General features: G+C 39.5%; 4 protein-coding genes across 4 annotated transcripts in view; 1 reads left to right on the top strand and 3 right to left on the bottom strand.

Annotated features, from left to right (window-relative positions):
* Positions 1-28,841, bottom strand: part of nlgn1 (neuroligin 1) — a 40,534-nt gene extending 11,693 nt beyond the window's left edge. The window contains exons 1-8 of the mRNA XM_088349060.1: positions 28,674-28,841; positions 18,612-19,241; positions 13,658-13,711; positions 10,621-10,773; positions 10,055-10,267; positions 8,411-8,677; positions 6,331-6,692; positions 2,937-3,097 (exon numbers count right to left, since the gene is read on the bottom strand). Coding sequence (XP_088205186.1) covers positions 2,937-3,097; positions 6,331-6,692; positions 8,411-8,677; positions 10,055-10,267; positions 10,621-10,773; positions 13,658-13,711; positions 18,612-19,143 — 1,742 coding nt within the window. The 5' untranslated portion in view covers positions 19,144-19,241; positions 28,674-28,841. The remainder of the gene's footprint in view (positions 1-2,936; positions 3,098-6,330; positions 6,693-8,410; positions 8,678-10,054; positions 10,268-10,620; positions 10,774-13,657; positions 13,712-18,611; positions 19,242-28,673) is intronic.
* Positions 28,842-45,244: 16,403 nt separating this feature from the next.
* ect2 (epithelial cell transforming 2) lies at positions 45,245-87,492 on the bottom strand. Its single transcript, XM_088350208.1, has 24 exons — positions 87,238-87,492; positions 84,908-85,057; positions 82,424-82,503; positions 80,920-81,102; positions 80,413-80,502; positions 78,949-79,056; positions 76,933-77,006; positions 72,391-72,521; positions 69,659-69,771; positions 68,866-68,928; positions 67,825-68,050; positions 66,446-66,564; positions 64,669-64,788; positions 64,505-64,573; positions 63,456-63,566; positions 62,880-62,976; positions 61,442-61,523; positions 60,232-60,310; positions 57,636-57,755; positions 54,895-55,033; positions 54,296-54,450; positions 51,898-52,005; positions 50,239-50,358; positions 45,245-48,049 (listed from the first exon to the last, which is right to left on the bottom strand). The coding sequence occupies exons 2-24, from the start codon at positions 85,035-85,037 to the stop codon at positions 47,969-47,971; spliced, it is 2,598 nt and encodes an 865-aa protein (XP_088206334.1). The 5' UTR covers positions 85,038-85,057; positions 87,238-87,492; the 3' UTR covers positions 45,245-47,968.
* A 2,305-nt stretch (positions 87,493-89,797) lies between these two features.
* On the bottom strand, positions 89,798-101,670 carry rfc4 (replication factor C (activator 1) 4). The gene is made up of 11 exons (XM_088349525.1): positions 101,514-101,670; positions 98,997-99,113; positions 98,091-98,169; positions 96,993-97,072; positions 96,754-96,873; positions 94,778-94,921; positions 94,108-94,228; positions 92,620-92,745; positions 90,825-90,905; positions 90,642-90,755; positions 89,798-90,024 (listed from the first exon to the last, which is right to left on the bottom strand). The coding sequence occupies exons 2-11, from the start codon at positions 99,107-99,109 to the stop codon at positions 89,920-89,922; spliced, it is 1,083 nt and encodes a 360-aa protein (XP_088205651.1). The 5' UTR covers positions 99,110-99,113; positions 101,514-101,670; the 3' UTR covers positions 89,798-89,919.
* Positions 101,671-103,794: 2,124 nt separating this feature from the next.
* orc1 (origin recognition complex, subunit 1) lies at positions 103,795-134,347 on the top strand. Its single transcript, XM_088350312.1, has 16 exons — positions 103,795-104,051; positions 108,365-108,492; positions 109,281-109,453; positions 110,977-111,370; positions 114,182-114,443; positions 114,587-114,694; positions 117,018-117,225; positions 117,315-117,421; positions 118,972-119,073; positions 123,609-123,780; positions 125,107-125,214; positions 126,449-126,598; positions 128,690-128,809; positions 130,620-130,780; positions 130,853-130,940; positions 134,027-134,347. Exons 1-16 carry the CDS (start codon positions 103,963-103,965, stop codon positions 134,219-134,221), a joined length of 2,565 nt encoding a protein of 854 aa, XP_088206438.1. The 5' UTR covers positions 103,795-103,962; the 3' UTR covers positions 134,222-134,347.
* The last annotated feature ends 1,467 nt before the right edge of the window (positions 134,348-135,814 follow it).

Below are 135,814 nucleotides of genomic sequence, written 5' to 3'. Positions count from 1 at the left end.
TTCTGCCAGAACCGCCCTGTATTTGGCTACCTCCATCAACCCTAACCACCTTCTCAGTCCTTGCTGAAGAAAACCAACCACAGAGCATGATGCTGCCACCCCCATGTTTGACAGTTTTGCTATACCTCCCTGTATTTGGCTACCTCCATCAACCCTAACCACCTTCTCAGTCCTTTCTGAAGAAAACCAACCACAGAGCATGATGCTGCCACCCCCATGTTTGACAGTTTTGCTATACTTTTGTTTATCCAGGCTTAATAGAAATTCTTGACTTTGACAGTAAGAGTACTGGGCAGAAATCATATCTCGTCAACACCCGCCGCGAGCCCTTGCAATGCTTTGTTTTATTTAAACAGTGGGATTCCCTTGGTACACTACTGTACTGTATTTTGGTCTTGTTTCTGAGAGAAAATTGGGAAGTATATCCATTAGACTACTGGTCCTCAACTGGTCTGACTTTAGGACCCACCATTCCAGCTACGACCCAAATCAGAAAAAAATTCCACTTCTCAAATGTATCCAATGAAAGGATTATGTGGTTTGAAGCAGAGATAGAAGGATATATTCACTTTATTTCTTGTCTTTTTAAAAACAAAAAAACAAAAAACCATATACTGGTATATAAGCCTACCTTGCATATAATCCGGCCCCCTAAAACTGCTTAAAATAGCCACATACTACGAGAAATTCAAAATATTAATAAAGTGTGTATCTAAGCAATAATGATTTAATTATGTAGTTAAAAAAATGCTAAAAAGCTAAACGTTTGAGATCAACTAATTATCGTGCAGCCCGATTATCGGCACCGATATTTGGGAATTTGACGGGTAACAGTATTTTTATTTCTTCAACGGGGCGATTACATGTATTTAAAGCGGGGTTATTTGGGCTCAGATGCAGCCGAGCCTTTCTCTCCCTCCCTCACTCTCTCCTACCCCTTTGTCTCTGGGTTTTATGACCCTATTTACCGATCTTCACCAACTTATCTCTTTTTCTTTCTCTTTTGCTGTTGTTTTTCTCTATCCCTCTCTCTTTCTCTCTTTGTCTCTCTTTCTCTGTCTCTCTATTTTTCTTTTTCTCTTTTGGTCTCGCTCTTTCTCTTTTTTCCTTTCATTTCTGGTCTTTCTTTGTCTTCTCCATTTTCTTCTCACACTCAATTGCTCATTTTTTATCTCTCTCTCTTTTGTGTCACCATCTGCATTTTTTTATTTTTCTCTCTTTCTTTCTCTTTCTCTACCTCTCTTTCTTTCAATGTATCTTTATTTCTCCTGCTTTCTTTCTGTTTGTCTTTCTCCTTTCTCTCTTTCTCATTCACTCTGTCTTTCTTGCCAAGTCTTATTTATTTGTATAGCCCTTAATCACAAAATGTCTCAAAGGACTGCACAGGTTACAATACACCATCCCCTGATCTCTTGTTCGTCCTCTCACTCTTTCGCTTTTTTGTTTTTTCTCTCTTTTTCTCTCTTTCTCTCTCTCCCTTTCTCTCTTCCTCTCTCTCTTTCTCTCTCTCGCTCTTTTTTCTCTCTCTCTCTTTCTCTCTCTCTCTCTCTCTCTCTCTCTTCATTCCTTACTATCTCTTGTTCTCTTTCTCTCTTTAATCTACAAGTCTGGCACCCGCAATCGGCTTATTTTTCTACCATGTGGCCCCCAAGCTAAAATGACTTTGACAGCCCTGGGTACATCTGTTTGACGGTAGAATTCATAATAAATGGAAAGACACAAACTTCCAGTAGTGGGTGTTTATTCAATGAAAATGTCACTTAAACCTAAACAGGGATGGTGTGACTTGGGACTTGACGCCATTGAGCGCGAGCTTATGTCAACTGAGGACACGGTGTGGACACTCTTATTGTGAAGGGGAGGGGGAGGCCCTGACACAATGCTTAGTCATTACCGCTTCGCCCCCCCCCTCCTTCAACTCCTCCCACCTCACCCCCTTCTTATGTGGCGGTCAGTTTATCAAGGAGGGAACTCGACGACGCAACGTAAGTATATTCTCTTCTGTCACATTTCATCTCAAGTTTGACTTAATTATACCAAAAGCGAGCGGTTGTTTGTACTACCTAAACGCGGCTAATTGTGTGTGGTTTCGTGTATTTGTTGTAAAAGCCGTTCGATGCCGCTAGCTAAAGTATGTTGTTATTGTCAGAAGGTAGATCTTTCACTTTCATTAAAATGAACACAGACCATTTTTTTAACTGTCGTTTCCCAAAACGCTTCACAAACACTCATCAAATATCACATTTTCACTGTTTTTATTTTCAATATGTAACCGGTAGTGTTAACAAGCAAAATAAACTGCGATGGCTGCATGTGGTTGAGAGCGGTTAATACAATCATAATGAATGGTTCGTAGTGGTTTTGCCGCAATCCTATTCCGTGTACATACAACATATTTTACAGTTTTTTTTTTGTTATAACGTAAATTTTACTCTCTCTCTCTCTCTCTACCCGTATTCTATATGGTGTACTGTATGCAGGGGGGGTATACTGTATACGTTTTTTTAAGCATTTTTGAAGGGGCGCCGCTACTTCGCTGATTTTCAGTTTTCGCGGGTGGTCTTGGTCCCCATTAACTGCGAAAACCGAGAGATTACTGTAATAATATTCGCTGACATTTACACTCGGGATAAACAGACTGGAATTTCCCCTCTAATGCGTTCCTTATGCAAGCCGACTCCAAAGAATCCACAACAATGGCAGGTTCAATTCCTCCAACCTGGTAGGTGCCTTGCATGATTGACTCCGCTATCGGTGTGTGTGTGTGTGTGTGATTGGATAAAGTGAGAAGTGCATTTTAAAGGGCTTTGGAGGTCCTCAGTGACTAGTAAGTCCATTTACCATTTACTTGTGGTAGGTGTGCACTACGTAGGTGACACCTGCTATACGCTCATAGAGATTGATAGAATAACAGCAATGCGTTTGTGGTACTGTACCCGGTTTTGGCGAAGTTGGTCCAATAAGTCATCATCACGGCACTGAGCATAACATCATTCTTTGAGAAATTGCAGGGAAAAAGCTCAGTTGGTCCAATCATTGGAAGGCCAAAAACATAGGGAATCTCATCTCCATGAGAGGCATCAGCCCACGGTGGAACCTTAAGAGGACAGTAGAGTCAATAGGTCAATTGACAGTAACATCCATTTTACAAACTGTTAAGATAAAATCCTGTGTGATTTAACCACAAGTTATACACATATATATAGTACGAGTAAAAGGAGATAGATAGATAGATAGATAGATAGATAGATAGATAGATAGATAGATAGATAGATAGATAGATAGATAGATAGATAGATAGATAGATAGATAGATAGATAGATAGATAGATAGATAGATAGATAGATAGATAGATAGATAGATAGATAGATAGATAGATAGATAGATAGATAGATAGATAGATAGATAGATAGATAGATAGATAGATAGATAGATAGATAGATAGATAGATAGATAGAATAGAATAGAATATACCTTTATTGTCATTGTTACAAATGGGCTAACATATTGTGACAACGAAATTGGGCATGACACTCCAGTTTTACACATAGTGAGGGTATGAGCAAGAAGATAAAGGAACAGAGAAGATAATGTTATAAAACAAGGGGAATAAGGCTATAGTTATAATTTACATGGTATTTACACAACAATGTCAGCATGTGGGATGTTACATACAGGGTTGTCGTGATAACGTTGTATCGTAAGATAGATAGATAGATAGATAGATAGATAGATAGAAAGATAGATAGATAGATAGATAGATAGATAGATAGATAGATAGAGATACAGATAGAGATAGATAGATAGATATAGATATAGATAGATAGAGATATATATAGATAGATGGCTAGATAGCTATATAGAGATACAGATAGAGATACAGATAGATAGATGGATAGAGATATATATATATATATAGAGATGAGATAGAGATAGATAGAGATACAGATATAGATAGAGATATAGATAGATAGGTAGAGATAGATAGCTATATAGAGATACAGATAGAAATAGATAGATAGATGGATAGAGATATAGATAGATAGAGATATATATAGATAGATAGATAGCTAGCTATATAGAGATACAGATAGAGATACAGATAGATAGATGGATAGAGATAGATAGACAGATAGAGATAGAGATAAATACATAGATAGATGGATGGAGATATAGATGGATAGATATAGATATAGATAGAGAGCGATACAGATAGATAGATGGATAGAGATAGAGATAGAGATAGAGATAGATACAGAGATACAGATAGAGATACAGATAGAGAGAAAGATAGACAGAGATACAGATAGAGATAGAGATACAGATAGATAGATGGGTAGAGATAGAGATAAATAGATGAATAGATGGATAGATATAGAGATAGATGGATAGAGATAGAGATAGATACAGAGATACAGATAGATAGATAGATAGATAGATAGAGATACAGATAGAGATAGAGATACAGATAGATAGATGGATAGAGATAGATAGATGAATAGATGGATAGATATATAGATGGATAGATATAGATATAGATAGAGATAGAGACAGATAGAGATATAGATAGATAGATTGATAGAGATAGATAGAGATATATAGATGGATAGAGATAGAGACAGATAGAGATATAGATAGATAGATTGATAGAGATAGAGATAGATAGATTGATAGATAGAGATATATAGATAGAGATAGAGATAGATATAGATAGATAGATAAAGATAGAGATAGATAGATAGATAGAGATATAGATAGAAAGATAGAGATATAGATAGAGATATAGAGATAGATAGAGATGGATAGAGATAGATGGATAGATAGATGGGCAGACAGGCTGGGGAGTAACGGAATACATGTTACAGTATTACCTAATTAGGATACAGAATAAAGTAATTGTATTTGGTTACAGTTAAAGAAAAAAAAGACAAATATATTTAAAGGTATATTTCATCGAAATAATGACATTTTTTTACTGACCATTCCCAAAAAAAATAGTATCGTATGTTATGATTCAAACAATTCCATCTGTAAGAACTCCAAATGATCTTTGGCAGCTATTTTCTGACGTGCTATTTTGACTTTAAGAGCAGTAGCTCAGGAAGTATACCACTCGTTTTGGGATCAATAGGTTGCAGGTTCGAATACCTCCCTGCTATGTGTTAAAGTGTCCTTGGGCAACACACTGAATCCCTAATGCCCCCAATAAGCAGGTAGTTGTGTCACAGGCCAGAAACGGAGAAAGGATCCAGTAGCATTCGTTTACTCAGTTTTATTGATAAAGAGGGAGAGTTGAGCTTGCCTCCTCGAACCGATGGTTAACGGACAAGGGTAGCAGGTGGCTGGAACGCGAAAGTGGCACTTCTGTGTCGAGCGAGGATAATCGTAGGCAGCAGGGATACTGGTCGATAGCGGGGACGGGAGAGCAAGGGCGGTATCGAGTCCAGAAAAGGGGTCGGCAACAGGTATCAGGCAGGAAATAGGGGAAAACAGGTCAGTGGTCGGGATGGCAGATCAGGGCAGAAACGCGTCCAGAAACGGGTCGGCAACAGGTATCAGGCAGGAGAAAACAGGGCAGGAAAATGTCGGAAGGTATGAGCTTGCCTAGCTGGGAGCATAGGTTTGCAAACGGTCTGACGGCTTCCTCTTGGAAACCGGGTGTTTAAAAGGAGTCTCTGATCCAATCAGCGCTCAGGGCTGTTGGCGCCGATTGGGCAGTCTGTCACAGACCAGAACGGACACAGGACTCAATTGCATGTGTTTCTCAGATTTCATTGAAATAGAGTGAGATTTTAGGCTTGCTTGATTGCTTGCTTCATCCGAGGACTGGCGGAGAGCAGAATTGAGCAAGGCGGGGATGACACTTCTGTGTCGGAAAAAGGCAGGCGGTAACGGCACGTCGTTTGACCAGGGCAGGAGATCAGAGGCGATGTCGAGTTCGTAATAGTGGTCGTGGGCAGGCAGAACAGGCGTAGTCGGGTTCAGAAATGGGTCGAAAACGGGGATCAGGCAGAAAACAGGTTTAACAGGCGATGGAGTCGGACGAAAACGCTCACTGAGTGAAAACACAACAGCTCGCAAACGATCTGACAAAGTTTGAACTGAAGTCGGGGGCTTAAGAAGGGTGTGGCCACCAATCAGCTCGTCCGGGCTGTTGGCGCCAATCAAGCTGCCACAGGTGTTCCAAATAGGGCCCTGAATCAGCAATCATGAGAAGTCGCCTTACATGGCTGACGCTTCTATCACTTTGTATTTGTGTGAGTGACGTGAAAAGCGATATAAGTGCAGACCATTCATCGATTGATACCGATTTTTAAAAAAGAAACCTACCTGTTCTGTCTGACAGTGATGGTAGAATGCATAGAAATAAGTAGGAGAGCCAAAGCTGGAATGCAGGTCCGCTGTAGCAATGGCGGGCGCTACCCACTGGTGATCAGTGAATAGGGCCAGCAAGGTCTTCCTGCGGGTCTCTGGGTTATGCCTATCGGCCCAATCCGTGTACATGAACTTGATGGTTTCCCGCAGTATGTCTTTCCCCTCCGGATAGCCGTACAGATCGTCCACGAAGCTAGACACGGCGTAGTCGAAGTCATTGGCCTGAACGCCGTTTTCGTTGTCCACCATCAACTCCACAAATTTAAGCCCTTCGCCTTGGTTCACTCCCAGCATAATATCGTAATTGAGGAATTCGCCTGAAAAATAAAACACAGAAAAAACCCTTGACGAGCCTTAAAAAGGGCGACATTTTGTATTCGAGCATTAATCGTGACAGCTTTACGGGTTTCATTCGAGTCGGTACAGCCTAAACGGGTCACAACGTGGTAGGTGGTGTGAGTGAATTGAGACTCATTTTAGACTGGGGGCCACATGTTAGAAAAAAAATCTCACGGGGCCAATCTAGTAGGTTAGAAAGAAAGAAAGAAAGAAAGAAAGAAAGAAAGAAAGAAAGAAAGTAAGTAAGTAAGTAAGTAAGTAAGTAAGTAAGTAAGTAAGTAAGTAAGTAAGTAAGTAAGTAAGTAAGTAAGTAAGTAAGAAAGAAAGAAAGAGGGAGGCACAAAGTAAGAGATAGAAAGAGAGAGAGAATGGGGCACAAAATAAGAGATAGAAAAAGAGAGAGAGTGGGGCACAAAAAAGAGATAGAAAAAGAGAGAGAGAGGGGCACAAAATGAGAGATAGAAAGAGAGAAAGACAGAGAAAGTTAGAAAAATGGAAAAAGTGTCATGTCCATCATGGTCGCCGTGGCGACCGGCTGGCCCCGCCCCCTGGGCACCGGTTGTAGCAGATCACCTAATTTGCGTGTGTGCTTCTTAAGGGGTCTTTTGGGTATTGCCGGTTGCTGGTTCATTGCGTTTTCTGTTCTGCATTAATCTGTTCTGTTTGACTTAAGGAAGCCTGTGTTTGCCCGTTCTGAGTAAAAGCCTGTTTTGTGAGTATTCCTAGTCTGAGTTCCTGTTTGCCTGTAAGCCTGTTTTTGTCTTGTTTTGTCCCTGAGTGTTGGACAACTTTTATTTTGCTAAATAAAAGTTACTGGTCGTTACACGATTGCGTTCATCCTTCCTGCCCCCTGCCTCCGATTTGGTCCGGTCCCGTGACAAAAAGAGAAAGGGAGGGAGAAAGAAAGAGAGAGTAAGAGAAATAGAAAAAGGGAAAGGAAGAGAGACAGAGAGAGAGAAAATGGCACAAAGTAAAAGATAGAAAGAGAGCGAGAGAAAAGGAATGAGAGAGAGATTGAGATAGAGAATGGGAAAAAGGGAGCAATAGAGTGAGCATTCAACAGAGAAAAGGGAGGGAGAAAAAGAGAGAAAAGAGAAAGATAGAGAAAGAAGCTGAGAAATAAACAAAGAGACATAAAGAGAGTGAAATAGAGAAAAGAATCAAAGAAAAGAGAGAAAGAAAGATACATAAAACAAAAAGAGAGAAATTAGTAAAGAGAAAAAGAAAGTGAGAGACAGAGAGAGAAGGACAGACAAAGAGAGAAAGAGAGAAAAATAATGAGAGAAGGAAAAAAGAGCGAGAAAAGAGAGAAAACAATGAGTGTGATAAAGAAAGCGGGTAGGGCAGTGAGAAAGTGAGTGAGAAAGTAGGAAAAAAAAGCAAAATAGACAAAGGGAAAAAAGAGTGAAATAGAAAAGAGAGAAAGAGAGACATAGAAAGAAAAACAGAGTGAGAAAAAGAGAGCAAGGGAGAGAAAAATGAGAAAGAAAAAAAGAAAAGAGGGAGGCAGAGAAAGTAATACAGCTCCAGTTGCTTTGCGAGTGGCGCCTGGGCTTTGTCGACACCAAGTGGCCATATTTCGAACCGCGGCTCGTTTTTCTCATGCGCTTCTCTGGGCGTGGTCTGCAATTTTGACGCAATAGCTGCTAAGCTCTATTCCATCAAGGGCCCTGTTGACAAGTCAGTCGGATTGTACCTTGCTCCATGAGGATTTGAGGGTCATCGGGGATGACATCACCATCAATAACGGGTCCGAAGGCGATGTGGTAGCGTGCCGGCTGGATATCTTGATCCACCAACTCTTGATAGTCTTTTCTCTGAAGACACGCTACCAGTTCCACCGTGTCTTCGAAATAACATCCCACTCTGCGGCCCAGAGTTCTAGCATACTTAGCGGGCTGAAAGCTAACAGCCCAGCTTGACAGTGCTGTGCCACTCTGGGTGATGGCTCTTTGGAACAGGCCTAAGTAGGAAGAAAATCACAGAAAAAAACGCTTAAAGGGACGGTATGTCATATTTAGCGCCTCCTAGTGGTACAAAGAAACTTTCATTTAGTAAAAAGAACATTGTTTTAAATACCAGGCAAAAACGCATGAACCATTCATTATCCTCAGTAGGGTCGCGGGGGTGCTGGAGCCCATCCCAGCTATCTCTGGGCAGTGGCAGGGGACACTCTGAACTGGTTGCCAGCCAATCGCAGGGCACACTTGGACAGACATCTCACTCGCTCATTCACACCAAGGGACAATTTGGACCGGCCAGTTCACCTGAAATGCATGTTTTTGGAATGTGGGAGGAAACCAGGTGCACGGAGGAAACCCACGCAAGCACGGGGAGAACATACAAACTCCGCACAGGAAGTCTGGTAGCTGGATTTGAACCCATGACCTCAGAACTGCGCCACACACGCGCTAACCACCGCGCCGCCGTGCTGCCCATGAACCATGAGATACATGTTAATTTCTGTCCCAAAAAAAATCATAGGTCGAGAAATTACCTAAGAAAAGGATGACCTGGAGCTACAACTGGAGGGAAACCACTAAATTTGGGACGGTTGTATTCTAATCCTCTCTAAAATTGTGGTAACCCCATGTTAGCTGTCATGATTACTGATTCAGGGCACCTGCGGCTGCCCTGTTGGCGCACACAGCCACGGGAACTCCCGTCTTCCGAAAGGAACCAGTCAGACCGTCTGCGAACCTGTGCTCTCAGCTAGGCAAGCTTTTGTACTCTCCGACATTACCCTGCCCTGTTTTCCTGCCTGATACCTGTTGGAGGATTTGGTGGATTGGTGCCGATGAGAAGTAGTTCCGTTTTATTGCTATTCAGTTTTAGGAAGTTGACGGTGAACCATGATTTTATTTCAGAAAGGCAAGAGTTGAGGTCGGGTGGTGGGAGTATCAAGTTGGGTTTGCAGGAAAGGTGAAGCTGGGTATCATCCGCGAAGCAGTGGAGGGAAATATTGAATTTCTTAAAGATATGGTTTTGGGAGAGATGGTAGGTTATATAGAGGAGGGTCCCCAGGACAGAGCCCTGGGGCACACCTGCAGAGACTGGAGAGGGGTCAGAGGAGAAGGACTTGAGTTGAATCAATTGAGTGCGGCCAGAGAGGTACGAGTTTGACCCTTTGCCGATTTAAATTTTTTTTGCGGCTGGTTCTAGTCCCCATTCCCCGCCAAAGCCCAGGGATTACTGTTCTTCATAGATTTTCATTCGAATTTATTTGAATCGGAATGAGTACTTTTAAACCCTACTTATTAGTTTCCTTGTAAATGCAGCAAATGATACCATTGGATTCCACTGTAATATTTAGAAAAAGAAACGATTTAGAGAATTTGACCTTTTGTGGAGTTGCTCCAGCGGTTTCCCTCTGAATAGTGAGAAAGTGTGAGAAGGTTGACACAAGAGGCTCCAGCTCCGGATCCAAACACGGTTATACGTAAGGGATCGCCACCAAAGGCTGCTATGTTCTCACTGGTCCAGCGAAGTGCCTGAATTTGGTCCAGCAACCCATAATTCCCCTTTGCTGCCTGGTCACCAGTGCTCAGGAAACCTGTGGGTAAATACAAACTCTTAGGATCCGGTACAAAAGTGGATCAATCCTTCTAGTCATAATATTGATTCCACAACGCATGCTCTCTGAATCCAAAACACTGCAGTGATGTCTGGAAACATTTAGGACTCCCTTCTAGAGGATGAAGGATTTTATACATTTGACTATAAAGGATTTTGTACAATCAAATACAAATTACATTTAAATGCAAAAGATATTCACTGGCTGAGCTGTGGGGCGAGGTCAATGCAACCTAGTGGAGAATGATGTTTACAGGAACAGCGGGGAACTGGGACAAAGGGCTGATAAGATAATCAGCACTTACAGGTTGACAGGTATGAAATTACGCTTACCTAGAACACCTAAACGGTAGTTGACAGTTATGACAATCACATTGCCGTAGCTGGCCAGGACACTCCCATCAAACAGGTTGCCAGTTCCTTCCATGTAGGATCCACCATGGATGAAAACCATCACTGGCTTGGGACTTCCACTCTCCCTTAGATCTGTAAATGAAGAAAGTCAAATTGGGCAAAACAGGAGTTTGCATTTACATCTGATTCAATCAAGTTAATGATGCAGAAATTCAAATTAATATATATATACTGAAGGATTTTATACATTTGACTATAAAGGATTTTACACGATTGAATACAAGTTACATTTATTGAGCGCAAAGATTTTCACCGAGTAGGCTTAAGTTCAATGACAGGTCACGCTGATCTGAATGCAGAATATTTTGTCTAGTTCTGTTGATAACACGACGTTGACGGAGGACGGCAGGCATTGTTTGGAGAAACGCTCTCCGTTGTTTTGGTTGGTCCAGACATCGCGGCGCTCTTCTCCGAGATGGTGGAGCCCAGGGGGCTTCGTTGGCGCGCCCATGGGAGGAGCCGGCATACCATCTTGCGGAAAGACGTGGGCTGAGAGGAGAAGGCTGGAGGACTGGAGAGAGAAGGCTGCCCAGACACTCCGACGACACTAATTCGGCCATATTCGATGGAGTTCCCAACAATACATATATATTTATAGAAGGCCCGGTTACCTTTTTAAACAGGTTTTAAATATAATCCTGTTTCCCGTTCAGCTAGTCTGTTTAAACAATTGTTTTTTAGTCTAACTAGTAGATCCAGGGACATAACTACAGTGTATGGGTAAAATGGATGGAGGTTAATTTAAAGGTGGAGTGTGTTGAAAGTAGAATATTTTATCCATTGAGTATGTGTTAACAATACCCAACCATTAGAATTTTTTTCCACCACACTTGTATCTGTCATGATTGCTGATTCGGGGCGCCTGCGAATGCACTGTTAGCGTCAACAGACCCATGCGCTGATTGGTTCATGGACCCTTTTTAAACCCCCGGCTTCCAGGAGGAAGCCGTCAGACCGTCCTGCGAACCTAGGCTTTTGCTAGGCAAGCACCGTACCCTCCGACAATCTCCTGCTCTGTTTTCTCCTGCCTGATTACCTGTTTCTGGACCCGTCTCTGCCCTGCTCCTCCATCCCAGTCCATCGACCTGTTTTGCCCTGTTTCCTGCCTGATACTTGTTGCCGACCTTTTTTCTGGACCACCCTTGCTCCCCTGTCCCGGCTACCGACCAGCTTTCCTGCCACACCACGACTATCCTCGCTCGACGTGGTACTTCCGCGTTCCTGCCTTCAGCTACCTGTGCCTGTCGATCTTCAGATCGTGGAAGCAAGCACTGCTCTCATTTTCAATAAAACTGAGTTTAACGAGCGCTAATGGGTCCTGTCTCCGTTTCTGGCTTGTGACAGTTCTTAATACAGTTTAGTAACCCAACTACGTTGGGTTAAGTTTTTGATGTGATGGACCTATGTGTGAAAATCAGGAACTGGAGGTAGGGGTGCTCAAAAAGAAGGTTGTATTTAAGAACAAAACCTGGATCAAAGTAGAAACAATGAAGTGAGAATGAAGGAACTCACAAAATGTCCAAACGAGAAACAAACCGCAATTAAAGACCGTCAGACCGTCCTGCGAACCTACACTTTTGCTAGCCAAGCACCGTACCCTCTGACAATCTCCTGCTCCGTTTTCTCCCGCCTGATTACCTGTTGCCGACCTGTTTCTGGACCCGTCTCTGCCCTGCTGCTCCGTCCCAGTCCATCGACCTGTTCTGCCCTGTTTCCTGCCTGATACTTGTTGCCAACATTTTTTCTAGACTCGTTACCGCCCTTGCTCCCCTGTCCCGGCTACTGACCTGTTTTCCCGCTGTCTACAATTATCCTCGCTCGACACAGAAGTGCCACTTCCACGTTCCTGCCATCAGCTACCCGTGTCTGACGATCATCGGATCGTGGAAGCAAGCACTGCTCTCTTTCTCAATAAAACTGAGTGCAATAGTATAAAGTTTCACAAACGCTATTGGGTCCTGTCTCCGTTTCTGGCTTGTGACAAAAAGGAAGGAAACAAAAACGAAACTAAGAGAAAAAGTAAAACTCAAGTAAAAGAGGGAAAAGATAAATGAAAATATTAAAAAAGGAAAAAAAAGAAACCCTACTTTTTGCATTCCTTTTTTATTTTTTGCCTCTTTTTCTCTGGATTTCCTCACTTTTAGTCTTTGTAGTTTGTAGTCTTCCTTTGACTCATTTTGGCTGCATTACATATGTAATCGCGGTGTACCTGTCCCACCAAAGATCCACATTCACGCTGGACTGGATGATGAGGTTTTTATTACAGTTTCTGCAAATGAAATGAGTCACAACACGTGATTAGCTTCTCTGCTGGCTTTGATCTCTTTGACCTCTACAAGGGGAATTAACATTTTAGCACAACAGAAACAAATCGAAATTAAATCCAAACAGCTTGACAACATCAATCACATTACTGTGCTTGTTGAGAGATTTGTCAGCTGGGGTTATAATGTTTAAAATGAACTTTTTTTGTGGAGCACCAAAAGATGTGTCTTACCGTTGGCAGCTGGCTCTCTAGACTGCCAACAAAACCCCGCCTTCCGGTCACATGTCAAAAGCCAAACCAAACCTTACCCCATACCAGCAGGTGGCACTGTTGGACTCATCATTGCAGGACACTTACCAAAAACTATTCACATATTTCAGCAGGAATTTCAATAAAACAAAAGTTATTATTACACCTGTTACACATATGACAGCGACATCTAGTGGACAAATGTAAAACACTGTCTCTTTAACAAAAGCGGAATGTTCTTATCAGCCCCCGACTCAATTGACTGTGAGACCCTTGCTTTACATACTATTCTGGATCAGTGCGTTGCTCATAGGTGGGTCGAAATGAATTGCATTTTTAAAAAAATCTGAAATTTAATTTCGATTTCAAACACAAAATGTTATTTAAAGTGAATGTGCAGTTTGGCGTTATTTTCTGGTTTATGCTGTAAATGGCAAATACCTTCGTCTGCTGCGTGGTCACCATCAGTTTCAGAGCGTTTCTTTGTAAGTGGACCTATAAGACCAAGGAGGGGAGAAGAAACACAATTCAAAGCTCTGCTTCAAAGTGATATACTTGGATAGATTATTATACATTCACACATGCACGTATACATTATACGCTAAAAGTATTTCTTGTGTTTCATCATGTCCACATTTTCTTCATTTCTTGTGTCACACAGAATGTGCTGTTGATTCAGAGTGAAGTATTTGATACATTTTACTATAAAGGATTTTATGCGATTAAATACAAGTTACATTTATCAAGTGCAATGAAGATTTTCACTGAGCGGGCATCAGGTCACGCCGTTCCGAATGCGGAATGTTTTGGCTGGGGAATTTGTATAACAGGACTCTTACGAAGGACGTCAGGCATTGTTTTGACAAACGCTCTGCTATTTTGAGTTTCTCCAGACATCAGTACTCATACCAGACACTTCCGGAACTTTCACTTTGGGGTGTATTCACTTTTGTCGCAGGGATTCGGTTACTGATAGCTACATTTAGAGTTTCTTTGAGGGTTAAAATAAATTCATACTGCCATAAAAGCTTTACACAGACTACCTTTCATCGTGTCAAAGCAATGTTTCTTAAGTGTTGTTCTTCTAAACTCTACAATGAAATACTTGTGTAGAACTTAATTTTGTGACATACTTCCTTTTAAGGTAACTGAAATAGTTACTTTCAGGGTAATCAATTACTTTTACGAAAGAGGAACTCAGATAATAACTCAGTTACTTTATGGGAGAAGTAGTTAGTAACAATAACCAATTACTTTTTGAAAGTAACGTGCCCAACACTGGTCATCTGCAGGCTTTCTGACAATCCCCTTGCCGACCACCGAGCTATTTCTATCCTTTCTTCCTGCATTGCACCATAGTTGAAGTCAGGGTTGGGTAGGGTTACTTTAACTTGATTACTTTCAATTACTTTTGGATTACTCCAATACCAAATATGATAATAAGAGACAAAATAAACTAAATATGAATACAATTACAAAATTTTGTGCAGGCTTGGGGAGTAACGGAATACATGGAACGGCAAAAATGATGTTGGCAAGCTGTTTGGATTTATTTTCATTTTGTTTCTGTCGCATTCGATGTTAGTTTTGCCGGAGATCAAAGAGATCAAAGCCAGGAGAGAAAGCTTACCACGTGTTGTGAGTCATCATTTTATTCATGTTTAGTTTCTTTTGTCTTTTATTAGCATATTTGGTATTGGAGTAATCCAAAAGTAATTGAAAGTAATCAAGTTAAAGTAACCCTACCCAACCCTGGTTGCAGTGTTCTGACACTTTTAGAGTTGATCTACTCATCCAAAAAAGTTACTTGTGGGATTCTTTCCCTGAAAGACACTCGGTCACTCGATTTTACTCTGAGATGGGGGTGTCAAACAATTGGCCAAATTAGGATTATAATCCGGCCTGCGAGACAGCGCTGAGAGAAGCGCAGAAAAAAAAGAGCTGTAGTTTTAAAGTCGTCCACTGGATGTCGCCAAAGCTGGCCAACACACACAGAAGAACTGTAGCTGTATTCTCTCTCTCTCTCTCTCTCTCTCTCTCTCACTTTTCTCCCTCTCTTCCTGTCATTTTTTCCTTTCTTTCCCTGATTCATTTTCTTTATCTCTCTTTTTGTATTTCTCTCTTCAATTGATTCTCTCTCTTTCTATTTCCTCTCTCTTTCCCTGTCTTTCCTTCTTTCTCTTTCGTTCTCTTACAAAGCAACCATAAAGAGCATTCCCTCCCTCAACTGACGCGGGCAGTTAGGACTGCATGCCCCCTCCCTGACTTGGAATCCATGTTGGCATTAGCTTAGGAGGTATCAAGAGATCGCAGGTTCGATTCCCGGCTCCTCCGTGTTATATGTCGAAGTGTCCTTGGGTAAGACACTGAACCTCGAATGCGCCCAATAAGCAGGTTAGCGCCTTACATGGCTGCACGGCCGCTATTGGTGTGTGAGTATGTCTGTGAATGGGTAAGTGTGAAACACATTGTAAAGCTCTTTGGGAGGTCTTCATTGAATTGAAAAGCACTATAGAAATGCAGACCATTTACCATTTACCATGTATGGAGGGCAAGGCCATTGCTGTTAGATTAGGCCTGTCGGATATCATATAGAAGACTTGAGCTGATTGCTTAGTTGCTGTGACTTGTCCTTGGTTGGGGCCACCAGGCGGATTTCAGCAGTACTACAGCTCCCATTGGAAATGCATTAAGCCCATTGGAATAAATAGGGACCTCAATGAGTGACATTGTTTTGCGTCTCTTATTATCTAAAAGCACTTTAGCACACATTATCCAGTTTTGACCAGTTAAAACCATTGAGTCTTACATAGTCCCCTTAAAGCCACGTTGTCCACCCTGCTTAGGTAGAAGGCCCAGACAGTATAAGCTCAAGCAGTATCTTAGATAGGACAGACATCTTCCGTGTTATGCTGAAGAAGGCTCCACAGCTGCGTACTCTATCTTTCTGGCATCTAGTAAATAGTTTTAAGGAACTGTCGTCTCCTGGTTCTTACTACTAGTATACCGATCATCTAAAATGAAAGAATTGGGCTGAGGTTCAGGTGAAACTTTCATCGCCATGGATCCCTGACAACTGCGCCATAGACCCTTTGTATCGCTTCTGTCAGGGACCTCCACGCCACCACTAACAGACTGAGAGACAGCTTTTTTAGCCACACCTTGATGTACATATACAACACAGAATATATGTACATAGTCTTTTCCTTTTTGTACTTACATATTTGATTTTATTTTTTTGTTGTCATGATTGCCGATTGAGCCCAGCTGCGACGGCTTAATTGGCGCCAACAGCCCAGACAGCTGATTGGCTGATGCTCTCTTTTTAAACCCCCGGCTTCCAAGAGGAAGACGTCAGATCGTTATGCGACCTGTTGCCACCAACTCAGTAAGCCTTTTTATCCGACTCTGTTCCTGCCCTGCTTTTTTCTGCCTGATCTTTGTTCCCAACCTATTTCCGGACTTGACTTCGCCCCGTTCTGCCTGCCTGTTACCTGACCTGTCTCCTGCTACCGACCTTGTTTACAAACTCGCCTTTGATCTCCAGTCACGGCCAACGACATGCTATTCCCGCCTGTCTCCGATCCTCCTCGCCAGACACGGAAGTGCCACTTCCGCACCGCTCGCTCCTTTTGTCCGTCAGCCATCGGATCGTGGAAGTAAGCCCTACTCTCCCGCTTTATCAATAAAAACTGAGAAAACGAGCGCTATCGGGTCCTGTGTCCGTTTCTGGTCTGTGACAATTGTATCCCGTTTTAAACTTTTATGAACACTGTACACTAGGTTTGCAAAGAAAATTTTATGATAATGACGATAAAGAAAATCAAAATGTTGAATAGACACAAAAACAAAATCTGTCATGATTGCCAAAATGAAGACACCTGTGGCAATCGTTTGGCCTGCAGGAGCGCGCTCTCTGATTGGCTGGCACTCTCCTCTTAAGCTGTCAGCGCCAAAGGAGAAGTGTCAGACTGTACTTTGGTGTCTCTGTGTGTTTTGCCAGATTCCAGTACCAAAGACCTCTCCTGTTTGATTCCTGCCCGCCTTCGGTTCCGACCTGTTTCTGCCCCACGTGTACGATCTACTCTCCTGCCCTGGCCATCGACCTGCCCGCTAAGACGTATAGATTCTGCCTACTTGTCACGGAACTGCCGTTCCGTCCAACGCTGCTAGCGACTGACATCCATCGGCTTCCAAAGCCAGCTCTGTCAGCTCAATCCAATAAAGATTCCTTTAAAACGAACGCAATTGGGTCCGAGATTCCATTTACATTTATGCCCATACAAAAGATACTGACTTTGAAATCCCAAGTGTGATGGAGACTTCCAATCTCCATTATACCTCCTAAACAGTGTTCCCTCTAAGCTGCGCGCGTGCGCAATTGCGCACTGCTCGCACATTTTCAAAATCTAGCCAGCGCACAAAAATGAGGGCTCAAGATTACTCATTAAGAAGCGACTTAAGTCAAAGTTACAGTGCATGAAGGTAAAAATACAAGAGTTCCCAGAATGTTGTGTCCTAAATGCGGTATTTTGAAGTCGAACGAAGTTGAGTAAAGTTAGTAGAGTTTGTCGAGAACCGGCTTCTTCGGCTCGGCTCACTAAAAGGAACCGGCTCTTTCGGGTCCGAAACGGCTCTTCAGGTTGTTTTTGCTTCTTTAATCCCAACATGACCAAATATTAAGTAAAATTATGCACAAAATGACTTAAAGGAAGGGGGGAATAGAACAAAAAAGAAAAAAATACCAACATGAAAAAGTAGTGAAAAGCTGAGAAAAAAAGAAACAAAAGGAAGAGAAAAAAAAGAAGGAAAAATTTAGAAAAAATGCAGAAAAAAAGGAAAGAAATGTAGGAAAAAAAAGTAAATAGAGAACAAAATGAAAAAAGTAACAGCTCGGGAAAAACATACTTTTTTAAAGGAATTTATAAAAAAGTAGAAAAAAAACACAAAAAGAATAAAAAGTTTGTGTTGCATTCAAATAATTTCCAACGATATCAAGTGAATCGTGTTGCCACCATTGTACTTCCACTAAAAAATGTGATTAAGTACAGTTCTGTATTTTACAACCGACTCAATAAGCCTCCAAAAATGTTAATATTATGCGACAAAATATATCAGGAAATAAAAAGAAATGGATATCTTGTGAAAGACGTTAGTAGGTCAATTCATTCAAAAGAGAAAAATAATGTTGCATTGCCGGAAACTCAGCAAAATGTAACTCGATGTCAAGTTTTGGACATGTTTGATCATTAATTATCTTGCCACACTTGGGATTATGGTTGCTCACTGTTGTTTCAAGCGTTGCTCACCGACTGTGTGTGAACGCTCAGACCTGTGGAAAATGACAGGGAACATTGCTCCTAAATCTATTTTTCTCATCCAGTCAACAACTTACCGTCTTCCGTGGGCACGTATATGTTGAGGTAAAGGCAGTCCTCACTCTGGTCCTGGATGTACGACGATACAACATCGATCCCGTTGGTGAACCAGACTGGCAGCATCACATCGGGTAGACGCCCTTCCACGATGTTCTGGGGGCAGACTGGGGCAAATTGTGTCGCGTTGCGGATATCGGGCCACGGTACTAACGGCTCCGGTGGATGAAAACGCCGCTCGCCCGTGGGCGGGGCTGCAAACGGCACACCCAGAAACTGTACAACGGGGCCCAAGATCTCATTGTTCAAATGCTTCTTGGTTCCTCGAAGCTTGCCGTTGGTGGTAGTGACTACCGGGTCGTTATCGGAAATCTTTTCCGCTTGAGCGCCGGTCTGCAAAAGCAGTAGACTCAACCAAAGAAAATACCGCAATCTTCCGATGCGTTTGAGACAATCTAAATCTCTGTGAATTTTCTTCTTGAAAGAATAAGAAGGGAAAATATCTACAGTTCTTTGATGTTGCCTCAATATAGCCATAACTCTTGATTTCATTACAGTATAGTCCAACTGGTTCAATGGTTTCCTTTGCTATTTCGCAGATGATGGTGGACGACGAGTCTTAATTCCAAATGTCACTGTCCATCCAGCCCCTGTAAAAAGAAAAAAAAGCGTCAGTTGTTACATCTCATCTCTCATTAGCTACACCGCTTATCCCCAGTAGGGTCGCGGGGGTGCTGGAGCCCATCCCAGCAATCATCGGGCAGTGGGCTGGGGACACCCTGAACTGGTTGCCAGCCAATCGCAGGGCCAGTTGTTACATAAAAACGAATATTTTATTCATGCAGTCCAAATGATTAAAAAAGGATGATTTCATAACATGTTTCACTTCACAACTGTTGTTTAAAGTCAACAAAAACATGGTGTGTCGGAGTTTATAATAATAATAATAATAATAATAATTTCCTTGTATTGTCATTCTGTGTAACAATGTACACAGAACGAAATGTCGATTGCACCTGACCCGTTGTAGCGAGCTGATGCAGCCGCAGCCAACAGAGGGCGCCGCCGACCACTTTTTAAGTCTTAGGAATGACTCGGCCGGGGCGCGAACCACCGACCTCCCAGTCTCAAAGCGGGCGCCTTATAACGATATAAACTCATTGCTGACAAAAATATTCAAGTAGAGGATTTAAATAGAGTTAAACTACTGCGCAAATGTAGGAGCCCGGCCCGGCAGCCATCTTGCTTGGCCGCCCGGGCCGTTCTGACTACATCGGGTCGCGCATGCGTATTACATTACATACAATAGAAAAACATTGAAAACGTATTACAAACAATGGAATTAGACTGAAAACATGGATCTTTGAAACGTGACTATATGTGTGTGTGTGTGTGATGATTACTTGTATATTGAAAATAGAAAACAGGTTAAACAAGTTCATTTCATAGCATAGGAATCTGAGAAATACACAACTAAAAGTAGCTTACTTTACATGGTGCCAGAAAACATCCCAAAATTATTCATTCGGAAAGAGGGAAATGATAACTTGAGGGGCTGTCGTAAATTCAAAATCCCAAAGGTGAGAACCACCAGGAAAAGTACGTGTGTGTCTGTGTGTGGAGTCAAACTTTGGAATAATTTACAAGATGAGATCAAACGATGTCCAACTATTCATGTGTTCAAATTTAAATACAAAAAAAACCCATTACTGGCGAAATACAGGGATGAAGAAAATGGGATATGAGTGAGATTGGAAATACTAGGTTTAAAACTATGGTTAACGTTGTTGTTATCGTTGCTATTATTATATCATAACTGTTATTATAAATATTATGTTTATATTTATTGTTGTTATTATCATTGGTGCCGCAGTGATGTTTGGTAACTAGTGGCATTATGACGTTGAGGGATGGGTATTACGAAGATTAGTCTATAAAATATGTGATTATTGTAATTATTATCATTATTGATATCTGACCTATGTAACATTATTTTGTTGTTGACTCATTGTTTTTGTCCTGTCTCATCTCATCTCATCTCATTAGCTGCACCGCTTATCCTCAGTAGGGTTGCGGGGGTGCTGGAGCCCATCCCAGCAAACATCAGGCAATGGGCAGGGGACACCCTTAACTGGTTGCCAGCCAATCACAGGGCACACAGGGACAGACAACTGATTTGCTCATTCACACCTAGGGACAATTTGGACCGGCCAATCCACCTGAAATGCATGTCTTTGGAATGTGGGAGGAAACCGGAGTGCCCGGAGGAAACCCACGCAAGCACGGGGAGAACATACAAACTCCACACAGGAAGTCCGGTAGCTGGATTTGAACCCACACAGGAGGTTCCCAAGACCTTGAACTGTGCCGCACACGCGCTAACCACTGCGCCGCTGTGCTGCTCCTATCATAAATATGATTTCTATTTTTATTGTTGTTATTATTGTATATTATTATTGTTTGGATTAATATTAATAACTCTATCGTGTTTCTTTGTAAGGTGTATGCTGGTTTCCATTCGAACAGTTTTATCAGAAATGAACTAACACCAGGTCAACGTTCAAATGAAGCAAACTCGCGGTGGGTGGAGCAGTTGTTGTCATTGACATTGTTGTTCTTTCTCTACGTTTATAGTCTTGTTTATCTTCGATTTTGTTACAAAAGACAGGCTTTATGTGTAGCATCTTCCCGCCCCCTCTCGTGCAATGCATCGCCAGCATCAGCTTTTCCCAGTTAGCATGGGCATTTCCCACGATACGGACCTGATACCGCCCACTGATGTTGTTCACCCTTTGCCGTAGGCTCAGGGTGGGTGTGATACAGACAGGACGCGGGCGGGACACCTGAAAGCATTCCTGCAGCGTTTGAAGATCCTTGTTGTAATCAATTCATTTGGCTCAAACCCTCTTTAAAAATACAGTGGAACCTCGCTAGTTCGCGGTTCCACTTTTGAGGGTTCAGAGCTTCGCGGGTCTAAAAAATATACCTTACCTTCTCAATAAAAGCATTTATTGACTTGACGCCATTGAGCGCGAGCTTATGTCAACTGAGGACACGGTGTGGACACTCTTATTGTGAAGGGGAGGGCGAGGCCCTGACACAATGCTTAGACATTGCCACTTCGCTCACCCCCCCTCCTTCAACTCCTCCCACCTCACCCCCCTTCTTATGTGGCGCTCAGTTTATCAAGAAGGGAACTCGGCGACGCGACGTAAGTATATTCTCTTCTGTCACATTTCATTTCAAGTTTGACTTTATTATACCAAAAGCGAGCGGTTGTTTGTACTACCTAAACACGGCTAATTGTGTACGGTTTCGTGTATTTGTTGTAAAAGCCGTTCAATGCCGCTAGCTAAAGTAAGCGAAATAAACTGCGATGGCTGCATGTGGTTGAGAGCGGTTAATACAATCATACTGAATGGTTCGTAGTGGTTTCGCCGCAGTCCAATTCCGTGTAGATACAACATATTTTACAGGTTTTTTTTTTGTTATAACATGAATTTCACTCTCTCTCTCTACCCGTATTCTATACTGTATACAGGGGGTGTATACTGAATACCTGTATACGTTTTTTAAGCATTTTTGAAGGGGCGCCGCTACTTCGCGGATTTTCAGTTTTCGCGGGTGGTCTTGGTCCCCATTAACCGCGAAAACCGAGGGATTACTGTAAATAGACTCGTCAGATGACTTCCACTTTTGGCCAATCGTAAAAAAAAAAAATCATGGCCTGTGCTGAAAAAGAAGGAGGAAAAGGCGCACCACCCAACAGATTTTTAATCCGCGTATCCTATGTGAGAACAATGAATTCTGGCGTTTTCCAGAAGATCCTAAAGGAGTCAGTTCGTGCCTTCAAACTCAAGCGCTCTTGGATGATGCAGCAGGACAACGATCCGACAAAAGGTCCTGGAGTCAAAGTCCGGATTTAAATCCAATTGAAATGGGCAGTTCATGCTAGAAAACCCTAAAATATGTCAGATTTTAAACCATTTTGCAAAGTAGAGTGGGTCTAAGTCCCTCCACAGCGTTGTATAAGACTCATTACTAATTATCATAATAAACATTTGATTTCTGTTGTCGCTGGCAAAGGTGGCCCAACTTTTGATGTGAATGCCTTAATAAACGGAATCAACATTTCAATGTCACGGGACCGGACCAGAACGGAGGCAGGAAGGGAGAACTCATTTGCGTTGACGATCAGAACTTTTATTTAGCAAAATAAAAGTCGTCCAAAACTCAGGGACAAAACAGAACAAAAACAGGCTTTTACTCAAAACGTAAAAACACAGGTTTCCTCCGAATCAAACAAAACAGAACATGAAATGCAAATGAACCAGCACCCGCAATACCCACAACCCACCTTTAAGTAGCACACACGCAAATTAGCTGATCTACTGCAGCGGGTGCCCGGGGGCGGGGCCAGCCGGTCGCCACGGCGACCACGCTGGACACGACATTCAAACTGCATTTTCTATTTCCTTGGGTCGTCTTTGTGTGATAATCAAATAGGTTTAACTATCTGAAACCTTTTGTTCGAAAAAATGATGCAAAAAAACACAGAAATTACTTTTTCACGACACTGTACCTTTATATGCACATCTATATACATATATTTGTCTATACATCTCGATACCTATCTATCTTTTTACAAGGGGTGTCCAATATTTTTCAAGCTGAGGCTTCTTTTTGTTTTTATTAACGCAAAAAGCACCAGGTTTCATATGCATTTTAAGAATAAGAACTTATGCTGTTATTACTATGTTATTACATAGTTTGAGGTGTCTATTACTCATTCAGTGCCATAACGTATAAAAATGTTTTCAGAAGCATTGTCCCTGAGTGCTAAACCGTAAAAATGTTTTTTTTTTTCATTTAAAAAAAAAATCAATGCTAAAGGCTTTGGCGCTGTTGATCAGTAAGTATCAAGCCTCTGGGAAACATTTCAGTATGATAAATCACCATTAGATGGCAGGAGTGGCTTTGATCAGGCCTTTGTCCACACATTGAGGAGCCCCCAATTCCTCGCGCTGCTTCCTCCATCCAGCAATTGAGAGAGTCTGGGTGGCCCCTGAGTGACCGAAATCGTGTGATCACGTCACTGGAAACATTGGGCGTTGAAAATTATTGCAAAGTTAATGCATTAGTTCAGTGTTCTTGCAAAAAAATGATATTTTGCCAGCAAAAAAAGCCCTTTTGTTGTTTATAGAAAGCATGGTTTATCAGTGAAAGTTCTGCTACAAATGCATCCTTTCACAAAAAAACGTTTTCTCAGAAAGGAGCATTTACGAGAAACTGTTGTTTGCCATGTTCAACTGTTTATTACACAATGGGAAAAACTAGAAACTCTTTTTTCTTCTTATGAAAGATGAGGGTTCAGGCTAGGGCTGTTCCAACAAATCGATAAAATCAATTAAAATTGATTAATAAAAGTGTTGGCAATTAATAACCTCATCGATTCTCCGCTAGTGCAATTTATGAGCCACTAAGAACGTTGATTAATGCAAATAAGTGGATTTGATCTCGTTGAAAAGTTGTATTACCACCTTAGTCCTACAGAAGGCGCCGAGAGGCCGTTTTTATAAAAGTATCTTTATTTTATTTCATCATTTTTTTAATTGAACATCCCATCATTACAAACAACATTGGCAAACACTACAGGGATAACAAGGGAACAGAAAGTGCTGCAGAAATACTGAGAACAAAGTATGAAAATACATGAATAAAAGAAATAAATTAAAAAGAAAATAATAATGATGACATGTTTATCTAGACACTAGGGGGCAGCATTTTAAGCATATTCTATCATATTTGCACATTGGGGATGTTGATCATTTTAAAAGATTTAACAACCACAAAAAACAACCGAATCCCGGCTCCTCCGTGTTACATGTCGAAGTGTCCTTGGGTAAGACACTGAACCCCTAATACCCCCAATATGCAGGTTAGCGCCTTACATGGCTGCACGGCCGCTATTGGGAAATGTGAAGCACACTGTAAAGCACTTTGGGAAGTCTTGACTTGAAAACAGTTTTAAAAGTAAATTTAAATTTCTGATCTTTTTTCTGCGGATATGAATTTAATTAATTGCACTTTCTTTGTTTTTGTTCCGAACGATAAGTCGAAATGTAATATGAACTTTGGATAAGGTGGTAGGAAACGATTCATATTTGCATGTGTATAGCATACATCCATTATCTGCACCGCTTATCCTCAGTAGGGTTGCGGGGGTGCTGGAGCCCATCCCAGCTGACTTCGGGCAGTGGGCAGGGAACACTCTACACTGGTTTCCAGCCAGTCGCAGGGCCAACATGCATATTTTGGGGGAATGTGGGAGGAAACCGGAGTGCCCGGAGGAAACCCACACAGGCATGGGGAGAACATGCAAACTCAAAAACTCAACACAGGAAGGTTCGATCTCATGACCTCAGAACTGTGCCGCATACTCGTTAACCACTGCACTGCCGTGCTGCCAGTATAGCCTACATTTGTAAGCATTTTTGTTTATTTTCAAAATATTTGTCAAATACTTGATTTTTTTGTTTTTTTATTGTTTTCTTTTATCGAGTATTTTGTTGTGCTGTGCACTTTTCTATCCGTCCAAAATGTCACTATTTAAATATGGGAGGGAATTAAAAATGTGTTTTTAAAAAGACCAATTCATGGATTAATCAAAAGAATGATGGACCAATTCTATCAGAGACCAGAACGGACACAGGACTCAATAGCGTACGTTTCTTAGTTTTTTATTGAAAAGAGTGGGAGAGTAAGGCTTGCTTGCTTGATCCGAGGCCTGACGGAAAACAGGAGCAAGCGAGGCGGGAGTGACACTTCCGTGTCAGACGAAGACAGGCGGGAATAGTAAGTCGTTTGGCCGGGGCTGAAGCAGAACGGGTCAGGTAACAGGGGCAGGCAGAACGGGCGTAGTCAGGTCCAGAAACGGGTCAAAAACCAAGATCAGGCAGGAGAAAGGTTTAGCAGGAATGGAGTCGGACGGGAATGCTCACTGAGTGGAATACAACAGCTTGCAACGATCTGACAAAGACTGAGGGGAAGCCAGGGGTTTAAAAAGAGAGTGTCCACCAATCAGCTGTCCGGGCTGTTGGCGCCAATCAAGCCGCCGCAGGTGCACCAGATTGGCAATCACGACAAATTCATTGATTATCAAATTGACTCCTAGTTCGTGCTTTTTTTTATGTGTCTTATGTCTATTTAGCTACAGACGTAACCTTTTTGGTTTTCTCGGAGCGTGACCGTATACTTGTCATTGTAGTTTTTTCTAAGTGTAGCCTAAAAATGGTAAAAGTAAGAAAAGGCCAGTTTCAAATACAGTCCAAACGCCAAACCAACCCCCCCAAAACAGAAAAAAGAGGAGCTTATTCGAGCACGTTTAAGAATTGCAAGTAGTTGATGAAATCATGACTTTAAGCCAGAAGATGGTGGCAGAGAGTAATTCTGGACAACACCTTTAATTATTAGAAGTAGAGTTGTATGGACTCAGTAAACCATTTAAAAAAATATTTTACCAGAAAATCACAATGACCCAGCACCAGTAAGAATAAACCATATACGTATACTCTATACAGAGCCAGCCCAAGGCGTAAGCGAGCGAAGCGGCTGCTTAGGGCCCCACAACCAGTAGGGGGCCCCCAAGAGTGGTTCACTTTTTGGTCCCCTTTCTCGCTTTGTGTGTCCGCTCAAAAATACATAAATACAACAAAAATACTACACAATAACTACAAAAACTAAATATCAAATATAGAGCTTAAAACAGGGACCTCAAATGCTATTTTGCTTTCATTTTGAAAAAACGTATGAGTATAGAATTACTACAAAAGTACTTCTACAGTAATTCTATATAACAAAATACTACTACAGAATTATTTACAACAAAAGTACCACAAAAAAAGACAACTACAGTAAAATTACAAAAATTCTTAAGAAATATGACAAAAATACTACTATGGAAATCATACAAAAATACTACTAAAATATCGCTTTAGAAATACTTTTTTTTGTCCTGTACTTTTTTATATTTCTACTGAAATACTCCAAAAATATAAATATGTAATACTATAAATATAAAAGACTATGAAAGAAATTATTCAAGAAAAATACTACCACAAGAGGTTTACAACAGAAATACAGCCAATTACGAAAATTCTTCTACGGAAATATCACAAAATACTACAAAAATAAAACTACAGTAACACTGTAGTACAAAAATACTACAGAAATTCTACAGACATACAACAAACATTCGTATATGGAAATACTACAAAATACAACAGATATAGTACAAAATCATATAAAATATTAATACTACAGTAATACAACAAAAAACTATAATTATAAAGCTACTGTAACAATGCAAAAATACTACAGATATACAACAAAAACTCTACATTCGAAATACAACAAAAGTACTCCAGAAATACTAAAAAGTACTACTATAGAAATACTACATAAAAATTACTTCAGAAATACCACAAAAATAGTACAAAATTAAAACTACAGTAACAGCAAAAAACTACAGAACTTCAATAAAAATCCGACTTCAGAAATACAAAAAAAAAAACTACATTAATACTTCAAAAATAAACAACAAATGGAGTGCTTAAAACAGGGACCTAATTTAGTATTTTGCTGTAATTTTGGTCGTTTCAAAACCAGTTTCATAAAAGAAGTATAACATGTCACATGCGGCCCCTGACTCCAAATAGTTGCCCACCCCTGGAGTAGAACATGCAATGAGTTCTAGTAGGTATGCAAATTATCAAGTAATAGGGGGCCCCATAAAGGCTTGGGCTGGTCGTGTGAGTACATATATATATATATATATATATATATATATATATATATATATATATATAAAACTGGCTGGAAACCAGTTGAGGGTGTCCCCTGCCCACTGCCCGCAGATGGCTGGGATGGGCTCTAGCACCCCCGCGACCCTACTGAGGATAAGCGGTAGAGATAATGGATGGATGGATGGATGGATGGATATATATATATATATATATATATATATATATATATATAGTCAAAAAAATATCTATTTGAACATGGAGGGGTCTAAAGTTTTCATCGTAGGTGCATGTCCACTGTGAGGGAGATAAACTAAAAAGAAAAATCCAGAAATCACAATGCACAATTTATTAGCAATTTATTAGAAGTCCACCTGCACTCCGTGTATCATCCTGAATCAGATGCATGTATGTGTGTATATATATATATATATATATATATATATCAATCTTCTCATTCCCTGCTGAAGAAAAGCAACCTCAAAGCATGATGCTGACCCCACCAGGTTTCACAGTGGGTGTAAACTAAAAAGAAAAATCTAGAAATCACAATGCATGATTTTTTGACAATTTATTAGAAGTCCATCTGCACTCCATGTATCACCCTGAATCAGATGCACCTGTTTAGGGTCTTCAGCTGCATAGATATATACCCCCGCGACCCTACTGAGGATAAGCGGTGCAGATATTGTGTATGTGTATATATATATATATATATATATAAAATCAATCTTCTCATTCCCTGCTGGAGAAAAGCAACCTTAAAGCATGATGCTGACACCACCATGTTTCACAGTGGGGATGTGTTTTTTCAGGGTAAACATATATATATATATGTGTGTGTGTATATATATAAATGAACACGTTTCGACAAGAACCAGGCTAAGGCAGTGAATCTTCTATACCCTAAAACTTTAATTTCTTTAGGATTCAGATCCCTATTTAAATACTTCATTGAACACTGCTGTTTTCGCTATCAGATCGGATGCGAGGCGGATGGGGGGGATGTCTAGGGGGGGCGCGAAGAGCCCCGTCTCTCATATGAAAATATCCTTTTTAGAATAAATAAATCCACACATGAGAAAATAACAAGAAAGGGAATGTAATCGTGAAATGAATAAACGGCACAGATTTGATGTCATCTTCTCCATCCTTCCACGGCATCGCTAGCTTCTCTCGTGAGCACACAAAAAATCCATCCCAAAACACCTGACGTACATCAAATTCTACACGTTTCCACGTCCGTTTTTGCGTATTTGAGTTAGAAAATGGCATAGTTACCATGTAAGAGTCGCCATCCCGCTTTCTGCTCCCCAATTGTCTTCTGAAAATGGAGCCTTTCTCATCCACATCGCCGTGAAGGCGAAAACAAAATGCCCCCTTCCTCCGAAAGCCTCCGAAAAACAACAACAAAAATGGCTTCATATAAAGCGAAAAGCAGAGGCAAACGATGGCTGTTTTATCCGTCTGGTTTACTTGAAAATCATGTCGTTTGTGTTCCATCGATTATTCCGGGGAGCAAGAAGCTGCGCTTGGTGCACACAGCGGCGGACGAATTGGCAAATGGCGATGATGCTGAGAAGTAAAAAAAATAAAAAATGGGGGGGAAAAAAAAAATTAAAAATGAAGGGGATTCCTTCCCCACCGCCGTCCGCTCTCGCGATGCGCTTGGCGGGGAGAAAAAAAGAACAAAACGATCCTCTTCGACTAATGTTTTAATGCAGGGGCGTCAAACTCCTTTTAGCTGGTAGGGACGCATCGCGGGAGGAAAAAAAAAGAGAGAGCGAACAAGAGAGAAAGAGCAAGAATAAGGGAACGAGTAGGGGAGAAAACGAGAGATAGAGAGAGAAAGCAAGAGAGAGAACAGGCAAGAGAGAGGACAAGAGAAAGAGATAGAGAACAAGAGAGAAAGAGCAAGAATAAGGGAACGAGTGGGGGAGAAAACGAGAGATAGAGAGAAAAACCAAGAGAGAGAACAGGTAAGAGAGAGGACAAGAGAGAGAGATAGAGAACAAGAGAGAAAGAGCAAGAATAAGGGAACGAGTAGGGGAGAAAACAAGAGAGAGAGAGAAAAACCAAGAGAGAGAACAGGCAAGCGAGAGGACAAGAGAAAGAGATAGAGAACAAGAGAGACAGAGCAAGAATAAGGGAACGAGTAGGGGAGAAAACGAGAGATAGAGAGAAAAACCAAGAGAGAGAACAGGTAAGAGAGAGGACAAGAGAAAGAGATAGAGAACAAGAGAGACAGAGCAAGAATAAGGGAACGAGTAGGGGAGAAAACGAGAGATAGAGAGAAAAACCAAGAGAGAGAACAGGTAAGAGAGAGGACAAGAGAAAGAGATAGAGAACAAGAGAGACAGAGCAAGAATAAGGGAACGAGTAGGGGAGAAAACGAGAGATAGAGAGAAAAACAAAGAGAGAGAACAGGCAAGCGAGAGGACAAGAGAAAGAGATAGAGAACAAGAGAGAAAGAGCAAGAATAAGGGAACGAGTGGGGGAGAAAACGAGAGATAGAGAGAAAAACCAAGAGAGAGAACAGGTAAGAGAGAGGACAAGAGAAAGAGATAGAGAACAAGAGAGACAGAGCAAGAATAAGGGAACGAGTAGGGGAGAAAACGAGAGATAGAGAGAAAAACCAAGAGAGAGAACAGGTAAGAGAGAGGACAAGAGAAAGAGATAGAGAACAAGAGAGACAGAGCAAGAATAAGGGAACGAGTAGGGGAGAAAACGAGAGATAGAGAGAAAAACAAAGAGAGAGAACAGGCAAGCGAGAGGACAAGAGAAAGAGATAGAGAACAAGAGAGAAAGAGCAAGAATAAGGGAACGAGTGGGGGAGAAAACGAGAGATAGAGAGAAAAACCAAGAGAGAGAACAGGTAAGAGAGCGGACAAGAGAAAGAGAGAGCGAACAAGAGAGAAAGAGCAAGAATAAGGGAACGAGTAGGGGAGAAAACGAGAGATAGAGAGAAAAACCAAGAGAGAGAACAGGCAAGCGAGAGGACAAGAGAAAGAGATAGAGAACAAGAGAGACAGAGCAAGAATAAGGGAACGAGTAGGGGAGAAAACGAGAGATAGAGAGAAAAACCAAGAGAGAGAACAGGTAAGAGAGAGGACAAGAGAAAGAGATAGAGAACAAGAGAGACAGAGCAAGAATAAGGGAACGAGTAGGGGAGAAAACGAGAGATAGAGAGAAAAACAAAGAGAGAGAACAGGCAAGCGAGAGGACAAGAGAAAGAGATAGAGAACAAGAGAGAAAGAGCAAGAATAAGGGAACGAGTGGGGGAGAAAACGAGAGATAGAGAGAAAAACCAAGAGAGAGAACAGGTAAGAGAGAGGACAAGAGAAAGAGATAGAGAACAAGAGAGACAGAGCAAGAATAAGGGAACGAGTAGGGGAGAAAACGAGAGATAGAGAGAAAAACCAAGAGAGAGAACAGGTAAGAGAGAGGACAAGAGAAAGAGATAGAGAACAAGAGAGACAGAGCAAGAATAAGGGAACGAGTAGGGGAGAAAACGAGAGATAGAGAGAAAAACAAAGAGAGAGAACAGGCAAGCGAGAGGACAAGAGAAAGAGATAGAGAACAAGAGAGAAAGAGCAAGAATAAGGGAACGAGTGGGGGAGAAAACGAGAGATAGAGAGAAAAACCAAGAGAGAGAACAGGTAAGAGAGCGGACAAGAGAAAGAGAGAGCGAACAAGAGAGAAAGAGCAAGAATAAGGGAACGAGTAGGGGAGAAAACGAGAGATAGAGAGAAAAACCAAGAGAGAGAACAGGCAAGCGAGAGGACAAGAGAAAGAGATAGAGAACAAGAGAGACAGAGCAAGAATAAGGGAACGAGTAGGGGAGAAAACGAGAGATAGAGAGAAAAACCAAGAGAGAGAACAGGTAAGAGAGAGGACAAGAGAAAGAGATAGAGAACAAGAGAGACAGAGCAAGAATAAGGGAAGGAGTAGGGGAGAAAACGAGAGATAGAGAGAAAAACAAAGAGAGAGAACAGGCAAGCGAGAGGACAAGAGAAAGAGATAGAGAACAAGAGAGAAAGAGCAAGAATAAGGGAACGAGTGGGGGAGAAAACGAGAGATAGAGAGAAAAACCAAGAGAGAGAACAGGTAAGAGAGCGGACAAGAGAAAGAGATAGAGAACAAGAGAGAAAGAGCAAGAATAAGGGAACGAGTAGGGGAGAAAACGAGAGATAGAGAGAAAAACCAAGAGAGAGAACAGGCAAGCGAGAGGACAAGAGAAAGAGATAGAGAACAAGAGAGAAAGAGCAAGAATAAGGGAACGAGTGGGGGAGAAAACGAGAGATAGAGAGAAAAACCAAGAGAGAGAACAGGTAAGAGAGCGGACAAGAGAAAGAGATAGAGAACAAGAGAGAAAGAGCAAGAATAAGGGAACGAGTAGGGGAGAAAACGAGAGATAGAGAGAAAAACCAAGAGAGAGAACAGGTAAAAGAGAGGACAAGAGAAAGAGATAGAGAACAAGAGAGACAGAGCAAGAATAAGGGAACGAGTAGGGGAGAAAACGAGAGATAGAGAGAAAAACCAAGAGAGAGAACAGGCAAGCGAGAGGACAAGAGAAAGAGATAGAGAACAAGAGAGACAGAGCAAGAATAAGGGAACGAGTAGGGGAGAAAACGAGAGATAGAGAGAAAAACCAGGAGAGAGAACAGGCAAGCGAGAGGACAAGAGAAAGAGATAGAGAACAAGAGAGAAAGAGCAAGAATAAGGGAACGAGTGGGGGAGAAAACGAGAGATAGAGAGAAAAACCAAGAGAGAGAACAGGTAAGAGAGCGGACAAGAGAAAGAGATAGAGAACAAGAGAGAAAGAGCAAGAATAAGGGAACGAGTAGGGGAGAAAACGAGAGATAGAGAGAAAAACTAAGAGAGAGAACAGGCAAGCGAGAGGACAAGAGAAAGAGATAGAGAACAAGAGAGAAAGAGCAAGAATAAGGGAACGAGTGGGGGAGAAAACGAGAGATAGAGAGAAAAACCAAGAGAGAGAACAGGTAAGAGAGCGGACAAGAGAAAGAGATAGAGAACAAGAGAGAAAGAGCAAGAATAAGGGAACGAGTAGGGGAGAAAACGAGAGATAGAGAGAAAAACCAAGAGAGAGAACAGGCAAGCGAGAGGACAAGAGAAAGAGATAGAGAACAAGAGAGAAAGAGCAAGAATAAGGGAACGAGTGGGGGAGAAAACGAGAGATAGAGAGAAAAACCAAGAGAGAGAACAGGTAAGAGAGCGGACAAGAGAAAGAGATAGAGAACAAGAGAGAAAGAGCAAGAATAAGGGAACGAGTAGGGGAGAAAACGAGAGATAGAGAGAAAAACCAAGAGAGAGAACAGGTAAGAGAGAGGACAAGAGAAAGAGATAGAGAACAAGAGAGACAGAGCAAGAATAAGGGAACGAGTAGGGGAGAAAACGAGAGATAGAGAGAAAAACCAAGAGAGAGAACAGGCAAGCGAGAGGACAAGAGAAAGAGATAGAGAACAAGAGAGAAAGAGCAAGAATAAGGGAACGAGTGGGGGAGAAAACGAGAGATTGAGAGAAAAACCAAGAGAGAGAACAGGCAAGCGAGAGAACAAGAGAAAGAGATAGAGAGCAAGAGAGAAAGAGCAAGAATAAGGGAACGAGTAGGGGAGAAAACGAGAGATAGAGAGAAAAACCAAGAGAGAAAAGAGGCAAGAGAGAGGACAAGAGAAAGAGATAGAGAACAAGAGAGAAAGAGCAAGAATAAGGGAACGAGCAGGGGAGAAAACGAGAGATAGAGAGAAAAAGCAAGAGAGAGAACAGGCAAGAGAGAGGACAAGAGAAAGAGAACAAGAGAGAGAACAAGGGAATCAGAAAGAAGAGAGAGATAAAGAGAAAGCAAAGGGAGAACAGGCTAGAGAGATGACAAGAGAATGGATAGAGAACAAGAGAGAACATGAGAGAGAAAAAGGGAAACAGAAAGAAGAGAGAGAGAGATAAAGAGAAAGCAAGAGAGATGGAATAAAGCAAGAGAGAGAGAGAGAGAGAGAACAAAGGAAACAGAAAGAATAGTGAGAGAGAGAGAACAAGGGAAACAGAAAGAATAGTGAGAGAGAGAGAACAAGGGAAACAGAAAGAAAAGAGAGAGATAAAGAGAAAGCAAGAGAGAAAGAAAAACGCAAAAGAGAAAGAGAGAGAGAGCAAGTGTGAGAATGGTTGGGAGAGGGAGAGAGAAAGACAAAGAGAGAGAGGAAGATAACAAGAGAGTGTGAGAGCAAGGGAGAGAATGGGAGAGAAAGAGAGAGAGAACACGAGAGGGAGCACGTGAGGGAACAAGCAAGACAGATTACAAGAACGAAAGATGGAGAACAAGAGAGCAAGAAATAAAGAACAGTAGAGAAAAAGAGAGGGAGTGAAAGAGAGAGAGAAAAAGGAAGAACAAGAGAGAACAAGAGATAGAACAAGCAAGAGAGAGGACAAGAGAAAGAGAGAGAACAAAAGAGAGAACAAGGGATACAGAAAGAAAATAAGAGAGAGAGAGAGAGAACTAGGGAAACAGAAAGAAAAGAAGAGAGAGACAGACAGCAAGAGAGAGAGAGAGAGAATGAGAGACAAAGAGCAAGGAAGAGAATGGAAGAGAGAGAAAGAACACGAAAGAGAGCATTTGAGGGAACAAGCAAGACAGATTGCAAGAAAGAAAGATGGGGAACAAGAGAGCGAGAGAAAAAGTACAGTAGAGAGAACAAGAGAGAGGGATAAAGTACAGTAGAGAGAACAAGAGCCAGAGTGAAAGAGAGGGAGGAAAAGAGAGAACAAGCGATAACAAGAGAGAGACAGAGAGATAGATCGAGAAAGAAAGAGAGAGCAAGAGAGCGAACAAGAGAGAGAGAAGGGACAGGGCAAGAGAGAAAGCAAGAGAGAGAAGCAAAAAACAAGAGTGAGAGAGAGAAAACAAAAGAGAGAGCAAGATAGAGAATGAGAGAGAGTGAAAAGAACATCCATCCATTATCTGCACCGCCTATCCTCAGTAGGGTCACGGGGGTGCTGGAACCCATCCCAGCTATCTTCGAGCAGTGGGCAGGGGACACCCCGAACTGGTTGCCAGCCAGTCGCAGGGCACATGTGAAAAGAACAACAAATAAAAAAGAGAAAAAGAGTGAGAGGGTCATATTTATGTTAAGAAATAGAAAAAAAATAATTAAAGAAAGAGAAAGAGAGAAAAGAGATTAATGGGGATAAGAAATCAAATTTAAAAAAAAAAGGTAAAAGTCAAGCTGTTTTCGTTTTGTTTCTGTTTTACTAAATATGAATTCCCCTTGTAGAGATCAAAGAGTTCAAAGCCAGCAGAAAAGCTAATGTTGTGACTCATCCATTTGCAGGTAAATTGTACCCGTTTTTATACTCATTGTTTTTATTTCTATTTTCTCATATACATTAAAAAAGGATGATGTTGGTTAAAATTCAGACTAAAGAAAAATATGTTGAATTCATTGTAAACGTTAAAAAGCCACTATACCATCTCTTGTTAAAATGTAAAGATGTAAAAATGTATTGTGATATTCTAAAATGTATTCTATGTAAAGTGAAAAGAAAGCTCTTTGATATGCTTTGTTGGCAGTCTTACCGGAGAGAACTGCAATGAGATCAAAGAGATCAAAGCCAGCAGAAAAGCTAATGTTGTGACTCATCCGTTTGCAGAAACTGTAATAATAAAAACCTCATCATCCAGTCCAGCGTGAATGTGGATCTTTGGTGGGACGGGTACACCGCGGTTACATATACATGTTTTTTTTTTAAACAAAATGAGCTTTAAAATTGAAATGAAATTTCCTTTAATGCTCAATAATCTCCTTTTTTTTCCCATGAACTCCAAAAAAAGTTGACTTTAAGAGCTTCGGCCATTTTAGATTTACATTTCAAAGCGACTCAAATGAGGGACTTTGAGTAGAGAAACCTCCCCCACTGAATCCAAACAACAAACGGTGCATTATGGGTAAAAAATCTATTTCTTCTGTTCACAAAATCAACTTTACTTCCAATCCACTTATCACTCGGTAAATACTGTCAAAGATGACGCTTTTAAGAGAATGAAGCGGTACTTATTTCCACATTAGCAGCAACACTACCCGGAGTTTGGAGGAATTCATGGAAGAACTACGCATGTTTTTAATTGTTATCTATCGTTTAAAAGTTTAATGGACCCTAAGATAGTTTTTCTTAGAAAAAGGTCACAAGAAAATCTAGCCAGCTCACACAAATGAGGGCTCAAAATTGCTCATTAAGAAGCGACTCAAGTCAAAGTTACAGTGCATGAAGGTCAAAATACACGGGTTCCCCCGACGTTGTGTCCTAAATGCGGTATTTTGAAGTCGAGTCGAAGTACAACGAAGTTGAGTAAAGTTAGTAGAGTTTGTCGAGAACCGGCTTCTTTGGCTCGGCTCACTAAAAGGAACCGGCTCTTTCGGGTCCTAAACGGCTCTTCAGGTTGTTTTTGCTTCTTTAATCCCAACATGACCAAATATTATGTAAAACTATGCACAAAATGACTTAAAAGAAGGTGGGAATAGAAGAAAAAAGAAAAAAATACCAAAATGATAAAGTAGTGAAAAGCTGAAAAAAAAAGAAACAAAGGGAAGAGAAAAAAAGAAGGAAAAATTTAGAAAAAAGCCAGAAAAAAAGAAAAGAAAGAAACATAAAAAAGTCAATAGAGAACAAAAAGAAAAAAGTAACAGCTAGGAAAAAATAAACACAAGATTTTTTTAAAGGAATTAAAAAAGAAGAAAAAATAGGGGAAAAGAGGAAAAGGTTTGTTGCATTCAAATAATTTCCAATTATATCAAGTCAATCTTGTTGCCAACATTGTACTTCCACTAAAAATGTGATTAAATACAGTTCTGTATCTTGCAACCGACTAAGCCCCCAAAAATATTATTAGTATTATTATGCGACAAAAGATACCAGGAGAAAAAAGAAATGGAAATCTTGTGCAAGAATTGTTAAAACAAACGACATTTGCAATCGTACATGAGTCAATTCATTCAAAAGGGAAAAATAATTTTGCATTGCCGGAAACTCGGCAAAATGTAACTTGATGTCTAGTTTTGGACATGTTTGATAATAACTCAGTTGCCACACTTGGGATTGCTGTTGCTCACTGTTGTTTCAAGCGTGGCTCACCGACTTTGTGTCAACGCTCAGACCCGTAAGGAAAATGACAGGGAACATTGCTCCCAATCCCTCTAGCCCAGGAGTGTCAAACTCATTTTAACTCGGGGGCCACACGATAGAACAAACATTCTGTCGGGGGCCGGACTAGTGGATTAAAGAGAAAGAAAAAGAGAGATAAAGAAATAAGAGAAAGAGGGAGGGAAAAGGAGAGAGGGCAAGAGCGTGAGAAACAAAAGAGATAAAAAGTCTTGAGAGAGGGGAAAAGGAAAGGGAGAGGAAGAAAGAAATCCAAAGAGAAAAAGAAAGACAGAAGAAAGAGAGAAAAGAGAAAATAAAGCGTGAAGGGTAGGGAGAGAGAAAGAGAAAAGAGAGAAAAGGAAAAAAGGAAGTTAGAGCAAAAGAAGTTAGAAAGACACAGAGAGAGAAAAAAACAAAGAGCAACAAAGCAAGAGAAAAAGAGAGACACAGAGAGTGAAAGAGACAGAGACAGAGAGTGGGAGTAAAGGGGTGGAAAAGAGAGAGAGAGACAGAAAGAAAGAAATACAAGTACGGTGTCTTTGTTCAGGGCACCTGGCTTTGGCAACATCAAGTTGACATGTTTCAACCTGCAGCTTGTTTTTCTCTTGTGCTTCTCTGAGTCTTGTCTCGCGGGCCGGATTCAATCCCTTAGCGGGCCTGATCTGGCCCGCGGGCCGCCAGTTTGACACCTGTGCTCTAGCCCATCCTACAGGTGACCAAAAGCACAAGATCCAGGATACAAGCAGCTGAAATGAGTTTCCTCCGCAGGGTGGCTGGGTTCTCCCTAAGAGATCAGGGGAGAAGCTCGGTCATCCAGGATGGGTTGATTGTAGAGCCAGTGCTCCTCCGCATTGAGAGGAGCCAGTTGAGGTGGCTGTAGGATCTAAAACTCGATTACTTTGGTTCAGTCCGCCCACATGTTGAAATAAAAAAAAGTCCGAGTTCGAATCAGAGTGAGACTTTTTTTTCTTCTTGCAAGAAGGACACCGGTTGAATGTGTGTAAGAAACCATTAGTTCTACCTTTTTATGCAGTAACAGTCGTGAGAGTGTTAAGCAGGATATGACCAGAAAACCAATCATTGAAAACAGCTGAATCATGAGTTGAAACACAATGATCAAGGGTGAGATTCACAGTGTGTGTGACAGGATATATCTGTTTGAGAATGACTGGATGCTGTTTGGGACCTTAGGTTTTATCAGCAGGTCAGGAAGACCATACATTGTTCTCATGGGTTGAATCATTGTCTGAAACTCATGACAAAAAGTTACAGGGCAGACAACTCTGAAAAGTTCCAAGCCCAGTGAAGGATTTTATACATTTGACTATAAAGGATTTTATACGATTGAATACGAGTTACATTTATTGAGTTTAATGTTGTAGTCATTTACTGACTGTGCCTTTATTCAATGAGCAGTGAAAGTTCAGGGCACCCTGATAGGAAATATTGTTTACTGGAATGGCGGGAACGTAAGGCTGATAAGATAATCAGCACATCCGGACGCAGAAAGGCCCTGATGACGTAGGTGGCAGGCATTGTTTTGAGAAACGCTCTCTGTTGTTTTGAGGAACCACAGACATCGGGACGCTCGTCTCAGAGATTGTGAAGCTCACGTTGGGCTTTGTTGGCACGCCTATGGGAGGAGTCGGCACACCATCTTGCGGGGAGACGTGGCCCTGATGACATAGGTGGCAGGCATTGTTTTGAGAACCGCTCTCTGTTGTTTTGAGGAACCACAGACATCGGGACGCTCGTCTCAGAGATTGTGAAGCTCACGTTGGGCTTTGTTGGCACGCCTATGGAAGGAGTCGGCACACCATCTTGCGGGGAGACGTGGCCCTGATGACGTAGGTGGCAGGCATTGTTTTGAGAAACTCTCTCCGTTGTTTTGAGGGAACCACAGACATCGGGACGCTCGTCTCAGAGATTGTGAAGCTCACGTTGGGCTTTGTTGGCACGCCTATGGGAGGAGTCGGCACACCATCTTGCGGGGAGACGTGGCCCTGATGACATAGGTGGCAGGCATTGTTTTGAGAACCGCTCTCTGTTGTTTTGAGGAACCACAGACATCGGGACGCTCGTCTCAGAGATTGTGAAGCTCACGTTGGGCTTTGTTGGCACGCCTATGGGAGGAGTCGGCACACCATCTTGCGGGGAGACGTGGCCCTGATGACGTAGGATTCAGGCATTGTTTTGAGAAACGCTCTCCGTTGTTTTGAAGAACCACAGACATCGGGACGCTCGTCTCAGAGATTGTGAAGCTCACGTTGGGCTTTGTTGGCACGCCTCTGGGAGGAGTCGGCACACCATCTTGCGGGGAGACGTGGGCCGAGAAAAAAAGCTAGAGGACTTCAGAAGAGGCTGCCCAGAGACTCTAGCGTCACTAATTCGGCCGTATTTGATGGAGTTCACTTAGTTCAATTGTTAATTAAATTAAATCTGCCCCCGTGTGAAAATGTCGGCTTTCTTGTTCATGTTTTCTATCAAGAAACGAGCGCGCATTGTTAAGTGCTGTTTGGTTAATGAAGTCAAATAACTAAATCGAACAATTTGGTAAACGATACATTTTAATATTAATTCCCAACACCAGCCATAAAGTTGCCTGCCCCATTTTTCACAACTTAAAACACAATAAAACGACTCATCGCAAAAAAAACATTGTTGCAAAGTATTAAGGATTGATCATCAGAATATATAACAGAACAACACTTTAAAATGAAGTTTATTATAAATCTACTTACAACATTCATGTATATGACATGGCTGTTTTCCATCTGCCATCAGTATGTACCTGGATTTACTCATCTTCATTCATGCAATGTTTGCTACAAGCCACATGAACTCCTCTTTCCACGATGCTCTTACGTTTTGTAGCGTCAAACATTTTGTTAGCTTCTTTTGAATACAGTGGAACCTCGGTTTTCGAACGCCTCTCAGTTCGAACAAATCGGAGTCCGACCAAAAATTTCGAGAAATTCTTGCTTCGCTGTTCGGTCAAAAAAATCGGAGTTCGAACGCCGGTAATGCGTGAGTGCGTACGCTAGGGTGCGATGCTGAGCGGCGTACGGGTGTAGATGGCTCTTTTCGTGACCGACTGTTATCGCGTGCAGACGTGCTTCGTTTTGCTTCCGCTTTTAATATAGGTGTAGGAAGTGTTTTAGCCCCTAATTATGCCTCCAAAGAAAGTCAGTGCAAGCAGCAAAGTTACTACAGGTGAAAAAAAGAAAAGTAGTGCGTACAACTATTGCATTTAAGAAAAAAAATAATAGCAAAATATGAAGGAGGTGGAGTGTCTGATATTGCTAGGGAATACCCCACCGTCCACCTGCGCCTTCTGCTGACCACCACAAAGGTAAGAAATCCTATTCATAATTCTTTTCTTTATCGTTTTTTTTTATTTTTACACATTCATGTTAGCGTCATCTTTCGTACGGAAGATTACGATAACGCGAACGTACGATTAGCCTGGGTTAGCTTTTAGTTTACGTTAAACTTTCGAGGTAAACATTCAGGGTGTTGGAACGGAGCCCGACATTCAGGGTGTTGGAACGGAGCCCCCTTTCAAATGCACCGCTCACCACTTGTTGTGGAGACCCGGGTGCTAAATGACTTGTAAACGACCTGATTTTTTTTATTTTTACACGTTCATGTTAGCGTCACCTTTCGTACGGAAGATTACGATAACGCGGACGTACGATTAGCCTGAGTTAGCTTTTAGTTTCCGTTAAACATTCAAGGTAAACATTCAGGGTGTTGGAACGGATTAAAACGATTTACATTATTTTTAATGGGAAAAATGATTTTGGCGATCGAACAAATCGGTTCTCGAACAAGGTTCTGGAACGGATTATGGTCGAGAACCGAGGTTCCACTGTATTTCTTCTGGGGCTGAGGTTCGGCTTGATTCCTAACCACTTCTCCATTTTTCTTGTGATCTCTGCGTCTACTTTGGAAAAGGATATGCAAATGCACGACCTTATAAAGCTCGGGAAAGTCCGGAAGCAGGAAGTTATTCGATGCATACAGGTTTCTGATTGGCTGCCGAGTATGCAAATTGCCAAACGAACCGAAACTCCGAAATTCCCAAACCGAACGAAGATTTTGAAATCGGAATAAAGCAAACGTTTGATTTGAAAAAGAAAATCTTCAAGCTTTTTCTTTTCCCTTAAGCGTCCAGCCAGACGTTATTTCAGACACTGCTTGAATATGAGGTCACATCACCCTCAGCAAATCTGAATTTATAACATAAAAAGCCGGGAATCGAATCTGCGACCCCTCGGTGCCACGCCGTGCGCTCTAATTTCCGTTTTTCAAAAAGTACCTTTTGCTACATTTTGTAAATTTGTTTAGTCGGTTGCAAGATACAGAACTGTATTAAATCTCCCATTTTAGTGGAAATACAAGGTTGGCAAAAGATTGACTTGATATATTTGCAAATGATTTGAATGCAACACCAGATTTTTCGGCAAGAAAAATGTATTTTTCATGCTCAGTATCGATGTTCCCTGTAATTTTCCTTACGGGTCTGAGCGTTCACACAAAGTCGGTGAGCAACGCTTGAAACAACAGTGAGCAACCGCAATCCCAAGTGTGGCAACTGAGTTATTATCAAACATGTCCAAAACTTGACATCAAGTTACATTTTGCTGAGTTTTCGGCAATGCAAAATTATTTTTCTCTTTTGAATGAATTGACTCGTGTACTATTGAAAAGGTCGTTTGTTCTTACAATTCTTTCACAAGATATCCATTTCTTTTCCATTTCCTGACATATTTTGTCGCATAATATTAACATTTTTGGGGGATTATTGAGTCGGTTGTAAGATACAGAACTCTACTTAAATTTTTTAGTGGAAGTACAATCTTGGCAACAAGATTCACTTGATATCATTGGAAATTTTTTGAATGCAACACAAATTTTTTCTTCTTTTTCTGTGTTTTTTCCTACTTTTTTTAAAATTCCTTTAAAAAAATCTCCTTGTGTTTATTTTTTCCTAGCTGTTTCTTTTTTCTTTTTGTTCTCTATTTACTTTTTTTTTTTTACTTCTTTATTTTCTCTTTTTCTGAATTTTTTCTGAATTTTTCTTTCTTTTGTTTCTTTTTGTCCTCAGCTTTTCACTACTTTTTCATTTTGGTATTTTTTTCTTTTTTGTTCGATTTCCCCCTTCCCCTTGTCATTTTGTGCACAATTTTACATAACAATTGGTCGTGTGGGGTTCAAAGAAGCAAAAACCATCTGAAGAGCCGTTTGGGATCCGAAAGAGCCGGTTCTCTTTAGTGAGCCGAGCCGAAGAAGCCGGTTCTCGACAAACTCTACTGACTTTACTCAACTTCGTTCTCCTTCGACTCGACTTCAAAATACCGCATTTAGGACACAACGTCAAGGGAACCCGTGTATTTTTACCTTCATGCACTGTAACTTTGACTTAAGTCGCTTCTTAATTAGTAATTTTAAGCCCTCATTTTTGTGCGCCGGCTAGATTTTCTTGTGCGCAGAGAATGTGTGAGCAGTGCGCAATTGCGCACGCGCGCAGCTTAGAGGGAACATTGCTCAGTATATGTGTCCAGTCAGACTTATGTTTGACAACACAACAGAAGCCAAAACTGTCAAGTGTTTTTGGAATCTTGGTCAAGCAGATAATAATAATAATAATAATAATTTCCTTTGTATTGTCATTCTTTGTAACAATGTACACAGAGCGAAATGTCGATACACCTGACCCGTTGTAGCGAGTCGATGCAGCCGCAGCCAACAGAGGGCGCCGCCATTATACCAATTAGGTATGTCTCGGCCGAGGCGCGAACCAGCGACCTCCCAGTCTCAAAGCGGGCACACTACCATCTAGATAAATGTTTAACGAAAGTTACGTACAAGGTGCGGCCACCAGTTTAAGAGCAGGGACAATCTCCTCCGTTGACCCCCCCCCCTCCAGCTCATTTGCACGTTTACTATCATTTACTCAATATCGTGTTGATATTGACTTTAAAATACTGATTTAAGAACCAGTGCCACTCATTGAGGCATATCAAATGCACAACTATTATTACACCCCAAATCTGTTTGCTCAGCACCGATTCCAATGTTTTTCAGGGATGCGTTTTACGATCAGCCTTTTTCAAAATGTACAGTTTATTCTTTTCTCGTAGTTTATCTGTTGTTGCACCTAAAAGGCAATATTTTGAATAAACATATTGTTGTGTCGTGCAGGGATTCCTGTTTAAAGTTGCTTGGTATTAAAATAGTTTAAATGAGTTAAAAGTTCATGGCATGATGGAAAAAATAAATATTATATTTTAGTAGAATCATTGATTTTTTAAAAAACATCTTCATTTATTTTGTGCAGACTATCACATTATAAGTAATATACAGATCTGCTTTTTTTTTTTTTTTAAATAATGTTTTCCATTTTTTTTGTTTCTTTTCTCCTAGCTTTAAAATAATTTTTCTTGCTTTGCCTCATATTTTTTCTGCTTGCATTCTTTTTTACCCAGCTGTTTTTTTCTTGCTTTGTTTTCCCCCCCAGTTTTCTATTTTGTCTCGCTTTTTCTTTTTCCTTTTCTTTTGTTTCTGTTCCCCTAGTTTTTTTCTCCTTTTTTTTTTGCTTTATTTTTTCTTCATTTTTCTCTTTTTTATTGACTAATTGTCATACAGGCCACCTGGATTTTTTTTGTTTTGTTATTTTGGCAATGAAAAAGTCAGAAAACATGTTATGAGTGATGACTTTTGGCCCCTTTTTTTCAGAACAACTTTCAATATTTGGCAAAATCTACCACAAAGGTGTGTTAAGACAATGTAATAAGTTTAAAATGAAAACCAAAACAATAAACAGAACCGGATATATCAAGATTAGAATGAAGTAGAGACTGGAACTGAGGATGTGCACATTGAAAGACAACAAACTTGAAATTAGAATCGATGTAAATATATACAATGAATCATTTGAGTTTTGCTCTCTCAGTTGGTCATATATCTACGTTTCACCATGAGAAGGCCTTTTATAGGCCTGGCTGGTAGATAGCGAAGCAACTCCTGGAGAGAGAGACCCATATCGCCAAAAGACTATATCTATTTAACAATTAGTCAAAGAACGTGTAATGTTCCTCCCCACAATCATGCAGACATGTTCCACGCACCGTGGATCTCGAGAAATTAATTTTCAAAGTTGCAATTGGACCTCATGTTTCCTAATAAGATCTTACAGCCACCTCAAGTGGCTCCTCTCAATGCGGAGGAGCAGCGGATCTACATTCAACCTATCCTGGATGACCGAGCTTCTCCCCTGATCTCTTAGGGAGAACCCAGCCACTCTGCGGAGGAAACTCATCTCAGCTGCTTGTATCCTGGATCTTGTGCTTTTGGTCACCTGTAGGAGGGGCTAGAGGGGTCGGGAGCGTAGAGGGCCGGGTGGAAATGTTTAAATCTAAACTTAAAACACACTTCTTCTCTAAAGCATATGAATAACCTATACTTTTTGTGGACAATATCTCTGTATTATTTGTAATTGCAACATCCTTTGCCTGGTAATCCTGAAAGGGGGATACCACATGTGCAGTCCCTTCTCAAGGATTCTTCATTTTCCTCATGTTGAGGTTTTTGAGTTTTTCCTTGCCCTCATGTTGGTTCCAGATCAGGGGATGGTGTCGGAATAGTCTGTGGTTTGCAATAATCTGTGGTCTGTGCAGCCCTTTGAGACTCTTTGTGATTAAGGGCTATACAAATAAAAATGACTTGACTTGACTAAAGCTGTGGCATCACCAGAGGACAATAAGAAATCAAAACAATGGGGGTCCTGTTAAAAAACAGATGCCGATTGTCGTAATCAGCGAGTACTTAGCACTCTTTTTTGCTTGGAGTAATTGGAACTTTGCGCACCGTATGGAGGAGTATGACCATTTCGCCTTTGCCTCCTTTTATTTATGCGATTGTGACCTTTCATTTTGTGTATTTTGTCATGTGTCTTGCAATTAATACCATATTGTCAGGATAGCTCCCCCGTTAGCGTGCAGGCTCTCGAAGGCTTCCTGGTTAGCCCTAATGGCACTGGGCTAGCCTGTCATGCTAGTGTTTTTTTCCCCGGTTGGGTTTGTTTGTTGCCGTGATTGTTTTTTTGTTGTTGGATCCCGGTTATCCTGGCTGCCTACTGCGTGCTTTTGTTCGGCCAGCCTCCCGTTTTTCCGCCAATCGGTCCCGGGTAGCGCTTTTTAGCAGCCGGCTAGCCAACCGTTTCCCAGCTGGTTTTGCCGCTGTTGGCTCTTTGTGTGCTGCTTTTGCCACAACGCCCAAGTATTTTCCACAAAAACTACCGAAATTTAGCTTAAAACACTTTTGACTAATTGACATGTAATGCTGGTGTTCTTCACATGACGTCACAACTCAGAAGTCCAAGGCGAGACACGGTGTCTTCAAAATGCATTATCTCGGAATATATATATATATATATATATATATATATATATATATATATATATATATATATATATATTATATAGCCAAAAACATGTACTATTTTTTCACATTTTGTATGTTTTAGAATTTGGGTATCCCGTTAAAGAACTTGAGCTGTTTTATGAGGAAAAATGGGAAAATATTTGTTTCAACATGTGCAGAACTTAATATCTGCTCTTGTGCGATATCTTCCCTTTCCATCGTTACCCCAGTTCTCTGAATTAATCGAAAATTGATTTGTAGAAACATTTGATTCCTTTGTTTAAAAACATGGTTTATTGAATGATCATCACTTTAGATTCAGAAACAAATGATTAACAGCAATGGCAGCCATGGAATTTGTCAAAAATGTACATATTACTGATAAAAGAACTGTGTAATGGGAGTTGATAGTTCTCAAAACATGTTAGATTGCTATAAGTCATTAAATGGTTACTGGACAAATTGAATATATTAATATGTAACACGTAAAGTAGCAAAAACAGCTATCCTTCATACGGTCAGAGTGCTTGAATGAGAAAGAACTCAAAATATTGTACTCTTGTTTTACCGCATTTGTCGTATTGCGCAGTAGTTTAGGTCAGCGTCCATAAAACTAATATAGACCCAATCATTAAGTTACAGAAAAAGCAATGACAACAATAAATAAGGTCAAATACACATAATCCACTGTTTCCGGGTGATGACAACCTAACTAACATGAGAGTGCGGGGTTTACTAGATTTTATTCAGAATAAACGACACATTCCAAAAGGTTCGCTCAGGAAACACCTGACCACTCTCAGGTGTGATCAAAAAGTATTCAGTCAAATGATCATGTTTTAAAAGTTTTTTAGATGCAATATAAACCGTGACATACAACACCTTTTCTATTCTGATCCAAAATCACACAAAAGGTGAGTGCATCCAATTGAGGCCAATTGTTGCAGATAAAAACTCACTGACTGAACCTCTAAGTCAGTGCTGAGCAACCAAGTCCTCCAGGGCTGCATGTCCTTTGTGTTTTTAAAGGTTTCTCTTCTCAAACTCAGGTTATTGCAATCCCAAGGATTGTTAAACATATCCTGACAGGTTGTTACAAGGATAATTTGTATCACCCAAGTTGGTGGGCATCCTGGTCCTTGAGGGTCGCATTTTATTGAGTTTCTTTTCTTCAACTCAGTTGATTCAGTGAACGCAGGTGTTAGTGGGCAACCAGGTCCTTGAGGGCCGCATGTTTTTTGAAGGTTTCTCTTTAACTCAGGTGATTTGGTAAACTCAAGTGCTAGTGGACAACCTGGGCCTCGACGAATGCCTGTTTTTGAAGGTTTATCTTCTTTAACTCAGGTGATTCAGTAAGCTCAGGTGCTAGTGGACAACCTGGGCCTCGAGGATTGCCTGTTTTTGAAGGTTTCTCTACTTCAACACAGGTGATTCAGTAAACTCAGGTGCTAGTGGACAACCTGGGCTTCAAGGATTGCCCGTTTTGGAAGGTTTCTCTTCTTTAACTTAGGAGATTCCAGCAGGATCATTCAGAGGGTCTTATCAGCTTGATTACAAGCTGATATTCTGTTTATCCTGAGTTGAAAAAGAGAAACCTTCAAATACAGGCAGGACATGTGGAAGGACATGTGGCCCTCACGGATCAAGTTGCCCACCTCTGTTTTAGCCCTATTGATCACTGTGAATGTGAACGACACCTCTACATAACAAAGACACGGACAGAATCACAACCTCAAATGTTAGTAACTTCCATCCAGAACATTAAATTGATTCCTTATGAACAATTCATTAGATTGAATGAAAAGTTTCAATAATGACCAGTATTATGAGGTAAAGGAAATTGTGGCACGATTTAAACAAAGGGAGAACAGTCTGAGAAGGGGTATTTGGGAATTACTGTTGTGGATAAAATGCAAAAATATTTAATCATCTACATAACAGACAGAAATAAAACAACAAACAATCTGTTGTTTAACAACTCATGTGAATTATATGCTAATATGCCCATGTATCTTAATGTATGTTGGTCAGACTAAGCGTAATCTAAAGCTAATTATTGATGAGCGTAAGACAGCCATAAGAAACAACTCTTACGTTCATTGGCACTGAAAAGGTCCCCTCCAATTTGAGACGGGGCTTCAGGAACCAACATTTTTTCAGTGAGAAACCTTTTGGATGAACCCAATGTCTCACAGAACCCTCAGGAATGATTCAAGCCTCGAACATTGTAAGTTTTTTGTAAATATTGAGGCAGAGGTGGCCAACCGGATCCTTGAGAACCGCATGTCCTGCATATTTTTTGGAGGTTTCTCTTCAACTCAGGTGATGCCAGTCACCAGGAACATGAACCAAGAGATCATTTTTATCACCTGAGTTTCAGAAGAGAAATCTCTATAAAACATGCCGGAAATGCGGTCCTCAAGGACCAGGTTGCCCACCTTTGTATTAAGGTGTTCATGGTTTCAGAGATATAGCAGAAATATTTAACATCTTAATAGATATTTGTAGTAGTCCTGGAGATAGGAATCACCTGAGTCAAAGAGGATAAACCTTCAAAAACATGCAGTACATGTGGACCTCGAGGCCAGGGTTGTCCACCTCTGCATTAAAGTGTCACCAATAGGAGATAATAGATCTTGAAAGAAGTCTTGTTGCATATAACCCATGTTAAATCAATATCAATAAGAATATGTTTCCTCTATATTGTTATTTATTGCCAGACATTTTTGTACACTTCTATCACATTTTCACGGTTTAAATTGCATCTAAAAAAAAAACTTGGCTTTAAAAATATAATAATGTTACTGAAAACTATTCAGTCACATCTGAGAGTGGGCAGGTTATTCCTGAGCCAATGTGATGATGTTGGAGGCGGCACACAATATTTGTTCTGGATAAAATCTTGTAAAGGCAAGCAGTGTGCAGTACTTTTTTTTAACTGTAGAAATATATATACATATATACCGATACACGTACATTAATAATCAGCAATCGAAGCTTCAGAAGTGTGTTCTTTGGTTACTGCGTCCTGCTGAATCCAGTGTCAACCACCGTTGTTGCTGGCAAGGGACTTCCAGGCTCTGGAAGAAAAACGGCAGTAATAAGTACGATAACTTAACAAGACAATAAAATATTCAATTTAGCAAAGTTATAACAGGCATTATTCTTTCAAAGACACACAGGTACTTGAAAAAATCGTGGCACAGCAGCTGAATGTATTTGTATCTGAGAATTATCTTTTTGATTCTATTCTATTCGCAATCAGGATTCAGGGCCAATCAATATACTGAGACAGCCCTGGTTAACGTAAGCAATGATCTTCTACTGGCAAAGGACTTTATCACTGTTGCTGCTGCTGGACCTTAGTGCTGCCTTGAACAGGGTGGGCCATAATATCTTAATAAACTGGCTGGGTTGGTCTCTCAGGAACCGTCCTCTTATGGTTCAGATCCTACTTCTCAGATAGGATGTATTGTATTAAATAGGGTGAAATGACATGTGAGCCCTTTAGTGTTACATGTGGTGTTCCGCGGTGTTCAGTAGTTGGCCCCCTTTTTCAGCATTTACATGCTTCCATTAGGTGATATTATTCATAAGTATAATATCAGTTTTCATTGCTACGCAGATGACACTCAACTAAATCTTCGGATGGAGGAATCTGCCCAACTAAACTGGAAATTTGGCGAACTGCCTCACTGAGATAAAACGATGGATGTTACTCAACTTCTTGCGCTTCAACCCTGAAAATACCAAAATGTCATCTATTGGTTGATCAAAATGCTGTGACTTGTTCTCAAAAACTGCTCTGAATATTGACAAATGTAATATCAGCCAGAATGACTCATTCAAAAATCTAGGTGTCACATCTGACCCCGCTCTGTCCTTCCAAACACAAGTTAAGAATATTACTAGAACATATTTTTTCAATCTTTGCAACATTGCTAAAATTCGCCCTATGCTGTCCCAGTCTGACGTGGGGATTAGAATTCCTGCGTTTGTTACCTCCCGTCTCGATTACTGTAATGCACTACTCTCCGGTCTCCCGAAGTCCAAAATCAAGAGCCTTCAGCTGGTACAAAATGCTGCAGCGAGGCTTTTAACTAAGACAAGAAAGTTTGATCACACTACCCCGACTTTAGCTAACCTACATTGCAAAATCATGCATGGACTTGCTCCCTCATATCTTGCAGATTAAATTTCCCCCTATGTTCCGGTCCGGAGCCTTTGCTCTGAAAATGCTGGTCTACTAGTGATCCCAAGAGCCAAGAAGAGATCCGCAGGTTCGAGAGCGTTTTACATTCGGGCCCCGAATGTAAAAGTCATGTTTATTTGTGACGCCCTTAATCACAAAGATTCTTAAAGGGCTGCACAGTCCAAAGATTATTGCAAACCAGACTATTACCTAAAACCTACACGAGGGTAACGAAAAACTCAAAAACCTCAACATGAGGAAAATGAAGAAACTTTGAGAAGGGACCGCACATGAGGTAATCCTTCCTTCCAGGATGACCAGGCTGCAATGGATGTTGCAACAATAAATAATACACAGATATTGTAAACCTAAAATATAGGTTATCCGTATTCTATAGAATAGAAGTGTTTTTTAAACCTAGATTTAATGTCAAAGCGTACATAAAATCTACATATTATGCTAAACATGATTATACTGATGGAGATGATGTGTGATGATGAGATGTGAGTCCTGTTACTCAAAATACCTCGTTATAAAAATCTGATTACATGACTAAAAAAATGTGTTTTTGTGGTCTAGGGGACAGGACTGAGATAAGCACCGGCTTTTTCCTGCCTTTGTTTTTTTCCCTTCTGTTATGTCAATTGTTTATTAAAGCTGTTGATTTTCAATTTATTGTAGCGTGTATATAATAACCAGTGGAAAAATATCAAAATTGTCAATCAATCAATTATCTCCAGAAATAAATTCTGTAGGCCTTCAAAATAAGTCAAAAAAAAAAAAGTGTCTGTCTCTCCCAATTTGAGAAAAATGTCTTACATTGAATGAGTTAATATAGGGCTGTCGCTTATAGGAGTAGAAACCATTGAGGACCAATCAAAATGTGTTTTGCATCCAGCAGAATAACATCAACAGAATACAGTTGATAGTTCAATGGTGGATAGGCAGTCTTCAGAGTTTTTATTTCTAGTTACAGTAAGCACTAAAGGCATCAAAATAACTTTGGCAACTCTCAGTCACTTAATATATAATTGAGAGTACAATACACTTAACACAAGCACAAAGAAAAAGACTTACAGTCAATGATGAGCTTCTGTGGCTTTTAGAGCTTAGTTGTTTTTGATCATCTTCGATGTTGGACATAAACCCCTTCTGTACGCGCTTTGAAGTCTTTGTAAAAGAAAATACCCGCGTTACCTAGACACAAAAATACAATCAGTTACAGTGTTTCCCATAGAATTTTGTGATACCCTAGTGGGTGGACGGTAAAGAAAATCTTGTACATTTTAAATGCAAACACATTGATCAGTTGCATTTTCAGAGGAAAATCAAGAGGCTAGTTCTATGATGAAAGTGTGAGCCCTAGTAAACTATTGAATAATAGATACACTAGTTACAAAACGCAATGACACAGCAAAAGACCCGCACCCACAAAACAAAAGACAGGAGTTAAATGCAAAAATAAATCTGCTCATCATCTAATTAGACTAAAATAACTAGTGTTGTTCCGATGCAATGCCGTATTATTTTAAGGTATCGTATCGGCACGTAAACAGACAAAATCACCTATAGGAGTTTTCAACTTAATTTAATGTAATACAAATATTGGAGATTTGGTAAATGACAGTATTAAATATTAGTGCCCCTGCTTTTGTGATTGCTGCTACGACAGGATGCTGGTTGTTCAATAGTTTACACTTTACAGGAGGTTTTTGTATCGTGCAACTTTGTGGTGCGAGTTCCAGCTCTATTTACAGAACTAGCTCTTTTGGCTTACCTCACCGAAACAAACAGCTCTTCAGATTTATTAGCTTTTTAATGGCATATAAAAAATAATAATCAAACATTATGCATTAAATTAATTTATTTTAAAAATATATGTACAATGCTACTATCTTATATTATTGTTTCAATCTACAGGGAATTTTTAGCCAACTTAAACTTTGAAGTCGTTTGTACGAAGCAACTTTAAATTCAAGCAGAATCCCTAAAAGACACACGACACAAATACAGTATACGAAATATAAAGTAAAATATTTTTTTTTCACTGCAACATCAAATAAAGCCTAAATAAAACAATCAACTTTTTTACACACAGCAAATTTAAAGTGAAATTTAGGGTTTGGCTTCTTCTGCAACTCTCAGGAAATGCACTCTCTTTGAAGCCATCAAAATGTATATATTATATATAATTTTTGCAGCACGGCGGCTAGCGCGTGTTCTACACAGTTCTGAGGTCATGAGATCCAACCTTCTGTGTGGAGTTTGCATGTTCTCCCCGTGCTTGCGTGGGTTTCCTCCGGGCACTCCGGTTTTCTCCCACATTCCATGCATGTCAGGTTAATCGGCCGGTCCAAATTGTCCCTAGGTGTGAATGAGCAAGTGAGTTGTCTGTCTCTGTGTGCCCTGCGAATGGCTGGCAACCAGTTCAGGGTGTCCCCTACCCACTGCCCGAAGATAGCTGGGATGGGCTCCAGCACCCCTACGACCCTACTGAGGATAAGCGGTGCAGATAATGGATGGATATATAATTTTCATCATGCAAACTAAAAACAAAAGGAAGCAATGTTATTGATTGTTAACAAATCACGTATTCCAAATTAAGTACTAAAAGTGACTTAAGTCAGTTGAGTTAATCTATTCGCTTTAGTTGTTGTAAATCTGCGCAAGCAAAAAAAGCAATTTTAGAAGGTTGGGTCAAACATATTTTTAGAGCGTAGTGTACATTTCTTTTACCTTTTTGGAGGTTTTCTTGATGGCTCTTGAGGCTTTGCTGAGGGTGCTATCCATATCTTTGGTACTGACTCGAAGTGTGTCTGGGTCTGTACAGTGAATCAGGTCACTCTGTTGATGAGATTGAAGTATAAATTGCAACTCTAACAAATAATTTACATGTAAGAAGTACAGAATTTTCAGGACTATAAGTCGCAGGAAAAAGGAAGTGGCTTATCGTGCCCAGTTGGAGGAGTTACTGGTAAGAGTGACACATAGGATGAAGTTATTATTGGATTTAGGGATTTGGAGTGAAAATGATAGTTTGGTAAGCATGTTCTATGCTAGTTATCCGAATAACTTATTATGTTACGTCGTTAATGACGTATTCAAGGGTGTATAAGATATGCATGTACATGTAACATAAATATGTTGCGTTCTTTATTTTATTTCAAATTGCCTGTCATGATGACAAGAAACTTTTAGGTGTTGGTTTTTATCAAATGAATGCCCCCCCCAAAATGCGACTTATACTCAATGCAACTCATAAATGTTTTTCTATTCTTAATCATTCATTTTTAGGCTGGTGCGACTTAAACTCCAGAGACTTAGAGTCTGGAAAATACAATATGAAATCATAGATGTCCGATAAAACCAACATTTTGTCCGTGCCCCAATTTAAAGGAGATATCTTGCGAAAACCATTGTGACCAATCAGTGGTAAGCTAATTTCAGGATCTGTCTGCGAGCTACTGAGGTGTTCTTAGATGCTACTAGGTTCCCTGGAAACCACGTTGGAAACCCACCAGTCTAGTAAAATAAGTCACACTCACATACTCCCGAAAGTAACTGGCAACTTTGAGGTTGAATTGATTGAATCTCAAACATGTCATAAGTGCTTAAAATTACTGTTTAACTGTAAGTTAGCTCTGAAATGATCGTATGTTAACATTAGCCAAAGCAGTAATCGGCCATTAAAAATATGGAGGAAAAGCTAGAAAAGATAGAAGTGGTGCAGGAGTATAATGTAAAGGCTTGGCCGATCTCCGGTTGTGATGTGGACATCACATACCAAAGATAAAAAAACAACAAAATACTGCCATATCTTGCAAAATGCCATAACCTATAAATCAGAAGCATTGTCCCGAGTGCCAAAACGTAAAAAATATATTTTTCTTGTTTGATTTAAAAAAAAAAAACTATTATAAATGTTTAGGCACTGCTCATCAGAAAGCAACAAGCCCTAGGAATGATTTCAGTACGATCAATCACAATTAGATGGCAGGAGTGGCTTTGATCAGATCTTTGTCCACATATCGAAGGAGCCCCACTTCCTAGTGTTGCTTCCTGTACATGGCGAATGGGTGTGTATAGGTGGCCCTATATGGCGAGTAGGTGTAGGGGAGTAGTGTGATAAGAGCAGCGAGACTGGACAATGGACTAATGTTTTTTTAACAACTTTTATTGTTATAACTTAGGGGAGTCTGTAAGCACTATGTTGTAAATATTTTTCTGGATGTATAAATTGAGGACTTGTGTCGGGGGTTAAAAAGTTAAATAATCGTGAGTATGTTGTCATATTTAACAAACGAGTGTTAAACTTCCCATTTTGCTCCTGCTTTTAAATAGGGGTCACATACTACAGCCTATGGGCTGTATTAGGCCCACCAACAGATTTAATTCGGCCCGCGAGTCGATGCTGAGAGAAACAGAAAAAAGAACCGCTTCTAGTCAAACGATGACCTGCGGTTTATAAGATGTCCACTGGATGTCGCCAAAGTATGCAAAGAAACACTTCTAAAGTAGCCCTGTTGCATTGAGTTTTTCAATGCAACTAATCAATTTTAGTGCTGAAAATGAGATATTATTTTGCCATTAATGTATTTGTAAAATAATATAACTAATTGTATATTTTGTGTGTTTCAAAAGAAATTGGCTTAAATTGTCTCTTTATAAACAAATAGACAATGAAACAACATGTGCAGGTATGAATGAGTGAATGAATGCAAATGAGAAAAATGGATTGGCTTTGTTATCTATTTTTCTCATGTACTTTTGAGCTATCATATGTAAGACTTTTTATCGTCATAGTCAAATAATTAAATACATCAATCAGCTATTTTTATTTGTATAGCCCAGCCCCTGTGCAAGTTTTTTCAAACCAGTTTCAAAGCAAGTTTTCTGACACCTGTATATGTACCGTATAATATTGGCAAACCCCTTAACTAATTTCTCCTTTAATAATACCACAGGTTACAGCAGTGTCTTGTATTGGGGTGCATGCATTGTGGAAAAGAGCAGCTCACTGTTTTCCTTAGTGCCGCCACAAAATTTATGGTATTTTTTTCATTCATTTTTACATGATTCTAGTTAATGAATCCTGTTTTGAATTTCACAGGTGTGAATGTGTGCGTAGTGTTACCACATCAGTACGGCAGATGGTGTTGGCTACATGTCGACAAAGCGTGTGAAGCCAGTCAGCTTTCACAGTTTCCTCTCCAGCCAACTGGAAACTGAACAGCATGTTCGCTTGTTCAGTCGGTGGGTGAACGACTAAAGCGAAGGCATTCACACAATCTGGAAAAGAAATGGATTGGAAATCAGGATCATTCAAAAATACTGGCAAACTTTAAGCTTGTGTGCTAAAGTAAATTCGGGACGGAGAAATACTCTCTCTCTCAAATATATATAAGAAATATCAAGCATTTCAAACTCAGTTTGGCTAGGGGCCAGATCCAGACTTAATGTTTTCAGGTGGGTAAGATCAGTAAAAAAAATGTCAAGGCCAAATAATTAGCTATCCATGTTTGCACACAGGAAAGAGGAAATAATTTCATCTGTGCTGCATGTTCTGCATTGAGTAGTTGAAAATAATGTTGAACTTAAAAAAAGGGTTCATTTTAAAAAATTACATATGGAGTTTGATCCCACAATGAAACAGATGAATATACATACACCAATAACTAACTTCGCCCACTTAATTACGTTTATTTCAAGAGCATGTAAATGCATTCAACCCACCTTCGGTGTCCCACAAATCCAGAACTCTTCGAATTTGTGACAGTGGCATCAAAGTGATGTGCTTCAGTTGAGGTGGTGGTCTTGTTTGTCCCAGTGGACTCTTTAAAGTAGTGAGAACTTTGTGGCGCTTTCTTGCAATCTGCATCAAGTATAACATCAAACAATTTCATATATGCATGCATCAAAACACTCAGTATAAGTATCATATGTTCATTGAGGTCATTTTAAAATACAGATACACCCCTTGCTACCCCGCGTTTTGTTTATCACTGGTTTACTGCTTTACGGATTTGAAACCGCCTTTAATGTCATTGATATCAAGGTATCGTGTACTGTGTTCTGAGCAGACAACATACAGTAAATGCTATCAAAAGGACACGTTAGGAAGGGAATTGTGTGTTGGGTGGGCCTGACTGTGTGTGCGACTATGATGGGCTGGTGTATAGTGTTATACAAACAGCCAAGGTGGGTGGGGGCACAAGTCCATCCCCCAAAAACAGACAACGCTTTTGTAGCGGCTAGTTACATTGAAAAAAAACATCAATTAAATCGGACTGAGGAAAGCCAGAAGAGCGGATTTGTACTTACTTTCATGGACAAATTCAAGCACTTGTCCAGCACATTCAAAGCAATTTTATTCGATTTTCCCAGTACTCTCAAAGGAAAAAATCCAGCACTGATTAAGAGGGAATCATTTTTTACTGATTGATTTATTTTCACAATAATTCTTGATATTTTTATTTTTAGATCTTATTTTGTGTAGCTTTTTCTGTTAAAGATATTTGAGAACAATATTTTTTTTTTTTAATCAGAACTTTTCTGGCCCAATCTCACCCAGACCGTAGTTCCGGTGGCCCTCAAGTCAATTGGGTTTGAGACTCCTGACATAAACACCTTAAAGCAAAGGACACTGCGCTTTGTTGTTCATAAACTACAACTGGAGAACTGGTCTTTTTTGAAGTTGTAGACAAAGATTTGTGTACATTAAGTTAGTTTATTTGATGGTTGTATTTCTTGGGGGTTTGAGGTTTGTACAGTTTTATCTTCCATCATACATCTTTGCACAACGTACTTGTCCTGTGTCTTTATTCCCTGCCCTCCAGCAGTTGAGTCTGACTGATACAAAGCACATCAATAAAGTGATTACGTTTCATAATAACATCATAACTATTATAATATTATCCAAATACTTGCTACACGAGTTTCTAAGTTAGTCATTTCTACCAAAAGTAATGTTTTTTTTAATAAATGCAAACTATATGCTCTCCCTGGTTACTAGAGGACAGTGTAAAATCTGTATAACATTGTGGGTTGCTTCAGGTTTAAAACTGCATTCACTCAACTGTTAAAATAAACCATGTTAACAGATTCAACATGAAAATCTATTTTCGCCCATTGTTTGTGAATAAATAATGTAGGGCCAGAATAGTAAAACAATGTCAACTACAATTTTTTTTCTTCGTTTTTCATATTGTACTATACTGTATCATTCAGCCTACAAGTGAGCGTCTTCGTGGTTCACCGCATTAAATATCAAAACCATCTTTAACAGGCAGTCAGGTAGGATACCCAGGATGTTAAAACTGTGGGAAAAAAGCCGACTTGGCATTTTTAGTTTTGCTGACTCAGCAGCATTCCCGTAAAGAAATTTTACTCTCCCGGGCAAGAATCACTATGTTTCAAAGGTCGCTCCAGAGATAAAAATGCCAAAATAAAAACATGACACAGCATTAATGGTTGTGCTGACTCAACAGTTTTTTTTAGAAAGACATTCACCTCTTTCAGGCAAGAACAACAATAAATTTCAACACATTGTCTTGCAGCCAGTTGAACTATATAGGACAAGAATGCTCCAAAAAAGTCGACTCTGCAATTTCGATTTTGGCACTCTCCCAGGTTAGAACGAATATTAACAGCATATTTTACAGGCAGGGAGGTTACCCCGGATGTGAAAACTGCCTAAAAAAGCTGCCTCTGCATTTTTGATTTTGCTGACAAAGCAGCTTTCCCAGAAGAACTTTCTCCTCTCTTAGGTTGGAACAATTTTGGCCAGGATTATAAGCAATCAGGTAAGTCACTCTAGAGGGGAAAATGCTAAAAAAAAAAAAAAAATACAACACACAATGCTTCCGAAACGAAACTCTTAGGATATGGAGGCAGCTTGTTCGAAAACACTGTAGGCCTTTTATCACGTAAACCACCACATCCACTAATTCCACACATCGTTGAGGTTATATTAGATTATGTGTCACTGAATATGGAGTCATAACTGCATGCGTTTTCCAGCTGTATTCATTTATTATATTAATCGTCACATGAGTATTTTGATCATCACATACTTTATTGAATTATTCACTTATTCTTGTATTCACTTGACATCTGAATGTATCCGTTCATTCAGTGGTTATACTTCCTCAACATTGTTCTAAGTGGTATTTTGATTAACCGTTGACAGGGAAGCCTCAAGTCTACCCCAATCTTATCTATCTATCCATCTATCTGTCAACCCTGGTTATTTCGAGAGGGAACATCTATCACGGATATTTCCCAGCAACTTAACAATTTTCTTTCATTTAGAAACGAAACCAAAACACACTATTATTCAGAATTGAACTGGGGACAATCCTGGATTTGGGAAGGAACATTAATGGAACTACAATTAAGATAGTGATTTTAATATTATTAATTAATTAATAATATGTGTGATGTTTAAATAATAAAAATCGAAAAATAGAAATCACCTCCAGACAATCATTGAAGAGAAAGAGTGTGACATGTTCGCCCCGGTCACATGGTTGGTCTCCGAGAGCGATCGTTTCCGCTTTGCAAACCAGATTGCGATGGGACGATAGCAAGTTGGCCTGCGTGATAGTACATGAAATTGACTCGTTAAATGGGAAATAAACAAGAGTACAGATCAGTTATTCACAAATCAAACATTTTAGTTGTATGAATCATAAACCCCTTAATCAGGGTTCCCCATACCACTGTTACCAGGTCTCATAAACAGATATTAAAAAATATAATCATATTTTCAACTTTGTATTAGTGCGTTAATCCAAATAACCTAAAGTTCTCATTTATAGAAAGGATCGCAAACACCATGGTGTGCTTGCTTGCCTCTTTTTTTTGTCCTCTCACTCCCTTTTGGTTAATTGGTTAATACTGTATGTGTGGTTTCGTCTCTGTCGCTATGCTTATTTGTGTGCTGAGCAGAGATGAAGGGGCAGCGGCAAACCACAAGTAAGCAGAGAAATGGGTCAAAAGAGGAGAAACAGTGCAATACAGAGGACAAAAAAAAAGTCAAACTAGGAAAATTATCCAAGTTTGGTCTCATTTCAGTTATATTGATGGCTCAAGAGCAGAGTCTATTGTCTATTAGTGACAGAAGAACCAGAATCAGTCCCTTTGTGCTTAGGCACCTGGAGTTCCTAAATGCCAATATCCAGTAGAAACAAATATTTGTCAGTTTTACATATCTTTTTTCCTGTGTTTGCACCTGACTCACTTAGACTGAAAGCCCACACTTGAAAAAAAATAAATTAAAATACATAAACACAGCTGTATGCAAATATGCAGAATTTAAGTCCACAAGTGTATCCATCAATTTCCTGCATATGGTGGATATCACAGTTGTAGCTTTTCTTATATAGTCTAAGTCCACAGTTGTATCCATCATTATATAGTGCAAGTCCATAGTTTTATCCATCATTATATAATGGATATCACGGTTGTATCCATCCATATATGCGATAGATTTTACATGTGTATACATCTTTATATATTGTATGTCCACAGCTGTTTCCAACTGTACATATGGTGGAAAACAACAGTGACATCACTGTTGTTTTCCACCATATATAGTAGGTTTTCCAATTGTATCCATTCATTTTAGGGCTACAACGAGTCCTCAATATCGATTAAAATCCATTTTTAAAAGTGTTGGCAACTAATTTGATTACCGATTCTTTGCGTTGCGTGATTTATGGGCCACTTCTTCACATTTTACTCAGCCTCTCTCAAAGACATAAAGAAGGGAAAACGATTTTTTATAAAAGGAATAAATAATAGGGTAGAAGTAATAAGAAAAATACGCAAAAGAGGAAAACTGGAATACAAATAAAAGTAAGGGAAACGAGAAAAAGGGAAATAAAGAAAAAAAGTCAAAACCAATTTTTTTTTGTTGTTGCAATTTTCACTCTTGTTTTCTCTCGTCATTTTTCTTTTCCTTTTTGTCTCATTTTTCTCTTCATTTTTGCTTTTCTGTCCTTTTTCTTTACTTTTTTCCTTTGCTTATTATTCTTTTCTTCTTTGAGTGTGCACATTTTAACTCGTTCCATTGTGCTTTCGGTGGCAAAACAGAATAAAGCTGCATTTATTGGGGAAAAAAATACACATTCCCCCTTTAAATTTCATATAGAGGCAAGGGCCTTAACCTATCATGCTGGGGGGCTGCAATTGACTCCCAGGGCGCACTTTTGAGACCACATCATTTTATCAATGCAAATAAGTGCTTTCAATTTCTTTGAGCGTTGTCGTACCACCCTGGTCTGGGTCCTGTGGGTTTTGGTTTCAGCTGGGTAATCCCTCTTACTCATTCCCAAGGAGTATATCCGACACCTTCCCATCCCAAAGTTACACAAACGACAGCAGTGGTTAAAGACTGATCGTACGTAAAGCTCCAACATCATGATACGTGGAAAATCGGAATTTTTTGACAGACATACGCATTTACCGATCAAAGATCTAAAAAGATGGAGAAAATGAAAAATAATTTTACAGTTATTAGCTCCATCACACCAAGGATAAGACAGGGAAAAATAAAAAAATGTATGACTTGTAGACAAAATGTAAGACTTTTTCAATGCCTTAATTTTGCGGTTACCAGATTTAAGACTTTTTAAAACATTGGGGAACCCCGGATTATACACAATAATTCGTTACATTTCAGTTGAGAATCATAGTAAATTGTGTTCAACTCTGGTCTTTTTAGAGCATTGAAAGTGTTAGCACATCAAATAATACATACTTTAAGTTGAATTTATTTAGGAAAGCACTAAAAATAGATCTACTTTAAACAACTTATAGGCGATTGTTCTGGCTCACAGTTAAGAGGAAGTTAAATTTCTATCCTGAGACCCCCATTAGATAAGCAGTTGGTCAATGAATGAATATACATGAATTGAACAGGTTTTTTTTTTAATTTGGAGATGCGATTAATTGCAGTCAATCCAAGAATCCATGAGGGTAATCACTATCAGAAATACTAACCAATTCCAAACCATAGTTTTAAGTATTAATATGGAAGATAAAACTGATAGTTATGAGTAGACTTACAGGGCATCCGTCAACTTCATAAACAACATCAAAGATTTGCTTCTGGCCATCAGTCCTCCTCTTGTCCTCGTTAATGTGACTGGTGGGAAATAAGGTGCGGTTACAATTATGAAATGGATTGTTAACATGACAATTGCGATAATTGAATTATATGCAATGCAATGACAACAACAAAAAAAGATGTCAGTGTTACAATCTGGCACTATTAGCCATAGTATGCATTGAGTGGCTACATATAATTTCTGAAAAGGTAAACCAAGCCAAAACAAAGTGTAATGCTTGCTTACAAATGATCACAATGATTAAGAATTATCTCGTTTTTATTATCATTGTTTTATTTATTTGTGCTGGGCATATATTATGTACTTGACCTCAACTCCAGTTCTGATTTCGATGTAGATCAGAGGTTTCAAACTCATTTTAGGTTGAGGGACACATGCTAGGGGAAAAAAACTCACGGGGGCTGATCTATTAGATTACAGCTAAAGAAAGAGAGGGAGGAAGAAAAAAAGAGAGAAACAGAAAAATAGAGAGAGGGAAGAGAAGGGAGAAAAACAGAGCAAGAGGAAAAATGAAAGGAGAAAGAGAAAGACTGAGCGATGACAGAGAGAATGAAAAAGAGAAAAAAGAGAAAGAGATGAGAAAGAGGGGGAGAGAAGGAGAGAAAGTGTGAGAGTCCACTCAAAAGAGAACAAGAGGACAAAAAAGAAAGACAAAAAAGAGAAGGACAATGAGATATAATGGAGGTAGTAAAGTAGAGAGAATGAGAAAGAGAAATAAAGAGAGAGAGAAAGATGGGGAGAGAGACAGACTTGGAGAAAGAAAAACGTGTACAAAAAGAGCAAGACTGACAGAGAAGGAGAAAGACTGAAAGAAAGAGAAAGGAAAAGGAAGAGAGAAAAAAGAGAAAAAGAGCAATAGAAAGATATAGAGAAAAACGGAAAGAGCAAAATAGGGGGAAAGAAAGATAACGTGCGAGAAAGCGGCAGGAAGAAAGAATTAATTTGTTAACTGCTGAGAAACATGGAAACAATGTCAAGCATTTACCAGCACTTCACCCAAAATATAAGCAGTTCTCAATCCTTGAAAATACAACATTAAAATTTAAGCATTTGCAAGGATTTCAAGCACCTGTGCAAACCCTGTGATATGTAGGAATTGGTTATGCTCATTGATCAACCTAAAACAGAGAGAAGACATCAAAACTCACGTCATAACTTCTTTTAGGGACTCAATTGCTTTCTCCAGTTTCAGCTTGTCAGGGTTTTCATCCAAGGTGTGCTTCTTTATATCTAAAAAGATTTCAAAATGGTTGATGGAAATGGGAATATTGAATACATGATTTGATGTTACAGTCATTCCAATGTTTCTCTCATTAAATGCACTCTTAGCTATCAGCCTAACTGGATGTTGTGCGCTGATGGCAGAGCTGCTTCGACATCTTTTGAATATGTGGTAATCGGTGTTGGGCATGTTACTCTAACAAAGTAATTAGTTATAGTAACTCACTACTTCTTCCAAAAAGTGGCCTTGGGGGTAGGGCGCCCGCCCAGAGACAGGGAGGTTGTTGAAATTCAAGCACTTTTTAAGGACTTTCAAAGCCAATTTTTCCCGTTCCATTCAAAGAAGAAATCCGGTGTAAATCATGTATTTTCCAAATCCACAAATATGTCTGTGATTCATATGTGAATTTTATCTTGCCTGTGCATTTATCAAGACATGTGATTTTTAAATCTTGAGTAAATTGCAAAAAGATTTTGGCGGAAACATTACCTTTGTTCTTTGCATACTTAATGCTTGCACTAATAAACATTTCATAGTGCGCGGTTAAGGTGGAGCATGCACCTGTCATCATGTGCCAACCCTAAGGGGACGATGACGCTTCATAGGACAATGCCGTACAAACTAATGCCAGGCTACAATTAATCACAAGGGATGAAGAAATACAAAAGTAAGCACTTTTCATACCTTGAAAACACATCATTCAAATTCAAGCATTTTCAAGGACTTCAAGCACCTATACAAACCCTAGGTTGGAAATTACTGGTTCAAATAATCCGAGAGGTTGGTCATGCTTGATGATCACTCGGCATGAGAATTGTACTTGCTCCCTAGAAGGTGCACCTTTTTTTTCTTATATCTGTGTACTTAATCAAAGTCATTGATCCAAATTGCTCACGGATCAATGATTTCCTGTTGCACCAAGGGTTCCTGAGTAAATGACTTCTCTCCTTCCAAGCGCTAAACCGTCCTCTTACAGTTAACGAATAATGTGCATTAGCCACCGGACGAGGTCTTGTGCCAGAAGATAACTCAAGACTGAAACACATCTAGAGGTCTCAAGCCTGCAAAGATTAACCTTTCTTTTCTTATCCCAGGCTGTTCTTTATTAAATGCACAGGATGGCTAATTATCAAAGTATACTTTCTGGAAAAAAGTTGCACGAATGCTTTTATATTATGCTACAAAGAAAAAACATTTTTGAAATAAACCTTACCTCATCAACAATATATTGTCATAAGTGCCTTGACACTTTACTATTTCTAAGCTGTTACATGACACAACAACAACGTAATGCAAATTTACATGTGACAATTCTACAACAAGAATTAAGCTACAAAGTTAAATTGTCAGTGGGTGTGAGTTACCGTTTAGAAGTAAAGCCACACTTGGAAGTCTCTGTACAGGTCTTATGAGGAGCTCTACTAATGCCTGTCGCCCACATTCTGGCTTTGCCTGGTTGATCTAAAAATACAATACAAAAAAAATAGCAGTATATAGTGTTTATTTTTTGACACAGTGCAAATGGTGACACATAATGCATGGAACATCCCCTTTAAAAGATAAATCTTATCAATAAAACCATAAAATATATAAAAAAATTATATATATTAGATTAATACATTTTATACATGTATATACACACACACAAAACCACACATAACATATATTTAGGAGTGGTGTCAAAAATGCCGGTGTTATTAATGCGTTCATGCAAATCCATTTTAACGGCATGATTTACTTTAGAGCGAGATTAATGTTGATTGTGACCAAGTGTACATGTAGTTTTTATAAGCTGTGGCCACTAGCAGCAACGTTAGGAAAAAGGACAGGATCCGCTTGTAACCAGGAAACAAAACAATAGGTTTGTCGAGTACTGACATTTTACTGTTCTACATACAAGTTACTCGGATCTTGGCGTCCAAAAAATTCTGAAGACATACCTTGAGAAATGCATGGAAGCGCGGCTTTTGTTTCTCACAGCGAATAATAGTCTCCTTGCTTGTTTCAAAAAAGTTGACAAACGGAGGGTAGGCTTTCACAAGCTCTTCTGACTTGGGGAGAGAGGAGGAAAAAAGTTAGATTGGGAATGTAGTTTTTAACAAATATAACAGCGAGGGGCTAGAGGGGTTGAAAGATCGATGCGATGGTTTAAGTCGCCTTTTCAGGCAATGCAGCACGTGTACCCCGCCGAGCTTGTCTTCATAATGCTGTCTGTTCTCCAGTGTCTCTTTTCACAGACCTCTTAGCCCACACTGGGCAGGTGCAGTTAAAATGAGACTTAATGGCACATAAGTCCACTCTGTTTGTCATAGGTGGATATTGGATTATTCAGAAGTCATCAGGGAACTTCTGAAGGCAGTTTGGAGCAGAGTACAAGGGGGCAATATTTTTACACCAACTACTTTTAATTACAAATATAAGAAAAATACTCAAATAATTTGGTTGCAATTCATGTTTGTGTCTCCCATGTTGATCCCTAGAAAATATTTTCAGTTTTTTAAATTATGTTTAAAGAGTGAAATGTGACAATATGACAAAAGGTTATGGGGGTCGCGGTGGTTGTAATACTTTTGCTAGGTACTGTAGGTGTAAAAATTTAGTATAGAAATATGATTTTTCCCGTTTTGTTCAGTTTCGACAGGTAAACTGGTCAAAACAAGCTTTGAAATACTTGAAAAAGAGTACCAGAAGAAGATTGTATTGTAGAATGTGGGTCAAGATTTATTCTGCTTATTTGTAACAAGAGTATTACACTGATATTTAGATGCTATTGTAAAAATCTGGAGTGTTGTAATACAGTAATTTGATAATAGGGCACATAATATCCAAATGGAACGAATGGATGTTGATTGTATGAGGGGAATTGTTAAGACTGGCACGTTTCTGTAATTTTTCATGCTTCTATTTGATTTGTCCCCTTTTTTTGCTATACCGTCAATCAAAAGACTTACAAGATTGCATAGTTTAAAGCAAAGACAGGTTCTCTTACGTATTTAAGGATAATATCTCCAACACTGTTTCCTTCTGACCATTCTCTCAAGAGGCTTTCAAGGTCATTCTGGAAGAAGTAAAAAAGAAAGCCAATGATTGCAATCAAGTAAAAATGTAAACGCGCAAAGAGAAAAATGTGTCTAGTATGTCAATAAACACAACCTTTATTCTGGCGTGAACGTCATAGATGTCAGGTATGCATCCGAAAATTGTCTTGATTTCCTCCGGGGCAAGGATGGGCCCCCCCACTTGACCGTCTTGTTCAAGTGGAAGCTTGAAAATCTGGAAATAAGACAACATAATCATACTATTAGATGACTCACCATCCCACCTCAATTACAAGTAGTGACCCAAATCAAGAACGAAATTCCACTTGTCGAATTTATTGAATAAACTTATCGAATTAAAAGTAATATTCCCTTCATTGCTCAATTAGTTGCATTACAAATGAAATTCAAAATGATTTAAATGCCCAGAAAAAGCATAAAATGGCATTTTTGTTGAGCCTGTCATCTATTCTGTCCACCAAAAAGTTAACTGCACTTGCATGACCGACATCCATTATCCCTGATCGTGTATTGCTGCGAGCAGACTGGCAGAGCGTACTTTTGTCGGGAGGTGTGCCGCTCTGGCCTGCCTAAAATAAAATGCACAGTCATGGACGCGATCCGTTATTCCCAATCGACTATTGTGGAGAGCTGGTGCTCAGAGAGCAAATTTGTGTCATGAACAGCACCTGTGCGGCTGCGATACCTTAACTCCAGTCGACTACTTCTGCAAGCATGAGCTGGCAGAGTGCAGGTGAAAATAGGAGGCAGGTGTTTAATTGTCAGGTATTGCAGGGTGTTCTGGTACCCAATAACTGCGATAAACCAATTAAAATACTCAACATGTGTGAACAAACTTTACTGTGGTGTGGGGAGCAAGTGTCAACTCGCATTATTGCTATCTACTGTTAAGGAGTTAAATGACTCTCAGTTGTTTGTGTTTTCACAACCCAGCAATTGAGAAACACTCTCCTAAAACGTTGCGTGGGAAAAAAAATCAGATGTTTTAAAAGTAACACTTTTCATACTTATTTGAAAATGTTTTGTTTGGATACCATACTTCTGTGGATGCACCAGTGGAGGTAATCTATGGGTTTCTCGTGATTCATTTAGCATTTATTCCGATTGAGAAAAGATTTTGTAATTTATTTATATTATTTATTCATTTAATATTTATTTAGGATTATTGCAGGGATCCCCTGAAAAACACATTCAATTACTAATTACAAAATAATTTAGTGCATAATGTTTTTATTGATAATATATCATTAAAAAAAACAAAAATTGACATGAATGTTTGGAAGCCGAAAGAGCAGGCTTTTCTCAGTTAGCCGAGTTAAAAGAGCTAGTTTTGTAAATAGAGCTGTCCTCTTGGGTGCGACCAGGAAGGGCAGCTGATGCTTCACATAACGCCATAATGACAAGCCACCAGAGCATGCTTGTTGGAATCATTTGTTTTTTTTTATATTTATTGTTTGGTCTAGAGTCAGACTGCCAAGAAACATGGCAACAATTTCAAGCATTTTCAAGCACGTCACCCTAATTTAAAGCATTTTCCCGGCCTTGAAAACACATTCAAATTCAAGCATTTTCAAGAATTTCAAGCACCCGTACGAACCCTGCATATGGGGCCACCTACACACACTCATTCGCTGGATACAGAAAGCAACATTGGGAAGTTGGGCTTCTTCGATGTGTGGACAAATATTTGATTAAAGCCACTCCTGCCATCTAATTGTGTTTTATCATACTGAAATCATTCCCAGACGCTTGATACTTACTGATGAACAGCGTCAAACCCTTTATAATAGTCTTTTGAAACAAAACAAGAAAATCTTATTTATATGTTTTGGTACTCAGTTATAGCATTGAATGAGTTAAAACAAGGATACCTGGAGTATGGTGTTCAAAATGTCCACGTAGTTGCTTTCGGTTTGATAGAGTTCCTTTGTAACTTGCCACCGGGCTGATTGCTTGGATAAGACTGCACTCGACGATTGTTTTGCACGATCTGGAAAAAGACAAAAAAATAAAGGTTAAAGACTGGCTGAAATTCTTAATGCAATTCAGCAGGTTATATGTTAAAAACCAACATTATTCAAATGTTCAAAAGCTACAATAGACAAAATTGAAGAAGCCTGAATTTACTGTGCAAAAAAAAAAAAAAAACAGCAAAATAGTTTTCTCTATCTTAAAGTTTAATCCAGGACAGTCAATTTCATTTTAGCTTCATGAGCCACATGGTAGAAAAAGCAATCTTGCAGGGGACGGACTTGTAAATTGATGGCATAAAAATATATGCCTTAGCCCTAGGATTGGGGATATCACAATTAAATTCAGGGTTCATACACCATTTGATGGCCAAATGTAAGCACTTTTTAAGGATTTTCAAAGCCATTTTCCAGTAAATTTAAAAGAAAAATAATCAATGCCAATTATGCATTTTGCAGAGCCACAAATATATCTGCAAATTACATGTGCAATTCAAAATCTTGTGGTGCATTTATGAAGACATGATTTTTAGATATTGAGTAATTTAAGAATATATTTGTTTTTGAGACAAATGTCAAAGTGTTGGGTAAAAATGTAGCTTAGATTTTCAGTTTTGTCCCATTACAATCACTAGGAAACGCTACCTTAATTTTTGCATGGCCCTTAATAAATGTCAATAATTGATCCATAATCGTTGCACTAATGAACATTTCATAGTGCCCTGTTTAGGTGTAAACATGCATTTGTCCTCTTGGGCACAACACGTAAGGGGCTATGATGCTTCATGGGACAATGCCGTACAAACTAATACCAGCTGCAGTTAATAACTAGCAAAAAAGGAACTCAATGGTAAAGCGAAACCACCAAAGAGAAGTGTGGGCATCTGTTTTAAGCACACTTGTTGATGAACATGGATCTTTTCAATCCTCGAAAACACAACTTTAAATTTCAATCACTTTTATGGATTTGAAGCACCCGTATGAACTATAACTGTTAGTATGGCCAAACATTTCCATTTTTGTTTCATTGGACAACAGGATAAGTCTCCAGTGGTTAAGATTGCTCTGGTGTTTGTTTGGTTTTCATTGTTTTTCAAAATATAATCAGGTTTTGTTTAGGATTCTTAAGGAGTATTTGTGTTGGTTTGTGGTAACTAGCATTTCAGTGCTAGGGAAAAAAATCAAAAACCTAGTGCTGGCCTGGCTTCCAGAAAGGAAATCCTAGTCTTGATGACCCAGAGCCAACCTCTTTTTTAAAACTTCCAATAATATAACTTTACCTGTAAAGGCTTTACATGCGTCAGGCGTGATAGTGATGTCGAGCAAAGAGCCTGGCGAGAGCAGATGTTCTGCTGAAGGCCTTTTCGGGGGCGGCGGGAAGCGCAATATCTCGCTCTCTTTTGAGAGCTGCGAAAGTGTTTCCCTTAAATGCCGACGCTTGCGGTTACTGGTAGGGGTGGAGATGGAGAGAAGGGAAACTGCTTTCTTCATGGCTGGGCTGACATTCTGAGGAACAACAACAGAAAACAGAAAATAACATATACTACTGATCGAAGGTTTAGAGTCACCCAGACAATTTTGTGTTTTCCATCAAAGTTTTATTTATCAAAATTAGATTGATCAAAAAGATGACCAATGTCTGTTATTTTGCCCATATTAAATCCTGCATTCTGTTGGCCAGTCTTAGATATGGCTTATTCTTTGCCACTCTGCCTTGTAGGCCAGCATCTCAGAGTCGCCTCATCATGGTAGATCAGGGGTGTCTAAACCTTTCAGAAAGCAGGCCAGATTTGGTAAGCTGAAAGTGTGTGAGGGGCGACTATTCAGCCTGTCATTCTTTGAACACTCTCAGAAATTCATCCTCGGTCAAACGTTTGCAGCGGCCATCATTTTATACGGTTGTTGTCAGCGATACCGACTGATCAATAATTGCGCAAATATGAACACATTTTTAACTCGTAACGGATGATAAAGCGCACGTTCAAATTTCTGGCCAATTTGAGTTTTTTGGGTGTGCCTTGTAGTCTCAAAAATACGGTAACTACTATACTGTATTTAGATTAGCAGTAAAAGGATTGGCATGTATCTTGACTTTTGTCATGCACACCAACTATATACCCTTTAAAACAGTTACACCGGAAAATAAAACAAACAGTTTCTGACGGCTGAGCAAGTTAATTATAAGCCTCGAAATGTTCTCTTTTTGAGTTCTGAGTGATAGTTTTTCTATAAATTCATTTGCATTATTATTATTCAATCATAACTCAATATTGGAAATACTGTATAACTCAAATTACAGGTAATGAAAACTGTAAACCTACCTTTTCGTAGCGGTAAATGGACTCTCCAGCTCGGGCATCCATTTGAATGCTTCCCCAAAACCACTATAAAAGAAAACATTTGTCAAGTCATGTTTATTTGTGTAGCCCTTAATCACAAGAAGTCTCAAAGGGCTATCACAGACCACAGAATGTCAACGTCTAATGTGTAGCTTTGTATTTCAGTACTAAGCTTTATCATTCAGCCTGCTTCGTAACATTATAGCGCATATTATTTTATTAGAAGTTTATTTTTCAGTTTCAAAACAATACAGGTTACTTATTCAAGGCTTAAATATACTCATATAAACTTATATAAACATACATTCCATACGAAATATAGCACTGAAGGCAATTTACAAACAAATTCAACTTACGAACGATTTTCCGGAACCTGTCTCGTTCGTAAGTAGGGCAGCGTCTTTATTTATTTATTTTTTTCAAATCTACCGCTTTTTAAAATTTAGACAACAGTAATCTAACTAAAAATAAAAGACAGTTAATTCTCAGCCCCCCCAAAAAAATCACTTTAATATACATTATTGAATAAACTTTTAGGTGTAAGCGATTCTGAACTGAATGACGAAATGATCATGGTGGGAAGTAATTTGGTTGTTCTGACGGTATCATTTATTTTTGTTACTGTTCAGCATTTAAATCGCTGTTGTACCATTAGTTACATATTATTGAGCATTGTTTTTGATTATTTTCTTAAATGTCTCATTTACCCTTCTTAAAATTTTATGTGTAAAGCTGAAAACTGTGTTCAACAATATATATAAAAAAAAACATTTACCTCTTGTCTGACAACAAAGACTTTCTTTGAGACGCAATATGGCAGCTCCATTGAATTTTCATCCACCACCATGTGTGTACATCTTTCATCTTCAACCTTGACATAATTGCCACCTAAAACCAGAAAACATTAAAACAGATCTGTTACCCTTTTTTCAAACGTGACATATTGTAATCTACTAAAGCAATGTTTTTAGGAATCGATAACTTCTGCATTTGAACTGGGATTCTTCAAATTTTCTGCACCAGTGAATCAGTATCATCAAAAATGGTAGCAATTTTTTTTGTTTTTTTTTTATGTTGAGTCTATTAACATTACCTGTTAACATTGCCTATCTATCCTAAAAATATGTTTTCTTTCAGGTATTTTATTCCATGTTTAGCTTGGAGTGCCAAGATTAATCTCGTTGTAAAAAATGTACACAACATTATCAAAGACAAGACAATTCTATTCTTTTTTTCATTGAATGCAACAATAATTGTTAACACATTAAAATATTATAGTTTTGACATATCATATCATGGCATACAACATTTCATTATTCATAGTTCCTTTATAAGAAAGAGTGACAGAGGGGCTTTTTGGTGTCTCTTTTCAGCATGATGGCATTCCACAGGGCTCTGTACTTGGCCGTGTTCTTTTTAGTATTTGATAATAATCATGAGTAAAATATTAGTTTCCGTTGCTATGCAGATGTTGCTCAACTGTATTTGCCACTAGAGGAAACCGCTCCAATAAGTGATGGAAATGTGGAAGCCTGCTATACTGGGATGAAAAAGATGGATGTCACTTTTTTTTGCGCCTTAACCCAGAAAAAAACGTCGATTGTTGGTCTGGGTCATTGTTGAGACTTGTTCTCAAGCACTGTTCTGAACCTTGACAAATGTAATATCAGAGTGACTGTCAAAAATATAGGTGTCATATTTGATCCTGTTGTTCCAGTTACATGTGAAAAATATTACAAGAACAGCTTTTATTCCACCTTTGAAACATTGCAAAGATTCACCCGACGCTGTCAAAATCAGATGCTGAGATTAAAATTCATGCATTTATTACTTCCCTGCTTAGTTACTGTGATATAACGCTCTGAAGACTCTCGATGTCTGAATCAAAAGTTTGCAACTGGTTCAAAACGTAGCAATGAGACTTTTGACAAGGACAAGAAAGTTTGATCAGATCACTCCAATTTTTAGCTAATTTGCACAGGCTTCCTGTTGGTTCAAGATGTGACTTTAAGGTTCTGTTACTAACATACGAAAGTTTGCATGGACTTGCCCCCTTATTTCTTTATTATTTAATTTCCCCATATGTTCCTAATCAGAACTTTCGCTCAGAAAATGCTCGTCTAATTGTAACTCCAAGAGCTCAAAGAAATAAGGAGACTCAAGAGTCTTTTGCATTCCGGCAGTGTTTAAATCTAGACTTATACACACTTCTATTAAATAGCTTATGATTGATGCCGACCTCGCGCTTTTCTTTTCCTGTCTTTACCGGCTGCCTGTTTGGTGACGGACGAACGGGGATGAGTCAGCGAACCAACACCTGGACCATGTCATCATCTGGATTGGCCAGCTGGCTGAGATGGGAAGCTGCGTAGTCGTCGACTTGGATTTCTTAAACACTTTTACAAATTATCTACGTTTATTCAGGGATCAGAATGGAGATTTTCATTTTCAGCTGAAATAGCCAGCGTCCAGGAATAAACCAGGGCGGAGCCCCCCCAAAAAAAAAAACTGGGTTCTAGGCAATTTACTTGTCCAAAACCATGCTTATATTTATCATTTAAGTAACATTTTTAGAAGATTAAAATAATTTGCCCACATAACTGATTTTTTTGTAAATACTGCAAGATAAGTTCAAATGCAGTTCAGTCCCTGCAGCTTGTGCGACAATGCGGCCAATTTTTCTAACGGCCGCCAGGGTGCGCCAGAGCAATAAAGGAAAGAGTGAGACAGTCGGATTTTGAATTTGTTTGCTACGCAAGAGAAAAAGTGAAAAAGTCGGAATGCCTTTGGGGTTCAAAAACAGCGGAAATCCACGGAAAATTCTGATCCCTGTTTATTGTTGATGTTAACTACATTTTGTGTATTGTTACCCAATGCAACTGGTCGTCCTGGAAGGGGGATTACCTCTTGTGTGGCCCCTTCTCAAGGTTTCTTATCTTCTTCATGCTACGGTTTGAGTGTTATTCCTTGCACGCAGGCAGGTTTCAGATCATGGGATGGTGTCATTGTGGCCTGTGCAATCCTTTCAGACAGTTTGTGATCAAGGGCTATAACATAAATGGTGACTTGATTTGGGCATGGCATCCCCCTTTCCGCGAATCGTCTTCTTTGGGTGGGTAACGGGGGTCAGTAGCATACCTAATAAACACTGACGAATTGATAAGGAATAGACAAATTTGGCCGTCTTCGCTAAATTGATTTAATCTGCGTACACGGTACGTGTGTGATCCACAATTTAAAACGCCTAAAACATCCTTCTCCTCTAACTCTTGGAATACTTAGAAGCTACATTTTGTCTTGATTCCTGTTTGGAGTGAACTACCTACCATTGTTTTTCTGGGGTCTGAACGGAGCACAAGAGTACACTAGAATTCTGACAGACAAGTGATTAGGACAAAAACCGCATTGGTGGTGTTGTGAGTGAGGATTTGGCATTTTGAAAATGCCATAAGCTCCAAACACCTTTAAAATTGGCATTAGAAAAACATTTATTCCCAATTCACTTACCATGCGCCAAAGTCCTCTCTTCCATATTTTTTCTCTCTTCATCTGAAAATCCAAAAAAGCTGAGAATGCAATCTTGGAACGGTGGGACTTTGAATTGTATTTGAAAGTCCTCATCTGCGGCATGGAACGACCTGATTTTGTGAAAGAATGGGAAAAATTTACTACCAGAATTACTGTGCTTCCTACAGAGTAGATTTTTAAGAGTTGAACTTGAAACAAAGTTCTGATATAACTATCGTTGATCTTTCCTCAATAATATTATGCGGATACCATAGGAACCAACACAGCGGATGCGCCAACACAGTGGTTCTTTAACTGGTCTGACCCACTTTCCCACCTTAATTACAAGCTGCGACCGAAATCAAGGAAAAATTGAATGAAAGGCAGTTTAAACCAGATATTGTAGAATAAATTCACTTTTATCCAACCAAATGAAGAGGAAAACCAAAACAACTTCAAGTAATATTATTCTCTTGAATGCTCAATTAGCTGCATTTTTATGAAATCCAAAATGATTTAAACACAATGAAAAAGCATGAAATAAAAAAATTGCAAAAATGTTGTCGGGCCTGGCGTCTATTCTGCTGTGCACCAAAAAGGTGAACAGCATTTGTGCTGCTGTGATCCATTATAATCGATAGCATAATGCTGAGATTGGGGGCAGAGAGAGGACATTTCTATCCTGCGTTCTTTTCGCCTAAAAAGAAAAAAAATCCACCTGTTGGGCATCTATTGTGTACTAGTAAAACAAAGGAAGGCATCTGGTGCCGTTGCTGGCCTAGCAGTGTGGGAAGGTGCAGGACAAACCGGTGGAGAGTAGACTTTAGAGCAGGTGTGCTCAATATGTTATCACGGAAGGGTGTATTCAGTGCTTTGTATTTGTTGGGACGTGCAGGCTTGTAGCAGTCAAATTCAGCATGTCATCAATGAAAAAATACACTGTACGTTTATTGTTGATGTTACTGCCGCTTTTATTTTGGTGGCCAATTGTGTGCCCTCCCACTCCGACTGTTTGACCAACAGTATAAGAGTTGGTGCGTGTTACTATATAATATACTGAATACCGGCCAAGATAGTTGATTTAGGGCCCGGTCACACAGCCGTTTGCGTCTGAATCACGGCCAGAAATTTCTGCCTGTGAAGCAGACGCTGTTGGACGCTTTGAGATCGCCATACAGACGAGATACAGCAGTGCTTAACACGCGGTCGGAAATTCACACGCGGTTGGGAGCGCGAAAAAGTTTTGCGCTGCTCAAAACTTTAGGGCCCGGTCACCAAGCCTTTCACTGGCGTATTGAGGCTGAATCACGGCCAGAAATTTCTGCCCGTGAAGCAGACGATGTTGGACGCTTTGAGATCGCCATATAGACGAGATACAGCAGTGCTTAACACGCGGTCGGAAATTCACACGCGGTTGGCCGCGCGAAAAAGTTTTGCGCTGCTCAAAACTTAAGGGCCCGGTCACCAAGCCTTTCACGGGCGTATCGAGGCTGAATCACGGCCAGAAATTTCTGCCCGTGAAGCAGACGATGTTGGACGCTTTGAGATCGCCATATAGACGAGATACAGCAGTGCTTTACACGCGGTCGGAAATTCACACGCGGTAGGCCGCGCGAAAAAGTTTTGCGCTGCTCAAAACTTTAGACCACGTGTTAACCGCGGGCGGCACACAAAGTAATGACGCGGAAATGACGCAGAACGACGTGCTCTGGCCGCGGCCAGGGCGTGGTTACACATGGGTAGGACGCGAAATTTCAGCGGGTAATCGTGGGTGGAGCACGGTCATAGCATGTTCTGCGCCTGTATCGCGGTGTTATTACGTGAAATTAGCGTGCTACGCGTGTGACGGTCAAACGCCTTTCTCCGCGTATATACAGCGCGATTTGCCGAGCACACGTCAGTTGTGCTTGAGACGTCAAGGGGTGGACATGGATCCCAGTCACCGTAGTGACCTCGTCTTAATCCATTTTTATTTCTTGACATTTCTTTTCATTTCATAACAAGATAATAAAATAAAAATGAAAAACTATTACAATAATAACATATTGGCTTCTTCGGTGCCATAGCTTGAAATCTTGATCTTCACGGGACTGTGTCTTGAGCGGTTATGATTTCTACAGCCCGGTGTTATGCCGAGAAATGCATCCCTGCCGAGATTTGCATTCCCTCGCTACTACAACCACTTTTACTTCGTTTTATCTCACTTTTAGGGAATGTAATGGCGAACATATAACCAAATCCACTTCGTCTTGGATTTGTTGGGAATGTAAACTATTCCGTCTTTGTTTTTGTTGTGAACGTAATCGAACGGTAATGCACACCGTATATAAATCACTTTTGAGAACTGTTATGCACTCTACCGTAAAGCTTATTATGCAGAAATAAGCTTTATGGTAGAGTGCATAACAGTTTCAATACGAGCGATTTGAATAGAAAAAGGCAAAATAAACATGTTACCTGCTCAAAAGTGATTTGTATACGGCGTGCATTACCGTTCGATTACATTCACAACAAATACAAAGACGGAATGGTTTAAGTTGTATTACATTCCCAACAAATGCAAGACCAAGTGGTTTTGGTTATATGTTCGCCATTAAATTCCCTAAAAGTGATATAAAAGTGAGATAAAACGAGGTAAAAGTGGTTGTTGTAGCGAAGGGATGCAAATCTCGGCAAGGATGCATTTCTCGGCATAACGCCGGCTCGGCAGCTTTTATACCTGTGGTCCACACGAGAAAATGACGCGGAAATGACGTGATGAGGAAGCGGAACAGTCGCCGGCGTCTGTTTTGCGGGCATACCACCGATGAACAGCGGGTTGGCCAATTTTGCGCATTTTCCATCGCGGGAAACCACGGGCAAAAAAAAAACCCAGGGGCACAAGACAGGCTGCTTTGGGTGGAGTATTAATCCTAAGCATTCCATCACTGGACCAAAATTATGCTAAATTACCAGTAGTACTATCACCAAATTGTAAACAAACTTGTGGGAGGCACAGATAGTTAGAAGTAGCTTTAGCTCCAAAAGCCAGGCGACATTTTACTGTCACTGGTGGTCTCTTTCCAAGGTTTAGATCCAGAGAATGTGTTTCAACTACAGGGGAATCATGCTTTTCAGCCTCCCTGGTAAAGTCTATTCAGGGTTCCTGGAGAGGAGAATCCGCCAGGAAGTTGAATCTTGGATTCAGGAGCAGTGTGGTTTTTGACAGGGCCATGGAACAATGGACCGGCTCTACACACTCTGCTGGGTCCTCGAGGGTGCATGGGAGTTTGGCATCCGGCCTACATTTTTAGGGACTTGGAGAAGGCATTCAACCGTGTGGATGCTCCTGAGTATGGAGTACTGGACAGCCTTCTGCGGGCCATGCGGTCCTTGTATGACCAGTACCAGAGTTTGTTTAGCCCCTTAAACTATCTTCGTAGCGTTTAAATGGTCTTTAGGTTGTTTCCAGTGGGAGTTGGACTTTGTTAAAGCTGCCCTTTGTCACCAATTCTGTTGGAGGGGAAGAGATCTGGTTTGCTTTTTGCAAACAATGTGGTGCTGTTGGCTTTCTGAAGCCGTTATTTTTAGCTGGAGCGATTCGCAGATGAGTGTGAAGCGGCCAAGATGAAGATCAGCGCCTCCTCGTCCGAGACCATGGTTCTCAGCCAGAAAAGGGTGGCATGCTCTTTCAGGGTCGGGGATGAGATCCTGCCCCAAGTGGAGGAGTTCAAGTATCTCGGGGTCCCACCCTCACCTATGGAGAGCATCTGATCCGGGAAAGAAGCAGCTGAAATTAGTTTTGTATGCAGGGTGGCTGGGCTCTCACTTAAAGATAGGGTGAGAAGCTCAGCCAGGAAGGAATCAGTATAGAGCTGCTTCTCCACCATGTTGAGAGGAGTTGAGAAGAGCCAGCTGAGTTGGCTCAGGCATCTGATAAGGTTACCTCCTGGACGCGCATCCTTCAAGGAAACACTGGGGAGACTATGCCTCCAGGCTGGATGAAATGACTGGGGATAGGGAGGCTGCTGCCCTGCGATCCGACCCCAAATAGGCGGACGATACTTGATGGATGGATGGACAATAACCAGTTGGCGACATAATCACAACACCAGTTTAATAGACAAATTTGGTATTTATAGGTGGGATCTCAGCTTGCCATCTTGTAATGCATTAAGTACTTGCAGCACTTGTGCTAGGTGTTGCTACAATGACATTACACCCCAGCACAACTGCCATATGACTATATTGTACTTGAGCGCCGAATACAAGGCGGGATGTATTATAACTTAATGACAATGCAAGACACACTGCTACAAAACCCACACATTGCACCAAGTTGCATATTATTTGCAACAAATTGACAAGGAACACCAGATAACCCAACGTTTTCGCAGTAGAATATACATCTCTTCAATCGTGTCTTAAATGATAACGAGAAAACAGTTTTGATCGCTTAAATAACCGAACTGTTCTGAATGAATGACAACACTGGCCTTCATCCTACAAAAATACAGGAATAATTAAGGAAATGGATCACAAAAATTAAATATGAGCACTTACTCGTCATTTCTTCTCTCCCAAGCCTGGTATATCCATAACGGAGTGAGAATCGGTGTTCCCATTGATACGGCCACCTACAACAAAAATTCACATAAAAAAATGTCTCTACATTAAAAAAAAAATTTTTAAAAAGTGCATGCAAAATTATAGACCACAAACTATGGCCACAGATTGCTCAGTTTTATGCTACTCAATTGGGCACCACACACACCCTTGGCTCTCATCAATTACTGCTATTGCATTCAGCTACCTAACGTTGTACGACAAAAGTGAGGCAGTTATTTTTTTCAGTTACTGTGAGATTAAAAACTTGGGTCACTTGTTGGTAACCAGCCTGGCTCAAGACATTCGCCATGATTCCCATCGCCAAAGACTCATCAGTGGTCAGCCTCAATGACTACAGGCCTGTCACACTTACTCATGAAAAACTTTGAGAGGTTGGTGTTCCAGCATATCAAAGGCACTTTCTACCACAGAAACTGGAACCTCATCAGTTTGCGTTCTAGGCAAACTGCTCAACGATGGTGCTATAAACACCGCTCTTTCCGGACTTAAGGTCGTGTTCAACACAATCATCCCAAGATCCTAGTGGCGCATCTCTCACACCTGGGGCTATTGCCCTTCCATCTGCCTGGATTATGGACTATCTTTATAACCACCCATTCTGTTAAACTCAGCCACTATGTCTCTTCCACCTCAACGCTGAGCACCGGTCCTCCCCAATTATGTGTTGTTCTCTGCTGTTCACCTAGCTCAAATTTTCAGGTGGCAAGGGCAGCAACCTCAGCAGGAAGCCCAAACCTCCTCATCTCTAGCCAATTTATCCTACGGAAACCCTAGGCGCTCCCACGCCGGCCTAATGACGTCGTCTCTCTAGCCTGTCCTGGGCTTTCTCCCCAGGGTCCTCCTGCCGGTGGGACATGCCCGGTTTACATCCCGTGGGTGGTGTCCATGTGGCATCTTAATCGGATGTCTGAGCCAACTCGGCTGGCTCCTTTCAACACGGAGAAGTGGCTTTACACTGAGCCCATCCTGGATAACTGAGTTTCTCACCCTATCTTAAAGGGAGAAAACTCATTTCAGGCACTTGTATACGGGATCATGTTCCTCCAGTCAAGACACACAGTATGAGACCATAGGTAAGGGTGGCAACATAGATCGACCGGTAATCAAGAGCTTTTCCTTTCGGCTCAGCTCCTTTATCACCTTGACGGAACAGTACAGGGTCTGCATTACGGCAGACATACATCTGTCAATCTCCCGTTCCATGTTACTCTTGCTCGTGAACAAGACCATGGGATACTTGATCTCCTCCACTTTGGGCAGGATCTTGTTCCAAAATTGGAGAGGGCATGCCACCCTTTTCCGTCTGCAAACCATGATCTCGGACTTGGGGGTGCTGTTTTTCATAACAGCCACTTCACACTGTGCTTTGAACCACACCAGTGAGAGCTGAAGGTCACGGCCCAATGAAGCCAATAGACCCATATCATCTTTAAAAATCAGACATACAATGCTCAGGCCCCCAAACCGGACTGCTATAAGTTCTGTCCATACAAAATATACATCCCTAGCATTTATAAATACCTAAAATCAGATAATCTATTTTACATTAAGCCAGCTGATATAGCTACTTTTTGCCGAGCCCAAACGGCTGGTGGTTCCGATGAACCACAAAGCAAAATTTAGTTTGGAGTGAATTGCGCAAAAATGTGAAGAGCAAAAAGACAAAACAATCAAAGGAAGTTGACAAAAAGCGTTTAAATGAGTGGATGCTGCAAATGTTTCTGCTCTTTCAGAATGACAAAGGTGATTTCTTTTTAAAAGAAGAAGACTGATAACTCTAGCACAAAATCATAATGGGTCGCAGTTTGATATTGTAGAGAACTCCCTGCAAAAGAGTGTGCAGTATCAATCTAGCTTCTTGTCAAGTTACTAAAAAATGCACATCAGCATGGTCTACCACAGTCACTGAAAGCCTATCTAGAGAAGCCCAAAAGTTTACAAAATACAAACCCGGTATTTCTCTCCATGTGAGGATTTTGCAATAAGTTGTGTAACCTTGGTGCTGAATTCTTTCCGAATGGTGCCTCCCATGTGATGAACCAGATTCACCAAGTTTTTCTAGAAATGACAAACATCTCGTTTAGTTATTGCACGCAAATGGAGTAGGCTGCATAAACATGAGTGAATATATAGAAGTCACATAAAAACCCAATTTCTGACATCAATATCAGAGAAGCAGGCATTAATTGCCAGTACAGTAATCCCTCGCTAATTTGTGCTACGGTTATCGCTGGTTCGTGGATTTTAAATTGAATCATCTTTATTTGTCATGGATATCATTGTATCATGCGTTGTTCTGAGCAGACAGATAGATGTAAATGTAAATTGTCTGCATTTATATAGCGCTTTTTAAGTCACTGAAGCGCTTTACAATGTGCTTCACACTTACCAATTCACACACACTCACACACCGATGGCGGCATCAGCCATGCAAGGCAACTACCTGCCCTTCGGGGGCATTAGGGATTCAGTGTCTGGCCCAAGGACACTACGACATAAAACACTGAGGACCGGGAATCGATCCTGCGACGTCTTGATCCTAAGATGAGCACTTTACCTCACAGCATATGCTATCATGAGGGGCAGGTTGTATGTTTTGTGTTGAGGGCGTGACTATCTGTGTGCGCGACTGTGATAGGCTGGTGTATCCACCAAAACAAACTGGGAAGCACGGTGACCGTTTGCTTTTAGGGGCATGTTACTTTGAAAAGAAATTCATCAATTAAATCATAATCTGAGGAAAATCAGAAAAGCGCAAAAAGGTTGTGCTCACCAGCGGGTGCTCTGTGGATTGTTATCGGGTCAGGGAAAGGACTGAGGTGGTGTTCGCAGGTCCGGCCATCTGCTACAACTGAGCTATACAGCAACCCTCCCAAGCTACACCTGCATCTCACCAATGCCAGATCCATTACCCATGAAACAGATGACCTGGAGCTCCAACGCTTGGGCAACCACGACAATCAAAACAATTGTATTTTGATCATCGCTGAAACCTGGCTCAATTCGAGGATACCCGATGCAAGTGTGCAGCTAACCAGCTGCTAGAGGTAAGATCGGGCCTAAAAAAATTGAGCCGACCCTGAGAACTTACCTCTAACAGCCACATTTTAAATGGCTTTCTTAAACTGAAATGAGAAAACTTTCAATTTTGTTGTCATTTTTTATCATAATGACAATAAATACCATTCATTGAAATGCAATTTTGTCTTTTGTGTTTTTATTTAGAGATTTAGTTATTATTTTATCAGTCATATACTTTCAGTTAATAAGAACGGCATCACGAGGTAAGTTTGGCCCTTTGGTACGTTTATGAAAGGTCTTCGCAGATATTCACATTTGTGGGGGTTTTGGTCCCCATTAACTGGCCCCGGGGGATTACTGTAAAGAGTAAAAAAAAAAAAAAAAAAGACTCACCATTTCCTCTTTATTTCTAAACCCAGTGAAACACAGAGAAAGATTCAGCATCGTAGTGGAATACAGAGGACGGGATGAAAATGGTATTGGCTGTAAAAAAACAACAACAAAAAAACCTGAAAGATTGCTCTTAAGAATAGATACAAATTTTCTGTTGGATTCAGTGTTATGATCTACACATTTGGTTTATTGGATTCAGCTTTTGTATTTGAAAAAAAAAAAAAGATATATTGTGACCCAATTTGGATTTGCCACTTCAGCTAGGTTATAAAATCTAAATAAACTTGGGTTTGGCGCAGCACTTTGGATTTTCATATATGAAAAAGGCTTGCTCACTGGCTTGGATTGATTATTGATTTGCTTTGCAGCAACATCAATATGACATTTGCTGTATACATTTTAAGATATCTCTAGAAAATTAAGTCAATAGGAGACAAAAGTAAATTAAAAAAAAAAAAAACAGAATAAACTGATGCAATCCAATTAACTCAATCCATATTATCTTACCTCATTCTTTAAAGCACATCGCAGAACAACAGAAGGACCTATTATCCTCTTATCACAATGATAGAGGTCATGGTAATCTGAAGATTTAAAGTCAGCGAGGACGAACACTGTCTCAAAACCTGAGTTCTCTTCATTCTTGAACTCTTGGATGTCGTCAGTTATTATGAATGGAGTTGAGATTTCCTGTGAATAGAAAAGGGACACCATCACTACATTTGTTACGTTTACAGATTTACTATATTATACATCACCTGACTAACAACTTCGACATGTGAAACCAAATTTATCAACATTTTATATTGTACTAAGAAATTAAAAATAGGCGAAGCAAGAATATTGGCTACCTTTGGGTGAGTACTTTGTACAACCTCCTTTTGCTGCAATCACAGCCACAAGTCTTTTTGGTATGTCTCTATAAGTTTTGCACATTCTTCCTGACAAAACAACTCAAATTCCTTAAGGTTTAATGGTCGTCTTTGGTGCACAGCGTTTTTTTTTTTTGTTTTTTTTTAGATTTTTCCACAAATACTCTATGGGATTGAGGTCTGGACTTGGGCTTCGCCATTCCATGTTTAACTCTGAGGATTGTGTTTTCAGGGTGACGTACAGGGTTACTCTTGTACTGACTGTAACGCTTTGAGTTTATCCACAAAATGTTCCATTTGGTCTCATCAGACGAAAGCCCCTTGTTCCATATGTTATTTGTGTCTCCAATGTCCCAAACGCATGATGCTGCCACCATCTTCCTTCCCAGCGGGGGTGGTGTTTTTAAGTTGATGTGTAGTATTTGCATTCTAGCCCAAAAAGTTCAACTGTGGTCTCATCTGACCAGAGCACCTTGTTTTACATGGTATTTGTGTTTCACATGTGGCTTCTTCCAAACGCCAACTAGGACTGTTTCTGGTATTCTTTCAGAAAGTGCTCACTTCTTTCCACTCTTTCATAAAGGGCAGATATATTCAAAGTATGACTAATAGTTGTCTTATGCAGACTATCCCACCTCAGCTGTGTATGCCTGTAGGTCATTCCATCATGGGCCTCTTGGTTGCTTCTCTGATTAGTTTTCAAGCAGGGGCACTCTGTCCTTTACTTATTTAAGTTGACATTAGATCATTCAGAAGTCATCAGGGAACTTCTGGAGTCAGTTGGCTGGGCTGAGAGAACAGGGGCGAATATTTTTGCAACTGCTACTTAGCAGTTTATTCATTCTAAATAAATGTGAAAATGTTGAAGGAATTTAGTTCCACTTTATGATTCTGCCTCACATGTTGTTGACTCTTACAAAATATTTTCAGTTTTTTGAAGCCAGAAATTTGGCAATAGACACAAGGTTCTTAGAGGAACTTTGCTAAGCACAGTACCCTCTTAAGACCAGAGACAAAAACTTGGGGAAAACTTGGCCTATCCAAATACTATATGGTGAAGCCGCAGCTTCGACTTTTCCCTTTCATTTATACATTCATAGATTCATACAATCATACACACTTTTTTAGGATGAATGTACCTGCAGTGCTTTGACCAGCTGAGCATTTTTGCTTTCCTCTCCCACAACAACTATCCTTGGCTCCACTTTTTTCCGCATTTCTGAAAATGAGACAGAGACAGACAGAGAAAGTGACAAATGAAGAGCAAGAAAATATAAAACAAGGGAAACCATGTCACATTTTCTGTGCTTGTTTTTTTTTGTGTGAGAGTACTTAATCATAGCGGGCAGTGTTTTCCATGGAATTTTGTGTGACCCCGTTGTGTGGACATTCTAGGGTAGAGGTCTCAAACATGCAGCCAGGAGGCCAATCGCGGCTCGCTTGGTGATCGTTTGACCCCCCCACAATAATATAAAAGTTTAAAGGGACAGTTGCATTATTTAGCACTCCAAGTGGTAGAAAAACATCATAATATAAAAAAAAAAACAATATTGATCCTGAAAAAAAGTTCTTAAATAGACAAATTATGACATAAATGTGTTTTTCTTTTTGAATACAAGATAAATTTGCATTTATTTTACATAACATGAGTTACTGGAGAACATAAACCTCAAAAAGGCTGTGCAAAAATAAGGGAAGGTAAATTGTGTATTTTGGTCAATTTAAGTCTTCATAGTTTGTATTCTTCCATGCAAGAGTTTTTGGCTGCACTGCACAATACAGCAATATTAAGTGGTCAAATAATACACATTGTCCCTTTAATGGACTGTAAGTAATTCCCATGCAAATGACAGAATCATTTCTACTTTTTCCATTATTTCATTCATAGGTTCACATCAATTCTAAATGCCCCTCCTTTCATTATCTTCCGCTTATCCGGGGTCGGGTCGCGGGTCACAGCCACTTCCTCCAGCTCATCTGACGGGATCCAGAGGCATTCCCAGGCTTGCCTAGAGACATAGTCTTTCCAGCATGTCCTGGGTCGTCCCCGGGGCCTCCTGCCGGTTGGACATGCCCGGGACACCTCCCGAGAGAGGCGTCCTTATCAGATGCCCTAGCTAACTCAACTGGCTCCTCTAAGTGCGGCGGAGCAGTGGCTCTACATATAGTCCCTCCCGGAAGACTGAGCTTCTCACCTTATCTGTAAGGGAGAGCCCAGCCACCCTGCTGAGGAAACTTATTTTAGCCACTTGTATCCCTGATCGTGTTCTTTTGGTCATAACCCAGAGTTCATGACCATTGGTGAGGGTATGAACGTAGCTCGACCGGTAGATCGAGAGCTTTGCCTTTCGGCTCAGCTCCCTCTTCACCCCAACGGACCCATATAGGGTCCGCATGACGGCAGACGCTGCACCGACCCGTCCGTCCATCTCTCGTTCCATCCTACCCTCATTCGTGAACAAGACCCCAAGATACTTGAACTCCTCCACTTTGGGCAAGATCTCATCCCGAACCCGGAGGGAGCATGCCACCCTTTCCGGCTGAGCACCATGGTCTCGGACTTGGAGGTGCTGATCCTCGTCCCGGCCGCGAATCGCTCCAGTTAGAGCTGAAAATCACGGCCTGAGGAGGCCAACAACACCACATAATTTGCAAAAAGCAGTGATGCAACGCTGAGGGGCCCCCAAACCGGACTCCTTCCCCACCAAGGCTGCACCTAGAAATTCTGCCCATAAAAGTTATGAACAGAATCGGTGACAAAGTGCAGCCCTCCTCCATGATCTGCTACCTTATCGTGGTGGAGGAGCTATGTTGCCGGGGGCTTTAAGCCTCTGGTAGGGTCACCCATGTCAGACAGGTTCTCGGTGAGGGGCGAAGACAAAGCACAGCTTGGAAGACCCCTTATGATGACTCAAAACTTCTGTCCACAATTCCCCCTCGCCCGGACGCCGATTACTGGGGGCCCCCTCTGGAGTCAGGCCAGGAGGTGGGGTGCGCTGGCGAGCGACTGGTGGCCGGGCCTTTGCTCACAGGGTCCAGCCGAGCACAGACGGAAGGAACGACTTGGGTCCCTCTTCCCATGGGCTCACCACCTGTGGAAGGGGCCAAATAGGTCGGGTGCGGAGAAAGCTAGGTAGCAGCCAAAGGAGGGCTCCTTGGCGCGCCGATCCCCAGCTAAGGAAACTGGCGGAAATTCTTAATGTTTTGTCTTTGAATCTAATCTTGTGTAGCAAATTAAAAAATGTATTTGAGAACAGTGAAATGTTATAACCTCAGCTTTTCTTGTGGAAAACCTGATTTGGCCCAGTTCCACCTGGACCCTCGCTCCAGAGCAGTGCTAGGAATCAAATAGACTGGACCATTTTAAGGCAGTGGAGTATTTCTGACGATGCTATTTTCAGAACCAGTCCCCAAGTTTCTTATGTGTTACCTGGTGCCCAAAAGCAACCCACTGGTGACCCCTGCCCTAAAGTGTAGCATTCATAATTTAAGTTTTGTACTACTTTGGCAAGTTGTCACTGCCATTATTTGTCTCCCCATTATGAGGCCTCCACGGACTTCTCTGCCAATTCACTCCTCAATACGAAAATGAACAAGAAAGTTGGCATACATTTGATACTAACCTTCCCCTTGGTTACATTCTACTCCAAAAGATATGTCCTTTGTGGATTCTTCTATCTTTGAATCATAAACAGATGTATCCACCAGTAGACTCTGAGCTGTCCCAAAACTTAGAATGCTGTTCTCAGCCATGTCAAGAAGATGAGGCCAATCTAATTGTCAAGAACAAGATAGAAAACAAAACAGAGTAAGACAGAAGTAAATCAGTAGTCACGCAGTTTCTAACGAGTTTCCGTATTATTTATCTTGTTGCTTCTAAATTTGGTCGCGTTTGCACACACACACACAAGTGAGTTTTACTATCTCAACTCATCTCATTAGCTGCACCGCTTATCCTCAGTAGGGTCGCGGGGGTGCTGGAGCCCATCCCAGCAATCATCGGGCAGTGGGCAGGGGACACCCTCAACTGGTTGCCAGCCAATCGCAGGGCACACAGGGACAGACAACTCGCTCGCTCATTCACACCTAGGGACAATTTGGACCGGCCAATCCACCTGAAATGCATGTCTTTGGAATGTGGGAGGAAACCGGAGTGCCCGGAACATACAAACTCCGCACAGTAAGTCCGGTAGCTGGATCTGAACCCACACAGGAGGTTCCCAAGACCTTAGAAGTGTGCTGCACACGCTCTAACCACTTCGCCGCCATACTATCTTAGAGATTACATTAATCAAATACATGTTTCTTTATCAAGACTAGGGGTCAGGAACATATGGCTCTTTTGATGGTTCTATATGGACCTTATAAATATCCTCACATGTCTGAGTGGGAGTTGCTAGAAACTTATGTTTGAAAATGCTGCTGATAGATACTACAGCAGTGGCAACATGCCCAAAGATAGTTCTTACACCTTTTTCACAACCAAATTCAAGCACTTTCAAGGACAATTGTTCATTTTTTCCAGTATTGTCAAAGGAAGAAATCCAGGGCCGATCAAAAGAATGTTTTTTTGTTGTTAGTGAGTTTGACGACTAAAATAAAGTGGCTATCTGGCTACTTTGAGCTGTTTCTTTCTATGAACAACAATCTTGTTGTGTCAATGGGCTGCTTTAAAATGACATAAATTCTGCTGTTCTGCTTCAACAATGCAGACGCTGCTTGGCTTTGTCACACTTCTTTACAAACACAGAAATGGCTCTAAAGGTGTTGGGTTGAGTATAACACGAAAGACAAAAAAGGAAGAAACTACTGTATGTATAAAAGGCAGAAAAATTAGCCATAATGCAACATCCATTGCAGCCAGGTCATCCTGGAAAGGGGATTACCTCATGTAAGGTTTCTTCATTTTCCTCATGTTGAGGTTTTTGAGTTTTTCCTTGCCCTCATGTAGGTTTTAGATCATGGGATGGTGTAATAATACTAGTGTTGTTTGTAATAATCTGTGGTCTGTGCAGCCCTTTGAGACTCTTTGTAATTAAGGGCTATACAAGTAAAAATGACCTGACTTCATTAAACTCATTGTAATAATATTGATTTATCCGCAGCAGAGTGCATGCTTTCAATCTTAGAGACTGCTGATCTTTTGCCTTTTGTATTACTTATTTTACTTTGTATTTTTAAAGTATTTTTCAGAGGATATGTCTAAATTGGTTATAATAGAATTGCAAATAGTTAAATTTTTAATTCTTGTTATTTATTTATAGCACTAAATAGTTAACTTTTTTAGTTTTTTGTTTTTGGGGGGATGCTGTGTTGTTTAACTTTATATCTGTTCAGTGTGTAAAAAGCAAAAGATTAAAATTTAAATACATTTTTTATAGACCTGTGAATATTTTAATTTGTATTTCATGTGTTTTTCATGGATCCCTTGCAAAAAATATGAAATTACTAATTTGGTTCACAATGCTTTATTATTATTGATAATATTTCTTTAAAAGAAACATTTTTACAGAAATAGTCGTGCTGGAGGATGAGCACAGTCAAAGCTTACACATATGCAACAATTGGCCTGTGGCACTGGCCAAGTGAAAGAGGAATCAGATGAACTGAACCATTTCAATGCAGTAGAGTAGTTCCTTCGCTGCATTCTTCACAACTTGGTTTAGTTTCGCTTCTTTCGTTTTAGTTCATTATATGTCCTTTATTCAGGAAAAAAACGTTTTTAAAATGCTAAAATATACTTGAAACAAATGCAGGAATAATACAGTATTTTCTGGACACCCTTCTCACTTTTAACGTCCTGAGCCATTTCCATGCCTCATAAAGACTAAATTGCATTCGAATCTATTTAGCCCCTCAAACTATCTTCGTAGCGTTTAAATACAAGAAAAACTGATTTGCAAAAGATAATTAAAATAAAGAATAGGTTTAAAAGAGAGTAGACGGTTTTTACCGTTAATTGGAAGGGCTGAGATTTCTTGACGATTTGAAGTTTCTGCTCCAAACACTGGCAACTGTTTGGGCAATTCCGGGTTTTAGAAGCACGCAAACTAACACATCGAGCTAAAATTAAAGGGCGGGGGAAAATCAATCTTAAGAGACATCTCGTCACGAATAAGAAAATAAGAATAAAAAGAAAAAAAAGAATTTCTTATAACATCGCAATAATCCCCGTCGATTGACGTTTCAATCGTTCAAATGGATTCAGTTCAAACTGCAAGGAAAAATGGCGCTGAGTAGCAATTGGACAGGAATGGCGGAAAGTCTTGAATAAGGCTTGCAATTGGTTGGTTTGGTTTTGACGTACTCTACATGAATACTACATTACCCAAGATGCTCCATTGTTATTGAGCTTGCGCTGTGTGTCCCCTAGCGTTTATTGTCGTACGCAGGGTTGGGTAGGGTAACTTGATTACTTTCAGTTACTTTTGGATTACTCCAATACCAAATATGCTAATAAAAGACAAAATAAACTAAATATGAATAAATTTTGTGCAGGCTTGGGGAGTAACGGAACACATGGAACGGCAAAAATGATGTTGGCAAGCTGTTTGGATTTCTTTTCATTTTGTTTCTGTCGCATTTTATGTTCGTTTTGCCGGAGATCACAGAAATCAAAGCCAGGAGAGAAAGCTTACCACGTGTTGCGAGTCATCGTTTTATTCATATTTAGTTTCTTTTGTCTTTTATTAGCGTATTTGGTATTGGAGTAATCCAAAAGTAATTGAAAGTAATCAAGTTAAAGTAACCCTACCCAACCCTGGTCGTACGATTTGGTTTACCACCGAAATGTGAATTGAACAAATTGGTGAATGCCATTCCAAAGCAATACATATCTATAACAGCTGAATTTATGAAGTATCAACAAATAAACCCCAACATACAAGGGGTATCAATTCTGGACAGCAAATGTAATAATAACCTAATAAGACAAAGCTTAACAAAATTGACATTCCCTGGAAAACAAAAGAAACAATAGATCAATTATAAATTTGATAAAACAATTTTCTTAAAAGGTTTTTCTATGTACAAAGAAGGAATGCGTAGGGAGACGAAAGTAACATTTTGGGAAAATAAAGTGAGGCGTTTTGACCTCTTTTTTATAAAGATGACATATTTTAGCGTGTAATAAATGTCCTATCCTGAACGTAACCACACAATATTTGCGTAGGGCCGTCAGAATGTTAAAGGGTTAAATGATATTTAGCATCTAATAAGGTGGTCATAAAATCTGCCAGTGTGTGGGGCTGACAACTCACCATCAGAAGTTCCCAAAATCTTTCGTCTCTTTAGTATCAAGAAGGAAGCAATTCTCACAACATATTGTATATTGGTTTTAATTTATTGATTTTGCAGTTCATTGATATTGATCACCCGCATTCCCCCCCCCCAAAAAAAAAAAAAATGTATGTGTGGCGGCGCAGTGGTTAGCGCATGTGCGGGACAGTTCTGAGGTCATAAGATGAGTGGAGTTTGCATGTTCTCCCCGTGCTTGCGTGGGTTTCCTCCGGGCACTCAGGTTTCCTCCCACATTCCAAAAACATGCATGTCAGGTTAATTGCCCAGTCCAAATTGGCCTTAGGTGGGAATGAGCGAGCAAATTGTCTGTCCCTGTGTGCCCTGCGACTGGCTGGCAACCAGTTCAGGGTGTCCCCTGCCCACTGCCCGAAGAGGGCTGGACCCCAGCACCCCCGCGACCCTACTGAGGATAAGCGGTGCAGATAATGGGTGGATGGATAGATGGGCATACGATACACACACACAAACAAATAATTCTAAGTGGTTTGATTCTATCAAAGTACTATTTTTTACATGGCAAGGAAAATCAAAAAGAAAGCAGAGGACCTTGATGACATTTTTTACTACCAACAGAAAATGTGTCAAAGGAGGGGGAGGAGGAGGAAGTGAAGACTTCTGTACCAACTGGAAGTAGTGATCAATAAACCCAGTTTTAGGATAATCCACTTACTTAAATGATCAGGAATTATTTTATTAACATGTCAGAATAAAATATTCATGCCCAGCACCAAGACAGTTTGTTGTTACCTTTGGGCCGGACAAAGAATCACATGAGAGGCAGCGAAGGTTGCATGGTCCATTGAGAGAGCCTAATCTTTCTCATTTTTAAGGAGACTGATCTTGAGGAATTCACAGGGAGGGACCCATCCAAGCCTCGTCATTGAAGTGCAGAGGGCGCCTACTGAGTTTTTGTCATTTTCTCCAATTAAAAGATTGGTAATAGGCGAAATTTCATACAGGCACGCTTTGGGGGTTTGAATCTTTATTATACAGCTGGAGAGTCTCGTCACTTCCTGTGAATGAATGCAAGGTCTGTCCGTTGGCCCTGGTGTGAGTGCTCTTGTGTGCACTTCAGGAAAGGGTCTTGTAAACAAATTGTGGGTCTTTCAAGATATTGTAGTTCACATTTGAGTAAACGCAGAAGCCAGAGATGGACAAACATTTTAAGCTAGGAGCCAAATACAGAAAAATTAAGGACACAAGAGCCACTCTGATCCATTTGAAATTCTTTATTTGAACTTCACAAGCAAACCAATATTCGCGTTAGTGAATTTTGTCTCAACAGCTGCTAAAATATATGGCTTGTTTGCTTGTATTTGGGTAAGAGTTTAGCTTTTTAGACTTTTAGATCTTGAGTCAAGCTTGTGGAAGCGATAACGGAACATAGACTCAGCATCTGCAGGTATTCATCCGCACCGTCACACAGGCATTTGTCCACCACCTGAAATGCACACAAACACAACATTTAAAATGCAACCACATTAAGTCACCTCCCTTCAGTGTTGGGAATAACAGCGTTATTTTTCAGTAATGAGGGAATCTAAATTCATTATTTTTTACGCCGTTACTATGTTTTGTACATTTGCGTTTTCACCTACGTTTAGTGTGTTTATGTAGACTTTCACGCGTGTTTACGTATGTTCGTGCATTTTTACGTACGTTTTTGTGTGTGCTTTTATGTATATTTTTGTGCGCGTTTGCGTACATTTTTCTGAGTGTTTACATACATTTTTGTGCGAGTTTACATACATTTTTGTGCGTGTTTACATACGTTTAGCGCATGTTCATTTATGCTTTGCACGTTTTTAACGTACGTTTCAGTACACTGATTTTTATGCTATAATAATGTTACCCGTTTTTTTTTGTTGCACTTCAAATGTTGGATAAAGTTGTTGCTAGGGAGGTGCAATCATTATTACAAAGGAACGCGATCAATACGGTGACCAAAATTTTGTGAAAGTCTATGCAAAGTTCATGCATCAGTTCAGTGTTCTTGCAATAAATTGTTATTTTGCAAACAAACTGGTCTCGAGTATATGGAAATATTGAATATCATACCGCCATTTTTTCAGTGATGACTGACTTGTGCTCGTCACTTAAGTCTTGCTCAATGATACAGTCATGAAGTTGACCCAGGATCTGTGTGGCTGCGTAGCCCTCATCCATCATGTCCTGAAAAGAAAAAGACCGGAGTTAACATGAAAACAGGTTTTGCATGACTAATCACATTAATTGACCTACCCTAACAGCAACTTCTAGTTTCTCAAAACTTCCTTTAAAGCACACTTGAAGCAAATCCATGATCATCTTTGTAGGGACAACCTGAAAGAACAAATAAATCTGCTATGCATTTTTGATTACATCGAGATAAGGGGTCTCCAAGACGCCCCAAGTTTAACCCCTGTGTCATGCATTTTCTTTGGTGACAATGCATGCAAGGGTATGTTATTTGGACGTGAACTTAGAAGTTTAATCACTCAGCTCATTATGAACATTCTTTGACTTCCAACCCCTCATAATGTTCAGTGGCATCAGACCAATCCATAAAATAGTTTTTCATTTATTTATTCTTCCCCCCTCCCTTTAGGACAATACTGGTCCGAGAAGTAACAAAGAAAACTAACTGAACTGTATATACGTATACAGAGGCTAATTACGAACGAGGTTTCGGACGATCGTTCGCAAGTTGAATTTGTTCGTAAGTTGCTTCAGTGCTAAATTTTGTATGGAATGTATGTTTAAGGTTTATAGAAGTATGTTTAAGGCTTGTATACGTTACCTGTATTTTTTTGCACTAAAAATTAAACATTTCATAAGATAATATGCTCTATAAAGATAAATAAAGTTAAGTTTAGCTTACTTGTGGAAGATGGGCATTAAGAGTTAGGCTACTTCTTCCTACGTGGTAGAAAGTGGACAAAAAAAAGCGATCCAATTCTCAACCACATAAGCTTCCTTATTCCCCTTTCATTTCAAATGAAACGGCTCATCTCTTCTTTACACTAACCATATTGAATTTTATGCATGAGATGTTAAACAATAAATTGTCAAAGTTCTTAGCGCGCTGGAGATACAGTATAATATGGTTACACACGAACTAGAAAGAGGAAGCTGGATTTCTTCTTTAGGGTGGATGCTAGGTGAGCTCTCACAGCGCCACACACTGTTAGCGGCGAAAAGAAGCACTACAGTAACGTCCTGTACTGGAAAAAGGTGCAAACAGTACAAAATCTAACTTACAGCAATGTGCGGATATTTTTCGACAGCCCGAAAAAAATCTTCGTATGTACCGTTTTTCATAAGTCGAATGGTCCCAAGTAGGGGAGCGTCTGTACATAAAATTTGTAGGTGAATATTTCATATGGCCTAATTAGATATTCAAATTAGTCAGACAGTGGTGCCAATTTTATTTTTTAATACATGCCATTTTTTTACAGTAGCAGTTTCCCCAAAAACCCCGTACAATGCACGTCAATGCACATTAATTTGATGTGAACTTGAAGTGTTATAACTCATTCATTTATGACAATTTTTTAAATTCCAACCACTCAAAACGTTTGCTGGCATGAGACCCATCAATAAATATGTTGATTTTAGTTCATTTATTTATTTACACCCTAAACTTAAAAAACCGTTGCAGCCAACATCGGACGACCCTGTTCCTTGTCCCATAGGCTCTTGGTAGACCTTAATTGAATTGTTTATTCTTCCCACGGCAATAAATCAGCTGTTTACCTTTGAATCATCTAAAAGTGAACTTGCCAACTAGTGTATGGCCGTGCCAAGTGGGACACTGTACATTTGATCAAATCATCAAACGTCACAGAGTGAAATAAAATGTGCTGAAGAATTGGCTTTTGTTTGGAGAGCAGGTTTGACAGTTTTGTGGAATTTTATCTTAAAATATAAAGGTATGGCTCTCTCCAAAAACAAATTAAAATATTTTTGATTTTATGGTTCTTTGGGTCAAAAAGGTTCCTGACCCTTGTAATAACATATTCCACATTATGCAAGAGAAAAATAAATCCTATCTCACCCCTGCTATTTCGATGACATCACGCTCTGTAATCTCGTTGTCGACATTGAGACGTGCCGCACTCTGAAGGAAGGTGATGGCTTTTCGCAGGTCTCCCTCCGACACGTTCACTAGTGTTTGTATACTCTAGATATACAAAATATGTCAAATGAAAAGTTAGAACATACAAGGCAACAAATGAGCTGTTAAAAAAAATCAGGGGTTTCAAACATTTGGTAAAGGGACACCTCGCTACTTCGCACTTCAGTTATCCTTGGTTGACTGCTTCGCGAATTTTAAATTGAATGGTCTTAGATATCATAGATATCAACGTCACATGCGCACAGTATATGCTATTACAGGGGCAGGTTGTGTGGTTGTGTGTTTGGGGGGGAATGACTGTCTTCTGTGTGCAGGAGTGTGATAGGCTGGTATGTACAGTCAGTCAAACAGCGTGGCGGTGTCCACCCAAAACAAAATGCAAAGCAAACGGAAATACTTTGGTGGCTCGTTATATTGAAAACAAATTAATCAAATAAAAAACTGAGCAAAGTCACAAAAGCGCAAATAAATTGGTGTCCTGTGGATTGTTTTTGGGTCCGGGAAAAGACTGGGGTGGTGCTGGGTGTTTTAGCTTTGAGAAAGCAACAGTGGTGCCGTACTGCTACGTAATAAGCCACTCCAGGTGAGCCTGTATCACACCAACGCCAGATCTATTACCTATGAAACCGATGACCTGGAGCAAGAACTTGAGGAAAACCACTAAATTTTGGACTGTTATATTTTTATCATCACAGAGACCCGTCTCAATCCAAGGATACCCAATGTTGGCGTGCAGCAAGACGGCCGCTCTCTGAATCACTGTCTTGCAAGGAGAAGCCCTCCAATTTCGTTGTACTTTTGTATAATGACAATAAAGACTGTTTATTAAACTGCAATTCAGTGTTTTTATCTGTAAATCTATAGTTGTTATTATGTTACAGTCGTATATTCTCAGTTGATAAGAACAACATCTTGACGCAAGTTTGATCTTTGAGGGCTTTTATGAAGGAGTGTTCCTACTATTCACATCTCGCTGGGGGTTCTGGTCCCCATTGACGTCGATAATCAAGGGATTACTGTAGTACTATATATGGGGAGTACCAGCTAGAATATGACTTGCCAGTAAGGATTGCAGGATTGCACTTAGGCTGACCAACTTAATTTGTGTAAAATGGGTCTTCCTAAATTTGCATTTATCCCAATATTCTATTCTAAAGACAATATTTACAGGTTCACAGCAATTAACCGCTTGTTCCATATGAAAAAAAAACTTGAAAAGGACCTTGGGGGATGGAGTAAGTGGGAAATCGCATAGAACAATGTTTGGGGGGGAGAAGCGATTATTTTAAACATCATCATTTACGTAATTTTTACACAATTGTCTCACTTGTTTTGTAATTTGTGAAACACAAAATTATTAGCAAGTATCAGAATAAATACAGCTAAATTATACTTGCGATCTAATACCTCTTTTGTGTAGCTGAGTTTCTCCTTTTCACAGATCTGGAGCAGCCTCTCTTCTTGTACTCTGTCAGCGAGGGGTTTAAAACGAAACTTGGAACATCTAGAGGTTAAAGGCTCAATGATCCTACAGAAAGGAAAAACATAAAATCGGTCTCAATAAGTTCTAAGAACTGAGCAATTCACCTATGGCGAAGCCCCATCCCCTTTACTAACTTGAACACTTAACATTCTTTCAAGAGCGCTATGGCAAGTATCACAGTAAGAGACATTTGGCAACAGGCAATTGATGCTTTTTGGGCCCACCAAGATCACACATCATCTCAAAGTCACCAAAAGGGCCTGGACTATGCATTGGCGGGTAGGGCTGCAATTGCACCTAATTGTATTTTTTCAGACCAGTATCGATTTTAAAAGAAAGGTACCATTTCTGTGCATATACCCCATGCACACCGTTGGATCATTTTTAAGATTAAAAATGGAAGAAACCACTCCCCCTCAAAAATGAACGAAAACTGACTAACTGCAATGCAATTCTATGGATGAAAAAACTTAATTATCTATAGTGAATTCGGTTTGCTATGCGCACTGTGTTTAGCTCATGGCGATTTAGGGCAGGGCTTAGCCATAGGTAAATTTTGTTTGGGGGTAAGGAATGTTGATAAATTGTACTCACCTGCTGATGTAGTTACAAATGAGACAAAAGCGTGTAGTGCGGCACTCCTTCTCCATTGTTCTTCTGAGGGCAGCCTGAGCTGCTGAAGTCATGGAGTCAGCTTCATCTAGGATAATAATCTTAAAAGGAGGACATGGTTTCCCACTGAAAAAAAATAAATAAATCACACATCAGCAGGCACAGGGTTCATACAGCTTTCTCATAGCCAAATTAAAGCATTTTTTAAGTCATTTACCATTAAAAGAAGAAATCCAGGGTGAATCATGTACTTTGCAGCTCCACAAATATTTCTGCAATTTACATAAGCGATTTAAATCTTGAATGTGCATTTATCAAAACATGATTTTTAGATTTTGAGTAAATTGCAAAAATAGTTGTTTTTGAGACAAATCTCTCCCCATATGGGTGTTGGGTAAAAAAATATGTAGCCTACATTTTCAGACCCAGGAAGTTCTTTCCGTTACAATTTACTACTGGTAAACACTACCTTATTTTCCTCCCATGGCCCATAATAAATATCCATAATTGATACGTCCTTCTTGCACCAATAAACATTTCATAGTTCCCTGTTTGGATGTAGCATGTCTTAGGCAAGACCTGTAGGGAGCTATAAAACTTCATAGGACAATGGCATACAAACAAATGCCAGCTCCAGTTAATCAAGAGGGAAGAACAAATGCAATGGAAAAGCTAAGCCACCAAAGCAGGCGTGTTGGCATCATTTTAAAGGAGATTTGTTAGTTCCTAACCCTAAACCTACACCCAACTAACTGCAACTCATATCAGATCCCTAAATTCAGTGCAATAAATTCATAAGGGGACTAAACCATAATTCTAACCCTATCCCCAATCCTATTTTGAAACCATAGAATATGTTTAAAACCATTGTTTAATCCGCGAGTAACGATGTAAAGCAAATGCAATTTGGCCGGTCACCGCAGAAGTCGCCAATGACTAAAACACAGAAAGACGACATTTCGCGTCTGTTACAATCTGACACTATTATCAGTATGGTTGCCCTGGCGCTGTCTAGAAAAAAGGGGCTCACATTTTACAGTACGCAGCCCTCTCATTCGCATATTATTTTGGCATACGACTTGTCTTTGTAATCGCCATCTTGAATGGTCAATTGATCAGAAAAGACGTGACGTAAACAACTCGGGGCACAGCTGAAAATAGCATCAGGTTTGCGGGGTCATGACGCGGTTACCGTTCTGCAGCTAAGGGTGTCAACGCCAAATTCCCCTCATGGTTGGAGCCATTAGATGAGCACATATTTACTACTGCACCAAAGGAAAACGCGAACGAGCCCTATATTTCTAAACGAAAGCTCCAGGGAACCCACACTGGAGAATAGTGCCCGATGAAAGTCAGACGTGTCATTTCGTGTTGTCATTGGTGGTTGACACGTTGGAGGAAATTGCATTCCCTTGTAATCATTCTGAGGATTTAAGGAAACTCCAGCGACTTGACAATAATACCAACGATATGGAAAGAACTGCAGCTTTTTTGATAGATAACTTTTACTACTGTTCAATTGGATGTATAAATTAAGGACTTGATTACTATGTGAAAATAATGAAATAAAGTGAATATAAATATTGAATGAAGTAATGTTAAACCTCCTCTTAAGTATAATACGAATTAAGTTGGCAAAAACAGACTCATTTTTCCTCTAAAAGGGTGTGATAATAGTTTTCAGATGTCACTGCGGTGTTTTGTATTTGGAGTGCGAAAGTTGTGGAAAAGAGGAGTTTGCTGTTTTCCTCAGAGGCGCAAAACAAGAAGAATAATCGTAGGTTTATTCAAAGCCGCAGTGTTTGAAATGCAGTGCAAAAAAACAAAACAAAAAACTAAAACAAAAAACCGCAGCTTGTCGTCCGGAAATTACAGTAATTATTAATGCACGGATTAATAAACTTCTCTGTGCTTAATATCAAACGTGCTAGGAAAAATATGCAAGAATTTGTCCTTACTCTGGCCGAGTCCATGAGGCTGTCAGCTGAGCAAATTTTTTGACCTTTTCCCTGATGACCTGAATGCCCCTTTCATCTGAAGCATTGAGCTCCAGCACTCTCTGCTTGAACATTTCTGGACTAGAAAGAGGGCATAGGGAAAGAACAAGCATTAATACAGCAGTCAACATGAAGTCATTGGCCTCTGATCGAACTAACTAATCTGTGTCCCTAAAATCAACATTGAACACACCACTTACCCATAAAGTTCTCTTGCAGCAGCTAATATGGTAGAAGTCTTTCCTGTTCCCGGGGGACCATAGAAGAGCAAATTTGGAAGCTAAATTTGTAACACAAACACAATAGTTAAAAAAGAGCTGGTTAAGGGCAACGATACCTCATATGGGTACTCATTGAAACAAAGTTATGATAAACAAAATTCGTACACCTTTTTCATGACCAAAATCAAGCACTTAAAAAGCCAATTTTCCAGTACCTCTAATGTAAAAAAAAATCCACTGCCGATTAAAAGAAAGCCTCGTTTTTGTTGACTTTGATGACTAAAGTCAGGTCGCTATCTTGTTGCTTGCACACTTTGTGCTATTTTGCGCTGATCCTGTCCGTGATCTACGATCTCTTGGCTGCTATAAACTGACATGATTCTGCCATTCTGTTTCAACAATGCATGTGCAAGTTCAATCTGCACAATTGTTTACAAACACGGAAATGGCTTCAAAAGGGTTGGATAATAATGGAGTTCAATAAGAAAGGAGGCAGGCTAAGGCCAAATATTTTAAATGGCTTACCCTATTGATTAATCCATCAGCCCAAATTAAAGACATTTTGGCAAATTTCCATGAAGTCTTATAATTTGTGGAAAGGAATCACCCAGAAGTATTGACAGGTCCGGCTATCGCTCACGATGGCAGTAGTCACTGAATCGGTTTTTCAAGAAACGCAAGGGAAAAAACACTGCTGAGGGCAAAGAGGCCAGTTAAAAGGTAAATGAATACTTATTTTTATTTTCTTGATTCTTCTGGGATTTTTTTTTACATTATGTGCCTCTGGTTTTAGGTTTATTGTGCGTAATCAATTTTAATATGTATTTGTTTCATGTTCTCATGCAGTTTTATGATTTACTAAAAAATATAGTACTTTTGCAAACTTGGAACGGATTAGCGCATTTACTTACAAATGTTTCAGGTTACAAAGCCACTCCCAGAACGAATTTAATTCGTGAGTAGAGGTACCACTGTACAAGTAAACATGACTTGACCTTGCATAGACCCCATTATAATTCAAGCAATTTCCCGGATTTCAAGCACCTGTACCAACCCTGGATAAAACAGCAAACTTACATCTGCTCCCTCCAGTGACTTCTTCAACACTGCAACGACTTCTTCCTGAAAGCTGACTTCGTCGACACACTTTGGCCTGCTATGATAGAACACAGAGGCAGACAATGCCTATTAACCATCCGCTGTACTGCTGTTAAATTATTCTGAAATATTCGAAATTGAATTTTAATCAAATTCAACAACCGTTCGAAAAGTGGTATTGACATAGCTGCGTTCGAAGCCCAGAGTTGCATAGCAGTGATCTCAAACACATTTTCATTTTGGGAAATCTAATAGCACAAATGTCACAAACGATGGATGCATAAATGGCACATCAATCAGATACTATTCTAAAGTCAAATGGAAGATTATTTCTTTGTCTCCAGTTTACAGGGATTGATTGAGGAACCTACAATGCACCCCCAAAAACTTGTCATATTCCCTGATTTCAGGCTTCAAATTTATAACTAAAAATGGAAAATATTTTCTAAGAATCAACAACATTTGAAAAAAAAAAAAACTGGAGTGGGTCCAAATTATTTATTTACAACAGAACTGAAAAGTAGGTGTTGCAAAGAAAATTGAACTCCTGCTCTCTCAGTTCAGCCAACTGAGTGCATCATTTTCCCTGATGACTGCTGAATCATCCAATGTTGACTTAAATGACTAACTATCAACTGTGTCATTTAGTCAGTTTAAATTGAATACATTTAGTTTCTTTTCACAATGGGGTTTCAGATGTTGCTTATTCTTAGAAAAAAAAATGTTGAGTTGTTTTAATCTATAAATTGAAGCTTGATAGATGGCTATATGTCCCCAAAAAGTTTGGGGCAGCTTTGCGCAATACTTGTGTAAGGCACTGTAATTGCGCTTGGAACACAGGTGAATCATCATTGCTATAAGTCTAATTGTGCCAAGAAAACATACTATTTCTCAACCCATGGCGTAAGCTTGGCTTTCTTCTCTGTGGTTGGATCCGAAGCACACTTGTCTTTTTGAGGTCTTGTCTGAGAAGATGTTCCTTTCAAAAATGCTTGCATGGTTCTGCAGAGAATAAGAAAAAAAGAAAAAGGGTAAATAACATCTTCTTGTCAAAGACAACAGTCATAGATACTAAGATAATAATATAGTGGGGTTAATTAGTCAGAAACCAAGGTAAAACCTGTATTTTATATGCAGCAGCCCCTATCGTGCAGTGCGCTCTGGGTGCAGGGTTCATACACCTTTTTCATGGCCAAATTCAAGCATATTTTCAAGCACTTTCAAGGACAATTTTTTAAGTTTCTTCCAAGGAAGAAATCCAGCGCCAATCAAGAGAACATTTTCTTTGAATAAAATAAAAGTAACTGGATTGCTGCAAGCACATACTTTGTGCAATTTTGCACTGTGCCTATCCATGATCTACAATTTCTTTTTGTCAATAGGCCACCATAAACTGATATAAATTCTGTCATTCTGCTTCAACAATGCACGCGCAGCTTCAATATGTCACACTTGTTTACAAACAAGGAAAAGGCTCCATAGGTGTTGGGTAATAACGGAGATCAATGCGGATGACAAATAAAAAGTACTGTATGTATAAACAGTAGAAAAAGGATCCAAATCTTAACTTATTTTAATGATATTGATTGCTCCAAAGCAATTGCTTTTCGTTTTGGTGGGTGGGTGTTTGGTTGGAACTCTTAACCACTAGCGTTGTAGGGGCGACATTTCCTGTGGTGTGTCTTGGGCAAGTACAGATTTTAATCCATAGTCTGTGTGTTTTTCAGAAGATCTGTGTCTAATTTAGTTGAACTAGAATTGTAAATACAGACGCTGCCCTACTTTCGAACGAGGTTACGGACGATCGTTGGTAAGTTGAATTTGTTCCCAAGTTGCTTCAGTGCTATATATTTTGTAGGTTTAAGGTTTATTTATACAAGTATTTTATTGTTTTGTACTAAAAAATAAACATTTCGTTAAATAATATGCTCTATAAAGATAAATAAAGTTAAGTGTAACTTTCTTTTAAAAGATAAGCTTCAAGAGGTCCTCTTCCGTGTTAGTTGGCAAAAAAAAGCGATCCAACCATTTTCTCAACCGCATCAAGCTTTCTTATTCCACTTTCATTTCAAAATAATTGGCTCACCTTTTTTACACTTTAGATAGATAGATAGATAGATAGATAGATAGATAGATAGATAGATAGATAGATAGATACTTTGTTCATCCCCGAAGGGAAATTCACATTTCCAGCAGCATCCCTGAGCTGAGAACAAACAATCGAGAACAATCGAAAATAACATGGGAGCTGCTGGAGTGGCTGCCATTCGTGACGGCGCCGGAAGAAACGATTCAATTTGAATCATGTACAAACAAACAAACAAAATATACAGCAACCATATTGAATTTTATGCATGAGATATTAAACAATAAAAATGTCAAAGTTGGTAGCGCGCTGGGGATACAGTATAGTATGTTTACACACGAAAAAGTACCGACCTCAAGTTGTTTTATGTCACCTCTTTTCGGTACATGTGACCATTCAAAATGGCCACTAGCATATAGTTAAATAGCCATTACGGGCACAATTGTCTGTGGTCAACACAGCAATAATAGAAGTGTGAAGACAACCAGGGGAAGCGCCAGTTATGAATCAACAGTAATCAATGGAAGATCAGGTCGAGTTTGCTTGTTCCAAGATGGACTTGGCCAAGCCCAGGTCCGACCCCAGAGACTGAGGTGAATACTGAGGTGGTCGGAAGATGTTTTTGTTTACCCCTCTGGGCGAGCGGCTTCATGATGTATGTTACTTTTGTTTAAATTTTCCTTATGCTGTGTTGTTTTTTAGTTTTTCCTTGTCCTGGTGTAGGTTTTAGATCAGGGGACCCTGTCATAATAGTCTGTAGAGCCCTTTGAGACTCCTTGTGATTAAGGGCTATACAAATAAACACGACTTGACTTAAACCATCAACACTAACAAGCAATTATTATTGAATATATTGTATAAAATACACGCGCACAATTAAAATGTTATATTACTGTTATAGTCGAATCAGCCTCCGGTAGGAAAATTCAGCAGAACACTGGTTCATTTTGGTGAGCCTAGCTTAAAAAGAAATACCGGTTGTGTAATAATAGTTACTTTTACTACAGGGTAATCCCCATACTAACTCAGTTCCTTTTGTATACAAGTAGTTAGTAACTATAACTAATTACTTTTTTTCTTTAAAAGTAACGTTCCCAACACTGATCATAAGTGGTGCAGGATAAATATATATGTATATAATATGATTCATTTTTAACATATTCTGGAGTGCAGTAGTTGAGCTACTTTTTAAAGTGACTGTATTTAATGTAAAAAAAAAAAGTACAGTAAATAAACATTACATGGCTCACCATGATTTTTTGTGTGATTTACACAAAAAGTGTAAAACAAAAAACAGACAAGTACAAGAATCTTACTTGTAACGACGCTGTCAAGCCAACAACTTGTTTGTGTCTAACGGATAAGAAAACAACAAATAGAGACTAGGATCACTTCAAAAGCTTCTACGGGGATAACCAGCATATTTTCCCGCCTTCAATGGCTGATTTCCGCCCAATAATTCTGCGTGTTTCCTCTTCATCTTCTTCTTCTTCTTTGGGTTTAGCGGTGGTTGGCATTCGTCTATTTGGTGCATTACCGCCCTCTACTGCTACGGGCTTTTCATCTGTCTTCCACTCCTCACATTTTATTCAAAAGGATATTAATTTTTTTTACTGTTAAGATTGGGTTTTAATTTTTTGGGGGAACGATATTGTGTTTGGCATATAGGAGCCTGAGAACTTTAAATCAAAGCCAAAAGAAACCTCTACTGTCAAATGTATTTACATTTTAGAGAAATTTGACGTTTATTAAAATTGTATCGGCAGAAAATACTCAAACAATAAAACTACAGTAATACTACAAAAATTCTCAAACGATAAAACTACTGTCATACTTCAAAAATGCTCAAACAATTAAACTACAGTAATACTACAAAAATACTCAAACAATAAAGCTTCAGTAATACCACAAAAATACTCAAGCAATAAAACTACAGTAATACTACAAAATACTCAAACAATAAAACTAAAATAATACTACAAAAATACTCTAACAATAAAACTACTGTCATACTTCCAAAATGCTCAAACAATAAAACTTCAGTAATACTTAAAAAATACTCAAACAATAAAGTTTCAGTAATACAACAAAAATACTCAAGCAATAAAACTTCAGTAATACTTCAAAAATACTCAAACAATTAAACTACAGTATTACTACAAAAATACTCAAACAATAAAGTTTCAGTAATACAACAAAAATACTCAAACGATAAAACTTCAGTAATACTACAGAAATACTCAAACAATAAAACTTCAGTTATACTACAAAATACTCAAACAATAAAACTAAAATAATACTACAAAAATACTCTAACAATAAAACTACTGTCATACTTCCAAAATGCTCAAACAATAAAACTTCAGTAATACTTAAAAAATACTCAAACAATAAAGTTTCAGTAATACAACAAAAATACTCAAGCAATAAAACTTCAGTAATACTTCAAAAATACTCAAACAATTAAACTACAGTATTACTACAAAAATACTCAAACAATAAAGTTTCAGTAATACAACAAAAATACTCAAACGATAAAACTTCAGTAATACTACAGAAATACTCAAACAATAAAACTTCAGTTATACTACAAAATACTCAAACAATAAAACTAAAATAATACTACAAAAATACTCTAACAATAAAACTACTGTCATACTTCCAAAATGCTCAAACAATAAAACTTCAGTAATACTTAAAAAATACTCAAACAATATGGTTTCAGTAATACAACAAAAATACTCAAGCAATAAAACTTCAGTAATACAACAAAAATACTCAAGCAATAAAACTTCAGTAATACTTCAAAAATACTCAAACAATTAAACTACAGTATTACTACAAAAATACTCAAACAATAAAGTTTCAGTAATACAACAAAAATACTCAAACGATAAAACTTCAGTAATACTACAGAAATACTCAAACAATAAAACTTCAGTTATACTACAAAATACTCAAACAATAAAACTAAAATAATACTACAAAAATACTCAAACAATAAAACTACTGGCATACTTCCAAAATGCTCAAACAATAAAACTTCAGTAATACTTAAAAATACTCAAACAATAAAGTTTCAGTAATACAACAGAAATACTCAAGCAATAAAACTTCAGTAATACTTCAAAAATACTCAAACAATTAAACTACAGTAATACTACAAAAATACTCAAACAATAAAGTTTCAGTAATCTCATCTCATCTCATCTCATTAGCCGTACCGCTTATCCTCAGTAGGGTCGCGGGGGGGCTGGAGCCCATCCCAGCCATCTTCGGGCAGTGGGCAGGGGACACCCTGAACTGGTTGCCAGCCAGTCGCAGGGCACACGGGGACAGACAACTCATTCGCTCATTCACACCTAGGGACAATTTGGACCGGCCAATTCACCTGAAATGCATGTTTTTGGAACAAAAATACTCAAATGATAAAACTTCAGTAATACTACAGAAATACTCAAACAATAAAACTTCAGTTATACTACAAAATACTCAAACAATAAAACTACTCCCCTTGCGGGGATCCTGCTCCGCTCCCGTCGTTAACTTAAAGAGCCAGCTTTTAGTGCCGTTACGTTCGCGAATGACAACAAAATACTCAGCGGACGTGACGCAATGAAAGCGGGAAACGATTGGAAACAAAATGCCACTCGAGTCTCACTAGTTTAATATTTATTTTAGCGAGCAGGTTTTTAGTTTAAACAGGCGACTGGACGTCTGACGAACGGCGACGGCCATTCCAATCATTTTAATATCCAGTCTAGGATGAGAACGAGACAGCAAGTGCGACGAACGTACAAGTGGCCGGACGAACCTTTAAGGTTTGACAGGAAGCTGAGAAACTTCGAATATGGGTGAGGACTTGTACAATACTCAATATGTCTACATTTTTCGCCAACTAATACACAAAATCAGTGTCTGGCACGTTACTTTAAAAGAGTTATTAGTTATAGTTAATCACTACTTCCAAAATGTAACTGCGTTAGTACCTGAGTCACTCTATAGCAGGGGTAGGGAACCTATGGCTCGGGAGCTATATGTGGCTCTTTTTATGAGTACATATGGCTCCGAAATAAAATGTAACTATTGCACATCTCTCTGTGGCGTTCCAAAGTGAAGTGATTTCATCCCGATTTTGGTCCATATAAAGCCGAAGCAACTTAATGCAGAAGTTCGATAAGAAACCATTTCAACTGAAAAATCAAAACGCTGGCAAACGACTTTGATTGGGTGAGCAGTACAGGTGGGCGGATCTCTGCACACAGCGCAAGGCACTTCCTTCTCTCTCTCTCTTGCTCAGTGCAGTCTACACCGAAAGTGAATATGACGATATGCTTATTGTTTGCAGTAATTTGTGACATTTTTACAAAAGAACTTTGCATGCACATTGTTTTGAAACTGTTAAGGACAAATTTCATGGGAAAAAATTGCCTCAACACGCTTTAACTGAAGGTGGAAGACAATTTGTAAATGGCATATTTATATTGATTTGGGACACAGGATTTGGCATTATCATCATTGCATACATTTGCTGAAATCATCAAATGACACACAGTGAATTAAAATGTGCTGAAGAATTAGCTTTTGTCTAGTGAGCGTGTTTGGCAGTTTTTTCAATTTTGTCTGAAAATATATGATGTGGCTCTCTGAATTTCTTTTTAAAACATTTTTTGCTTTTATGGTTCTTTGGGTCAAAAAGGTTCCTGACCCCTGCTCTATAGTAAAAGTGACGTGTTACTAGAGAAAGTAACTATTTTCGTTTCTTTAAAAGGTTTTGAAAAACACACCTGCGACACAACGCCTAGGCATTCTCCACAAAAACTACGAAAACCTGGCTTAAAACACTCAAAACCTCTTTGACTAGTTAACTTGTCAACCAAAGAAGCACAAGAGAAATGTCCATGGCCCTCTCTCGCTAGTCTGGTCCCATGAGTTTTCCATCCATACATTACCTGCACCGCTTATCCTCATTAGGGTCGCGGGGGTGCTGGAGCCCATCCCAGCCATCTCCGGGCAGTGGGCAGGGGACACCCTGAACCGGTTGCCAGCCAGTCGCAGGGCACACAGAGACAGACAAATCACTCGCTCATTCACACCTAGGGACGATTTGGATCGGCCAATTAACCTGACATGCATGTTTTAGGAATGTGGGAGGAAACCGGAGTGCCCGGGGGAAACCCACACAAGCACAGGGAGAGCATGCAAACTCCACACAGGAGGTTCGATCTCATGCCCTTTAGAACTGATCCGCACACACGCTAACCACTGCACCGCCGTGCTGCCCCCATGAGTTTTCATTATTTTATTTTATTTTTTCTCTAACATGTGGCCCCAAGCTAAAACGAGATTTACACCCCTGACATAGGACATGCTAAAAGAAAGCCTGAACCCTCATTTTCCATTTGAAAAAAAAAGTCTGTTTCTAGCTTTTACTATTGTTTGGTAAACGAGAGTTGAACATTGCCAAGTTTCTTAAAAATAATCGTTTTCAATAAAACTGAGAAAAACGACCATTTGTGAAAAGATGCATTTCAAGCCTAACTTTTGCTTTTGTGATACTTCCAATATCAAAACAATGCTTTCCATAAACATACAGGTAAGGGCGCTTTGATTGCAAAGAAACATTTTATTGCAAGGACACAGAACGAATGCACGAACTTTGCAAGAACTTTTTAGCTCCCAATGTTTTGGTGATCACATGATTTTTGATCACCATGGGGACCGTGGATGTGCAAAAAACATCATCACTCTCTGCCCAAGCAATTTTGTCATATTTTTCTAGAAAGAATAGAGCATTGAGGCGTTAACTATCTGTACTTATAGTTTTGCTTTTCTCACTACACTGCTTCGCTGCATGTACTTGCCATACGGGCAGCCTCATATGCTGTATCCACCCTTCATACACACGTGACCTATCCTTGTGATACAGTATGACGGATGGTAGTGAACGGTGGCTGAGGCCAGTAAACTGTAGACAATTACAACAAAAACAGCTATATTATTCAACACCATTGGCAATGTCTAGTAAAACCAATATTGTGCAGCTGTCTGATGAGGTGGCTCACCTTGTTTGTAAGCACAAAGGGCCCCATTTAGCAATTTGCAATGCTAACCACCAAACCATAAAGTCTTCCTCCTTAAAAAAAATCACACATCTAATCAAAAACTGCCTGACTTCAGTCCACACCACCAATACCTTTTATATTGTAAAAGAGTATCCCCACACATCGGCGCTGCTTGGTGCATGCAATAAAAAGGTGGGGTGTAAACGATGCTCTGAATAAAAAAAAAACAACGTTAATACAGATCACTCTGTTTTCGTGATTAATGAAGACCAGAACCACTCACGAAAAGTGAAAATCCGTAACATCCCATTTTCACAAAAACCTCAATGGGTTAAACTTACCTCAAGATTACATCATTATTGACTGCGTTTATAACTCTAACAAAACAACTATAGATGTACAAATAACACAAAACACATAAAACCAGCTGAATGAATAGTTTTATTGTCATTATACAAAAGTAAAACGAAATCGGAAGGCTTTTTTCAGTGTGAGAAAGCAATTTAGAGAGCAGCCGGCTAGCTAATTATTCAGAGGTCAGACGTGTTACCGCCCATAGCCTTTGCAATTGTGCTGTTTTATATTATTGTGTATTTTATGTATGTTTTTTCTGTAAAACCCCTTCTGGGGACAGACATTAAGAATTCAATTTGACTAAAATGTTATAGTACGTGACATGAGTTTATGGAGCACACCTGTCCCTTTTCAAATAAACGAAACTATGCTGCTAGCATCGCGTGTCTTTGGATGGAGACAGATCTCTGCGATGATTAAAATAAAACCGTCCCGAATGTAGCATTTTCCCATGGGTTGGAGGTCCATGTCATCTGTTTCATAGACAATGGACCTGGCATTAATGAGAAACAGGCTCCGCAGGTGTAGCTTGTGGTGGTTGTTAGCCTTCCTGTAGCACTAGGCCGGACTTTAAGTCTCGCTGTTGCTTTCTCTCCCGACGCTGCCTCAGTCGATTTCCAAACCAGATATTGGGGCGGCAGTAGCTCAGGAGGTAGAGCGCTCGTCTTAGGACACAGTTCGAATCCCGGCTCCTCCGTGTTACATGTCGAAGTGTCCTTGGGTAAGACACTGAACCTCTAATGCCCCCAATAAGCAGGTTGGTGCCTTGCATGGCTGCATATCCGCTATTGGTGTGTGAGTGTGTATGTGAATGGGTAAGTGGGAAACACATTGTAAAGCGCTTTGGGAAGTCATTGACTTGAAAAGCGCTATATAAATGCAGATCATTTCCTTTCATTTCATAATGATCTATGGAACGCCCGGTGGTGATGAGCCATTTCTTTACGCACTTGTGACTTTCCTCACAGTTTGATTTAATTGATGAAATTCTTTTCAATGTAACGAACCAGTAATAGCTAGCTGTAACTGTAGCCGTGCACCACGTTTGTTTTAATTCTGAGGCGGAGACTGTGCATAAAACTGGACGCATATATTTCTGAAATTTCCAGTACTGAACGTGACTTTCAACTCTAGGGATATTTGGTGCTCCAATGTACTTTTACACCTTATTTTTTGCATTTGCCTCAACATTTGTGGTTCCTGCTAGATGGATTGAGTTATCAAAATGATGCCCCTGTGCCTCCCAGAGAAGACGCGTGGTACACCGGCTTCAAACGTCACCATGTATGTACGCAACATTGCGCATCGACTTGCTGTTTATGAACCAGTCTTCCACAGTACTCTGCACAGGCTTCAGGGATTTGACCTGAGAAGCACAGCACAACAATACACACAATTTCTGATCCGTCTATGTATGCATAAGTGTCTGAATGTGAACATTGAACATTTATTATAAACTGTTCGAAAAAGAAGAACCCCATTCACCTTGACCAAAAATGTATTACTGTACAGTTCTCTGTTTTTCGGTAAACAAGGCCCCTCTGTGATTCTTGGGTACTGTAACTATGGTGGGTGTGGCTTAGCGCTCTCCGTCAGATCTATAAATTGGGTGCAGCCAAAGCTTGGCGTTTTCCTAGAGTTTTACCAAATGTGCTGGAATCCTAGGTTTGAATAAATGAACAACTACCCATGTTTTAAATATGTAAAATGTTCCTGATGAAAGTGTTTTTTGTTTTTTTTTGTTTCAGCTCTTTGGTCATCCGTGTTGAGGGTCTACCAAGGCCCAACATCATTCACACTGGTCAATGCATTCTCATTGAGAGTGAAGATGAAGACAACCCTTATGTAGCCAAAGTTCTCAAGCTGTTTGGGGACGGTGAGTCATTCTAATCCACAGGAAAATACTGTTCTAGATAACGCACCGTCTCAGTAGATACCATCTCAAATTGATTCATCACAACGCTAAACACTTAAGAAAAATGATATAGGTGTGGCTTTTTTTAACTCCCGGCGAATCTTGAGATTGCAATATCAAATTGAATATATAACCTTCAAAATTCCTTATCAATTTGTTTCACCAAAAAAGCACTTAATTACAATAATAAGATTTCATCCATCCGTTCATTTTCTGCTACGCTTATCCCCTCTAGGAAGTGTTGGAGCTCATCCCAGCAGTTTATAGGCAGTGGGCACAGAACACGCTGAACTGGTTGCCAGCCAGTCACAGGGCACACAAATTTTCATCCATTTGTTCATTTTCTGCACCGCTTATCCTCACTAGAAGCGTTGGAGCCCATCCATGTTGTTGTTCTCTCCGTGCTTGCGTGGGTTTCCTCCGGGCACTCCGATTTCCTCCCACATTCCAAAGACATGCATTTCAGGTGGATTGGCCGGTCCGAATGGTCCCTAGGTGTAAATGAGCGAGCTGTGTGCCCTGCGATTGGCTGGCAACCAGTTCAGGGTGTCCCCTGCCCACTGCCCGATGATTGCTGGGATGGGCTCCAGCACCCCCAGGACCCTACTGAGGATAAGCGGTGCAGCTAATGAGATGAGATGAGAACATAAAACCATTTGAGTTCTCAACATTTTTTTTTCCTAACGTAGTCAACAAGAGCTTTGAAAATGTCTTGATTGTAGCTTATCATACCTCTTTTTTTGTCTCAGAGGGTGGTATGCAGAAGAAGGCAATGGTCCACTGGTTTGTACGTGTTTCTGAAGTTCCCGTGAGCAAGCTGTCTCTGCTTGGGAGAGACCCACATCCGCAGGAAATTTTTTATTATCAGGGTCGAGGTTTTAATGAAGAGGTCAATGCAGAGTCTATCCTTAGACCTGTGCAGGTAAAGAATTTTCTTATTAGTATTGTTGAGAAAAAGATCAGGGTATTTTGATTTTTAGGATTTTTGAATGCCGTTTTTGCTCAATTATCAGTTGCGCACCAAGCTAACTCATGACTCATTCGGCATTACCTACTTGCCTTTTTACTGAAAAGGTAGTAACAAGGCAACATATAAAAATCACCTTTTTTCTCTAAGGTAAAATACCTTGTGGCAACCCGGGTAATTAAAGGCAGATTTTACACCTTAATTCACAACCTAAATACATTATTCCAAAGGTGAATAAAGGAAGGTTTGTTAAATACTACAAAACGTTTTGAGGAAATTGGGGATGAGGTCTAAAAAAACTAATGTTCTTCTCCAAATCGAAGTATGCTTCCCGCAATGGGCTGGACCTGCAGCCTAACTATTGCCTTTTCCTCCCACCGCCACCTCAGTCCCTTTCTCGACTCGATAAAAATACAAGGAGCCCCTGCTGGTAATCACCATTTCTCTGCGCTCTTCTGACTTTACTCGGAGTCCAATTTAATTTACGAATTTCTTTTTCATTGTAGAGAGCAGCAATAGGCTAGTGCTTGCCTGTTTTAGATGGACCCATTGACTTTTGCGTCCGCCCTGCTCTTAGGCTGGCAGCATACACCAGCCTATCACAGACGCGCACACAGTCATGCCTATCCAACACACACACACACACACACATAAAACCGGATATTGTGATAGCATTTGCTGTGTGGTGTCTGCTCAAAAGACAATGCACAATACAATAATATCAATGACAAAAAAGGCAATCCAATTCAAAATCTGAAAATGAGCGAGGGATAACAAGCTTGTGTTTTTCCCTGTCAGGTGACATTCTGTGTCACTTTTTATTTCACTCATCTTATTTTGAAAATATGTTGCTGTTAAAGTCATAGCACTATTTTTCATTGTTCTGATTCACTTATAGCTCAGGCCGGTCTACATGCTCTTTTATTATCCTAACATTTTTTTTAAATTTGATATTTCTCTTTTCATTATTACATTACATGTTTATCCTGGACTGCATCGTCTAAATCTTGTAAACAATGTTCACTATGTTGTTCTCATCTCATCTCATCTCATTAGCCGTACCGCTTATCCTCATTAGGGTCGCGGGGGGCTGAAGCCCATCCCAGCCATCTCCAGGCAGTGGGCAGGGGACACCCTGAACTGGTTGCCAGCCAATCGCAAGGCACACAGGGACAGACAACTCATTCGCTCATTCACACCTAGGGACAATTTGGACCGGCCAATTCACCCGAAATGCATGTTTTTGGAATGTGGGAGGAAACCGGAGTGCCCGGAGGAAACCCACGCAAGCACGGGGAGAACATACAAACTCCGCACAGGAAGTCTGGAGCTGGATTTGAACCCACAACAGGTTCCCATGACATGAACTGTGCCGCACAAGCGCTAACCACTGCGCTGCCATGCTGCCTCACTATGTTGTTATCAACAACAAAAACTATTCTAATTCTAAAATTAAGAATTTGTGTTTTCTTTCGAAGGTTAAACATATTGTTGATGAAGCTCCATTTCCAAAGTCTCCTGATAAAGATGCACTCTACGTTAAATTGTCCTGGGACTCCAAGTCTTTCAAGACCGTAGATTCATTTCTACTACCAAATTCTACACCACCTCGCTGTCTCAAACCCCGCCACTCCAATTCATCTCCCAATTCACTAACTACATCTTCAAGATCAAACCAAAGGGACTTACCTATGTCTGAGCGTCAAGATCTCCAATGCACAGATTGCCCCATTAGTGCAAGAAAGGTTTATGTCTGGGATGCAGCGTCACGTCTCTCGGCTACTAAACTGTCATCTTCAAAATGTTCAAGCCCCAAGCGGAGCAATGCCGCAACCAGAACGCCTGGAGTTCGCAAGCGATTGGAGCTTCACAGTAAGTATTCTGTTTTCTAAATATGTGGCCCGAGGTTTTACAAAATGTCTCAAACCATTATTGGGGTTATTATTTAAAATATTGCAACAAAATGTACAGTGCCTTGAATAACTATTTCCCATTTCCTCTTGTTTTTCGCATATTTATCTCTCACAAAGATTTTAGATCATAAAAATAAATTGGATTATTACGCAGAAATAACTCAAGCCAATACAAAATGTAGTTTTAAAATGTTGATTCTATTTATTAAGGCACAGAAAAAATTAAAAACTAGGTTCAGGGGGCAATTACTTTTTCACATAATAGCGAGTTTGGCCACCTTTTGGCATTGATAGCAGAAATGAATCGTTTACAATAATTCATAGTCTCAATGCTGTGGAGGAATTTTGGCCTGCTCTTCTTTGAAAAATGGTTTTAAATTTGTCATAATGTTTTTTAGCATGAACTTCCTTTTTATGGTCATGGTATCTCAATTGGACTTAAATCTGGACTTTGACTTGGCCACTCCAGAACCTTACTTTTGTTTTTGTTTGAGCCAATCAGAGGTGGACTTGGTGCGTTCAGATTATTGACCTGCTGTATGATCAAAGAGCACCTGAGTTTGACGGCGCGATCTGATGGCCGGCGATCCCTTTCAGTTTGAATTCTGGTAAATACCAGAAATAATTATCCCATCAACCACAGAAAGCTGTCCTGGTCCTGAGGCAGTATAGCAGCCGCAGACCATCACACTGCTACCACCATGGTTTGCTGTTGGTATCCTTTTCTTTTTATCAAGTGCTGTGCGATTTTTAAGCCAGATGTATTGTGCTGCACACCTTCCAAAAAGTTCATTTTTTGACTCATCAGTCCACAGAATGTTTCTCCAAAAGTCTTGAGGATAATCAAGATACTTTTGGGCAAATGTGAGACAACTCTTTGGGTTGTTTTGTGACAGCAGTGGTTTTTGCATGGGAACTCTCGCGTGGATGCCTTTTTCGGACAGTTTTTTGCATAGAAGGGTGGGCCAAAATTCCTCTACAGTGTTATGAAAGAGGTTGTCTGGTCTAATCATAACTCATAATTGGTGCTGAAACTGCTTGTCTTTATCCGTGGAACTACTTAACCTTGGTAACTTGAAACAATAGAGGTCATTTTATGTAGTTTTTATTATTCAGCTTTGAGGCTTAATTTACTTTCTCGATCTGTTCCTCACTCCCAAAAGGCAGCAAGAGCCCAGTGTTTATAATAGTGCCAAATACTGAATATTTTATTGACTTACTTGTGCAGCTTAACTCTTGGATGCATACGTTGGGTCAAAAATAACATCATTCGTTGTTATTCTTCAAAATCGTTAGGTAAAAAAAGTTGTAATATTTTAACATTTCAGGTATTCCTCATAAAACACGTTTATGACATGATGCCATTAATGTTTTATTTTTCCCCCCAATCATTTTTGACCCCACACATGGAAGAGTGAATGTACTGGTAGCCCATGCATCCAAGTTGTTTCTCGAGCAAGGCTTATTGTTTGAAAAATTAAAAAAAAAGTAATATTAAAGATGTATGTTTTTATGAGTGAAATCTTTATCTGCAAAAATCCGAATCAGCATACTCCTGTTTTTTTCTAAATGTGGTTGATCAGCCCAAAAATTGTGATTGTTGCACCCCTAAAATGTGTGTAAAAGTGTGGGAAAATGCGGACTAAAATTAAGATACATGTCGGAGGATAAGATGTTGCAGTGGGGCTTAAGTTATAGTAACACTTTTAACAGGGTTTGTGGGGGTGCTTAATCCTTGAAAAATATGGCAATGCCATGTAAAGCGTCATTGCCCTGTAATGGTCGCACCCAAGAGGTCAGCTCTACCTAGAAAACGCCCTTTTGGCACGGCTCAAACAGCTCCTCAGATATTTTTGTTTTTTAAATGATATGTTATAAATAATAACAAAACATAACTAATTGGTATTTTGAAATGTTTTGCAGGGGATCCCTTAACAACACATGAAATATTAATTAAAATATTCACAGAGATCTCAAACTGTAGAATACAAAACAATTTCAGCTTTTTACAAACTGAACAGAAGTTGAACAACAACACAAAATCCCTGGAAATGCAAAACAATAAAATATAATTTTAAAAAAATAGCTCTTTAGTGTTATCAATAAATGAGAAAATTAAATTAACTAAGTCAATTATTTACAATTCTATTCGAAAGAACTTTATTACAGATCCTCTGAAAGACACGCAAAAATATAATATAAGATAAGTAAAACAAAAAGCAAAAGAAGTCTTTAAGATTGAAAGATTAAATGCACTCAGCTTCTGAGCAATCGATTTAATTAAAAAATGTTTCGATTTGGCTCATTTTTCTGCTTTTTATACATACAGTACCTTCTTTTTTGTCTTGCGTTTTGAACTCCATTTGAACCCAACATTTATAAAGCCCATTCCGTGTTTAAAGAAGTGTTACGTATTGAAACGGAATGGCAGAATTTCTGTCTGTATATAGCATCACATTGACACAAAAAGATCAAAGAGGAACAGCTCAAATTAGCTCGAAGTATATGTGCTAGAAGCAAGATAGTGACTTTATTTTAGTCATCAAAATCAACAAAAAAGGTTTTCTTTGATCGACGCTTTTCTTCCTTTCAATGTACTAGAGTTTTTTTTTAAATGGCCAGAAAAGTGCTTGAATTTTGGCCATGAAAAAGGAGTACATTCCTTGTGTTAATGCCATGGTTATTTTTTACTGCAGTGTCATACGCATGATCGTTTGAGCATAACAATTTAATATTTGACATCTTTCCCCTCATTTCCATCTTACTTCAGGTCCTAAGAAGTCATTGCCATTCAATGATGTCCTGAAACAGCTACTAGATGACGAGCTAGAGTCAGAGATGGAAGGGGGTAAAAAGTTCTCAGCCTCTCCCCCTGAGCTACTGCGTCCTATCTACAGCTTAACCCCATCACGCAAGATGTGTACACCTGCTAACGGAGATTCCACAAAGAAGTCAGCTGTCAACATGAACAAAAGACTATCTGTCCCTGAGATGGACAGTTCTGTTAAACAAACTGAACCCGTTTTGTCCAGGTATGTCATTAGTCACATCACGATTTTGGATCATTTATTTCTAAACTGTTGCTAAAACTGTAAAGATCATACAGAATGGATCAGCACAATCAGAAATGAACTCACCCTTTTAACTGTCTTCCATAATGTTGGCTGTTTTAAAGGAGTGAGAAGGTTACTGAAAATTCTCCAACGCAGTCGATTACCACAACACCAAGAAGTTCAAAAAGAAAGTCTGCTCAGCGAGTTGGTTCTCGGATCAAAAAACAATTGTGAGTGCAAAAATTGGAAGGTGAACCATTAACCTTGGGCAGGGGTGTCCAATACGTCGATCGCCATCTGCCAGTCGATCGCAACAGGTTTATTAAGTGATCATTGCGGTGTGAAAACACGACACATTTTTCTCCTCCTGAGAACAATGGGGCTACCGCATAGATGCAGCTCCAAGGCTATGTAAGATGCAGCTCCAAGGCAATGACTCGATAGCAGCCAGTCTAATTCTGGAGCACTCTCTGGGGGTGCACAGCAATAACAAAATTAATGTCAGCCTTTTATCTTCTCACTATAAAATATCACAGGATTGACATACAGAGCAGCCAGTCTGACATCTGACACACAGGGCACCACTCAAATGCCGCCGAATACATTCGAGTTACAAAGTTGTCTGATTCGTATTTGCCCAGTCAGCCTTCAAAATTCATAATTGGATATAAAAATGAGTGGGTAAGCATGACCAGGTAAGAAACCGGGTGCTTGAAATCCTTGAAAATGCTTGAATTTTAATGTTGTGTTTTCAAGTTCATGAAAATGATTGAATTTTGGGTGAATGGCTTGAAAATGCTTGAAATTATTTTCATTGCCTTGTTTCCTGGCAGCAGCATTGATAGACAACACTTAAAGATGAATAAACATTTCAAAATAAGTGCATAAAAATGACGCTGATGGTGTACCTAGTCCTCATCAACTAGTTGTCATGATAGGTGTTACTGACCCCTATTGTCTCATCCAAGAGGACAGGTTTATTAGACTTGTCATTGGAATTTCGGCTCGTTTTCAAGAAGCGGCTCAGCGCACCGAGATTCTTTATTTTTTTGCGACATATTATTAAAAATAATAAAACATCATGCACGAAATTATTTTGTAATGAGTAATTTCATGTTTTGCACGGCATCCCTGCAAAACAAGTGAGGTATAAATTAGAATATTCACAGAGCTACAAAGAAATTGTAAAATTCAAAACAATCTGAGCTTTTTACACACTGAACAGATTTAAAGTTGAACAACAACAATAAAATATTAACTCTCCAGTGCTATAAATAAATAACAAGAAAGCTAAAAAAATATTTACAATTCTATTTTAACCAATGTAGACAGAAATCTTCTGAAAAAATGTAAATTAGGTAAAGCAAAAAATCAGCAGTCTCTAAGATTGAAACATTGAATGCACTCTGTCTCGGAGACGTCCATATCAAGACAATGAGTCCAAATTTGGCTCATTTTCCTGCTTTTTATCGATACAGTACTTGGCTTCCATTTTGAACTCCTATTATTACCCAACAGCTATAGAGCCCTCTCAGTGTTTGTAAACAAGTGTGTCGTATTGAAGCTGCGCGCATTGTTGTTGAAGAACGGCAGAATTCATGTCAGTTTATACCAGCCCATTGACTCAAAGAGACCATAGATCTCAGACAAGAACCGCACAAAATAGCAGAAAAATAGTGACTTTATTTTAGTAATCGGGGTTCCTTAAAAACTCTTTGAATTCATTATTGTAAAAATAAGGCCTTACAATGTTTGAATCCAATTTTTAAAAGTATTTTAAATGTGAACATATTGATAAGATTTATATTTGTTTGAACTAAAAAGATTAAGTAGCATTTATCAATTGAATTTTTTAATAATTCACTGATTTACTTTCGTGGCAACGTCGCGTGACAACAATAATGGAACCATCAAAACGGTGATGTGGTTTCAGTCGGGCCTTCCAGAGCTACGCATGTCTTCGATCTACCCACAATACATATACAAACTTGGGCCAGAAGCGTTAACTTTGGACCATGTCCGGAAACTGTCAATTTAATGAGAAATGGTTGTCCGATTAACGGTTGTGCCATATCATATGTAAAAGGGTACCATGTATTGTGTGCAGGAAATATGTGGTTTTGTTTGTTTCGATTGTGTTTTTTGTGAATTTGGTTTTCAATGTAATTTCAAAAGGCATTAAAAGAACTCATAAGTCTTAAATTGAACTTGCCTTTAGCTCTAAGAACCCTGTGACTGATTCCATTCAGTGCAATCATCAGAATAAGGTAATGACAAGAAAATTTACTGCGTTGTATTGGGCAATATGGGCTATTGCAATAATGCAAAATAAACATGTATGGTACAAATAAACAATACTCGATAGACTGTATTGATAAATAAATGTTTTGCATTTTTTTAGTTGGTAGATAATGTTGACATGGCTCTTTTATAAGTCTCTCACATGCGGAAAAATGTGGGCACTCCTGACCTAGGCTATCACAATTTTGTGTTGTGTTTTAATCTGCTCGTGTACAAAAATAACAAAAAATAATGTTATCGATCTCTTATCAGAAATATTTTGGATGAGAAAATAAACACCGACTCAGACACAGCAGACGAAGAAGAATTTGTTCCGTCAAATGAGGAATCGTCTAGTAGCTCTGATGACGAAAACTTTCCAGCAAAAAAAGGCCGACAGTGTGCCGTTGAATCTCTAAGGCCTTGTTCTAAAAAAACCTCGTCTGTTACGAGGAAACTACGTAAAACCTCTTACAAGAAGGTAAACATTTTCAAATATTTCTGTACAAATACACAAATGTGGTCGCAGGTTTTAAAGCTCATCTCTACTGCTTTCCATCCTTCACACAGGCAGATACTGTTGCAGGAAACACCCCTCGCCGTTGTACCCCCAAAATCCCGAGCAGGGAGACTCCTGCCCGACAGCTTACCAACATATTAGAAGTGGCCCGAATAAGGTAACAAATTACAGATGAGATTTTGAACTAAGTCAATCACTACATATATAAAATGTCCGCACCATAAGGGGTGCCAAATTATAAGGCACACCCCCAAAACTGAGTCAATGGTGATATTTTTTTCATTATATAAGGTGCATAGACTTAAAACTCAGTAAGCGCTGGGGCTGCACTATAAATAAACAAGTACCATATTTGTGCATTGATTTTTCAGTCAGGATATATAGATAGCAATTGCAAAAATCGGATGCAAGAGGATTTACACCCGGATCGCAACAGGGAGAGTGCTGCGTGCTATCCACTAGACAACTAGGGATACAGTTTTATGTCATCATCCAGTGTTTCCCATAGAATTTTGTGAGAGCCTGGTGGGCAGACAGTCAAGGACAAAGGTATCAAGCATGCAGCCTGTGGGCCAAATTAGGCCAAGGTTTTTATTTCTGCCTCCGAGACAACACACACAGAAGCACAGGAGGAAAATCAGCTGCAGTTTGAAATATGTTCACTTGATGTTGACAAAGCCAGGTGCCACTCGCAAAGCAACTGGGGCTATATTACTTCCCTCTTTTCATTCTATCTTTATCTCTTTCTTTTTCTGGTCCTTCTTTCTTTTTATCTCTTTCCCTTTCTCTGTCTCTCCTTTTCTTTTTTTCTCTATCTCCTCTCTTTATTTCTCTCTTTTCTTCCTCACTCGCTCTGTTTCCTCTTTCTCTTTTTCTCTTTCTTACTCGTTTTCTGTTTAATTCACTAGGCTGGCCCTCGTAAGAGTAGTTTTCTACCATGTGGCCCCCGAGCTCAAATGAGTTTGACACCCCTAGCCTAGGGGTCCGGGGGTGTTACTGAATCCCTAAAAAACAACTACACAACACAAAAACAAAATAAAAATATCAACTCTTCAGTGCCATAAAAAACCTTTAACTCTTTACAAGGTAACTTCTAAACAAGGAAGACTGAAAAAACACAGAACCTCTGAAAAACAGGCAAAAAATTATAAATTTAAATGTTTAAAACGGAAAGAAAATCCTCACCAGTCTTATTAACCAATCATCCAATGAACAAAAAGTGGGCACTGTGGCTTTGTGATCTTTTTTAAATGAGATATCTTAGTTTTTTTGATTGACTTTGAGTTGATATATATTTTGAAATATTATTATATTCTAATAAGTTAATGAGACAGCATGTCGGGACCAATTAAGACTCTGCCGGCCCGCCGGAAAATATTAATTGTATAGGAAACAATCATCACACTATTGTTATTCACAGTACCACGTTGTTGGTGTTACTAACTGTTAATAGTTGCTACAATTACATTATGGCATCATTTTCTCAAGTTTGGGGCGAATTATATTTTTTCCGCTCTACAGGGTGATCATTTTCATTTCTGTCAAATGATGTGGCACCATGTCGGTACTAATGAATCATTTGATTATATCAGGAAAGAATTCAAAGAACATATCCTCTTTTCGTTTGAATCTGTTTTCAAAGTTATTTTCGGACTTTTTGAGCATTACATTCAAAATACTTTTTTCTTTTGCATACCTTTTGTTTAGGCTGCATGTGTCGTCAGTGCCCGAGTCTCTACCCTGCAGGGAGAAGGAGTTTCAGGACATTTACAGCTTTGTGGAAAGCAAAATCCTTGATGGCACAGGAGGGTAAGAATGCTGTTACAAATATGTATATGTAAATAATTTTTTTTTTTTTCAAGAACAGTGGTAAATCATTTCAAGCCTCCTTCTCAAAAGATATATATTATACTATATTTAATACTATATTTAATTCCTTTATTTCGAATGTAAGTCTCAAAATTTTATTCCGACACCTAAAGAAATGAATCTCTGGCATGAATTATGATGACTTGCATTGGTACATAATTAATCTTTTGATTACAAATGAAACCTTTAGGGTTCAAATCTTTATTATAGAGCTGGAGAGTCCGGTCACTTTCTCTAGATCAGGGGTCGGGAACCTTTTTGACTCAAAAAGCCAGGAAAGCAAAATATTTTGATTTTCTTTTGAGAAAGAGCCGCACTTTATATTTTGAGTCAAAATTCAGCAAAACCTGTTATCCAGACAAAAGCTTATTAAGAGTTTTTTTGGGGTGTGACACCCTTGATTAAACTGTAGTTAAAAATGTGCCCTATATATACTGCACAGTACTTCAGCGCTGGTTTGGCTTTGTGGGCATTTTTATAGTTTTATATCATTCAAGTTTGGAACGACATGTAAAAAATTTGCATGCAATCGTTTTTGTCTCTGAGCTATATGTACTCATGAAAAGAGCCATCGACTGCTTGCGGAAGCCATAAGTTCCCTGACCCCTGCTCTTTTGTGACGGATTGTGAGTGTTTCCTTGTGTTGGCAGAGTCGTTGGTTGGAAAAGGTTAAGGGAAATTTATTTGTGGCAGTGTAGTCTCCTTCATAAAGATGTTGGTCGAATCGGGGTTTCTAATCAAAGCCAGCAGTGTCCGCTGTTCACAGTGTGAACATTGCACTTCCCCCTTCTTCTAAACCAAAACATTTATGTCAAAACTTTGGCCAAACAATTCCTAAAGTTACCATAATCATTGACAATAAAGACAATTCAATTCAATAATCATTGCAATCACAATATTCACAGAATTCATCATAAATACCAATTATTGTAGTAGAGTTTCATCTTAGCGATAGTTACATCCGGTCTCAACTGTCAAGGTTAAAACTTGAAATTGTAGTATAAAGAAAAAAAGAACACAATCTGAGTCGGAAACGTAGGTTTTTGACAGCCCCTTCCATCGGAGGTACGTGCTTCCAGAATCGAACACCACGCTTCTCCTGTTTCAGGAAAGTCATTTATTGTAAAACACAAGAAGGAAACTACACATCTGATTGGTTTATATGAACACAGGAAATTAATCTGATTGGTTTATACAGGAATCACATATTCAAATGCAGTGTATAATGTTGGTCGCTAAATGGCTTGCGAGTATAATAAATAAGCATTTGGGATAGTGAAACTTTGTAAACACAATACGTCTCTCTGAGAAGAAACGCAAACTTCTTAGCGGCTTGAAATGTGGGAGTGTCAAGGTCATCTTGATTAGCCAGCTAGCAGGCCTCATAGTAGCTTTTTAATCAGAAGAACATCCCTTGGTGCCCGAGAACTTATTCTCCTGACCTTGGAAGTGTTTGCAAAATCGTAAAACCACACACTTTTTGAGCACTAAAGAGTTATAAACGTAAAAAGATATAAGAGTATAATGGTAAGAGTATAAAATAATATATTTTGGGTACATAGTACAAATGTCACATTTGAACCATAATTCCTCTTACATCAATGTTATGTTCATACACCTATAAATGGTAGGCATCGTTGGCCCTCCGTATGAACTTGAAACTGTTATTCCACCCCATATTTAATATCAGTAGGCAAAGCTAAACTATAAGGTCTGGGGCTGCAACTAACGATTATTTTCATTTTCGATGAATCCGTCCATTATTTTTTCCGATGAATCAGATTTCTTAAAGACATTTTTTATTTCCTCTTTATTCAAAGATTGAAATTTTGGACGGATAGAAAAAAGGTGCACAAAACATCAGAATCTTCGATAATATAAAACAATAAAAAAAACAAGTGTTTGTCAATGAACTTGACAAACAAAAATACATACTAGTATATGCTATAGAAATATGTAAACTATGTTTTTCTTACCACCTTATCCAAAAATCATATTATTTTTGGACTAATCCTAAAAAAAACCCATACATTTCATTTCATGTGCAGAATTTTTTTATCCACCAAAATATATACATAAAAAATGTAAACCCACTTTGCAAAACATTGTCAACAAATCTGTTTTTTGGTTAAATCTTTGTATAATATAATCATTCCCATATGACAATGATGAGAAAACGATGAAAATGTTTAAGAATCTGCCCCATATTATAATTTTTTTTTTTCTTACTTTATGTATTTGATTTACTTATTTTCAGTTTTTTTTTCTCTGAAAACTAGAAACTTTGTTTCGTGATGAAACAGTCAGACATTACAGAGTTAAAATGTTCATGCCAATTTTGTTTGTATTGATCCAACGTTCAATTTAAAAAAGATTATAAAAAAATAAATAAACAACGTTTTTATAGAAAATCTTTTGCCTTCTGCCGGACCAAATCGGTGCTACAACTCACAGATATTGTGTGCGCTCCTGTGTGCAATGATTTAATGTACTTAGTGGCTGATAAATCATGTGATACAACGAACCGATGATCGAATTAGCTGTCAGCGCTTTTCATTATCTATTTTATTCGATTTTAGTGATTAAATGTTGCAGAACTAAGTCTTTTAGTGCCGCAAAATTGTTTTAATTTGTTCAATACTTATGCTTATGAGACTACAGTCCCTGCATTTACAAGTATTCAGTAACATAAATGAAAATTAGATATAGAATTAACCTTTAAATGATGTTATTGGTTAATCTAAGTGAATACGGCTACATAGGATTTAATGTGGCGACTGTTGCTCTTGTGGTGAGCGTTGCTCGGGGCATAGAGGGTCCTTCAGTTCTCTAAGGGGTCGCCTGTTTACTTCCAGCTCCCTCGTGATCACGTGTCATTGTGACATTAGGCAAGATCCTGAACACCTTGCCTCCAGTGCCTCTTAGACTGGTGCATGAAAGGTGCAACTGTTTGGTGGTGGTGGTAGGAGGGGCTGTAGGCCCACATTGACTGCCTACCACAGGTTAGCTATGTACCATATATAGCAGGGGTCTGGAACATTTTTTGACTCAAAGAGCCTTAAAAGCAAAAACAAAAAATAAACAAAAACAAAAAAAATGTTAATTTTACCTCTGAAAAGTGATGAGTCCCGGCCGGGGACTCGCATGCTCAAAAATCTATGGGTCCCAACAGAGATCTATGGGTCCCCAAAATTTAGTGTTATCGAGGTTGAAATTGTAAATCGGTGACAAATATATAATAAAAATCTATATATTCATTCAGTTTTAGTCCTCAAATTATGAATTCATTTTCTGCATCAAATTATTGTTGGTAATACACTGATTAAAGGGATAACCACAAACCTGTTTTTTTTTTCATTTTCTCTTTTTATACTTCCTTTTTTTCTTAACTTCTTTATACAACATAATAATTCGTAATATAATGCATCAAAGCAAGTGAGCCGTTTGAGAGCAGGCTCTCTTGAATGAGTTGAGCCGAAAAAGCCGGTTCTCTAAAAAGAGACGGACTTTTCACCACACACCTCGAGATCGGCGTGCAGACGAAAACTCGAACCGCGAGACCAAAACAACAATGGCGGATCTGCCTGACAAAAAGTTTGGAGTGCGGTAAATCTTTGTTTAAAAAAAATTTCACTGGGAAATAATGACAATTTTGTGTCAAAAAAGTTGCGTCCCGGGGACGCACGTTGATTTGAGACTATGCGTCCCCAGCAAAAACGATGCGTCTAGGACGCAGGGACGCGGGCAAATGAGAACAGTATATATATATATATATATATATATATATATATATATATATATATATATATATATATATATATATATATATTTGTTTGTTTGTTTACAGCTACACACCAGACAAAATTCAACGAAACTGCCAAACGCCTTCCAATTAAAAGCTAATTATTCAGCACATCTCATTTGACTCTGACGTTTGATTAATTTGATAACATTTACCAGCTTGGTGGCCTTGCAGGTAGGGTTGCTGGTTCGAGCCTCAGCCGGGTCATACCTAGATAGATGGATAGATACTTTATCATCCCCGTAGGGAAATTCACACTTTCAGCAGTATCCTTGTGTTGAAAATAAAACAATAATAAAGTAAAAGGAATATAATACATAAATACCAAATGTAATGTGTTGATATAGGCTATATAATATATATATAATTAATAATATATATATATATATATATATATATATATATATTATGGACTAAACTCTTTTTTTCTAGCGTCGCTTCGCATTAACTAAAATTGGAATGACACAGAAGATTTGCATGAGCCATTTTTTGTTTCCGAACCAGATATACTCATGAAATGTATAATATAATATCTGGCTCGTGAGCTATTGGTTCCAGGCTCCTTGTATATAGCTTAGCGCCACCAAAGTGTTATTGTGTAAGTCTTTGTGTGTCCAATAAATCGAATACCTTATTGTTGTTGTTGCCATGACATGTGATTGGTGTGTTTTAGGTGTATGTATATCTCAGGTGTTCCAGGGACCGGGAAGACTGCAACAGTGCATGAGGTCATTCGCTGTCTGCAGAATGCATCAAACAGTAATGAGATCCCATCCTTTAACTTCATCGAGATTAATGGTATGAAGATGACGGATCCTCATCAGGCTTATGTTCAGATCCTTGAGGTGATTGTTTTGTTTATTTGCATTCAGCCTTTTAAATCATGAATTTTATCTGAGGAATGTCAATATTGACTAAATAAGCTACATATAAAGATTGCTCAAAAAATGGGTCTCAAGTTATTCATCTCATTCTATGTCAAATGTTTTCTCAAATCGAGAGAGGCAATTTTTACCATTTTGACACATGAAAATTGAGTTTTGTAGCTGTAGAGGCAAAGGACATATCAAAGCGTAAACCCTCATGTTTTATTCAAAAACATTGGGTTTCTAATTTTTGTGATTGCTTAGTAAACAACAGTTGTACATTGGTAAGTTTCTTGAAATAGCTCGTTCTAAAAAACTTCTGAGGGGAACAGCTTTTTCTGAAAGGATGCGTTTCAAGCAGAACTCTAGCATTTGTGACACTTCCAATATTTAAACAATGCTTTCCAGAAACACAAAGGGTACTTTGCTCGCAAAGTAACATTTTATTGCAAGAACACCGAACTGATGCATGAACTTTAGGTCACTTTGGCAATCATTTTCATTTGGGTGACCAGGTTCCTGCGTACTTGCACTATAAGTCATCCCTCTTTGACCAGACAATGATGATTGGACTGTCATCTTTCTTAGAAAGGAATAAGCTCTGTTGGGGAGTTGTCTGCTTATTACTATCTGTCGATATCTCGCGACTCACCACACTGCCCCGACTCGCCATATGGGGCAGCCGACACACACTCATTCGCCAGATACAGGAAGCAACTTTAGGAAGTTGGGCTTCTTTAAAGTGTGGACAAAGATCTGATCAAAGTCACTCTTACTATCTAATGGGGATTTCTCGCACTGAAATTATTCCCAAAGGCTTGCTATTTACTGATGAGCAGTGGTCGACCCTGTATAATATTTATCTAAATAATACAAGAAAACATATTATTACGTTTCGGTATACTGGTAGTATGCTGCTGAAAACGTATTTACATGTAAAGTTTTTTGAGTGAATAAACTCATATAAAAAAGATGGACCACTTCCACAGTTCCCAGGTTAAATTTAACCAACTCTGTGGAGTTTATATGTCCAAGTGCCTCAGTAGGTTTTATCTGGGAACTCTTGTTTCCTTCCACATTTTTAAAATCATTCATGGCAGCTAGAGTGGGGAGTCAAACAAGAGGTGAACCGATTCCACTTTTTAGGCCAAACACCAAACTTAAGAAAACAAATATTGAGGCTAAACAGAAATATGGCTTGACAAAATGCTTGTTGGGTTCTGCAGCATGCAGGATCGTTGTGTTCATTTTCGGGTTAGTATTGAATTAAAATTGTTAACATGTTTTGTTTTTTTTAATATACAGAAACTAACTGGCAAGAAGGCTACAGCTGATCATGCAGCCTCCCTGCTAGAGAAGCGTTTCAGCAACCCTGCTCCAAGAAAGGAAACCATTGTTCTCTTGGTGGATGAAGTAAGATTATTTGATTGGTACTTAGATGCTTCCTAAGCTTAAAATATTATACAAACTCAAGGGGTCAATATTTTTGCAATACCTACTTTTCATTTTTCTTATTTGTTAGCTCAATATACAATGTTAAACACATTTGGGTTTTTTTCACGATTGTGTCTCGCATGCTGTTGATTCTTAAAAAATACATTTATTTTTTTTATCAACACCTTTGAAACCTGAAATATGGCAAAAGAATAGAATAGAATAGAATATACCTTTATTGTCATTGTTACAAAATGGGTTAACATATTGTGACAACGAAATTGGGCATGACACTCCAGTTTTACACATTCACAGTGAGGTATGAGCCAAGAAGATAAAGGAACAGAGAAGAAAAGGTTATAAAACAAGGGGGATAAGGCTATAGTTATAATTTACATGGTATTTACACAAGAAATGTCGGCATGTGGGATGTTACATACAGTGTTATCGTAATACCGTTGGTATCGTAAGGGTTGTGCAATATTGCATTTGGTGCAAAGTCATCATAGTGCAAAAAACATAGTCAGCATATGCATTGGTGCAAACATAGACATCATAGTGCAGAAAAAAGAAATGGTCAGACATTGTGCAAGGTGAGCAGTAAACGTAGTGCAGTCGACATGTGCAAGAACATAGACATGAGTACCATTTTATTGTATGAGGTAGTGTTGGCACGGGTTTTCAGTTTTTTGTGCGGTGTCTGTTTTGAGAGATCCCTTTGTTATCGCGGTTAATGGACACAAGAACCCCCTGCGAAACATGGAAATCTGCATAGAGTTTTTAGCTTAGCCGTAGCAGTAGGCTGGACATGCAGCCATGGTATTGCCTTCTCTCACAACTTCCGAACCCGGATAATAATCCACGGAGCATGCGCTGGTGATCACCATTGCTTTGCACTTTTCTGACTTTCCTCAGAGTTCCAATTTAATTGATGAATTTACTTTCAATGTAACAAGGCGCTAAAAGCTAGCGGTCACTATGCTCCACAGTTTTTTAGGGCAGCCACTTGTGCGCCCGCCCTTTGTTTGACTGACGGCATACAGCAGCCTATCGCAGCCAGGCACACAGTCATGCCTACCCAACACAAGCCGTGTGCTCAATGGACAAAACGCACGTTACGTTGATATCTATGCTAATAATTGTATGCGGCATTCATCAGGTTGCTTGGTGCTTTTGAATGGGTTGAAGATTAATATGTACTTTCCATTGGTAGCTGGACCTCCTGTGGACCCGGAAGCAAAACGTGATGTACAACCTTTTTGATTGGCCGAGCCGCCGTCATTCCCGCCTTGTGGTTCTGACCATTGCCAACACTATGGACCTTCCAGAGAGGATCATGATCAACAGAGTGGCCAGCAGACTGGTGAGAAATACAGACCAAATGGGGATTTTAAACCAAGGCTATCAAACCAACAGATTGTCTTGCCCGCGGGACAACATTCGGAGAGCAAGAGAAAATGAGCCGCAGTTTTTTTCTGTTTGTTTCTTTCTCTCTCATTCATAATTCTTTCTCCTTTGCTCTCTGTCTGACTCTCTTTCTCTCTGTCTCTCTCTTTCTCTCTGTCTGTCTCTCTGTCTGTTTTTTTGCTCCTACTCCGTCTTTCTTTTCTCCCGTTCTCTTTTCCTGTCCCTTCTTTCTGTTACTCTCTTCCACTTTCTTTCTATTTCTTCATCTGTATTTAACCCCCCCCACACTCACGCTTTATTTTCTCTTTCTCCATCTCCCTCTTTCTTCATCTCTTTTTCTCACTCTTTTTCTCAACCTTTCTTCTTGCATTTATCTATTTTTCTGTCTTCCTTGTTTTCTGTCCTTCTCCCTCTCTCTTGTTCTTTCTCTTTTCCCCTTATCTCTTTCTCTATTCTCTCTAACTTTTTCTCTCTTCTTCCTCTCACTCCATCTCATCGTCATTTATCTAACTCCTCTCTCTTACTCTCTTTTTCTCGTTCTCTTTCACCCTCTATTTCTTTCCCTCTCTTTTTCTCTCACTCACTATTTCTTTCCCTCTCTTTCTCTCTCACCCTATATTTCTTTTTTTCTCTTTCATTCCCCCCCTTTATTTTTTAGCCTCTTTCTCTTTAATCTACAAGTCTGATCCCAGCAAGGTTATTTTTTTCTACTATGTGGCCCCTGAGCTGAAATAAGTTGGCTCCCCTAATTTGACTGTGGTGACAACAAACAAGTTCAACATTCCTCAAGGCTACTGTAAGCAAAATCAGACAAGGGGTTGATTAAAAAAAAAAAATCCAGAGAATAGAGTCTAGCAATTTACCAAACAGGAGTAATATTAAATGTATGCAAGAATAAGTTGGGTTTATCTGAATGTTTCCATCTTTTAAAAAAGTATTTATCGATTTGTCTATTTTTCACTGCAGTTTTACCAGCCAAAAATGTTCCCTTTCTGCATTGTGAGAAAAAAAAATACAAAAGGCTTTTATGGACTAGTTGGACAGGTTAATAATGATGTATCAAAGTAGGTGGCAGGTTTGTATTCTCTTGTTATTTGATGTCTGCAAAAAAATATATCTCATCTCATCTCATTAGCCGTACCGCTTATCCCAAAAAAAATATATATATAAAAAATAAAAATGGCAGAAGTAGCTTCTATTAAAACAAAAAATAGCTTTTCTTTATCTTGTTTTTCATTTTCTTGTATTTTTCTTTTCGTCCCGCTTCCTCAGGCTATTTTTTTATTTAAAAAATGGTTGATTTCAGTACCATGACAGATAATACCATGAGTTACCCAAGTCGTGGGGTCCTTTCAGCTGCTTGCAATTCAACTTGTGTTTTGTGAGTTGAATAATTGTAAACTGTAATTGGGGCTGTCACAATTAGGTATTTCTGTAGACGATTAATTGCCACATAAGTAGTCGTGATTGACAAATATATTGTATTCCCCCCCTCTGCATAATATGCTACCATCATAATATGAGCGTAATATTACATATACTGTACAACTTAATAAAGAAGAGCAATTTAATGGTCAAGAAATCCTTATTAACATAACATTGTGTTCCCTTTACTAAAAGAACTGTACCATAGCAGGATTTTAGCCAGTTAGATCAAAACCTTTTGACGAAAAATGCACAGGTAAAAGTTAGATCTTACAGCCTAACCCGACCTGAAATTCGTGCTTTTTTTTTTTTTTTAATCCACCGCTGCTCTCTTACTTTAAAAAGAAAAAATACCATACAGGAGAATAAACTCCAGCTTATACCCCAAACTTGCTTATTTAGAACAATCAATCAGCAGCAGCGCGGCAATCAGCAAGTGGAATATCGGTTGATGTATTTTCTCCTTGTTTTGAGTGTCTAATAAACTTCAAAATGATCATAATGCATAACAAATGTTCAAATAACAACCATGATTGTAAAAACCTAAAAAAAAACGGTATGCATTAGAATTGTAGTAGCTCTTTGTATCATAAAATACATTTAGCTTTCTTTTCTTTTCTAGGGTTTAACTCGGATGTCATTCCAGCCTTATGGATTTAAGCAGTTGCAGCAGATTATCATGTGCCGCTTAAACAAAATAAAAGCCTTTGAGGAAGATGCTCTGCAGCTGGTGTCCAGAAAGGTAAGGACCAAATCTCGAGGGCTATGTTTGCATTTTGTTCATTTCATTTGAAGACTTCTATCTAGGTACCTTCTTCAGGGTTCGTACGGGTGTTTGAAATCCTGGAAAGTGCTTGACTTTGAATGTTGTGTTTTCAAGTTCAGGGAAATGCTTGAATTCTAGGTGAAATGCTTGAAAATGCTCAAAATTGTTGCCAGTTATGTTTCTTAGCATTCTGTCACGATAGGAGAAATGGAGAAAGAAAAATAGTGCGTGAAAATGACACTCCTGCTCTGTTTTTATACGTACAATATTTTCTTCTTTTGTCCTACATATTGAACTAAATTATTACCCCAACCTCTTTAGACCCCTTCCCGTGTTTTTAAACAAGTGTGACGTATTGAAGCTGTGTTTGCATTCTTGGAGCAGAATGGCAGAATTCATGTCATTTTATAGCAGTACATTGAAACAATAGCTCAAAATGGCACAAAGTATATGTGCTTGCACGTATTCTTAGAGATGATGGATAACAGTGGAACGGTGTGGCGGGTAAGTCAGTTGTTGTTTGCTGATGACACAGCGCTTGTGGCTGTTTCTGAGGAAAAATTGAGAAGGTTGCTAATGGAGCGCCCTCTTGCAATTTAGTGTAAAAATGTGAGTGATATACCCGTTAATAATGTGTCAATAATTATTCAGATAAGTTTCACCAGAGTATAAGTCCATGGTTTTTGCAGATCCTTAAAGTCTGAAAAGGCATTGAATTCATTATTCCCCCAAAATAAGGCCTTAATAGGCATTAATTAAAATCTCAAATTTTGGGAAGTGTAAATTAATATTTGTTTGGACTAAAGATATTTAGTAAAATTGATAAATTGTCTTTTAATAATTTACCGATTTACTATGAAGGCAATGTGCCGTGACAACAATAATGGAACGATCAAAACGGTGATGTGACTCATGTCGACCCACAATACACTTCGTGACTTTAAACCACAGGCGGCCCGCGGGCCAGATCAGGCCCGCTAAGGGATTGAATCCGGCCGCAAGAAAACAAAAAACAAGCTACAGGTTGAAATATGTCAATTTGATGTTGCCAAAGCCAGGTGCCTCGAACAAAGACACTGTATTTGTATTTCTCTCTTTCTTTCTTTCTTTTTCTTTCTCTTTTTCTCTTTCTCTCTCCCACCCTTTTTTCCCCTCTGTCATTTTCACTCTGTGTCTCTCTTTTTCTCTTTGTTGCTCTTTGTCTCTTTCTCTCTTCATACCCTTCGCGCTTTCTTTTCTCTTTTCTCTCCTTCTGTCTTTCTATTTCTTTTTGGATTTCTTTCGTCCTCTCCCTTTCTTTTTCCCCTCTCTCACGACTTTTTATCTTTTGTTTCTCTCGCTCTCTTTTTCTCTCTTTGTCCTGCCCTCTCTCCTTTTCCCTCCCTCTTCTCTTATTTATTTCTCTCTTTTTCTTTCTCTTTAATCTACTAGTCCGGCCCCCGACAGAATGTTTGTTCTATCGTGTGGCCCCCGAGTTAAAATGAGTTTGACACCCCTGCTTTAAACAGAGACGTTTACAAAAATTGAAATTTTAATGAGAAAATTGTATTTTGCCATGACTGTATTGTGTTCAAGAAATACGTGGGTTTTTTTTGTGTGTGTGTTTTCAATTGTGGGTTATTTTGTCGACTTGGTCTTAAATGTGATTTCAAAAGGCATTTTTAAAAAGTCTTGAATTTAACTATCCTTAAGCTATTGGGACCCTGAAGTCGTACCAACACCCAAATTATGATAAAAACTTATAAAACGGTACTCTGAGATACTCCAGTGTTGCAATGTTCCACAGGTGGCCGCTCTGTCTGGTGACGCTCGCAGATGTTTGGATATTTGTCGCAGAGCTATGGAGCTCTGCCAACAGTCTGCTGCCAACACGACACTGGTTGGAATAAATCATGTCATGGAAGCTCTGAATGAGATGTTTTCCTCCTCTTATATCGCTGCCATCAAGTAAGGTCCTCCTAGTCATGATTGTCCATTTTGATGATTGTAAGATGCCAAGACATCATGTCTGCTTTTCAGGTCTGTTTCAGTGCAGGAACAGCTCTTCATTCGCGCTGTCATTGCAGAGTTCCAGCGCTTGGGTTTGGAAGAAGCAACATTCCAGCAGGTATAAAAATGAATCATTATCAAATTTCTATATTTTTATATACGATGCCTTGCGAAAGTATTGCCCACCCCCACAAGAACTTTTTAAAATATTGCTGCGTTTCAGGCTTCAAACTTAGTGCTAAAAAAGCTCCAAATATTTTCATTTGAGACAATCTTGATAAGAAACCAAATGTATTCAACATTTTATTATAGTGCCAAGGAATAAAAAATGAAAAAGTAGGTGTTGAAGATATTGCCTCCTATACTTTTTTACCACTCTTTTGCTGCAATGACAGCCACAAGTCATTTTGGGTATGTCTGTATATGTTTTGCGCATCTTGAAACAGAACTATTTGCCCATTCTTTGCGCAAGTTCCTTAATGTTGGATGGTGATTGTTTGTGCACAGCATCTTTCCTCAATTGTCACAGTCCTGTTCCACAAACAGACTGAGGAGATCATTTCTTCCTCATGCCATGAGGCTCTTTAACTCCACCCGGGGGAGTAAAAGTCCACATTAAACCACACCCCCACATTGCTTATTACCCTATTTTTATTACAGTGTGTATTTTAGGTAGCACTATCTAAATACTCTATATCAACACGTTACATTGGGTATTTATGTATTATATTCCTTTTACTTTATTATTGTTTTATTTTCAACACAAGGATACTGCTGGAAGTGTGAATTTACCTACAGGGATGAATAAAGTATCTATCCATCTATCTCTATCTATCTATCAATCAATTGCTCAACAGGATTGAGGTCTGGACTTTGTCTTCACCTTTTTAACATCTTTTATATCGTTAGTTTCCAATTATTCCATTATAGATGTTGCTTTATGTATAGGGTTTTTGTCCTGTTTAAAAAAGAACCTGTGCCCCATTCTCAGGGCTGTTGCTGACTCCAACACATTCTCTGCCAGAAATACTCTGTATTTGGCTTCAACCATCTTCCCATCAAATCTAATATTCCTAGTCACTGCTAAAGAAAAGCAACCCCATAGTATGATGCTGCCACCACCATGTTTGACAGTGAGGATTATGTTTTTAGCGTGGTGTGCAGTCAGTCAAGCCCAAAAAGATTAATTTTGTTCTCATCAGACAAGAGCTCCTTGTTCCACATCTTATTCGTGTCTCCCATGTTGCTTCTTGCACACAAATTATGGTATTGTTTCAGAAAGGGCTTTCTTCTTGCTACTCTTTTATAAAGAGTATGACTAAGGGTTGTCTTATGCACCGATTGTCCCACATCAGCTGTGTATGCCTGCAAGTCATCCAATTTAATCTTGGGTTTCCATGTTGCTTCTCAGATTAGTTTTGTAAATTGTTTTGGCAGAAAGCTTAGAAGGGCGACCAAGTCTTGGTAGGTTTGCAGTGGTTTTATGCTGTCTTCATTTTGATACTATTGCTTACACTGTGCTCAGGGAGCTGTGTCAATGTTGTGAAATCTTCTCGTATGCCATTCCTGCTTTTGAACGTATCCTGAACCTGCCTGGTGTGTTATTTGGTTTTCATATCCTCTCTTCTGAGCCTGTCAGAGAGAAGGTCCATTCAAACCACAGGTGTCAAACAGGCGGCCCGCGGGCCAGATCAGGCCCACTAAGGGTATGAATCCGGCCCGCGAGACAACACAGAAGCGCAAGAGAAAAACGAGCTGCAGGTTGAAATATGTCACCATGATGTTGCCTAAGCCAGGTGCCTCTCACAAAGACACTGTACTTGTATTTCTTTCTCTCTCTTTTCCACCCATTTTCTCCCACTCTGTCTCTTTCACTCTCTGTGTCTTTTTCTTTTCCTTTGTTGCTCTTTGTTTCTTTCTCTCTCTGTGTCTTTTCAACTTCTTTTGCTCTAACTTCCTTTTTTCCTTTTCTCTCTTCCTACCCTTCGCGCTTTTTCTCTTTTCTCTCCTTCTGTCTTTCTATTTCACTTTGGATTTCTTTCTTCCTCTCCCTTTCTTTTTCCCCTCTCACAACTTTTTATCTTTTGTTTCTCACGCGCTATCCCTCTCTCACCTTTTCTTTCTTTGTCCTGCCCTCTCTCCTTTTCCCTCCCTCTTTCTCTTATTTCTTCATCTCTCTTTTTCTTTCTCTTTAATCTCCTATTCCGGCCCCCGACATAATGTTTGATCTCTCAAGTGGCCCCCGAGTTAAAATGAGTTTGACACCCCTGATTTAAACTAAGACTTAATGAGACATGGGCAATGGTCCCTGTGATGTTCCACGGGTCTGAGCAATCACACAAAGCCTGTGAGCATCTCCGAGAATAACGGTGAGCAACATCAATCCCTAATGTGACAACCAAATCAGTCGCAAACATGTCCAAAACTTGACATCAACCCTCGTTAATTTTTCAAATTTGAATGAAATAACTCATTTACTATTGGAAAAGTTGTACGGCCCACAAACGTCAGATGTTTTTTCAGTTGAGATTTACATTTTTTTTTTAAATTATCTTTTGTTACACAATACTAACATTTTTGTGATTTATTTACTGGTAGTCAGTTGCACAATCCCAAACTGTATTTCATCACACTTTTTCAGTGGAGGTACAAGGATAGCAATAAGATTGACTGATGTATTTAGAATTTATTTGAATGCAACACAAAACCGAAGAACCCTCCTCCCCCCAAAAAACGTCTTTTTTCTCTTTCAATGAACTTTTGACTTCAAAATACAGTCTAAAACACCGCTGAGGGAACCCATGTTGTTTTTACCTGCACAAATGGTCATTTTGGCTGAATATTCTACTGAATTCTCACTTTCAAGCCCTGATTTTTATCCGACGGATATCTTTTCTTGTGTGTGGAGAAGGTCTGAGCACGTAGCTTAGAGGGAACATCGCACACCTGTGTCATTATTAGTCATTTAGGTTGACATTGGATCATTCGGAAGTTACCAGGGAGCTTTCTGGATTTAGTTGGCGGAGCTGAGAGAACAGGGGGGCAATACATTTCCAATACCTACTTTTCAGTTTTTCATTGTAAGTATGAAATGTTGAAATCATTTGGTTCCAATTCACGAACGTGTCTCACATTTTGATTCTTACAAAATATTTTGTAGACTGAACTGCATTAACAGTTCCAACACTTGTACGCATTCTGCAGGTGTTTGTACAGCACCAGACTCTGTGTCGGCTGGAGGGTCTGCAGGCCATCAGTGTGTCGGAGGCTTTATCGGTCTGTCAACGCCTGGGGGCCAGTAGGTTGCTCTTGTTGGAGTCCAGTCGCTTGGGCATCCTGCAGCGTGTCCGACTTAATGTCAGCCAAGATGACGTTCACTTTGCACTCAAGTCCGATTAAAAAAGGGGGTTCCTTGCCTCCGGTTTCCTCAGAAGTGAAGGATTCAACTTTTAAATGAAAACATTTTTATTTTAAACTTTAGTAGCTGTTTACTTTCATAAATAAACATTTTTGACCCCACCTTAACTTATGATTGACTTGAGTATGTTATCCATTCATCTATCCATTATCTGTACCGCTTATCCTCAGTAGGGCCGCGGGGGTGCTGGAGCCCTTCCCAGCTATCTTCGGGCAGTTAGCAGGGGATACCCTGAACTGGTTGCCAGTCAAAGAGAGACAACTCACTCGCTCATTCACACCTAGGGACAATTCGGACCGGCCAATTCACCTGAAATGCATTTTTTTGTTTTTGGAATGTGGGAGGAAACAGGAGTGCCCGGACGAAACCCACGCATGCACGGGAAGAACATGCAAGCTCCACACAGGAGGTTCGATCTCATGACCTTAGAACTGTGCCGCACACGCACTAACCACTGTGCCGCCATGCTGTAGGTATTTGTGTGAGTGCTTGAGTTTAAATGTTGTGTTTTCAAGGATTGTTTGACATTTTTGCCATTTTCTAAACAAGTCTGCTTAAAAAAATGCCTACACTGCTCTCTAGTGCCTTCACTAGATGCAGTTTTTCTTCCCTAGTGATAAACGGCAGCTGGCATGTGTTTGTATGGCATTTCGCCACGAGACGTCGACGCCTCCTATGGGTCACACCCAGTAGGACAGGGGCACTTAGAAATTACCTATTTATTACGGACATTTAATTGATATAAGGATACATTTTACACACATATTCTTCTGATCCACAAATGTATTAGTGATTTACTCAAGATCTAAATATCATGTTTTGATAAATTCACACGTAAGATCAAAAATTACACTGTATGTGCAGGGTTCGTCTGGGTGCTTGAAATCCTTGAAAATGCTTACATTTTAATGTTTTCAAGGACAGGAAAATACTTGCATTTTGGGTGTAGTGCTTGAAAATTGCCATGCCTTCATAAGGACACTTTAGACCAGGGGTGTCAAACGTGCGGCCCGGGGGCCAGATCAGGCCCGCTAAGGGATTGAATCCGGCCCGCGAGACAACGCTCAGAGAAGTGCAAGAGAAAAACAAGCTGCAAGTTGAAATATGTCAACTTGATGTTGCCAAAGCCAGGTGCCTCGAACAAAGACACTGTACTTGTATTTCTTTCTTTTTTTTTCTCTCTCTCTCTCTCTCTTTTCCTCCCTTTTTCTCTCTCTCTCTCTCTCTCTCTCTTTTTCTCTCACTCTCTGTGTCTCTCTCTTTGACTTGGCTCCAGCTGCAGCTCGTTGCCTGATTGGCTTCCCTCCTATTTAAGATCAGTGCTCTCACTCACCCTTTGTCAGTCCGTCAACAAACCTCTGCACCCACAAGACTTGAGTATTGACTCTGCCCGGTATCCGGTATTTTCCCATTCTCTCTTTCTCTCCTTCTCTTTTCTCTCCTTTCCTCTTTCTCTCTTTCTATTTCTCTATGGATATCATTCTTTCCCTCTCTTTCTTTCCCCCCCTCTCACTATCTGTCTTGATAACTTTTTTGTTTCTCACATTCTCTCTCTCTCTCTCTCTCCTTTCCTC

The sequence above is a fragment of the Urocampus carinirostris genome, chromosome 12 (assembly GCF_059441175.1).
Source record: "Urocampus carinirostris isolate Australia breed hairy pipefish chromosome 12, RoL_Ucar_1.0, whole genome shotgun sequence".
In the NCBI taxonomy this organism is placed as follows: Eukaryota; Metazoa; Chordata; class Actinopteri; order Syngnathiformes; family Syngnathidae; genus Urocampus; species Urocampus carinirostris.
The sequence above is the reverse complement of the archived record's forward strand: the minus strand, read 5'-3'. Positions and strand labels throughout refer to the sequence as shown.

Bases quoted from the DNA above. Each gene is read 5' to 3' on its own strand.
- ect2 (XM_088350208.1), bottom strand. From the start codon at position 85,037: ATGGCTGAGAACAGCATTCTAAGTTTTGGGACAGCTCAGAGTCTACTG. The intron at 80,503-80,919 runs GTAAGATAATAT...GTTTTTTTACAG, and splicing joins GATGTGCTTTAAAGAATGAG to CCAATACCATTTTCATCCCG. The intron at 64,574-64,668 runs GTTGTGTTTATT...TACTTCTTCCAG, and splicing joins ACGTTCACGCCAGAATAAAG to AATGACCTTGAAAGCCTCTT.
- rfc4 (XM_088349525.1), bottom strand. From the start codon at position 99,109: ATGCAAGCATTTTTGAAAGGAACATCTTCTCAGACAAGACCTCAAAAA. The intron at 94,229-94,777 runs GTGAGTACAATT...TCCTTTCTGTAG, and splicing joins ATTTGTAACTACATCAGCAG to GATCATTGAGCCTTTAACCT. The intron at 90,756-90,824 runs GTAGGTCAATTA...TTTTCTTTTCAG, and splicing joins AACTAGAAGTTGCTGTTAGG to GACATGATGGATGAGGGCTA.
- orc1 (XM_088350312.1), top strand. From the start codon at position 103,963: ATGAGAACGAGACAGCAAGTGCGACGAACGTACAAGTGGCCGGACGAA. The intron at 108,493-109,280 runs GTGAGTCATTCT...TTTTTGTCTCAG, and splicing joins TCTCAAGCTGTTTGGGGACG to AGGGTGGTATGCAGAAGAAG. The intron at 119,074-123,608 runs GTAAGAATGCTG...GGTGTGTTTTAG, and splicing joins ATCCTTGATGGCACAGGAGG to GTGTATGTATATCTCAGGTG.